Source organism: Galendromus occidentalis, unplaced genomic scaffold, assembly GCF_000255335.2.
Source record: "Galendromus occidentalis unplaced genomic scaffold, Mocc_1.1 scf7180000076729, whole genome shotgun sequence".
NCBI classification, from domain to species: Eukaryota; Metazoa; Arthropoda; class Arachnida; order Mesostigmata; family Phytoseiidae; genus Galendromus; species Galendromus occidentalis.
Window position 1 is genome coordinate 263329 of NW_003804718.1, and position 132069 is coordinate 395397.

A 132069-nucleotide genomic window follows, 5' to 3' on the forward strand; every position below is an offset into this window, starting at 1 on the left:
ATCACACCAGGCGTCTCCCTCGTCGGCACTTTTGATGTGATTTCATGCGAGTCCCCTAAAATCGTCATCCTATACACTGGAAATAGCATGCGCATCGGAAAGCCCGTCTTCCGTAGCGCGGAATTGCTTTTTTATTTTCTCAGATCGGACCAGTTTCCGTGGAGTTATGCACGGATCAAAGAGACGACCTTTTGCCTTCCAGCTCTATTATGGGGGGGGGTGGCTCTATTATTTTGACCGTTACTTCCACCTAGCAGACGAACTTTTTCTCAGCTCCAAGTGAACCGATTTTTGAAAGTGAATAGACGAATCGACAGCTCTTTTCCCGCGCTACAAGATGCCGACCACACCGAGCCGATGCGATACCCTCGTCCCGACTTATGAGGGTTTTAAAATGAGATAGAAAATTTCGAAAATAAGCGATATTGAGATGGCTGTAAGTCCCCCAGAACGCATTCAAATGTCAGAAGTGACGTGTTCATTGGAAAGCTCATCCAATTCTCTTCAATTTCAAAAAAAAAACGTCCGATTCGGCGGAGTTTTTGAAAAGTTACGGGCCTCCGAAAAAAGAAGACGAAGTTTTTAGGTGGCTCTATTATTTTGACCGCCACTGTATATGCTTTCATAAACGGCTCTGGCGCCCACGACGCGCCCTATGCATCGCCTATATGACTTGAGTGAGCCGTGGCCATTTGAGTAACCGGCAAGACTTCCGAGGAGACATTGCCGTACGGAAAGCCTGAGCGTTCAGCGACCGTTGGAATGAGAGGCCCTGTGCTTCATAAGAATTTCGGAGGATATGCGCTATAACTATTCCATTTCCCGGGACGGACACCAAGCTTGCCCGAGCGTTGCTGTAAGCTTACAGGAAAATCTTCGTAGCGCCGCCATCGCACGTCCTCTGGACGCTTGTCCTCGGTTTCTGCAACGCATAACTTCCCCTGAAGTCTCATGTCAGCTCCGCTGGTAATTGAGAGTCGCTGAATGAGCTCGACTCAGGAGCGTACACGCCTACTGTATCGCGGAATGACGGATTGTCGAAGACTTCATCGTTTCGTTTGATCTAGCATCAAGCTCAGCGGACCACTCTGGTCCTCTTATCCGATCTCTAGGCCGAAAACGATGTGATAGACATCCTGACGTTTATACAGCTCATATCATCTCGAGGTCTAGCGAGTTTCCTTGATTCCTTCGGCATTATATCAAGGGCAGTGACTTCATCTCCACAATCTTTCTTATGAGACGAACGTGCGTCCGACGAGAAGCGATGATGCCGTCGACAGAATCCACTGCCGACTACCTATTCGCCTTCCCGGGTACTATTGGCGCGGGCAGGGAATAACGGCCCTCATGCGGCCCGATACCATTGTCGAAAGGCCACGAGAGGTTCTTTGTTCAATGTGGACTCCAATTGCGTAGTGGACGAGATGGAGACTCTATTAGACGTTCACAGAGAGACAGAAAGCGAATATGAGTGTAAATCCGGGTAATCTCCGAGCCGAGCGTCATTCAATAGCGGGTCAGCACATCAGAGGCTCTTCAGCATTGCACCACGAAGCCCCTTCTGAGTGTTTTCGCGTGAAAGTCATCTCCTCAATGCGGCCCGCTAACCGTGAAAATAGCATTCCCACATTCCAATGATTCTCACAGTGTTTGCATGGAGAAGGTTCTCTTCGAAGTCGAAATGAAAAACTACAGGTATCTGCGGGCGATCGAGAAATGCCTTTCCTCATTCTCAGAAACCCCGATTCCGTACGTGAGTGCGAGTTCGGCCACCTCATACAAGACTTCCGTCACACGAGCGTTCTTTCAACTGATGCGCCTGTTTTTCTGAGGGAACATATTCCGGTGAATACAGAGTAAACCAGCTCCGGATTTTGCGATCCTAGATTTCGAGGGCGAGCCCGTCGCTTCGGCGAGTCGCTTGATCAGCCTGCCATATTCACGGAACAATCTACTGGGTAGGGTCCACAGTCACAGGGGCTCCTGATCATTACGAGTCCGCCTGATCCTCTTTTACTGCCTCCATCGGATAGCGACGGACGTTTTTAGCATGTCATTATTCAGGAGGGATTTGATGCATCAATAAAGGTAATTAGGGGACGCTGCTCCACCACTATCCTTCGCGCGGAATATGAAGGGCTGTTGGGGGAAGGCTATTGATCATCTCTTCTTACCATCGTATATTTGAGGTGCTTCCACGAGCTCCATCATGCTCTAGTACACAGGGAAATTTCAGGCATTAGCGGCATTCTCAGGAATCTCCTACGAGTGGGAGCCGCTCATCCTGCTTCCTTTCCGCTTGGAGGCGCTTCGGGAGCGACAACCTAATATATCGGGATGCCACCTTACACGGATACTCGCATGCGTGAACAACGCTGGCTTATCTCTCGATGAGGATGCAAGACTTCTTGGAGGAGACGCTCAAAATCTGTCGATAAGGCAGTCTGATTTGGCGGGGTCTGAGGCTTCGATCGGTAAACGCTAGACTCCATTGAGCGGTTGACAATGGCGTGAATGAAACGACGGCAGAACAGAGTTCCTTCAAGTGAGCGTTTCTCGAGGGGGAGACTAAGTATCGGCTCGACACAGAGGGTCGGCCACCGAAACGAAGCGTACCTGAACTGTTCCCCGTCTCCTTAGACTTATGGATATCCTTGAAACAATTCCAAGGACACTCAAAGATACCTGACTGCTTCGTTCTGTCGTGCCTCGACCCGCCTATCGTCCTTGATGCCTTCCCAGCCATCATAAGTTGCTTCGTGTCAAGTATGAGGTCTGGTCGCTATGAACGCCCGCAGCCTGCTGTCAACCGCTGACGTAAAGCCCGACCGTCCGGCAGACAGCCGGATGGGATTTCATGCGGCAATGTACGATAGCTAACTCATGTCGCATTCACCGGGAACGAGCAAACATCCGTACTGCGGGAGTAGCCTTCGTTCCCTTGCTGAAGCCTGGAGGCGAATTTCCTGCTTCCGCATACAGCTTAGAGGCTGAGAGCGTAGAATCGCATAAGATCCGATTCGGATGGAGCTTCTCGCTTAATTCCTTCATCAGTATGTTCAGAGAAGCGATGAGTGTGGGAATCTTTCTCAATTCGTCGAGAGAGAAACGCGCGGCCAGGATCCGGAGTACCGAATGTCGCAGCGGCGAAATTTCCGCTAGAGAGCTCAAGGGCGCTAGCTTTCGCGGCCCCCGCGGACCCGATTGCGGACTGATGGCGCTTTGGGGCGGGCTTATACTCCGAAGTCAGATCTGCGCTTTTCCTGCACGAACCAGTACGCAAACCAGGATCAACCTCCTCGGATAGCGCTGAGAAAACGGCGCGTTGCATGTCTCGATCCAGATATCCTGACGCCAGGCGCCACTGGTGAAAGTCTTCAAGTCGAACTTCGGAACTGTCAATTCTGAGACAGGCTCATTCAGGGGGGGGGGTGCCTTTCGAGATGCCTTGTGGAGTTACAGACACTTCTGATGATAGTCCAAGAACATGTGCTGAGACTCGAGAGTAGTCTGGTCCGGAAACATTAAATGTTCAAGACCGGAGTAGGCGGTGAATTTCTTGTAAGGGTTATGATGAATGGGTTGAACCAGGGCGACTAGAGCAATATATCTTCGCCGAGAGGAATTCCCTTGCCGGGTAGCATGTATACCTAAGGAATTACCGGCGCTGAAAGAACACCGGTCGAGTTTGTCAGTCAAGCAGCCTCTTTCTTCCGGGACCACAGAGCGACTCAGAATTGAGAAGAAAGATTCCTCCGGAGATTGGGAGGCTGGTAACACTTTATTCTCTCTCGGTCTCAAGAATCTCTCCGGAATAATGCAGCCTTTTTCAATTTTCCTGAGATCCTCCGAGAGGGTTATTCGTTGCCGTGAAAGTGAGCAGCACCATGCAAACAAGCACCGATAGCAGGACCATGAGGAAGATTGATGACACAATCTGGGAGTAGAAAGATCGTGGTCCGATTGATTGCGACGGTAAATCCAAAGGAACGGTTGTTTCCTCGTAAACCGTTTTCCGCACGTGGTTCGAATCACATATTGCGCACTCTTTGAGGCCGACAACCGGAGTTTGTGAGATTGATTCCGACATCGTTTTCCTCCAGGGATAGCGGAACGCCGAACGCTCTCCCGATTTTGTCGGGATCTATGTTCATACCACGCATCCAAAATAATCCTCCTAGAAAACCGTCGCTTCGTGTTGATGCGCACCATCGCGTTTTCGATCCATTCGTCCGAAAATTTGGTGGGATTGAATTTGGAACCGCATTCCTCCCCGCTCCCCGCCATGATGCCGATCTCGAGGCGGGCGCATTGTTGTTTCTCGTGCCCTACCTTGTTTCCTTCCAGCTCTTGCCAGCTGCCAGCTCGCTTGGTAGCGTCCTCGTTCGACATCTTGTATGCGGGAGTCGTCCCACGATGTTTCTGTATCATCCTTACCGTTTCGTCGCCGTCAGTTGGACACGTCTCAAGGGAGCGGATGGCGAGACTCCGGGTCTGCGTGAGTAATTTCTGAATACGGGAAGCTGATCGCGGTTTTGGCGAATCAGCTGCCGGGTATGATGGGGTAAATCCAAGGATAATGGAATGCCCAGGAATTGATTGGGTCTGATGCATGGATTTCTCCTCGACGCGAAGGCTCTGAGCGATACAAATAGAGAGAGCGCATGGAGAAATTAATGCTGCGTGATTCCCCTCGCATTCGCGTTTCAGCTGACGCATCCCAGTGAACGTGATATCGAGCTCCAGATCGGAGGAGGGGCGTTCGAGCGACTCCTGGTGGCGGATACTCACAAAACCCGAGTCGAAGTCTGAGTGAACGTCTGTAGTGCGGAGACTATCCTGTCTCAGATTGAAAGTGCTACGGGTCATTGCATGTGGTTCCTTACGCAGAGATCTCCGCGATATGCGCAAAATGGGGCAGGAGGATCCGTTATCCGGAGTCGGAACGGGAATCAAATTCTCGAAGCGATCCTGCTGTGTGTACACTGTTTTGCTGTCTACGGGTCCCCGGGGAGAGCTCGATCATGTTTTTTCTGGGATGAGCAGCCCTTTCTAGAGCCTCCCTCCGACCACCGAGGACAAACTCTTTGAGTCATCACTGAAATGTTGACATCCATCTCCAAATGCGTTGACTTTCCCCTCTCGCTCCGAGCCGAACCGACGCGATGCTACGGGAAGTCCCGTAATCTGGTTACTGGCAATCCATTTCGAAAAAGCAGAATCGAATCGGAATTGAATTGCTATTCGCCGAAATTCAATTGCTCATTGAGCAGTCCGTGAGACGGAGTGTGCGATCACTTCCCAGCCACAGTCTGCAAACTTGAAGGTTTGTATCGGCTACTTCCACCCGAGAATCTCGCTGAGATTGCCGGCGATGGTCTTCCTGAATATTCCTATTTGTCCTAGCATTCCCTCGAATGGTTGAAAGAACATGGAATCATGACGTGATGGTCAACAGTCAGGCGAAAATTTCTCCTCTTCTCTCCCATGGAGAGTCCCATGCATTGTCCATCGCACTCACCCTGCCGCTGGAGGGCTCGAGTCAACCGGTCCAGAGCACGCTGGTGACGGAAATCGCAGAAATTGGTGCCGCGAACGAGGACTGCATACTGCAAACTGTATTTTGGCTCCGAACGCTGGTGGATATATGGTGGAATCCAGCGGAAGTGACTTTCGGCAAAAGCGCCAGGGGTCTCCAAAGCAACTCGGAAGAAACAGTGAGACAAGTCTTTCGCTAATGACAGAGAAAATTGCAAGTCGCAACCTCTAATTACCAGAGTACTGCTTGTAGATCCTGTTTAGGGGGGAAACCGTCATGATTTTTCCCTAAGATAGATCTCAGGTCTCTTGAGAGATGAATCTCAATCGATAGATCGAGTTTCTGCTATGCATCGAGAGCGAGAATAAGACCAGGGAATGGAAACGAGTTTCATCATGATTTCTTGGAATCAAGTCGACAGTGTACACCCTACCCGTATGTGAGTACTCCCGCGTCCCGTCAGAGACCTCCCAACCTCCCACCTATGCTGTTCGAGTATCGCCGTAGATGATCTCGTCGCACCTATCTTGAGTACTCGTTTGGGCGCAATCTTCGAATGTGAACGCGAATATCTAACTAAGCAGTACGATTACACACCAAACTCGAGAATTCTGACCGAGCTCGAATCCTCCATTCAATTTGATATAGAGCCGTGGATCTTTATGAGTCTCGAAGACGAAGATGATCTGGTTTACGATACAATACCCGTTTGGATCCGAGTAATCGAAATCTCTGAAAATCCATCGGATGATTAGCTAGAACTAGCTCAAATCATCCATCCATTCTCGACAGCCCCGCGCTTAGGATGGACGATGCTTTGGGGCAGCTCCGATAATCCACGTCGCTGGTTAGAATCGTGCATCAAAACGCGATCTTAAGCGGAGCTCAGGTCGCATCGGAGCCCGAGAAGATCTTCAAGAGCTATTCTGAGCGTGATTCCGAGTTTTCTTCTGGCTTTGGTCTCCTTAGCTGAGACCCTTGGCCGGAGCTCGTTGCCGGGCTTGTATAGGGGGACACAGAGCTACGAGGGAGCGACCCTTATGCGCGGATATACATATGATGGGTAAGATCCGTGACGGCAATCGTCGAAAGAAAAATAGGCCGCGCCAATGCTTCTGGGTACCGTCTTTTTCTCTCCACTAGAAGAGTTTACAAATATTCATTGAATCCTGCCTCGAAACTCAACTTGAGACGGGGCTCGGCGTTCGAGTTTCCTCAATGTACTCTCACAACTTCATACAATTGTGCGCTACTCGATTGATCTCTCCATCTGGGTATGCTCGCCAGCAAATCCGTTCCACTCTCCAACAGATGGATACACTCTCTCGAACGAACTCAATCGCTATGATTGCTCCGCATCCAGTGACGGGCAACAATCGTCCTACGCTGAAATGCGGTCCGCTTCCTGTCTGGAACGTCACCCATGTATACGCCTTCCAGGTGATCACGGAGAAGTCGATGAGGGTGCGTCGCTACGTAGAATCGATCCTGGGCGCAGAGTCTGAACGCGCCGATCGAGCTCACTGTGCATGGGTCATTATGTCGTAGACAGGCATCTGGGGCGAGCAAGGATCGTCGAGTACTTCCAGGTCCCTTTCTTGCGCCGGATTCTGCAAAACCTCTCTGGAGCGTGAAATGAATTGAGGCTTAACGGCAATCTGACGTCGCGGGCCTCCGTCCTTCGTGGTGTTGTTCATAGCGATATCCACACTGTCCCCTCGGCGAGCGAGAATCGCTAAGAAGCCACGGCGGAACCTTCGGTGAAAGAGAGTTAATGTTATCGATTCCGCGGGGCCAGACCGGCGGAAAAGGCCTCCCGAGCGCAAAGAGTGTTTCAAAAGCGGAGACCAATGAATTTGACAAAAGATCGATCGCAGGTTTCGACTCTGAACGATGTCGGTTACCGATTCTCGTCATCTTATTGGGCAAACCGTTGCGAGTCACGGGCGATTTCTGGCGGATATTGTCTAAATTTCATCGTTCCCCATGCATCGCCGCAACGGTGGTTGCCATCACTCACCTCTGGTTGAAGTAGGCGTAGAAGACCGGGTTGATGCACGAGTTTGTCATTCCGAGCCATTGGGTTAATGGAATGAAGAGTTCAAGAAAGTCTGAAGCTGTCTGAAAGAAAGAACTTGTCTCTGTCAAGGAGAGAAGAGTCGAGGCGTGTCACAGCCCACCGTTGAATCGAAAGATCTAATTCTTCAATGTTCCCCCCGCGGTGAAATTTGTCCAACTCCCTTGCCTGACCTTGTCGTCGCTCTCTGGATAACCGTAATAGAGGATGTAGCCCTGCACGCTGTACAGAGGAGCCCAGGATACGAAGAAAGTGGAGACCACGCAAATCATCATTTTGACCACCTGATGGACGAAGCTATCTCTAATCGTATGCTTGACTTATGAATCAGTGATCGAGGCCTTCGACTCTCCACCAAAACTCGGTCGCGAAATATATTATTCCTCATTAATCTCAAAAGGAGAAGAGATTGCTGGATACCTTGAGTTTTGATCGTTGAACGACGGTCCGATTGGAGTCAGACGATTTGTGCACACTTTCGCCCGGAATCGACCTCTTCCAGACAGTTACGAAAATCATTGCGTAACTCACTGTTATAACCACAAGCGGGAAGGCAAAACAGCACACGAACAAAGCGAAAACCGTGAACGCTATGCGGAACCGCTGGAAGGTAGACTTGATTCTGTGAGGTACGCAAGCATTATGCAAAACTAGAATACGTAAGGTGGCCGCGATGAGCTCCAGTGCAGTCACCCAGGATGGTCTCTCTAAGGCAGCTAGTTGGAGCCGAGCGAAATTCGGCATGTGGGTCATGAGCGTTGTAAATGCCTCACCTGAGAAGGATAGTTATCCAAGCAGTTCTCAAACACTTGCCCGTCGAATGCTACGCCGACCCCTTGGTACACCGCTATGGGACTCATCAGCACGAGGGAAAATGTCCAGATACCTGCGATAATGTGGCGTACCCGGTAGTGCGGGATTTGGAGCACCAGGGATTTACTGCAGATAGCGACGCAGCTGTAAGATCAGAACAATTCCATACAGTTAGCAGCCTCATCAGAGTAAGGAATCAAGACCCAATGGGCGTTGGCGCTGCTTCGGTAGAGGCAGGGACCCCTATCGAAATCGGAGCTCCCGCGGTATATTCTTCCCGGAATAGGACTCTGCACTCTGCTCGTGTTCCTCGCTTGGAGACCTTGAATTATTCAAAGATGTCCGTCAGCGCTCGTCGAGTTCGTCTCGTAAAAGCGTCTGGGTCCCCGACAATGACGGGAATGATGTAAGTCATTCGCCCGAAATCTCCTAGGTGGCCGGCGAACCAGGTCCTGCGCGGCAGCGCTCAGACTGTCGGCTTAGTTCATTGAGACGGAATGGTTCGTATGACCCCTTACACGGAGACTATCGCTTCTTCCGAGACTGCTGTCTAGGGTGCGGAGACAGGCTCGAGTTTCTGTGCGAAGATCGCAATCGGAGGATGCCGACGGAACATCAGCTCCTCGTTGAGCTTGGAACTCGCCGCTACTTTCGGGAGATCGCAATCGATGTATACATTTTCGACATTGAACGATGGATCGAGTACAGCAAAGGATGCGGATGAGCTATGTATTTTGACGGTACTGGTAGTACCATTCCCCGTCGCAGGAAAAATTATCATCGTGCCGATTTCGACATGTTTACGAACCGGATCTGCAAAGCCGAAATGATTGGGCTTCCATCGCCATTGAACACAGAGTCTGTCTGAGACGAAATCGGCAAGAGAGGGCTGACTTTTTCCTCGAATGGTGATTAGTAGGCACTCTTGCTCTTCATCGCTCGTTCGACCTATCGTGTATGGCAGGAGAACGCATGAAAAGCAGCAATTATCAGGGATGAGCGGCATCGAGAAAACCTATCTCACTCCAGCTCGACGAAAGTCGAGACCATTAGGGAGTCGAGCCCGTACTTCCATTCCCATTAGTAGCTCACAGTCAGCTCTCGAACAGCGAACCTCAATCGATGGAGGGTATCCTGGGTAGGGAGACGTTGGCATCGAAGAGAAATTATTCCGAACCACCGACCGCTTCTTGTAGAGCGACGCCACCGAGTGAGAACAATGAGTTCCTTCGGCTCGAGCCCCAAACTCTTATTAATCAAGCGAATGCTTTTGTTCTGGACGACTATTAGGTTGTCTCGTGGACGATGCCAAGCAGCCGATGGGCTTTTGCCGATGGGAACTTTTGGACTTCCAAGTCTCTCAATCTGCGGAGTTCATCTCCAACAGGGACGCGACCTCGGACGATATCCTGAACTTTTCTCTAAACGCGGGTAGAGACCACTACAGACCACTTTTGGAATGGGAAGCGCGGGGGCTTATTCCATGGGTCTCTTATGAGCAGGAACGTGAACTTCTCGCGGTGGCCGCGAAACTTCACGGGGACCACGATTCCCAGCGATTTTCGCGTCGTTTGAACACCTGGTCCTTGTTTCGCCGGATTTTCTTCGAACAGCCCTGGAGAAACTTCTCCCTGATCGGTAAATTGGGCTCCGAGAATCGACCGTGATCCGATCCCCGACAAGGTTCGCTTAGACCCTGGGACTGCTTGAGCTAGGCCACGAGCTCGGAGAGACGACCGCATGAGGACTCGCCACGATTTCGGGGCGGAATCCGTTGTCAGGATCCACTTTCGCTGCCCAATGATGGGGTATTGCTCTTCTCTGCGATTTCGGGGTTCCTCGCGGTATTCACGATTTTCTACCGCGAGACGCCGCGATCCCAGCGATGTTTTGCCGCAAATAACTCACATCTCTAGTGATGGAGCCTCGAGTAATGAAGCATGGACATGACTCGCTTTTTCTGCCGGTCACTACCGTTTTCCTCTCTCCGGGAGAGTCCGACTCAAAATAGGTCAGCTATTGACAGGGAAATACAAATCGTCTAAATTGTCTCACCGATCCACGGATATGACCACCAGAGTCTGTATCGAAGCCGAGACGGTGACAGCTTGAAGGAACGACGTGAGCTTGCAGAGCTCGGTCCCGAGGAGCCAGGCTGAAATTCGAGAAACTTGCGATTATCACGGGGGATTCCGGTGACGGAGCCGATGTCCGCCCGCGACACGGCAATGAGATCAGACGCTCCAGATCCAGCGGGAGCATCCTCCTCTCGATCTTCCTGATAATCTCTCGCTCCAATTTCCGAGGATAAAACAAACGATAGCGTAAGACACGATAGGACTCCCGGGAAGGAGTGAGGCAGGGGGCGATGCCCCGGACAGTATCAGTGATATAACAATGATAATTTTTCTGCGGATGGATAGAAAGTCGAGACGGAAGCATGGAGTTGGTATGGGGCGGCATCAAGTTGGAGGTCCGTGAGCGCTGCGGAATCGGAGGGGTCCCTCCCAGGTCCACGATATCTATTTCCAACCCCAGGAATCCTCCAAAGAGTCCACTGATTGAGCGTCATCAGAAGCGAAAATGCAGCCTTTCGCTGAACCAAGCAGGCTTCGCTGAAAAGTCGGGGATTCCTCCGTGATAGAAGTATCGAAAGCAGCAGATCGCCTGCAAGGATTCGATTGCTTCTCGCGTGTAGATCCACTCTCCATTCTTTCCCGACCACATGAGAGTCTGAGAAAACTCGGGAGGGGAGGAGAAGTCTGGGAAGACCGCGTTGTTCGAGGGGGATTAGAAACTTTTGTTTCATTTACAGTGTGGGTGAGAGCTTATCAATACCGACAAAGCTTTCGTCTGCCTGAGTCACCGGACCTGATGGAATATTAATCACAGACCCTTCCAGCTTCCAAAAGCTCCGCTCGTCAGGCGGGAGATAAGAGAGAAAGTTCGTCGTGTGAACTCGAACTGACGGCTAGGCTTGGACACCTTTGGTAAGAGGTTTGAGCGAGCCCGAGCTCGAGTATTCTATTCATTGTCATCGGTTGAAACACGGTGGGCTCATCAGTGATCCAAAAGCATCCGGAATTTCGAAGGGGCTGTTTTTCGGGGAGCTTCTTCGGTCTACTAATCGGAAGCCTCCCAGCCTCGTATTTCGGACCTCACCGTGTGAACTCCGATTGTAAACTCCGCGGCGCACTAACTCGCCGAATGCTCAACTCGGACTTATGCCGCAAGTGTGCAAGCAGTCCACAGAGGAGGATCCGTCTCCCTCGGGCTCACAGTATCGGTTAAGCGACATCGGATATGCACAGCAGACCCTGGCATCGCTCGGAGATAGTCCGGAGGCCGGCCTCATACCACCTCCTCTCCGAAGAGTTTGTGGCTTGCTGCAATAAAATTCCTTACACATTCCGAACACAGCAACATCTTCATCCCCGGCTCCGCAAGGGTTCTCCGGATGACATACCTAGTGTCGTATGCTAAGCAGCCAGAACCCACTAGGGAGCAGCCTTCATTCATTCAGACTTCAAATAGAAGCGAGGGGCTATCGACTCTGACGAAGACTCCGTCCAGGACTGCTGGAATTATATTCAGGAGCTTGGACGGGAACTCTGAAAAGGATTTCGAGTTCGAGAATATTCAGTACGGGTGAAAGATGTGTTTCGGAAGAGAGAGAGGAGGGTAGATGGTGCTTCACGGACGAGCGCTGCGTCCATTTACGCCGGCGGGGGAGGAAATCGCAGTGTGATTTAGCTAGGCCATTCATCACGAACGTTTTCCAATTTGATGTGCGTTGAGTGTTCTTGGGTAGTTCCTGCGTTTGTTTCCGCACACACTCGATCGCTCGAAACTGTCGGCCCGCTCGGATTGCGCCTGAAGAGACGATAAAGCCATCGATGGATAGATTCCGAATTCGACGATCAGCATTCACGGCCCGTGCCCGGGAGGGAGGCTGATATGAGCAACTGATTTGCGGGTGTCTCGAGCTTTCACAGACAGAGTCATCATTGGCGAGTTCCACGCTCCAGATTAGATTTCCTCGGAATGCCTTTGATTATCGATCTAAATTCATAAGGTGTTCAGGATTCCGCTCACAGAATTCCAAAGAAAATCGGTGGTTAGTCGAATCGTCACGGCAAGGGTCTCAGTCCGCGAGACCATGTCCAGATTATTACCTTCCCCGATGCCCATTGAGGATAGCTGAACGATGCCGACTCATCCCGGGATGAGAGCAAGACTTCACCAATCACCCCTCCGGCCGTGAGCGTCTCGTGTGAAATAATGTCAAACTATCAACGTCTCAATGAAACAATAGAAACTTCCATGGAGGAAGCAATGATAAGATCTATGCACAAGGAGTTATCGAAGTCTCGAGATTGGCGAGTCCGACGCTAATGAATATCTCCGCAGCGAATCTCTGCCCCACACGGTACGCCGGACCACCATTCGCTCCAAAGGACCCCCGATAGTGAGAGAGGGCGACCCGGGAAGACATGCCAAATGGCTAAGTTGCACTCAAGCATGATATCGGCTCTAATATCGAGACGGCTCATGCGACACTTGCAAAAGAATTGCGGATATGTACAAGCCTGCGCAGTGGTGCACAACGAAGGGAGTAACGGCCTGAAGCGATCCGGTGGACAGTCTGGTGGACGGATGTCATCTGGCACGAAAGATGCTTCCTGATCCTCTAATCGCGACCTCGACAAGCCGGGCTCCCCTAGTCGGCAAAAAAGGCCTCCGGTTCACTTAGTTAGCCATAATTCCCCTGTCGCTGGAGTTTATGCGCGTCCGAGCGATTGCAGGCGAGGAAACGGGGTCCAGTCCCTGCGGCAGTACTTGGGGGCTGGAAAACTCGACAATTGCGTGCAAAACGAGTCTCGGACACTCCTCGGCTAGTGGCTGTGCTTCCTCCTACAGCATATGGAGGAACAGGAATTCCCGGAGAATTCCCAAGACATAAAAACATTCCCCTCCGCACTCCGGGCTGCAGGGCCAGCATGAGCGGTGCTTATTCGATCGAGGGCCTGGTGACTATTCCGATACCACGGATTGCGTTTAGAATGCTCCGAGTTAGCGGAATACTCGGAGAGTTTCGTAGTCGTTAAGCAGAGTGCGTTTCCATCGACTCTCCGTGACCCTGACGCTACAGTCTCGTCCGATCGATACTCTTGTGGGGTTCCCGTGAGGAGCGAGTCGTAGCCTATAAGACTGCCGTGCTCGATGGAAATTGATTTTCTCGAATGAACGTCTCGAACCGGAATGACGCCCTCCGAACAAGAGGGGCTCAGATACGGAACAGTCTCCGCTATTCCGCTTCCCGAAGTTGAAAAGCGAAATCATTCGCGTGATCAAGCCGGTTCGATTCTTGATCCAGGTATCTGAATGGAAAGCCGTGCTCGTTCTCTGCATTCGGTTCTGTTGAAGTTTCATTTTCCTCCCTAATCATGACGCAGCATTGATCAATTATCTAACTGAGGGCGACTGCGATGAGCCTCCTGGGCCTGGAGTTACGAATATCGGTTGATTGACGGGAGCTCCGACTTGAATCAGCTAGAACAAAGGCTAGAAGCACGATGGCCTACTCAATCGTTGAACCCCCATTGAAGTGAGAGTGGAGGGGTATCCACCGTGGGAAGCCTTCAGAGCTTGCCGCTTTGGCACCGATTCAAGCCAGTCCTACATTCCCGAAGCCCGATCCGGCTCTTATTTAGTTTGGGGGGGATCGAGAGCCGGAGTCGGGGAATCGAGAGGGGATCCGACAGGTGGAGAAATCTAAGATGAACATCGATACTTTATTCCTCGGAAAAGCACCGCAACTTCTGTTCCGCTGACGGGAAGGAGTCTCCCTGAGGACGAGCTGCCTTTCCCAGTCCCTAGTGGCGCTTGTCGGTGACGGGAGGTGGCCGTAGAGCACGAAGCTCCTCGGTGGAGATCGAACCCGATTCCCCTAATCCGTCAATTAAGGAGCACATTCCGTCTGACTGAGTGAAACCAACGTCCCCATGAACACTTCTCGAAATGTCATGGGTCCTCGAGATCCCCGGCTGATCAGTCTCGGCCGTTTCTCTCAGAAGTAGAGGAATCTGTGGCTCGATGAAAACAGACTCGCAGTCTGGATACATTGTTCGAAGACGTTTGACACTCAAATCGAGCACCCGTGACGATGACTAATGGTATGTTCCTCGTTCATGGAGTCGGAGTGTCCTCCCGTTCATTCACAAGGGGTGGGACTTGGAAGATTTAGGAAGAGACTCCATGGCCGGGGAGCCATCTCTCAGACTTCAGACAGTTTAGGCCTTCTTCCAATCTGCTGGTCGATTGTCAAGACTCGCGGCACTGATCTAGAAATCCGCGAGTACAAAACGATTTTTGCTTTGATGATCATTCTCAATGCTAATCTGGAAAATGACGTGCCAAGGGTTTCCTACTCATTCTGCATTCTGGCGCCGAGCCAGTCCATCCGCCGCTTCTGAATTCACATGGGGACTTCGATCCTACCGAGAAGGATTGCAGCTCGCAGAATGTCCGCCTCGGATCGTCCCGACAGCCGACAGCAATATAAATAAAGATAAGCTGATTGCGAATCGCGACCCAAGCATCGAAGTTTTTCGGATCCTTCAAAAGTTCGGCGAGTCAGATTCCTCGGGACAGTGCAAGCTCGAAAAGATGGAATGAAGACGGAACATCGACGGGGGCAGACAATGAAAGGAAAGATATGCAGCTCAACCTCACGGGAGAGAACGGCCACGGGGGACTTGGATGAGATCGAATCCGTCAAACTCGCTCTCTTTGGGTGCTTCCGTTTGCCGAGGTCAGGAACGAAGCCCTCTAGGCACGAATGGATGGGACGGCCGACGGGAATATCACTCATCGTGGATATTCCGACTATTCAGACAAGAGCAGGCCAATTCTCATTGACCGGGGGCAAGCACGTTCTGCTCTAAGAAACTCGAGAAGAGAGCACTCTTCCGGAGGATACATTCGAATCGAAGATCGGAATTATTCTCTCTACTCATCTTACTCCCGCCTGGCGGTGTGGGGATGTCTGGACTGGACGGCTTATATCGCGTCGTTTGCGAGTTCCATCAGCGTCGGAGGCGAAGTTCCGCTCCCAAGTTGCAGATCATACTCAGAACTCTCTCGAGACTGCATCAGGTGTTTTCGCAGACTTCAAACGAGTCCGTCGAGATTCACGTCAGGGGAGGGCGTAACAGATGGAGACGGACGGGATGTGGGCCTGATGGCGATCTCGCAGCTGGACGTCGTGCGTCGAGGAGATGCGTCGCACTGATCGACAACCGGTTCCCTTAAGACTCTCGTTCGTTTGAGAACAGCGCTCAGAATCTGACGCCTGAGGAACGATATCCAGTCGGCTCTCCGATGGATGTGCGTCCATGACCCATGTCTGTGGAACCTCACCGCCATCCGTGAATCATGATTTCCGACCCGCACCGGGAGTTTCACAATCAACCTACGAGATTGCATAGTAGAAGAATTTGTCAATCTTTGGCGGGCCCCGGTCGGTGGCCCCCCATCCCCTCCGCAGCTCACTTAATGGATGCAACGCGCAGCGTTGGCTCAAGCCCTGCTCACAGTTCATGATGATCGAGCCATGCAGTACCGACGGCTCACGGCTCCAGCCTGGAGGCCTTTCAGCGAAGGTTTATCAGGCGCGTGGCAGCGAAATGCGGAGTAGACCCGTCGGCTTTTGTGATTGAGCCTATTTCTGATCAGCTTAATTCTAGAGACCTTGCACTGGCTCACAAGTTCCTCAGGTACCCAGAATTCTGTGATATTTTCATCAGACGTGAAACTGTTACGCGCTCCCGGTTCCTTTATGTTGTTCCTCGGGCGAAGAATAATACTGTTCAATTCAGTTTTCGCTGGCGTCTCGCCAAAGTCCTCTCAGGGCGTCAGGCCCCTCAACTTCCCCCCTCCTACAGATGACTGTCATCAATAAATATGGAGTGTTATACGAGCTCAGGAAAATCTCAAAAGTGTCTCCCTTGGAAGTGCTCCGTCGGAAATACCTCAGCGACGGTCCCCTCTCTCATCATTCCCGGGCCCCCATGGTATGACGAAGGCCGTCGCTTAGGTTTCGACCAACCCAGGCCTTGTCGTGTACTCTCACTGGATGGCATGGCAGTTAGCTCGTGCTCTCGCCCAGATCCCGCCCGTGGCTCTTACTTTTGCTCAGTAAACGCCAGAACCGTGCAACCGCTAGCAATATTTTATATTTGAGAGCGATAGTGTCGACGAGCCCGACTACGATCTTGATGCGCCACTGTGTTCTGTCTTCCCCTCAAGAGACGATGGGAAAATCACTGGATGCTCGCTTTTAGCGGGGCAGGCACCACAGCATCTCCCCAGGAGCGCCACCAATCCGAAAATTTCCGATTCGGGAGCATATTCCGATTTCGCCGATCCGATTTCAGTTTCAGTTCGCGGATTTCAGGAAATTCTCCGAGCAGGAAGTGATTCTCCCATTCCCGCGCTTACTGAGGTCGCTCTCCGTGTGGGACCGTGAGAGCAGAGCGAAGGTGCGATGCTCGGGCAAAGCCCCGAGCTCAATTCGTTCCGAGCTTCAAAATTAGACGAGATCATCGAGGGTCTCTGTATCCAGCCCCCAGCCAAGACGACCCGGAAGACCGGAAATTTCCCACTTGGGGAGGAGAAAGCGCCGACTCGATCTTGGATCCTGAGCAGAGGGAACCACTGCGAGCCTTATTGAATGTATTCACTCCTTCTGGCGGTGAACATCTCTTGGGAAATTTCGGATGTCTTCCGCTCTAGATTCTGCAGCTCGAAGCAGCGCCAGCTCGATAATCCTGATTCGAAAACGCGACATTCCGTCGAGGATCAAGGCGGCGGTAGATTCTCTCTTAGTCCCTCCGACTTCGACTCGTTACAGAGCGAACTGATCACGCTTTTCTAACCCAGAAGGAGTAACACAAATAATCATACTGATGATCTTCCTGCCGTAAAGCTTCGCAAATTCTTTCTAGGTCTCAATCATCTGGGTGTATTCTTCCTGGAGATTCCAGTGACGCGGAGTATGTCAGTTAATGGATCAGCGGCACCCTCCGGAGAATTAATCAGATCCCGGAGAAAAGAGGAGATCCAAACAAAGAAGTTCTCGAGCAACAATTAGCCGAGACCGCAGAACGTCTCCGGTGTGGAAGGCTCAATCTGAATCCTTCAGGAGCGTCCTTGCATCTGCCCCTGCCGTGTGCTTGCGCGGGCCTGCTGCCATCTCTGATGCCGTCCCTCGGCCGCCGATTTTTCCGCAGGCAAATAAGCGCTACAGACATCCGTCCTATCGCTGGTTGGGCGCTTGGAACCTGAGTGCTCCCGCGAATTTGCATCTCTTGAATCAAATCGAAGGAGGCACTGTCCACAGACGAATCATTATCCGAGCTCCGCCTCGCGTTAGAATCCTCGCCGCCGAATGGAGTGCGGGAACTTGTGAAATTCTCCAGCTTCCAGGTCTTGATGATGCCATCAGCTGCACGGTCCCACGCAAGGATTGAATCAAAGCGCTAGCAGAGGGAAAGTTGACGGCAAACGATGCCATATTTCCTCTGATTTTCTATTGGCAGCGCCTCAGTCTCGTCTAGCCTCCGACGCCCCTTCGCGCCATTCTCGTGCAACGAGGCTGTGTGTGCACTGACGGAAACGGGGATGCTTCCAATGGAACCCGAAGAAGCCAGGAATCCCGGTCGCCCTCAACCTCCATCTGGGGCCTCGTGATCCCGAAGCTACCGTCGGGAGGGCACGGCAGACGTACATATTAAGCGTGTCGCGTATTCATTAGAGCGTCAGATTGGAGCGACAGCTTATTCCCGCGTCGCCGTCGAAAACATCTGAGACTGACGCGATTAATCGGCTGAGACGGAGTTGTTGTTCAGCGGGGGAAGAAATCCGCACGCTAATCCGCAGACTTCGCAAGTCAAGACGCAGAATCTTCGTCCGCGGGAGCGCACGTCGGGTGACGAGGAGATTCCACTTACGCTCCCTCTGAGAAATGTTCCACGAATAGAATCGTGTTGCGCAGTCCTTCCCGATGGGTCGCGAGCGGATTCTCGGAATCCCCTGTTCCGCTTCTCGGGACCGCGAGGGCGGACGAAGACTCTCAGTGTTCAGCCGTGGCGACATTAGAGGTTCGCGTGTTATAAGACAAAGCCTTCGAGTAGCGACCCGTAGCCGACATGGCTCTCCAGAGTTTTGGACATTTAGTCGTTGGGTCACCGATTCCGTTTCGTACAATTTGTCGCCAGGCCTCGACCGAATGAATGGAGGGTGAGACTTCGAGAACGACAGTGCGTGATTCCGTTTTTTCTCACACGGAATAAACCTGAGATTCACCGGATCTCCCACATGAATTCGACATCCTTTTAAGGTATGCGTTCGGTGGATCACTCATTTTTTTCCCTAACGGTCACAATCCCAGTTTCGAATCTGTGATTTTCGGGAAACTCATTGAGACGTGGAAGAGGGGAGGAGCCTTTCCCCGGAGTAAAGTTCCGCACACCTGTCAGAATGGCGAAATCACATGAACGCCGCTGGCTGATTCCCCGCGGGGAATCCTTCTTCTGCCGGAGACTGTATGAACTCCGCTCCGGAACTCGGAGCTCGTTGGCTTAACCGGGGAAGAACTCCTGCCAAAGCAGCTAGCGCTGACTCCCGACGACGAGAGCCAACAGACGACGACGAGTCTCCCTTGATATATCTCAAAAGCCGACGGCTTCCGAAGCGGAGGCCGCGAAATCACACAACTCAGACGCTGCCGGGAGGTTCTTCCCGGGAGCTGCCTCGAGAAATTCTGGACCAGATTCGAATATGCTTCTCCCGCAGCGGATTCATAAGGCACAATATTCCTACACAATATTCGTCGAGGTTCGTAGCGACTATTCTACCTACTCCCTCATCTTCATGGATGCCAGTCCAGAGGACGGATTGAGAAATTACTGCTCTGTCTTCCGTTAAAGGACACTTCTCGATTTGAGTCCTAAACTCCGATCTGTGTCTCGATTGGGGTGAGCGCAACGGGGAGTCCGTTCCTAGCTTCCACAATGATGTACAAAATCAGACTGATATTTATTTTCGTCTGGCGAATCACTCTGGAACTCTCGTCTCTGGACCTTGAGGTGAGAAATTCGCATTACAGCTCCAAATCGGAGCTGTGTCTCAGAAAGTTTGCATCATCCGAACGGTTCGTCAAAAACAATCCATTCCTAAGGGCAGGAATGGACTATTTTTCAAGGAATCAGAATCCGCCCTCCACGTCTCCACACATCCGAAAAGGCACGCACCGATTTCCGCGCAGCGATTCGGAAATGAAAAGAGATGGGTGCTCACCCTTGTCTGGGAATGAATCCACCACCCCTCCTGGCCTGCAGATTTCGCCTGGATCACATAGCCCTAGATTCATGGACTTTCAAAACTCCCGTCCGAGGCTGCCCTCATGGCCCGGAAGGCTCCCCCGACACCTCTGAGATTCTCGTGGACCTCCGGGAGTCTGACTCGAATCGCTCGCCTTGCGGCAAGGATCGCATAGAGGAGTTCCACCCGATATCCACAAGGGGTTCCCAGAGGCGACAAGTTTCCGCATGCTGGTATATGGTATCACCATCCGATCTCGCTATCCGCTCGGGACACCTCCTCGATCTTTGTTGCAAGGGACTTTCGCGATCGCAGGCTATCATGGATTTTCCTCTGACCGGTAGCAGAAATGGGAATGATCTTCCCCTATATCATGCCACGAGTCACGGACCAGTTCTCGCTAGCTTCAGAGGATACAGATTCTCTCCGTCGTCCATCGACCGCCCGAATCCCTCTTTCTGTGATACGTGAGCTTCCGATCGGGGTTAATCACGGCAGCTCGTAAGCTTAAAGAGGAGCTAGTATACATGCTCCACTACAAATCGGGAAGCCCTGAACCGCCCTTCTCCCTCTAGAGGTCGTGTATTTGATAAATAACGTGTGCCGACTCTCCTTTAGAAACACGGCGCGGGACTCCTCAGGACTGGGAATTCAATGGAACTATTCACATTCATTTCTCGATTTTCCTATGAGCTCATCGCTCCCACGATTGTGTCTGAACTCTACACTCCGATGCTTGTAGCTCTCGCTCGACGGTTACGCATTTGGAAAAAGTATATCATTCTGAGGGCAGAATTCCAGGAGAGATTCCAACATTACTCCTGATCTTCCGTTGAGTTTGTGAGACGGAACATCGAAGGAAGGCCGACAATCGGACGGAGCAGAGCCACGCAAACATTCTTTTCTTCCGCTTCACCCCCATAGGCTCGAGCCAAACTCAAGCATTCTTTTTTTTTGTCGCTGAGGAGGAGTGCGCCAACCGACCGACCGACCGACCGACCGACAATCGGCAATCCGTCGCGATACGACACAACTTTCGCCTGTGTGCATAGAGTTGTCAATGTTACAGGCGAAAAGTATCGCATGATTGCCCCCGCAAATAGGGACTTTTTCCACTCATTCTCCTCGCTAATTGCTTCCGGTGCGGAACTTGGTCCCCAAATAGTCGGGAAGAGTAGAACTTCTCTCCGCCACGCCCTGTGATCATGTTCGTTCGGAATGAGACGCGTTTTCAGAATCGCAGAAGTCACATATCAATGAGTCCCTCCACCGCCTTGATCGCAACGCAGTCCAGCTCCTCGTCCGGAGAGAATTGTGACCTATGCGGGTCTTGTCGCTGCAGGAAAAACTCGTTCAGGCTGATAGAGACCGAGCTTCGCTGTATCCCGATAAATTCCTCAATTCGAGCATCGCTCATGCTTGGCGTTGGATGTTCAAGTCCTCCGGAGGGAATCTCAATCCAGGACAAGAATCACGTTCGGATCAAATATACCCCCTTGCGCGTATTCTTCCTGGGACATGGCCATACGTGTGAAGGGGAGACTCCCACGGATCTACGAAGTCGTGATCTTCAACAATTCTCGTAGGTTACCAGCGGTCCGCGAGTCGGGGAGGCCGAATCCTTTTCATTTCCGAGCCCCAGCACGGCTCGGCCGTTGCTCCCATTGCTCGCGGGTCAGCGCCGTGGCGCTCCCGTTGCCCAGTTCCGTTCCCTCAAGAGTTATCCAAAGTGGAGATCTCATCCGAACTTCTCGAAGAGAGTCGAAGGGCTGAGTTGCTAAGGAGCCCCAATCCCTTCATTCCAATCGAGGTCTCGATCGTCGGATGCTCACATATCTTCTTCTGTTATCATTCCTCATCAAATAATGCACTATTGATGGGCTCTTATCAGCAAGACTGAGCCTGAGTACGGCTTCTCCCGAGAGTATCGGAAATTACCTTCTTGCGTTCCTCTGTCAATGCTATTCAATACTGTCTTAGGATGTTTGTCAACTTTATCATGTTATCTTATGATTTTATCACATTCGGGGCGTGAGCTGAACTCGGGAGAACATCTCATTTTCCTGCATCTCGCAGAACATAATTCGCTCCTATCGACTGCAGCTCTTCACCGTACTTGACGTATCCGCGTGTAAGTATTATTATCGAAACCATTAGGGTATTCTGAGAGATCCTCCATCAAGGCCCTCCGGAGCCATCTAGGAACACTGCACGTATTTTTCCCTCGATTCTATCCATGACATGTAGCTCTTCAGCGGAACTTAGAGTCCTTCTGTCGCGGCCCTATTTCGGGACTGTTCGTGGACGGGAATACACGTATACTCACGGTGTATGAGGCTGTTGAGCAGGTTTGATGGAACACAGACAAGAAGAACAATGATATCGATGCAGGCGAGGTTCACGATCAGATAATTCGTCACCGTGCGCATTCGAGGCGCGCGAATCACCACCCAAATAACACATGAATTTCCCACGAGGCCAACAATGAACACCGAAAGATAACCCAATATGAGCAGCACACTGATGTCGATTTCGTACCGATAATAGGTAAGTTTCGGATGGCTAGTCGTCGAATTGTCAGCGTCGACGAGAACGAATGATGAGTTTTCGGTACCTCCCGACATGTCAAGGGTCTGCGCGGGGGAACTCATTGTGGAAGATCGGATTCCAGGAGAGTCGTTCGCGAACATTAGCAATGACAGTCTCGTCCACCCTTGTCAGCATACATGCTAACAAAGACAAGAATACGGTGATAGGACAGACTTCTCCGATGCGACGCACTCTCACTACGGCTCTCTCCCTCACTGCCAGAAAATGGGGAAATAATCAGAGGAGCGAGCAAGTCGACGAACTTCCGACTCCGTCCCGGCAGGACTGCCAGAAAGCCGAACCGGAGGGCTCCCCCTGAGAGGAAAGTACCGCGCCCTTTCCCCGCAGCAGAGGGTAACAGAGTGGGTGCAACCCACAAGAGGCAGCCCCGATTCTCCAATGGTGAAGAGGAAGCCCAGATCTGTTCATACATTTATCTACCACGCACATCGAGCTGCGATGTGGAGCTTGAAATCATATCCAAGAGACCACGCTTCTCCCCCATTGATTGGGCGAGTCTGGTCTCCGTAGTCTGAAAGAGCGTAGCCTTGAAATCGCCTTTGCATATAAGTCAGCCACAATGGCGCGCGCGCCGTTCTGTTCCCCGAACTTCCTTATATGCATGTACTCCACAAAACGTCGAATTTCTCGCAGCGTTGTTTTTTCTGCGGGCGATTCCCCCCGATGGAATCCGGAGCCTGCTAGAAAACTCTGAAAGTCGATGATTTCTATAAAAGCTTCATTGTACGATTATTTGGTCGAAGGAGCCCACTTGACGGAACATGTGCGGAAGACAAGGAATCGAATGGACCCGAGACTGATGCCACGAATAAGAAGAGGCCGTTTCACCGAGAAAGAAAGGAAATTCGAAGATGCGGCGTCGGGGACGATCCATTCAAGAGAGCTTCTGGGCGAGAGTAACTCTGGAACATGGCAAAAACAGGGAGCTCGGGATTTCCGAGTCGGACATACACGCACTCCGACTCCCCGTCCCATACCACCTCCAATCACAGGTTCGGTCCCGGAGGGATACCAAGAGCGCAACTTTCGTCGGAGATTCGATCCCCAATGGACCCGGTTCAGACTTCATTTTCGCGCTCGATACAGAGTCCATCTTTAAAACTCCGAGGCGGGGGAATTCCAAGCTCGAAAAAGGATCGTTCGGCCGGGAAACAGCAGCGTTCGGCGAGGGAGGGGGTCTCACTGGGCTATCAGAATTCTATGACGATGGTGCAAAAGTCCCCTAAACCGACGCTCCGCTTGATCGGATTTACCGCTCATCCAGATTGAAAGCCGAAGCCTCGAGTCCCGCTCTTCGGATGACTCTGCTCAATCAGCCCTCTTCTCAGGGATCCAAGTCAAGTTCGGCCTGATCCGTGATTGACTGCGATTCTTGAAAGCAATCGATATGGACGAAGAATCTCAGCTAATATTCACTGACTCCTCTGAAGATATTGTCGTGAATTCGGGGTTCGAGGAAGAATTTCCGGAAGGTCGAAAAGGGTGATGATGACGATGCTTGGCGCCCACCCGATTTCCCTCGAGGATCTCTCTCCAGGCATATTATCGAGAGGAACGAGGTCGGTAGTCCGTCTGTTCACTTCGGGGAGTCCGCCCGGTTGATCCCTTTTGTGAGGGAGAATCAAGCCCGGAGATGAAGCAGAAGTGAACCTCCATAGACAGTCATCAGTCATCAACATTGATATTCTGGTCTGCCTGGAGACGGAGGATGGAGATGTATATCGAGAGTCCCCGTCTGTAGCGCGGAATCGGCTCGAATCCGTAGCAGCGTGGTGCCGACGGATGCGCGGGACTGGGAACGTGTTTCCCTAGACGTTCGTCTCCTCATGAGTAGACCAGACTTCAACGTCTGGGGAAGCTCCTGTGAGGTCGAGTCTCCCCAGCGAGTATCTCGATGAGTGCAGCTCCATGAAACCATTGACCGAGTATTCCCGACTCGCCAGCCTTTTCGGAACAGAATACCCTATACCGACGTGATTCCGCTGGGCGGAGTTTGCTGCATCGAGGACCGTCGTGATGACAGCCCACACGAGACGCTCTCGGGGACATGATTTCCCAAGCGTGGAATCTCAACTCCGGTGCCTAATTATATCAGGTATCACAATTTTGAAGATTCGTAAGCCTCTGTCGCGGGCAAAATCGAGAAGCGGCTCCTCAGAGTAACCGCACAATGTTGGAAACATCGAGCGGTTGGAGCAGCAAGAACGTCCATTCGCTAACAAGTGCCCCGCGCACGGAGAGCTCGACACTGGCAAATTTGAAGGGCAGCTCAGCGAGCTCGGATATTCATGCTGCCAGCTATCCAACTAATAAGCACGCGCCATAAGGCGTCGAAGCTCAGCGCTTCGCGGAGCCATCTGTAGCCATTGAAGGATATAGTAAAAAAACTCCATGTATTGTCTAATTAGGTAGTGCGTGATACGCCATCCTCGAAGCACGGGACACCATTACCGTTCGGTTTCTCTTGTGGTAGAGCACGGTCGTCTCTGATTTTCAGAGACTAAGACCTTACGTTTCTCCCAGATATGTTCGGGATCAGATTCTCCTATTCCAGAAGGACTCACAGCAATGAGGTTGCACACGAAACATGATCGTGAGGATCTCGTTATGCTTCGACCGTCCCCGGGGCAGAGAGCTCCGTTCCCATCCACCATAAGGAAGATTCAAGGTCCCAACGTAGCTCGGTTCTACTGTCGCATGCCTGGGAATTACTTGGAGATGATGAAATTCTCGACAATTCACAGGATGGTTACCGTATTCATTCAAACGGACCTTCCCCAGATATAGATTCGCTCGTACTCTCGAAATATTTCCAATGACAAGAAGACAGATCGTCGGATTAGAGCCAACAATACGTCCCGCCTCCATCTTTTCCGAATCAGTCAGACGGACTGAATTAGAAAAAAGGAGAAGTTCAGTATCTGACAGTAATTGGACCTGACTCGGAGTAGGCTAATTCCTGCGTGCTGCGACGTCTGTCAGGCTATTTGCGCTCTTCCCATCGGCTGGGTAAGCTTTAGAGAATGTGACACGGCGTGTCAACGAAGCATATTCAGGCGCTTTTAAGAGTCCTCGAGTGGAGAGGGAGGTATTCAATGGGCTGTTTCCCCCCACTCGAGACGAGAGCCTCCCGAAATCAACAGGCTGCTCGGGCGAGCTCAGCTAGGTGGCTGGTGAATCCACATACATGGCCACTATGAAATTCCAGGGGTTGCTGGCGGGCTTTGATAAGGAATGACTGTCTCGGGCTATCGAATACTCTATTCGCCTGTATCTCGCCTGTGCTGCCTACGGCCTGGATCTCGACCGACCGAAGATCCACTCACGAGTCTGGCGCCTCCATCAGCCAACGCGAGAAGGTGCCTGCGTGCGCGTCGTTCAAGTCTCTTCGTATAACTTATTCAATCGTGCTAGTGTTAATGACTTCGATTCCGCAAGAACAATGCGGTTTCGAAGGCAGCACTCTCACGGGCCGGCGGCGCACATCAGATCCCGAGACTGTGTTCGCCCCGTGAGCTCTCACGATCAGTCTGATACGTCACACACCGGTGCTGCGAAAAAGTCTATTTCGGGTCGACCATCCGTGAGGGAGAGCACAACATTGCTGGAGCGACTAAAATAATGCCGGAGGTCTCGGGCTCCCTGTGTATTCTGCGATTTTTCTCTACGCTCCGAAATTCTACTGCGGCACGTTCGTTCGTTCGTTCTATCATTTGAGACTCAGAGAAGTATCGAGAGAATTCGGCGCAATCTCGTGGACTCATTCCCTTCAGCCGACTTGATCCTCATGAAGACACAGAGTGCGATGGAGGGTGAGCTCTGTAGCCCCGCTAGAGCGTGCTGCGCGGGAGACCTGTGTTTCTCAAAAGGGGGTCCAGGGACTCCTCTGTCGGTGGAAATGAGTGATGTTGTTATCCCATAGAGAAATATTTTCGATACAGCTTGCGAGGATATCGACCAGCTTTGCTACGTCTGAATTTTTTCGCTATACTTAGAGGGCATATTCAACGGACAACAGCGAAATATTCTTTGTCTGGCGAAGCTACCGGTTAGTTCTCTCGGAGTGACATCGCACGGGGTCCCGCGTTCTTTCGAGGACTTTGGAGGGAGACAAAAACGGGGAAAAGGGATAGCGAATCGCTGCGCTGGACATTGTGAAGAATTATCCTCTCCATGCGGCAGAAGTTCCATACTTACTCGTTTGAATTAAAACGAGTTGATTGAGCGGGTGAGACTCATCAAATCCTCCCCAGATTCGGTCGTTCCGAATATTAGAGAGCCTCTTCTGGGGTTGGCAAGAGCAATGAGGGGGATCCTACTCCTTCTCGCCAGAATTCATCATCTTCCCATCGTTCAACTGCCCTATCTCCATAGAGTCCCGAGAGATTGGGGTTTTCATTCTCAAAATATCCCTTCCACATTACTCCCGTTGTAGCACACTCGTCGGATCCGTGGATTCCGTCGGAAATTCGCTTTTCGGCTCGAACCAGCCTCGAGCAGCGCTTCATGTCCAGAGGACTTTGATGGATGGCTTGCAAAGTCGCTGTTCTCGACGACATTGACAGGATATTACACACGGACAAGAAATCCGGGGTCGGGCGCACTCTCCGCGATCTGCCACTAGCTGGGACAAAATTCTCTTTGTACTTCACTACGCTGAAACTTTCCGCTATTCTGGACCTTTCTGGGAAATCTATTGATAGAAAAGCCCTGCTGGACATGTCACCTTCATCGGCGAGATAATCTCTTGGAGTGCCTGCCCCTCTAACCCGCCCGATGCCCCCGTTGTAAACGTTCGCACTCGAGAATAATTTTATGCGCGTCTTTCGTGAAAATCCGTGTATTTTGATTTCCATCCTTCGCTGCATCCTCATACAGCTCGAGAGAGTCGGCCCGCAGGTGCAGCTCAGAGACATCGGATACGGATGCGGAGAGAGGAAGTACCTCGCTCCTCTTGGTGCTGCCTCTCCGTGCCAGATTTTTGCCGCTCATCATCTCGACTCAGCTATTTTGACTCTTCTCACGATTAACTACGGATGAAATCCTGAATTCTCGAAGGAACATCGGTCTACCCCTGATGATGTCCCGGACCGATTCGTACGGCATCGCATTTTCGAGTGGACATCATTCCTCCGAGTTGTGAAAATCGTCCAAGATTTTTGGTCGAACCCGCGGGCGGCCCCTTTCACGAGGTCAGGCCGAAGCTTTCCTCCCAGACCTCCTACGGAAGACTTTTTTAATTTGATATCTAGTATCAAATGAACAAATACGGAATCGGGTAGAAGATATTGAAACGGGACTTCGGAATCTTCCTCGCGGTGTCACTGATACGGGACTCTTTGTGGAAGTCTCCACGCGTCGAACGCCATCAGCGTATATGAGTAAAGATTCTAGAGATTCGCTGAAGAGCGGGGCTGTAAAGCCTGCCTCAACTCGCGCGGGCTGGGTGAGAGGGTTGCCTCAGCCTGTACGCCGTGATGATACTGATAATGATAATAATGATGATATGATATTCCATTCCGATGTGTGACAAGTAATAAGATATGTACCTACTATATCTTCTTCTTTCGACGTATAAGAATGAGTGTATATCTGTTTGTCCGAATGTCAGCCATGGCATCTTGCACGCTTGGTCAGGTAGGACTTGGTCAGTCCCTAGTCCTTTGATTCTAGGGTACACCGGGATTGGATCGAGAAAGATCGTCGTTTTGTCGTCTGTCCCAAGTGATTCGACGGAATTTTCTTGCGAGTCCTCCCAACTCCTGAATGATCATCAATCACCATCGGGCCGATCTACGATTCCGGACGAAGATTCGAGGAGAGGTTCTAGGGTGCCTGCTACCGATACTTCCTGTCGGGGACCATAAAACAGTGGTAATTAGAGCGATCGTGGTTACCTCAAACGGCGTTCCCCTCTCGCAGGGCTGTGCCGCAGATTTCAGCCGTAGAGTCGCCTTGTACAAGCGAAGACGATCGGAGTCCTGATGGAAAGTAAGACGGAGAGCCCATGCTGCTTCTCTCCTTTCGTGCACGATTTCTCATTTTTCTGCATAGCCGACGATCATGGTTCATGGACACCTCCCACGGACCACCGCTCGGACCTCATCGAGGATCGAGCCGAGCAAGGGTGCCGTTCCGATTCCGGAACCAAACGACTTATTGTTCTCGCTCTCGATAGAGTTTCTCCCAGGAATATAATGAGTAGGCAGGGCTTTCCCTCATTGCTCCCGAGAAGATGCCTTCCGATGGTTTTGTGGTTGTCAACAGAGCTGATGAGACGCTTGAGAGACGATATGTGAACAATCAATTGACGGAAAGGCGATCGCCGTGGTCGCCGAAGGACTCAATTTTCGGGGTATAGCTCTCCGTCGCAGCGACAGGAGCGTCATGCATGCGGCAAGATTCCGACAGGCATCTGGAAGGACGAGAGGGGACGTGCGTGAGAACAGCGATGTAGCCATCAAACACGATCATCGATCCCGATGACCGAGAGAATGATGTCGATCGTTGAGGATTAAGAGATTGGCGGGAGTCCGCGGTTTTGAAGAAATCCTTCTGGTCAAGCGACAGTGAATTCAGGGAGCTCCTCATCGGAGTTTTCATCTCTTGAAGCTAGCCTCCATCAAATGCACCGGATTCCCATATTGCAGAACAGCGCGACGGGTACCACTAATTGATATGGGTATATAAAATTCTTTTTATGCTCCGCTCTGGTGAGATGGCGGAGGGGGGGCATAGCACGACCGGGGTGTCGGCTCTCTTCGCAAAGATCGGTTTCAACACTGTCGGTACAGGTCGAGAGACCTTGCAATTGATTGGAAGCTATATACTTCTACGAAAATATCGAATCGAGCTCCATGTGATTTGATGCCCGGAGTTGAGGTATCGATGTTTGGAGCACAATTATCTCTTTTAGTCTGATGGTCAATGGCGTGAGCTCTGCTCGTGGCGCCGCTTGCGGATCGCTCTGGTGGGAAGCCGTCGCCTAAGTAGCGACGCCTGCGCCATTCGTTTCTTCGAGATGTCTGTAGTAGCAAATATTCTGCGGGGATCCGAGGTCATCGCTCATCTCATCCGAGAGCCAGAGGGGGAGTGAAGGACGCATTTGTTAGCCATCATGATCGAGTTACTGCCCGGAACACATAGAGGATGCCCCTCAGGCCCGCATGATATGATCAGACGCTATCTAATGATTTCAAGCGACCCTAATGCTCCAATACTCCATGTAGACTCTCGGACCCCAAGGAGAAACGCAAGCTTGTTTACCTACATGCCTCCTGTTCCTAACAAGCGAGCCCGCTCGATATATTCATCATCATTATCATTCTCCGGGAATAGAGCAATCGCAGCTTCCATTGGCGGAACCGGAGGTCCATCCAGCTTATCAGGCCCAGGAGTTCGAAAATGTCTGAAATTATCAAACTCCAAGAGTTATCGTGATTCGTCTCTCTTTCTGTTCACTTAGCTCTGAAATCGATCCCCTATCACGATCCACGAGGGGGGCGAAAGTTGTAGTGAGGAAACACTTTTATCCACCAGCCTCAGAGCCGACTCATGACCTGATCATGGGAGATGAGAAGGTCGTCGTTGCTAGCTTCTTCTCGAGCTACGCCACAAAACACCGAGATAGCACCTCCACGATTGGAGATTGAAGTCCTCGATCACATCCAGGCGGGTGAGCGCCTTGCGCATCAAACCTCGGTTGCGTACGGTCGCAGCGCACCGCACGCATGGCGGACCGATCCTCATAGCTAGGACCTCGCGCTGAGTCAGATACGTCACGGATATGAATCGAGGCGTGTGATCACGCAATTCATCCTCAATCGGGGAGAGCGAATCCTCGAATGAGCACGAAATGGGAGGAGAATGTTCATGTTTGCAGCTCTGAGGGAAGGCCCTGAAAGACTGACTTCCCGGCCAGAAGTAGCAATCCTGTCTACATTCGGAAATCACAATTCGAATCGTTAAGTTGCATATAAGGCCTTATTCGTGACCGAAATGACCTATCTGTTCTCGGATCGCACCCGATCCGGAGATTCTCATAGTGTAGAGCTCTGGAAGTCTGGAACGCGGGATCGATCGTTCGGAGAAGCATGACATCGAAAGGATTGGGTGAACAATTTCGATGCCTGGACAGTCTGCTAACTTCAACGAGGCTCACGAGTGACTAAGAAGACGACCCGAGTTTAACAGAGACGCCGTCCGAGAACGGTGGATCTTGTCAGTATTTATTAAGCCAATGGTTAGCTGTATTTATACCTGAACCGATGTAAAAGGAGGGAGAGTAAATGAGGCACCGTGTAGTGCCCCCTTGAGGTACCTCTCAGTCTATTCAGATACCTACTTACTGCGAGGCTGGTGATTACCTATTTTCAACATTGGGCTTGACCATCCGTCGTCCGTCGGGGATCGACTCTCTTCCACGATACGACCGGCGGTGGGGAGATAATCTTCCGGAAGCGATTTGGGAAATTACGGATTCGGTATGTGGTTTGATAACTGCGTCGGCAGCAACTTTTTCGGACGGATATATATCCGCTATTGAACCTCGCAGGTTGAAGGTCACATAAATCATGTTAGCTCTGGAATGATTTATGACTGTCTTGGGACTAACGGCTTTGTCAAATGCCGTGAGCCGGTTGCTCGCCACGAGCGAGGACCAGTTCTCCTAGAGTCCGAGAAGACTGATGGTGGTGGATATTGTACCAATTTTATGGAGTCTGTGGAGCATTTGCGTCCGTTTTTTCTACCCGAGAGAAACTTTTGACAACACGACTCATCGGAGTGCAGTGAGATTTGTCTCGATAACTCCGCTCGACCCGACGGAGTTCACGGCACCAGAGAGCGGGAAGGCTCCCTTCAGTGGAGGCGGGTTGAGGACCGAGGTCACCCCCTACTTCTCGCGCTTAACGACAGCGGCTATCAAAGGATGATACGACTCGCGACTCTTGAGGACGGTCTGACACATCTGTCGCGTGAAATTCGTTCCGGAGAAGAATGGGAAAGTCGCACCTTATTTTCTCTTCCATAGATATGGAAATGAGCACTCTCTCGAGAGATGAGAGTGGCACACCCTCCTGCAGTACGGACCTGGGTCGAGGGCAGCCCCCCTCTCATATTCCCCGAGATCAATGGCCGCTTGAAGGTTTACAGGCGTTCAACCCTGTGTTATTTGACATGACAAGGTGCCTCCATATTCCGAGAGGTTCTACATTCCTCTTGACTGCCACGGAATGACTGATATACACCTGACCGCTCTGGGAAGTCCCGCGGAACTCTCGCAGAGGCTGCCGAAGAGTTTGGCTGTCGGGCTGAAGGGTGCCGGGGCGATGAAGTGAACAGCGAGTTCCTGTAAGCGATCCGGGAATAAGCCTCCCGATGCCGGGCTCGAACGAATCCTTCGTATCGGCTGCTGAGCTCAGGATGTCTACGAGACTCGCGCAATTGTTCGGTGTATCCGATACCTCTTATTGCATTCGGCGCGGGCTCCAGAATGAAAGTATAAACTTGCGCCACCAAGACTGACGTCTATCGTCGCAAGACGGACTCTCTGCGAATGCTGCTCCTCTTGCGCGAAACGTGATCTTCCGCGCAACAGCAGTAGGCTGTACAAATAGCGTTGAGTATCTCCCCTTACTAGGCGGAACAGGAGACTTCTAAGGAGAGAAAGATGTTTCGGTCCCTCTCCTGTGTGAACAACGAGAGCAATCCAAACAAATAAAATGATTCTCTTGACGAAATCGAGTGTGACCTCTGCCAGACAGCTCCTCCAGGATCCCGTCCTTCCTAAGGACTGACTGAGATCCTGTCCTTCCTTAGGACTGACTGAGATCCTGTCTTTCCTGAGGACTGACTGAGGTCCTGTCCAACCTCACTTCCGGCATGATTGTCATCGTAATTCTTGAAGATTGTCGCTGCGACGAACGTTTCCATCCTCGTGGAGGCTCGACCCGTACCTCACGATACTCTTTCGCTTCCGCGGATGCGAGTGACGTCTTGGAGCACGAGCTTTCACGTTCTGCGAAGTACGCGTTGACGTGTCATGTCCAGCCGAGCGCCGGCGCGGCCCAAGCATGGAATCGAGGAGCCCATGCTCCGTATGCGTCTGAACTCAGTAAGTTCAGTGCTACCACCGTCTAGCATCGAGCGGTTCTCAGCTCCCTTCGGGACGGTCTGGATATCTAGTGTGCATCGAGTGAGATTCCGCTTCCGCAAGCATCTTGGAGTATTGATCTTAATTAGCCAACTGATATCTTCCTCACCTAGACTGATGTCACTCAATCATTCTTTCAGAAATCTCCGCCAAGTATTGCTCAAATGACGCTGCATTCCGATCGCCAGATCTCACATTGTCTGCCTCGACTGGGAAACAGGTGTCTCCACGCCATCACGATAGTGGAGACGATGTAAATTGCTGCGCAAATCGCCAATGTTATTCGAACACTAGAGCAAAGGCTCAATAACGGGCCTGGAACCGTTCTGAGCTCTCAGATTGGTAATTAATATCCTCGCAACACCGATAAACCTCCGATTTCCATCGAATGGGGTACTGAGAATGGATCGGAACACGAGCATACAGTTTAGTCTAGGCGGAGGTAAAAAATTCCGTGAGACCCATTGAGGGCTCACGGAGCCGCAAGGGTATCACAGGGCCCATTTTGAGAAACACTGCGGTAGACCTGTCGCACTGTTTGTCGGTGTATGCGACATCTCTACCTCCTCTTGCATATCGCAGAGGGTGAAGTCCCACGGAAAGCTCGGATTCAGCTGGGGACCGCGACATCAAGCCTATTCGAGGTGGAGTAGATGCGAATCCGACAGAGACGGCTCGATTACTTCGAAGCAAACGCGAGGGACTGCTTGCTACGACTCACAGAGCGATCTGCACGGCAATGTATCTCTAAAAAAACAGGTGCGATGGGAGAAGCCGATTTGATGAACTGACTTCATGGGACGAGAGACGGTCTGCGTAATGCAGAGACCCCGAACAAGTGGGGCAGTCCGATCAGCCACAATAGGATTGTTTGTACTGCCGCCTGGCACACTCCCCAGTCGGAGGTCTCAGCCCTAGGACCTGATGCCCATTCCGTATCGTTGTTAGACCCAGCTCCTCCCTAGCCCCTTTCTCGGACTTATTCCTACATCATCTTTTGGCGACCATCTTTTCGATGAGACCCTCCCGCGGAGCCTCTCATATTGCCGGATCTCTTTATACTCGACTTATCCGTGTTTGGAGCGGTTAAACGGCTCACTTCCTCGCGTAGAGATGTCAGCTCCAATCCATAGCAGTCCTTCTCGGAGCACTCGACGGGGCGGATGTACCTAATTCAGCGCTGTAGTCTATGCCACTATAAGGGAATAGTCGGATCTCCAAATGGGAGATGGACATTTGCTCTTCCTCCGACTTCCTCTTCCTAGTCACTGCCTAGCCGGTGGTTGAGGCTCCCGCAAAATCCTTGAGAGTTTCTGCCCGATCATCCGCTGTCTCACTGAGCCTGGGGACGTGATGCTCTCTTCAAACAGGCAGTTTGAGTCCTACCGTATTTTGCGAATTTGGATAAGATCGTCGCATAGAATCTTCACTCTATGCTTTATATCGAACACGAAGACTAGTCTCTCCGAATCCCGTTGTTCGTCTCTTCATGGAGAATATCTGTGAATGATGGATCAGGGCACTCTGTTTTACCCAGTCTCATGACTCTCAATGAACTTTGCCTCAAAACTCTCAGTGTCGCATAGGTGTCGAGCAAGGAATCTCGAGGTGGGAATTCTTACCTTGGAACGTCGACTGACTTCGGAAACGGAAAAGACACCTCGACCTGCTGAGGGGAATCAGGGCAATCCAAGTCCAGCCCGCCGTCCAGAAGAATCGACCATGATTTTTTTATTGTGATTCCAACCAGCGAGTGGGTCTCGAAGTGGCTTCCTCGAGACGCTTGAGTTCCATTAGCCCCACATTGAGAGTCACTGTCTTGAGCTTTCAATTGATGCGCTATCATTCCTGTGCAAGGATTATCTCGAGTGTGATTTCAGACTTGGCGGACCGCGGAGATTCTTGACTCAATGTACCCGCCCCTCTCATGAGATTATCAATGTCGGTATCCCATTACTCTTGCCCTCGCCCCTCAGGTCCGCCCCTTTCATAAAAACACCTCATTTCGATTCCCCTCGCTCTCGCCTTGCCAGCTCCGCCCCCGAAGTCCAAGATGATTTGTCGGATCTTCCGAACTTGGCTCATTCCACAGCTATCTGTGACCAGAGGTACTTCCGCTTCATTGCTGTCCGAAACTCATCATGGAACGATTCGACTTCGGAACCGCCCCAGGACGGTAAGTCTCGATACCCGAAGCGAGTCTTCAAGATAGCATCAGCTGCCCATGCGGTCCAATAACATATAACTCCTTGCAGATCGGATCTCATGTCCCCCGTCTTACTGACGCAATTTCGGCGCCTGGAATCCTTCGCCGCGGGATGCCCTACGCCGCATTCGAAGGGAGGAGACTCTGAATCCACCGCACCCCGCAAGCAGCCAGGCCCAAGGATATCAGCGAAGCACTCCATCGAGAACAGCAAAAGGTACGACTCATTCTGCGTTTTCTGCAAGAATAACGGAGCCTCCGAAGACGTCTATAGGACACACACCATCAAAGACAATCGTGGCTCTGTCATCTGTCCTGTTCTCCGGAAGTTCAACTGTCCCTACTGCTCCAATGGAGGGGGCGATCGGGCTCATACGGCTCATTTCTGTCCGAAGAAGCGAGTTGATTTCCTGAATTCATTCCTAAAATGAAATGTAAATAAAGCATCTGTATCGAAACTCTCGAATCTCGGTGTGTTTCCTTATCGCCATTCCATACTCATCCTTGCCATGATACTCACATAAGCATCCGGTGTATGTGGATACGACTGTGGAACACTCCCTTAGCGGAAGAATTGACCAGTCGCTTCTCAGGTATCATCTTCCCGAGCTCTGCCATCGCAAGCCCTGATTCGCGAGCTTTGCGGTCGAAACCTGCTTGTTCGAATACCCCGGGCATGACTCACTTGAGAGACCCCTGCATTTGCTCTCCCGAAGACCCCATCGAGGAGTTGTGGCGTGCCGAGCCTGAAACCTTCAAGGATATCACGTGGAGGATGGCTGATGACGGTGAGGAACATGGCATCAAGTCAGAGTCACACAAACGGGAGTTCGAAAAAGGGAGGTATCTCTTCGAGACGCAGACAATCTTCTGCGGGAACAATGGAGTTCCGCCTCCGAAATGCCCTGCTCTGGAAGTTCGAGCGAGTTCCTCGGGGCGAAGCGAGAGTGGTTCTGTAATGGGACTATCTGCATCATATCATCCGAACAGTCTGGTCTTAATTGTCGCGGGCATTTTTGCCCAGCATCATTGTGATGGGAGCTGAGGTAAAGCAAATCGCATGCTCACCGAATTCGTTCCCGCCTCGAGGGCTGTCCTCCGCTATCAGTCGATTCCGGAATGTGTATGAAAAAAATCAGTCCGGGATCTCGAATGTATCCAAGGTAGGCGCATCTGTCATCAGCCGCCTCCGCCCTCTCGAATCAGAAGGAAAGCGTCGGAAGTATGCTGTTTCGTTACAATCCGGGACGATATTATCTTAGACCAGGGATCAGGATAGTGTATCACGGTCTCGGTTTCCTCTCAGAAGCGGATCTCTGATACTCAGGATTAAAGCGATCGGAATTCCGGAGCACCAAATCTCGTCCGCATCTTGTATCAGACAGGCTGTTTAAAATCACCAGACCCTGGGAACGCAGCCCCAGGCCACGCTTCTCGTTCTGCACCTAAACGGGAACAATGAAGGATTGTGACAGAGAAAGAGCGAGGAAGGGGTTCGGTTTCCGCATTCCCAGACCGAAATGTCCTGATCGTGATGGCGAATAAGAGGAAAAGCGGACAAATCGGTTTCTGTGAAGAATAGAATCGTAGGGTAAATAGAAGGCTCATTAATTCCATGACGGGCCTCAAACCGAGCGTCTTTTCGGGATACTCCAGCGGTCGCTGCAGGAGCGCTGACATAAACGACTCGCTGTCGATGATTTCCCGATCCATGGGACTTCCTTGTCGAGAGCACTTCATCAGCATGTCGCGCGGATAGTCGAGTGACAATGTAAAAGGTAGACTGCTCTTACTCGCAACGGAACTGTTTCATCATGTGGAGAACGCGGTGCCGGGTGATAAGCAGGACGAAAAATGAAATGATGCTCTGGATGTTTGAAGAATCTAAAAACGGGATGTCGCCCAGGTCGCCGCGCGACGGACGGATCGATAAGGCTCCCTTCTTGCAAGAATCGGAAATTGCAAGGAAGTGAGAGAGGCGACGCTCTCTGCACGCTTCTCGGACTCGCCGCAGAGCATCGAAGCTCTGACCGCAGTTTCAAGAGTTTTCAGTAAATATTACGATCACGGACAGCCGCGCATAATTAGTAGGGGACAGGGGGGTTAGTAGGGTGATGTATTGAAATGAACATCACATCGAATCATCGTTCCGACCAGCACTTGGCCTGCCGCGGCAGATTTGTGAAGAGGGATATCTACTCTTCAGCCGAGTCCATTCTCCGTTCACAATGGCACCCTACGGGAGAATTGAACAAGTCCCTCGTATCACTCATAAGCTCTGACCCGTACATCCTTAGATAGGGGCCTTCGGGACCGGCCATCATCAGTGAAACATGTCGTGACAGAGCCAGCCGCGGTGCTCTAGAGAAGCTTTCCGATGAGTCAGGTGGTCTTATTAGCGGGTCGTCTAACTTGGGAACGAATCGAGTCGGTTCCTCCAATGTATCGTCCGGTTAATCATGTTTACCTTAGATGGTCCCATTAGACGCTCACCTGTTAGACAGGTTTCACTCTATACTGAATCCGCTTGTGGGAATTTCCCAGAAGGGGCACCGCTCTGTTTTCAATCACCTAATTCTTGGATCTATGGAAGCTTCGAGAAGGCATCATTCAAACCCGTCCGATATAAGGGGACCCCGGCCGGTATCACCCCTCTCCGATCGGGATCGCCCCGCCCCGATCGGTATCATCCCGTCTCGATCATGATGTTGAGCGACCCTAATGATCGCAAAATCTTCTAATCGGAATCGATTGATCGACACCGCACAAGCCAGAGTCGGCGGAGAATATATGGTCAAGTGTACTGTGGCTTCTTCTACAGGGTGGTCCACTTAAATCTTACGATTTCAAGTGCTATATTCTCAGCAGCCATAGCTCGGAAACGGTCGCTACTAGTGGCTCCGAAATCAGCGCAGTGGGAGATTTGAAACCTGATCACTGTTCTTCCAAATGCTCATGTGTGTGATGGTAAAGTTGGTGAGAAGTTGTTAAATTAGTCGACAACAACGATGTGTTTCCCAATGAATGAATGGATTCATTTCTTCTTTTGACAAGATTTGTCTTCTTGACAAGAGGCAGAGTCCAGTCTGAGATTTTAATGCGAGAAATCTCACACTGCGCTGATTTCGGAGCCACTAGTCGCGACCGTTTTCGAGCTATGGCTGCTGAGAATATAGCGCTTGAAGTCGTAAGATTTAAATGGACCACCCTGTACCTCGACTCGTATATCCTCTCTCCGATTTCTATCACACCGCCGGACTTTGTCATTTCACCCCAATCGGTGTCATATGAGACCGCCATCTACATATCCGCGTAAATAGATTTCTCTGACCGATATTTCCGGAGCTGTGACAGAGCCGACTCAAGCTACATCATTGGGTGCAACAGCATCCTCCCATCGTGATTCTAGAGATACATCACCACTCTTGTGCGCTCTTACGAGCTAATCATCGGATGTTGAGGTTGTATTCCTCCCCCGTCGAAAAATACGAATCCGGCTTGTACTAGTAGGCCCATTTGCACTTTCGGGATGACACCGCGAGGGATTCCGAGCTCTGTCGAGAACTTGGTAGGGATGAACCAATCGAGAATCGTGGCGCTATAGACAGTGAAGTTTGCTTCCGTGCCGACACGATCCACCTTATCCCCCAGACTTTCCGTATATACCGACATAATCCGTAGAGGCTTATTGATTGGTTGAATCCATCCAATGCTCTTGTTTCGTGCGGACCGTGACTGAGTAAGCCCGCTGAAACAGCATTAGAAATGAGGTATGTTGAAGGAGGAAGCACCTTGCTCCTGCTGCTGCGACGCTACCGTACGAGAACTCTGTCCGACAATCAACTTGGCTTGTCCTCTTCCAATCTTACCTCGATAGGTGAGTCACCTATCGGACGATGCACCTCCGGAAGACCCTGAGCAGTGTAGTGCGCTGTTACGAGCTGCTCATCGAATATTGACTTGAGGTTATATTCCTCTCCCCTCCAAACGAACTATGCACCGTCGGAAGGCTCTGAGCCTGTCAACCGATCAACGCACCCGCGAGTTGTCCTCGGGCGGGATCGATCAATCCATCTTCTCAGCAAACGATGTCTGTCGATCATGCGCATCCAACGACAACCTTGTCTTACGATGAGTTTTCTTCGTCTTCCGCCAATGTGTTCCTTGTTCCGTTGATGGTGGCGGCTATGGAGGTCGACCGACGGATTCCCGTAGAAAGAACAAGGCAGCTTATCCAGGATCACCATCAACGGAGTGAACAATGAACGGCAGTACATGTATCAAATATCCAGAGTGCCATATTTAGAAGCCTCATTATTATCACTGTTATAAAAAGCTTCATTAAAAGAGATATGGAGAGCGAGGGGACCCCTGTGCTCATCGAGACATCACTACTTGTCTGGTGTGGAGAAGAAGGCCGACGGCAGGCTTCACAGTTTGGGTGTGGAGGGTGTCCAGTGAAAACGAAACTTATCAAGAGAGGATCTAAACTAGTTTCTTCTGTCTGATGTTTCCATTGCGACCAACCCTCCCCGCGCAAGTGCTCCTTGGCGCTAGCCACGATTATTAGCGTAGAAGTACGCGAAAGCTTTGAGAGCTGGGGAGCTGAAGCGCGAGAATATCGGACTTATCACAGCAGAAATGCCTCTCCATGTTTATGGTACCTTTTTACGGCGAAAATCTGTGTGTACTATACAGACAGCAAAGTTTCTGAAGCCAAACACCTCCAGGACTCCTTCCAGCTTTTGTGATGAGCATTGCCGATCTTGGTACCGGGATGATTGGTTCTTCGAGCGAGATAGCTCAAGATATGTTCGAGAATTGAGTGAGAGATCTATTCCTCGATACGAGACTCGGATATGCCCGAGTTTTCAGATGACACCGAAAATTCTGCGGGGAGAGACCGTGAAGTTCTGACGGACGTCAAGCTTTATATTCTAGATTGAGATCTCCATGTGATGATGGGTAGATCTTCAAAAGTGAGACGGAATATACTCACAAGTAATCTAAAGCGGGGTGAGGTTCTCCGAGCCTTCTGCGGAATCCACTCTCCGTCCTGCTTCTCAATCGCCCGAGTCAGCAATGCGAATCTTGAGCGACCTATCGAGCGCGTAGAATAGGTCAAATCGGAGAATCTTCCATAACGATGCCCCGGGACGCAGCTTCCCATTGGGCAGGAGAATCATTTGTGGATGGGAGCAGGAAGCTCGCTATGGTCCGCGGACCCCGTCAACGACCGGAAGAAGCGCGCTGGGACTTTGAAGGTGACAACCTCGTTCCTGCTAGGATTGGCTGACGTCGATCACCTCAACTCAGAAAGTGTTGCTGCCATCGACAGTGTCCCGCGGGTTCCTTATCGACGATTCCATCCAAGCCACGGCTTCAACCTCCTCGGAAATCGACGCGGAGGAGATCGACATTAATGAACGATATTTTACATTAGACCACTCTCTCCCTTGCACCACCGCGCTAGATGTGAGGTATTCCGGAGCCTGAAATGTAGGATCGGACCCCGGACAAAACTGATCTATAATTATTGATCAATCTACAACATTTACTTTAGCATGATCTGTACAACCCTAATTGTATTCCTCCTTATGGGACAACCCTCACGACACAGCCGAGTTATCTTTCACCCGGATCACAGAATTAGAGCTCATGACTCATGACCATCAACATGGGAAGTACTCCCGTCAAGAATCTTCCAGCTCTGACTTCAGCCTTGGCTCCACACGTCATAGCCTCGTGGACTTATACCAGTCTTGGAATTTATACGGCTCGTTGTCTCTGAAGGAACCTATGAGCTCAACAGGCTCATCAAGCATTTCCGCTGTGACCGTCCCGACGCTGCGATAGGCCTCTTGAGCTTTCATGAAGCCATGACTGTTGAAAGTGAAGAGAGCAAACTGCTTGCTGCAATTCTGAAAGGCGCGACCATTCTGATTCCCGGTAGATTCGAGAATGAAGAGGAGAAAAGCACGACGACCGAAATCATACTCAACCTGAAGACTATCGAAAGAAATACAGATCGGGGAAGCCTTCATCGACGTCGAACTCTCTTTCACTTCTATCGGAGGGCTGTTTTCCAAGATCTCAGTGACTAGGGGTACCGGCATTATCTCTTCCGAGCGCTCCAATGCCTCCCAATTCAGCAACTCGAAGAAAGCGTGCTGCCTATAGTCCCCATACGTTTCGGAGCAGAGTCGTGCTTTGATAGAGAAATCATGAGTAGGAGACAATCGGCAAGCGAGTCTTCTGGATGAATAGCTCAGAGCACCTACAAGTGACTCGGACCCTGAGAAGGCGTTGGACGAGCTCGTTGTAGAGCTTTTCGGATTCTTTCGTCGACGACCTGGGTGTTGAGGCCCTCCCTTGCTCTCTGAATTTGCCTTGATCACCAAGCTTCGCATTGATGTTCCCGTTGAGAATTTCGGTTATCACGTCCGCTTCAGTGTCTCCTCGGAAGGGCAGTTTCCCGAACTTCATCACATAAGCTATGACGCCAACAGCCCACCAATCTATGGCTCTTCCGTAAGCCTGTCTCCGCAATAGTTCTGGCGCTCGGTAAGGCAATGGTCCGACAACATCGCGATCGTTGAATTCTTTGATCGTTCTCTTCCGATAAGTTTGGAGCATTCTGACGCTGTACATCCCAGAGCATGCTTTGAGGTGCGCGAAATCCACTACTCGTACTCGACACATGCTGGTTATCATGACATTCTCGACCTTGAATAGAGATGAGTACCAAATTTGGGCCTCCGGAGGAGTCTAGAAAATTCCAGATGGGTTTCCCGGGGGCTTTCTGAGATCAGACAAGAACTTCCCCAGACATGAGTGAATGGGGAATCTCTGCTCCCGAAGAGAACTCACGCAGAGGTTCCGGTGGATGAAACCAACATAGTGCAAATATTCTACAGCAAGACAAAGCTGAGCCAGTACCACCGCAGACACCGCTTCCGAAAGGGCGGTACTGGACTTCATGAGTTTCTGGAGATCGACTCCACGCACACGCTCCATCAGAATACAGTAGTGCGAAAGTGAGAGGAAACACCCGTAGACTTGAGTAATCAGCGCGTGTCTCGCCATACAGCCGATCTGCGTGCAGCTGACCATGAGTTTTCTGTTCCGCGAGCACCGCTCAACACGATGATTTATTACTTTTCTTCGGTACGCTGTCTTCATGAACATCTCGACAGAGCCCCCGTACCATACACTGAAACCGGAGCCGAAGCGTCCCACCTCTGAAACCACTCTAAATTACCATCACTTTTTCAATGGTCACCCGGGATCCATCTCGGCAGCCCTGTCCAGAACTCAATTTGCCGACGACTTCATGAGCTCTGATATCTAATGTGTTCTGCGGCAGCAGACGAATGTACTTTCCGACCGTGGCACATGGGTCAGAGTTTATATCGACCGCGTCATTTTCTGACCGTACATCGGATAGTTACCCAGGAGCTGCGGATACGTGAATTCACTCAAACGTGGTATGCGCATCGAATCTTGGCTCTCGAGGACATCTCGCTGGAGTTCTTCGAATTTATGCATGTAGAACTCCTCCAGGCGTATCCAATCGGTGACGTGCTTCCCCGCAATGTCTTCTAGAACTTCAGCCACAGGTCCGACAAAGCCCATCATTCGGGACAACAACATAGCTAGGTACTAGGGGAGACATCAGACGAACGATCAAGACTTCTCGTGTAATAACCTCAAGGGAGGATGATTCTCTGCACGATCAGAAAGTTGCCAGCTAGATCTAGCTGATTCGAGGGGTAGTACTCACGCCGGAAGCCTCTCTGTTCCTGATTTGCATGAAATCAAAAAGACTGGCGAGATTCTCGAAATGATCTCGGAGGTCGAGGTACTGCAGTCTATTCGTCTTCATTCGGGCGGCTATGCTGTACGCAGCCAAAGATGTCTGACGCATGACGAAGCTCTTATAGGGTGTCATCGATAGGTCCGGATTATAGACTTCTTTGAGGAACACTTGTAAATGAGCCTTCGCTGCCTCGACCTCGCTTCGGAGAGAGAGAACTCGGTTTCAAAGAGTGATACGAGACTAGAAGTCTCCTCGTCTAGGAAGCACTCACTCGCCGTAAATTCGAATCACGTCGTGAAGGTTCTTCAAGTCTTTCGCGTTCTCTGCTTCGCCACTGTCCAACTCCTGGGGCTCATAGACCTCTACATCTTCTGCGAATGAGATGAAAAAAACATCGATGAGTATCCAGGGCTCTCTCGGGTCACGCCATCTGATGCGGAGACCTCACCTGGTTGGAGATTGACGGTGACTCTGGCGGGGCCTCCCGATGTCATCGAACTCAAATCGAGACTTGTCAAGTCGTTTGTTCCGAGTGGACGGTCCCCATCTTGGGTGCTCGAAGTCCTCGCTTCGGGAGATTTTTTGCTCACGATGGACCTCGCGCTTCTTCGCTCCGTTTGTTTAGCAGTGAGATTCGACCCAGCTATCGGCTTCGGCGCCGCTATCGGAAAAACCTCGATCCTCTTCCGGCTTCGACCTCCCATGGCTTCGTCGTCAGAGATTCTTGGAGGGGTAGAATCTTGGAATGCAAGCCAAGCGCCGTCCACGATGGGCCTATTCGCGGAGCTCCTGAAGGGACCTACCTACCGGGCAATACTTTCCCGCATGATCCAACGTTGTATATGATCAACATCGGCTCGACCGACTTCGGCGACCTTCCGATCGGGAGCTCGCCACGGATCGCGAATGTCCTTGCAAGTCAGCGACGCGGTCCCATGCCACGCTCCGGATTCAGCTCACTCAGAGCTCAGCACTTGAGTACTCAGAGCTGGGATTCCGAATTTAATCATCTCAGCAAACTCGGGGGACGAAAACCTTCCTGGATGGGCGCGATCCAGAGCATCGCTCGGATATTCATTTCTACGTTCAACAGCGTCTAGGCTTTCCGTTGAGATATCCACTGGCTTGCGTCATGGTCGCTCCTGCTCCTCAACAGGCCGCACGCTGAAGGGGACTAGGGGAGAATATTTTGATGGGATCCAAGCAAACGAAGTTTTCTGATGAAATCAAAGTTTCGTGAGTGTGAGATGTGCAGATAAGGAAACCAATCGTGTCCGGCGGACTCGGTCGGCACTTTATTCAATTCATCCAAGAAGCCCGATCATTGCATCCCGGAATGATTGAGCCCAGCTCCTTTCATCTCCGGAGAGATGAAATCCGCTCCGGAGTACTAAGAAGCTCCATCTTCCATCGGATTCTGTCTCAGCATTTAGCGAAAATTATTTCTTCGCGATCCGGCAGGAGTCCCTCAGGTCCACAGAAGTCCTCCAAGTATTTGTTTTTGTCCCTATAGGGAGCATGTGAGCGTAGGCGCTCGCCGTCGAATTAGCGTAGTTCTTATTCGGACTTTGCTAAGCCGGTATTTTCTCACAATCGGGAAAAACTCACCTTGTGGGTATGATACGATTCATGTAGTAAACGGTCAAGCGTGAAGTTGGCGCAAGCTTCAATCTCTTATTACGGTCTAATGATATCCAACTCAACCGGATTGTCTTAATTTGAGGCTTGATTGTGGACACGACACCCACGACCCATGCTTGGGCTTCTTCCCGCGACACAAGCCGCACGTGCCTGCAGAGATCCATTATCGAATGATACAGCTCATTGCCAGCTGAAAAATCATAAACTTCGTGTATGAAATGGTCATTGAATCCTCCACAGACCCGTCGTGGACCATCGCTCTGATGCTCAGGCTGCCGTCGACATCTTCGAAGACGAAGGCGATCTGAGCTTCGGTGACATCTGTCTCTCTCGAAAGTCGCAGACGTATCTCGTAATGGTGCACTGCAATAGAGATCCTCTACTCGATATCGTCGGGGCATTTAGTATGGTCAAGCTCAATGAGGATAGAGGAAGGACATTGCTTACTGCAGTACGGTGGCCCTACATGGGTCAGAATGAAAAACCGTCTAGGCCAATCATGGGCGTCTCTATAGCGTCTATAGGCTTCTCCGCCTTTCCCCAACTCGAAACACTTCGCGGTGTCGGGTCCACAGTCCGTGCAGCGACCTAAGCGACGCGTAATTAAGGCCCCCACCGGTCATTAGGGTTGAACATTTCGGTTTGAGATTGATCAGCCCAGGAATAGGTCCCATAAGATCAGTTCAAGGTAATCGTACCGTTGAGAAAATCCGTAAAGTTGGCGCATTGATACGAGACCAGAGCGCAGTTCCCGTCGCGAACGAAAATTCCAGCGACCAACCTGAAGCAGACTATATGCTATGATTGCGGTCTCGAAGGCTGCTCTATGATCAGAGTAGTGCCCACCCCCAGCTGGGCCACATACAGAACAAGTGGGAGCGTAGAGTATTGGGGTTTTACCTGACCACATACATATGATGGCATACGACCAGCTCTCTGGCCAACATGAAGGGGTTCTTCTCATTCGTAGAAGTAAGTACCACTTTTGCCGGCTGCAAACTCAGGCATGCAGGCTGATTAACACCCCCGTTGACGTACACATCCACATGTCCCACGGGGTCCCACATACCGTAACCTATGCGCGATCGACAGGGATCTTGAACCTCATATTATTCGGAGCATGTATTTCCGTAGGGATAGGAGAGGAATCAAAACGATAACAGACCGCCGATGGGGATGGCAGGTACGAAGACTCTCGAATCCGTGTGCAGGGCTTCCACGAAATCGCCGTCTGAAGGGTCAATCCGAATCTCGGGGTCTCCGTTTTGGAAGAACGGATCTGCCGGGTCGAGTGCTGCGGGCCAAGCATGGTTTTCTAGAGGTTAGCGACTCGGGACAGGGAAACGCTCTTCTCTCTCACGGGACTGTCCCCGTCAGATCATGGAGCTGAAGTGAGCTCAGCTCCAGTGCACCTGATCTCTCTCAAGTACCCATGATTTGTCGACCTCAACCAAGTTAACCGCCGCCGAGTGATCCTGCCCACGATGCACATTCGCCTCACCAGTCAGTCTGCGGAGGCCCGGCATTCTCCGTCCGGCGTAGCCGATTATGTGGCCGCCCAGGCTGTGACCAAGAAGATGAATATCTGATTTTCGGTAGTTGAAAGTTTCCTAGAACTCAAGTGAAATATCAGACGCTGCAAAAAGTTACGGACTCGACTCGAGTCTCCGGGTTCTCTCGCACTTCATATTTCCACACTCTCCCACGAATCGGATCCCGCTTACTATAATTTTCTCGATGAGAAGTGCAATCTCTGCCCCGACAATGCGAGTGTTCGCCGCCGCCGTCCAATAACCGGTCATGCTCCCTCTGCTCCAACTAACGAAAATGAAATTGGAATCCAGATAGTCTATGAAGGTGTCCTTGATCATCTGGCACAATGAAAGAATTCGTTATCAGGTTACGAGGTTGATGGAACATGCGAGCGCCCTGGGCTGTCCACACATGAGTCGGGGATTCGCAAAGCGACTATTTTCCTTTCCGTAACGCTAGAAACGACACATCCAGCGTGTCGGAGGCTCTAAGGTATCCCACTCCTCCTACAGCGGATGCCGAAGTGCTTCCCTAATGCAGAAGCCGACCTCAGTTCGGATCGTCGCAGAACGGCTCTCAGCTGGCCAATCGTGCCCGGTACATTCGCTCCGACATATGGTGAAGACGTTCAGTTTCGTATTCGATAGTATTCAACCTGTCGTAGGCCGGTCTGTTTACTGAGGGTTCCATATCGCGGGAAGGTCCGCATTATCCGAAACTGCAAGCAACACACCAGCTGGGTCTTGTCGATGTCAACAATTTGGAGATATCCGTGAACCATGATGACCAGCTTTTTGGAGCTGTTGAACTTGGACTTCCTCAGAGTTGACGGGCTCACTGTGTTCCAAAGGAAGCGGTCGGGCTTGTCGCGATTGGTTTCGGTGTAGAGAAGGATCTTTGAAGCGGAAGATTCGTTAGTCATATATCGGAGTTTCCATTGAGTCTGAAATTCAGCTCCGTCACGTGAAAGGAAGCTCGGATGGTGGTCTGGCTTGAAGAAAACAGGAGCCTCTACCTGGGTCCGGATTCTCTCTCGGCTCCACGGGAGAACACTGACAAGATGCCGCAGGGCCCGAGGGTCCGAAAAAGCGCCTCCGGTGCTGAAGCAACCGAGTGCACCATAACATCGTGTCAAATTTTCAGCGCGCGTTTCCAGAAGTAATCCTGAAATCGAGTCGCTTTGATACTTCGGAAATCGCATGGATCTCCCGTGAGCCGCGCGTTTTCGATAGAAGTGATTACTGACCCAAAGCTATAATGATCCGAAGACCACATGTGAACGCCATGGACTTTCCATTGGGAGTAAGAGCGGATGCTTTGACGAATAAGCCTGCTCTCCTTACAGCTCTAGTTTAAACAGATGCCTCCTTTCACTCAAGGTCCCTGGAAGCTTTGCGAGTGACGACAGTGTCGCCCGGAGGAGGATCTTTCCTACGAGTATTCTTTCGCGTCCAGAGATATGGTTTCCTCGACTCGAGAGCCGAACCTCCGCCTTAGAGGGCCAGTTCCCGTTCCGGCGAGCATGACGGTCGGATCGCTTAGAGCTCGGGCTCAATATCTGGGAACAGATTTCAGCCGGGCAATTCATCGGTATGCAGAGAGTTTCGCATCCAAACCGCTCGTCTATGCATATTTGCCAAGCGACGGAAGTCGGGATTTCTCTCAGGTTGCTTCAGCCGGGATCATCGCTCCAGAGGTGTCTAGCCTGATGGATCGCAAGAGAACAAACAATTCTACAACCTTGGTCGGGAATCGGGTCCTTGGATTTATTTCCGGTTTTGTCGACTTTGTCGTCACGTCAAAGTACGTCCGTGATGAGACCAAGTATCTCACAAGAAAGTATCAGTGAGTATCTCACCGAAATAACATTGCACCCATTTATCTACCTGAATAACGCGAATTTGAACAGAGGGAAGAAGCCGAACCGTCATAGAAAAACGACGGAATTCAATACACGATTCCGTTTTCACAATTCACAGAGGATTCGCAGTACTTGAAGGTGTTTTTGAACATTTCAGACGCCAGTCGCTTCGTGGGTCGGTGGACCCCTCGAAGTGGCTTCTCACAAACTGACGGGTACAAGCTCTACAAGGTGATATTTGCACGGCTGATCAATGGTCTTGTTCGAGAGCGCCGGAAACATCGATTTTTGCTGCACCGAGGCTTCAGCACAAAAGTTCGCTCGATTAATTCGAGCACTCGTCATCCGTCGCGGAGATTCCTCGTGAAGAACCTCGAAGTCTCTTTGTTCTATCCTCAAATCCTGCGTGACCCGGACAGATGCGTGTCATTCAGGTACTTCGGGCAAGTCATCGCTCACTGCAGGTTTTCTTCATAATCCAGGAAACATGGTGTCGGCAGACCCAGGTAAGATGAGAGAATCCCTCCGTTGACAATCTTCTGAGGCGTCCACATAAGTGAATGGGATCGTCCTCGGGATGGAATCATCAATCTCTAACGAAAATTCCTCAGCCTGGGTCGATTTCACTATTTCTCGACTTCATCTGCTCTCTCTTCTCTTGAGATGACGGCGCGTTCCTGAGATCATCGTTTATCAGACGAGAATGCTCGCATACAAACCCCGTCCTGTTGGAGCCTGAATCTGAACGAGAATGGAGCTTTATTAGAAGTAAGCTACTCGCAGTCCGAGAGGCGAAAGAGCAACCTGGTAGTTGCATGGAAAAAAGGGACTCACCTGGGATCAGAACAGTAGCTTGCGTGTTTGGAACTAATCATAGGATTCACACGTCACCATTCCCTCAGAGTCTGGGCAGGATTTCGCGGCTTACGTACGCGGGCTAGCTTACTGCCATCCGAGTCCTGTGAATTTTCAAGTCCCGTCGTTAGAACCGGTCGTCTGGACAGGTGATCATTGGCGTCGAGGCGCTAGCTCATCGTGAAATCATTGAGGTGTTCCCGCGAACACAGATTAGCCCGTGCCGATTTCCAGACTATCTACTCGAAAATGCTCTCGTTCCTAAATGTTTAGGCGAGAAGCCAGACACTGGCGATCCTAACTCGGGAGAATGCCGATCTACGTGGTGAAGAACTATAAAACGCTGCTCCTCCGGGCACGGCTTCGCTCGCGGCCACTTCTAAGTGAGAGGAGGCTGTGCTTGGAGATCGGGGCCACTATCCCCGGGAACTCTGGGACGAATGAGAAACAAGGTCCGGATCTCGAGGAAAATTTATGCATGATTCCCTCTGAGGAGTTTCTCTAGCGGGGGGCGGGGGAAACCATAATCGGAATGAGACTGTGTCGCCTTTTGCGCTTGACTACAGTAGAATAGGTGGAGGATCTCTGCCCATAGCGACACCGATTTCTCTTGTTAGCGAACAGCAGAGGTCCACAAAAGAAAAGAACAGTGCAGAACGCAGGCGATTCGTTAATGATTCCACACGGTGACCTACATCTTTGCTCCTCCAAAATAGTCGCTTCCAGTCCTGAAACTAATATTTAGATCCGCTTGAGGGGAACCCGAGCTCTAGCACCGCGTCTAGAGATCCTTTCTGGTGCGCTCTCTGGCTTCCTGCTCACGACGTGAGGAACTCATCGGACCGAAGTTTCAAACATGGGCTTTCGATCTGACAATGAACCGAGGGGGATCCTGAGTTTGTTAGCGAGATTCCGGATATCCATTCATCTAGACTAATGAGCTCTCTGATAAAATAGATGGGGAGCGCATCGGTCACCTTCTCGAAATTTTGAAAAGTGAGGTATCTATGCGCATGGGATCGAACGTATCTTCTCGATGATACCGGAACTCAAAATTTTACGCTCACCACTTATTGGACTCGACCAGTCATTTGAGCCGATCACCATGTTGTAGTGTTTCGAAGAGGTCTTGTTGAATATAGGGAGTTTCTCGTGAGAGTCTTTCGATATAGCTTTAATGAAAACGTGCGCATCTGTTCCGTAGCCCTCCATGGATGTGACGGTCAAGTCCCCGTGAAGATACCTGAGAATGAAAGCAGAAACATCAATCTGGCGTCTCCATGGGAAATGAGTCGTCATCGGCGGGTAGCGCAGACTTGATATGGAAATCCCTTCTTCGAAATCACTTACTTCGCGTATAGTCTCGATATGGGGAGACCGTATCCGTAGCCAGCTAGCGGCGCAGAGTTCGTCGAACTTGGTTCGGGTGCAGTGGAATACATGTATTGGAACAGCAGGTCGCTCGCGCTCCGCGGAATGCCTCCACCTAGGTCACTCAACTACGGAAAGGAGGAATTTGTGTAGGATATCGAGCTGCGGTCAAGGGATTGAGATAAACTCTATGAGCTCCACGACTTTTATTGCAGGAGAGGGGGGTCGTACCTTGATGGTTATATCTTCCTTGCCTTCGACAATCAGCACTCGGAGATCAGGGAGGTCAGCCTCTGTTCCGTGATGCTCCACCACGGCGCGCATCGCATTCTTCAAAAGCTCGAATAGTATGTGGTACAAGTGGGAGGGAACGTAGACGATTCGGATCCGAGGCTCTGTGGAAATCACAACACCCATCATTCACCGGCGAATTCCGGGATATGGAACGAGCGACAGCGATCCTGAGCGAAATTCACCTTCGGGAATGCATTTGAGAATCATATTAGGGGAGGTCAGGTAGTATTGATCACAGAGGAATTTGGCGTTCTCGTAGGCATCGAGGCAGACCGATGTTATATCACAATGGGGATCGATGACACCAACTTGTCTGCCATTGCCTGTGAACAATGCATTAGGCCTTTTAGACTCGAAATCGTTTCCTTACAGTCCATCCATGTCAGTACCCGGTGACGCGCGACGCTCGACTTTGTCTTGATCAGTCACGGAACGCCGTAAAAAATTCCAGAACGAGTCTCACCCGCGGGCCGTTCCTGCACTCCGAATAATGAGGTGTGCTGGTTTATGAGCATTCGGATCGATATCCTCGACATGTAAAATCGATCCAAGAAATATTGGATGGTGTGTTCCGAGGAGACGTCGCTCTTGTGCTGCTGTTTGAGCTCGAGAACGCCTTCTGCCATAGTTTGAACGACGGTATTGTGTCGATTTCGAACTCTTGTCAGTGTGTCCGTGAAATCGCTGAGCACAGAATCGGTCGGGGTACCCTGGAACGCGGGAATACGTCAATGACGCTAGTCGCGCACTTGGACCACCAGGCAGAGTCAGTGAATGATCTGAATAACGGGACCCTGTGTACCTTGTGGAGCTTATCGAATTCAGCGATCTCCATGAAACTCCTCTGGTACCACGATGTCACCAGTCTGACCGACGGCATTTTCAAGAGCTGCGGCGGGAGGAGCTCGATTTCCTTCATAATATTTGCCAAGCGAACCGGCACCTCTTTACGCAAAAAAGCGAAAGACTCTGCAGGATTGGCTCGCTCTCCTAGAAGTGAAAACACAAGTCGCCCTCATTGATCTGGAGTTTAAAACTCGCTGCTTCAATCCGCATCTTCTCTGAATAAAACGAGCGCAGACGAATCAAACGACCGTCGCATCGAGGATGCAGCAGTGCGCCCAAGAACACTATATAGGTTGCATTGCGATCTGATTAGATGATGAGCCACCCAGCCAGAGAGCATAAGACCAGTGAGAAACGGGACGGCTCTCACAAATCACTGAATTATCCAGCTTCAGTTGTAGGTACTCAGGCAGCAGAGATTTCTCTCTCTCACATGATTTCTCGCAAATCTCGTACCAAAGTCGAGGAATTGTTTGATCGAAAGAGGCGAAGGGTTGAACTTCGAATAGTGGTCGATGAGCTTATTGAACTCGTTGCCGACAACCTTTCCGGGTTTCGTACAGAGGAGCCGCACCGGAACGGCGAGCCTCATTTCGTACATCTGGAAATGAATTCACTCTGTAAAAAAACCTGATGATTGGCTCGAATGGGTCCGTACCGTATTTACTATGCATCGGAGCGATTTCCTCGAACGTCTCGAACTGTGCGCGAGGAATCCCTGCGAGCATACCAGATTCGTCACCCCGGGAATGATGTCTTCGAGTGACCACTTAAGCGGGATCTTGTCTCTCTCAGCAGGCACCACCGCTACACTGATCCAGCCGGCGCGGCGGATATCGCCGATGGCAAAACATTGCGAGTCTATGCGCGGCGAATCATTTATCGCCCCATGTTCCTCCCCTCGAGAGCAACATCGATCATTATTTTGCTCCGAATCGAAAGGGGGTGCATTACTCCGCTGAGCGGATTAATTACGACCGCGGCAGTGACGTTCACCATCACAATAATTCAGGAGGTTTCAACCTAGCTAAGCACAGCGGAAATCGCAACATTTGCTTTCCGTTACATATTATGACGCTACTAATAAGAAAATTCGCGATGTGCGGAAGCGGGGGTGGAGGAGTGGTCAGCCTCCACGCGCAAATACCGCTGACGTCTCCCTACAGTCCATCATTCATGCCCTCGAGCTGTCTGGTTCGAAGTCCACGAAACGTCAATATAACGAGCCGACATCGCGATGGGCTCCAGGTAACTGAGTCCGCGCGACCATTCAATAGTTTTCCGCCAATTTAGAAGAAATCGGATCTTCGAGTCCGAATGAGACCGTCTTGCAACATAAAGATGATACACGGGAAGGATCCGCAGAGCAGATCCATTGAATGGCTTGGTATAGAATAACGACCAATTAGTTTTGGCTAAAAAAATAGCCGCCTAACTGCGGCGATGTCCGATCAAAGCGGTCTCGGCGGAGCAGTACACTGTGTAAAAACTGATGCGGACCTCCGGATCGAAGCGTCTCCGATGAAGGCATCTTGAGACTCTCTATTTCACGGACTCCGCACGAGTGACTTTCGTGCATCGATAAATCATGGAAAAACCCGCAGTGCTCAGCCAGAGAGAGAGCCTGAGATTCTCCGCCTCCCGCCGGGTAAATTTCCGCCCAAGTTGAGCTTGTCTCGGTTCATCATCCGTGGTTGAGAGGCGAGAAATGTGCGAGATATGGTCTTTCATCGAATAGAGGGGCGCCACACGTATCCGCCGAGAAACCGACATACATCTGAACGAACGCTGGCTACGCTGAGCAAGTCACTTGATGACACTGTGATCTATTTCGGCAGCAGTCGAGACGGATAGTGGTCGATATAATCTTCTGAACTGCCCAGACCCCCGCTGGAGTCTCCTGGCCTATCGGGAGCACTTTTCTGTCGGATCAGCAGATAGAGCATTCGTAAACTCACCGCCTATAAACGAGTAGCGCTGAAGAGAGCCGAATCAAGCAAGGGAGAAGAGCAAATGAGGGAGCAACTCGGTGGCCCAGCTGGTAGTCGCGAATTAAACCTTCGGTCTGGGAGAGGGAAGCCAGGTAGACCCGATCGAGCGGCGGTCGCTATTCAGCAGCACGAATCAGCACAGAATCCGGCGACATATTCCTCATTGTCCATCGTGGTGAATTTGGGCAGAAGCTATTCCATCCCTCTTGGGAACTACCTCACTTCTCGGTCATTTTCGCGCAGGGACAGCTTGCAAGAGATGAAGTTTCGGATGGAGGCACGAGCGCCGTCCCCAGGGACTTCTGCGGTGCCGGCCCTGAGGAACGCAGGAATGCTATTGGTCTAGCTCGTGTTCCTGAGGAACGACGAGGCGTTCACAGAGAAGCAACCAAGTGAAGTCGGTCGAACTTAACTTGGGTCACCAACAACTGCAGCCGGATGTTTCCGAGACGCTGATGATGATGGTCTCTGCTTGAAGACAAGCGAGTTTGGGAATTTTCGAGCATGCGTCGCTATTCCGCTGAAGTAGCGTAACTTGGGGGGCTGATACATAGATCGAAATTTCTGTAGGTTTCCTCGCTTCCGAAAAATTCTAGCGTTAACTCATCGTGGACCGTTTCCGCGAAGCTCCGAGAAGCGAAGCTGATGAGCGGCGGTAACAGGTGCCAGGCGCCCTAACATACCCGGTTCCACTCGAGGGAGATTGGCGCGCTAGGTTACGCGCGCGCGTGGATACAAGATGCTAAGATTCCGCGATATTCTGTCACGCTCGAGTGCCCGCGAGAGAATTGCCAGTCCAACAGAGCCAGGTTGCCGCGGCTTCCTGGCTTCAAGACAGCTGAGTATCTCTCCTCCGAGGACACCAGTCGCGCTCTTGCTTTTTTAGGTCTCTTCAGACCGCTGCTCCAATCGAAGCAGGCCCCCGAGATATTCCAATGACCAGGATCCCGGCATGGAGGCGTTGATTCCGGACACCGATGAAACCTCGAAAGTTGCAATTCTTCAAGGAGGATCGATGCCCTAGTGAAGCGGCTGCGGCTCGGCGAACGAGATCTTCAATTCCCCTGATCAGGGTCACGGTGAAGCCAACATCCGGGTTGGAGTGGATTGGAACTTGGTTCAGAGCGATGGCTCTCCGGAACAGTCGCTCGGAAGTGCGACCCGGGGATTCCCAGAGGAAAACTTGAGCAGCCAGCGCTCTGTTGTTGCTCGATAGTGGAGAGGGTGACTGCTGATCGTCAACACGTGGGTCCGGTCCGCACCGAGACTAGAGTGCTGCGAAGCTTTTCGAATCTTCGGATCGGCCTTGCGCTATTTTCTCATGTTGACAGCCTTCTGAATCCATTTCACCTCCGGGAGTGGAAAGATGTCATTCTTTCTCAAGTCTGCTCGGAAGCCCAGAGGGGTGCAGAAGAAGCGGGGCCTCAAAGCCCAGACGAAGCCACTACCTAAAGCTAAAAGAACTCGTGAGTGAAGATACCGGGATTTAAGAAGAATTCTGAACTCGAGCCGATACCTGAGGAAAATCCGGCCCGAGCGTGGGACTCAAGCTCGTAAAGCTTGGATCCCGGCTCCTTAGAAGATCGCTGCTTTCAAAAGGAGTTTCGAACATCCGAGTGTTCAGTTCGCGTACTGTGAAGAATACGAACGATTAAACTTAGAGTTATCCGTCCAATCACCCGCCTTGCTTATTCTCACAGGTATGGACGACGTCGAGATAACTTCGGACGAGGACGACGACGATGAAGTGACTCGAAAATACTCTGAAGAGAGCGGTGTGGAATCCGACGCCGAAGAAACCGCCGAACAGAAGAAACTCCGAATCGCCAAAGAGTACTTGGAAGAGATACGGAAGAATGAATTGGACGAGGAAGAGGACGAAGAGCAGAAGCGGAGCCTCATAGCACATCGGTTAAAGAAGGACGTCTTGGAGAAGAGTGGTCGTCTGTTCAAACCAATCGCTGCCAAGTTCCTGAGTGTCGAGCAGAGTGGGATCATCCATCTGAAGAATCAACATCGTCTCCCCATCACGCGAATCGTCCTGAGCACAGATGAGAGAACTGTCTTCTCCGCATCGAAAGACGGAACTCTCGTCAAATGGTGAGCTATGCAATCAAGTCCCTTCACACATTCATCGGGAGAAATAGTCGAGACTCAGTCGAGTTCGATAAGTTGGAATAGTTCTCTGTGCGACAGGTCTATCGAGGTGGCTGATAAGAAGGGACAGCGTTCTGTTCGTGTGAAGGCAGCCCACGCCGCCGCTATTCTCGCGCTGGCGTTGAGTTCGGACTCGAAGTTCCTTGCGACCGGTTGCGAGAAGAATGTACTGACGATCTGGAATCCCGAAAACCTGGAGAGGATCCACACCTTTGCTATGAATCAGCATCGAGGGAAATTGACTGGCCTCGCCTTCCGGCTCAACACACATCAACTATTCAGCTGCTCGGCTGATCGCTCGGTGAAAGTTTGGAGTCTAGACGAGATGGCGTACGTTGAAACTTTATTCGGTCATGAAGACAGAGTCACAGGAATCGACAGTTTTCTCAGAGGTGAGTTCCGATGCATGGCTCCCAGGGGAATTCTCCGCATGGAAGTGACAGTGCAAGGCAGTGGACGATCTGGAAACCCGAGGGCGGGCCTACCAATCTTGACGGTATCGGCAGGACGCCTGCTCCGCCTCAGTAGGGTCTCGAAAATGATCGCCGTGTCCATCCGATGCGGCGAGTCTCCATGTCTCACCACTGATGGGTCTCGATTGTAGATCGCGCTTTGAGTTCCGGAGGACGTGACGGAACTTTGAGACTGTGGAAAATACCGGAAGAATCTCAGCTTGTCTACCAGGGCAATGGGACTTCCGTCGATTGCTGCGCCATGCTCAACGACGAGACTTTCGTTTCGGGACATGATGATGGACGGGTCTATCTCTGGAGGGCCATGAAGAAAAAGCCCGTATTCAGCATAGTCATCGCCAAACAGTGGGTTACGGCAATCTGCGCCATGCGTAATAGCGATTTAGTGGCTGCCGGCTCAAGCTCGGGTGAAATCGTACTCCTCAAGGTGAGCGCTCAGTAACTTATTCGAATTCCTAGAGCAGTTTCTCCTGAGCTGAGCTACGGACCTAAGTTCGCTCACCTGGAACGTTTCTTATGTGCTTGTTCCTTGAACAGACCTTGAACTGTCGACGTGACGCGGAAGGACGGCCGAGCCTCGAGGAGATCGCGAGGATCCCCAGCATAGGTTTTATCAACTCGTTGACGTTCTCCTCGTCGTCGAAGCTGTTGGTGGCCGCGTGTTCTCAAGAACACGCCCTCGGACGTTGGGAACGGATCAAAGAGGCGAAGAACTCAGTATGTGTGTTCCCGCTCGTCTATTCACCTTAGGCTAGGTGAATCGTCGTGTCAACAGCTGTTGTAAATAAACGAACTTTCGGAATACAGATTGTTGATTCTGTAAAGAGAGACTTATATCATGCGATTGGTCTGCTTCTTTGTATGCCATCGTCTTTATTATTCCTTCTCCTTTCAGTCATAGTCATAATACTTTGGTACCAGAAACGATAATACGTGTGTATATATATATATTAATATTTCCTAATGATCACCGGGAAGAAAGTCTTTGGCACAATAGAGCTGTACAGCCTGGTTCCCCGCCGCTCTAGGCGGACCAGTTGGAAAACTCCACGGAGAAGAGATACTAACACGAACACTTTCCTTCCGTCCCTAGAGATGTTAGCCACGGAAGATGTCGTTTTTACATTCGGGGAGAACAATGACTTCAGAAAGATACACCTCGTCTAATTTACAGTGAAGATCAAGCTTGGTCAAGAGCTTGACGGAATCGTCTCGTAAAATTCGGCACTGACTCTATCGTCGGCTAGCCATCGTTTCATTCTTGTGGTTGCGAATCGACGAGGACATGATAAGTAGAAACTCGGGAGGTCAGGGCGATCCAGAGATGGTGATGAGGTGTCGCATAGGAACCTTGCGGTGATAGTGCTCTCGGAATATATAAAGTTGATGCCGCTTCTCCAAAAATGTTTCTTTGTTTCCGTCCGAATTCCATTTGGGCGACCGCATCGTCCGGACATGTTAAGCACGGAGTCGATGTCCGGCGTACGATTTACGTCGACGCGATTTGTGCTTTGTGGACCGAGCCACGATGATCGTCTGCGTGATCAAGTAGGTCTGCATAGCGGAAATTCAAGAAAAGTTCTCCACGAGCGTGGCGACGCCAACCTTGATAAGAAACTCGACGAAATGATTGATTCGTTGGATTGAATTGAGCGTCGCAGCGCTACGCTCCGACCAAAGCAGTGACGGTCCGAAAACGATAGCCAAGTTCGACGGACTCATTTTGTTAAAATCGCTCTGTTGCACTACTTTCCCCAGGAAATTAAATACAGTTAAAAGCACGTTCAGATTATCTTGCGGCAGTCGCTGCAAGATTTGTTGAGCTCTCAGAGGTTTTTTGGCCGTATCGAGTTCTTGGAAGGTGATCACGTCGCCATAATTGGCAAAGGTCAACAGAGGCTCCGGCAGACTACGGAGGAAGGACTTGAGCGTCGCGGCGGCCAAGTGGTAACTATCGGAGAACTGTGAAAGCTCCACGGGCTTGCCTTCGTCGAAGAGGCTCTGCACTGCTTTGAGCGTGGTGCTGTTCGCGGACCGTCTGAATAGACCCTCACTCTCCAGAGCGGATTCGCAGTTGAGATATTGGATGCAGGTTTTCAGCACGGTTGGGACACCGTTGGGACTCCTCAGACAGAGGACGTCAAGAGGGACGTTGAACTGCTGGGTCTCCCTGTAGGATTTCGCCGCACTGCTCAGAGACCCCAGTGACGTACTGCTCGGCATCTTGAACCATCTTTTCGACTCGCGCTCCTTGAGATCGCGATCGTGTTCAACCACTGCTTCCGGGATCTGAATCTGGTCGAAATGCCTCAGATGTGTCTTCAGCTCCGAGAGCCGATTCACGTATACAATCTTCTTCCCGAACTTGGTCGAGATATAGGGTTTGAAGACTTGGTAGATAACTTTAATGAACGTCGTGGGATGCACCAAGTACATATTTTTCAGGTTTTTCTTATATTTCCGGTCAAACGTTCGGAAAGCCGTCCATAACCACGAAAGGGTTGGCTTGTTTTTGGAATTCAGGCCATGATGGAAGTATACTAGAACATAGTCCGTTTCGACGAACTGATCCAATGTGTGCTGCAAGTACCGAAGTAGCTTCGGATGACTAATCGAATCGGATGGGGGCAGTCGGCAGGCAGAGACAACGATTATTGTGCGACCTGATAAATCCACACCTGGAAACGAAGATGCCATCGAGATCGGCGCTACGATTTCGGCTCGGCGGGGACAGCGCGAGATATGAGAGGAACTTTCGAGCGAGGAAACGGGGCTCCCGGCGGACTTACCGGCTACTTCCACGATACCGTGGTGAGAGATGTCTTCAAAATCGCTTTCTTGTTGGAGAGCGATCTCATAATCCTCATCTCGGATTGCCATCTCATCGGGCATGTCCAGATCACCTCCTGGAATTCGGAACCTTTCACGACACTGCTCCCTCCGACGACCGTCGGCGGACTACATCTAGAGTATGAGGTGGCTATACCCTCTCTGATACCTGTTTCCCCGATCGAGAGGTTGTCCGTTGCCAGAGAGAGCTCCTCGGTGGCAAGGGGTGATCCTGGAGTCTTGAATTCGGAGTCGTCAAACTCTAGGGCTGGCTCCAGGTCGCAGTCCCCGACCGAGCTTGACCCTGTGGGAGATGGAAGGAATTTGAACGCTCCGGAGCGAAACGTGCTCACATATCCCCGGGGGAAACCCATCTCAGCCCCTACCGCGACAGCTCCCATTCCTTCTCGGATGTTCGCTCGTGGACTTTGAGATTGATGCTTCAATATCATCTTCGCGTCCGAGCTAACGGCATGAACTTTGGATCACGTCCGCAAGGCTCGCTGAGCCGCAATTCATACACATATGTTTCGGTATCGTTCCCACGGAGACTGATATCGAAATCGGGCTTATTCCAAGACACCGACTCAGAGCAACTCGAGAGTCAGACTCTTAGGACAGAGCAACGAAATGCTCCGAACCGGAATATGGCGATTCCATTCTTTCTGCAACACGCTCGAATCAACGAGGTCATAAGCGACGGTCGGACCACTTCAACGATCACGTTACAGTCGTTCAGGAAGCTCATGATTCCGAGGATAGCCTCCATTATATGGGACTAACCAAGAGACTGGTAAATGAAACCCTGTGAACGTACATGAGACTAACAGGAGAACGAGCATCGGCCACGACTCTCATGAAAAAATGAAGTAATAATATTATTATTATTAATATTCTGATGGAGCTTTTTTTTCTCCCTACATGAATTTTACGGAGGAGTTTTTGTGAACTCTGTATCTGCGGCGCGGCGTCCGGCTAGGTTCTCCGCACGGAAATAAATACGTCTCCCAGGATCGGTGGAAAGCTCCCATACCGAAAGAGTCAGGTGGATGAGCTATCATCGGAAGAAGCTGCTGAACGAGCTGATTGCTCCACATTCCGAATGAGTGCGTCCAGAAAACCTCATTCGCCCCAAAACATGAGCGAGACGTCCCCAATACAGGTAGAACGAGCTTTCGGGCACCGACATGAGACATCGGATTCCGTCTCATGCGGAGATGGGAATCATTCTCCGAATGCACCCGTTCGACAGAAAGAAAGGAGCGATTCGATCGTAATCCGCCGTAGCGTCACACGCCCAATCGCCGAACGAGGGAACGAGCCACGAATGCGTATCCGCTCGTGTTTGGTGATGCATTGCCTTCCCTCGTTACGGCTCATCCAGTTTTTCACGTCAACAGCCGGAGATTCTTGCATCCGAGGAAGTCGTCCTCCGCACTGCCGGGTATTGGTCATTGGGGTCCTGCTGATTAATTATGCAGCCGCGTCGAGACCTAGACCGAAATCGAGTTTTCGCGAAATGTCCCGGGCTGGGACCCTTGTGACCCAGGTCCGACGGTCATGCCGTCCTGATACTGAACTCGGATCATTGAATCCGGACCTTTCTCCTAGTTTACCCACGGGTCGACCCCTCCGTGACAGCTTCTTACCGCTGAGTTTCCTCTGACGTTCACTCTCCATCGTCCTATTTGCACATCACTTCCAAGACCACTACCGGAATCACTTTCGACTTTGCCAAAACGAGAACAGATGCCGCGATGAGCTGATCGAATCCGGTGTCCCGAAAGCAAGTCTTCTTACGAGTTTGACAGTCCCCTCAGTGTTCGATGGAGGCAGCCATCTTAGTTTCATGCGAGCAGTCCGCTCCCAATTTGAATTCCTGGCGCAAACGAAAGATTGGGTGCGAAGGCGTTTCCTCGCTGTTCTTTGTTGCATTCGGAGTGGATCATTTTGATTTCTGCCTCGGGGCGCAGTTGCGAGAGGTGAACTCCATATGCGTCCGAGTGGAAACCGCTCGACGCACCATATGATCGGATCCTCACAATGAGTCGGAGTTTAAAATTCCAACTTCGGGGGCTGCGCGCTCGAATCGGGTTGTGCACCGAGAGCTTCAGGGGATACTCAGATTTGCTGAACAGAACCGTGCGGAGTTTAGAATCTCGAATCCCAACGAATACCAGAGATTTAGGATGTAGCCGTCAGGTGAAATTCGTTCGTGAGCATCGAATTGTCGCGCTTCATCACACGGGCAGCCGCGACAAAATGACGTCGGTGGAATCAGGCTAGCCGAGTCGAGTGCAACCGCAACCATGGGACTTGATACTCCGGGCGGGGGAATCGTTGAGGTGGAACCCATCGGCTCCCTGGATCGAGATCAGGGAATGTCCAGGTTTAGGATGCGTTGCCTCAGATTCCCGGGGGCGGGAGGAGGGAATTTCCAGGGAAGCGCAGGATATGGCCATATCGAATTCTCGGAGATCGGTGGCGATCTCTGCTTCTAGAATTCGAGAAAATCAAGGAGAAAGCTCCTCGCGCTTGTTGCGGCGACGGGAAATCGCAGCTCGTTGCTGTCCTCCTGAATGGCACTCATCGCGTTATGTTCCTGACTGAGTCACCGGAATGGTGAGAGTGGCGGAGTCTGCTTTCGGCGGCATTTTTCTTGGAGAGATCTGATTTCGCGGGAAATTTCCCACCCTGGCTTGCGAACCCCGCGACTCAGGGGTGGGAGATCTTTGGGAAAAATCAGTTCCGGTCTCCCTCAAGCACAGATCATGACAATCATGACTGCCGATATTCACGAGCGAACCCTCCACCGAGAAACTTCGGTAGTCCCGGAGAAGCCTTCAAGCGCCTTGCCTCTATTCTTCCCAACCAGATTTTCAACGTTTAGCGGCCCTTTGCCTCTCCTGTAGCACCTGCGCCTTGTTCTCATGCTCATGAGGGATCTCGGCTCCCGCTCCAAACAATTGGACTTTTTGGCGCCAAAACTTCACCGATCAGCTGCTCGAGAAGCTTGTTTGGAGACAAGCTGAAAGAGTGACGTCCTTCCGTTTTTGAGTGTAGATTTTAGCATTGCTTTAAACTACATAGTCCGGGATGCCTCCGAAATCCAAACGGGGGACTCGGGCGAGCGCGAAAGTGGAGAGCGATGAGGAAACGGAAGACACGAAACCCATGAAGAATGACTTGGTGGAGCTCGATCCGCAGAGGGTGTTCTACATACCTGGTGAGTATCGCGACGAAAATCCTATTCCTGGCCGGATATGAGTTGTTGACGTACGGATATATAACCCCGAGACCGGCTCACGCGGCAGACGGAGCTCTGGAGTCTCTTTCGTCACCGGAGGGCTTGAAAGTTGTTAGCCATCCTCATCCTCGCACAAAAACTCCAATGCTGTTCGTAATGTGTGAGAACAAGTTGTTCGAAATCACGAGTCATTCAACCACGGAAGGCTTCTGTAGTTTCTTTATCGACCAAACGGTGGAAAAAGATGGGAAGATCTACACTGTCACTCCCTTCGACGTAAGGTGAGCTTATTAGACCGAGTGATTCGATCTGAAACGTCGAGAACAGCAGAGGAGCGGCCGAATCGTGGACGAATTCCGGCTTCAGTCCAAATAAACGAGGCTAACTTTCCAGGTTTCTCGCGTTGGAAGCTCTACGCCTGACTGAGAAATTTGTTGAACTTTCAAACTATTTCGAGGGGGAAGTCTTATCAGCCGTGGAAGGAGCAGATTTCGAGTCCTTGTTTGATATCAAAGGTGAGTTCAGTGATCTCGCGAGTCCGGGGGGGACCCCCCGGGGGGGGGGGGGGACGGGTTGAGAGGAGATTCCATCGTTTTCATACATGGGTATCATCCCAGAGGTTTGTGATCGTCGTTTGATGCGATACAACGAGGAGAAAGTCATCTCCTGGCTTGAAGCAAAGGTTCGGCGAGTCGCGAAAGCCCTCGCGTCGGAAAATATCTCGTGTGGAGCTGTCGCGAGGAGCAAGATACTCAAAGAAGAGAATACTGAAAACACCCAAGGTGAGCGAGAAATCGCTCCGCTTAATTTCAACATCGACCATGAGCTCGCGTCAATTGAATCGATAGTCGCTGATTTACTTGGCTCATTGGTCTGCCTGATTGACAGACTACCTGCACTCCGCCGCTGGTATTCTACGCGAATACATCTCTGAACCAGTGAGTGCCAAATTAGAGAGGCATTTGGGGATCGAACGTAAAAAGCCACTCAAAGAAAGCGCGAACGACTTGGAGGGATCTTTAGAGGAAAGCAAGCCGAAGCGTAGGAAGACAGAGGTGAGACTCGTTAGATCATCGGAACCTTCCAGGAACGAGGTTGAGAGGGACTAGCTCATCGAATGATCTGCATACCGCCAAATACCCCCCAGAGTTCCGTGGCGCGAATCAAGCCATTAAATATTTTTTTCCTTCGACAACCGCAGGAACCGACAGAAGATTACTCGAAAGGAGCGACGAGCTCTGCCGAAGACAAGAAGACGCCTGCAAAACTCACCCCTGCTCAGAAGAAATTAGCTCAATGCGACAAAACTGGAATGAAGAGCATCGCTAGCTTCTTCAGCAAGGCAAAATAGACAAGTTCAATCGGAGCTAGAAAATCACGTCCCCGTTGTACAGACACCCCAAACGCCATTTGGTAATCGACCGATCGCTGCTCGCGTCAGAATAAAGATATCCGGGGAGTGCTCGTCGTATTCTCGCGTCGCAATTTATTAACGTAACTGAAGAGCTCCCGACACCGGAGAACTCGGACGCAAAACCCGAATTCACGGACGGAAAGCGGCGCGGAATCACGGCGTCTAGCGTCGCTGCGTTTTTCCGATTCCTCGGCTGCCGACAAACAGATGTTTGGGTTTAAGACTGACGATCTTCCGATCGGCTTCGCCTTTCCTTGCCTGTCTGTTGAGCGGAACCTGGGCCTTCTTACGGATCTTCTCCGCCTTAGCGGCCTGTTTCGAATCACGCACCCCGCTCTTATCTCGAGGCACGGCATGCCGCGACGAGGTGACGTTGCCCTCGGAGTCGACGCGAGCCTTCTTGAGAGGTGGACCCCTGCTCGTGGATCTGGTTTTCCTGTAGTGAGCATCTTGATCGTCAGTCATGTCGACTCCGAGCTCGGTCTGTTCTTTTCGAAGACGGGAAACGGATCGTTCCGATCTCTTGAGAACTGGTCTCGAAGCGCGGTGATTGCTGTTCTCGAGCTCGTGATCTTTCTTCATGATGGATTTCTTGGTCCTGATCTTGCGGGCCAGCGATCTCGTCTCTCGAGTTTCCTCATCTTCAGAAGAGTACTCGATGTCGTAGAAGCCAGCTTTCTCACGGAGCTCTTCCTCGGCTTCCAAGGCCTCGAGCTTGGCCATGATGTCGGGATCTATGAAATCTGCCACGTTGTGACCTTTCCAAATTTCAGGAACGACGTCGTATTTCATATCGTCAGGCACGTCGTAGTTCTTCTTCAGGTCGAGAATATAATCGTCGCCCATCTCTTCTTCGATATGTCGTTCGAGTTTCCGGTCTTTTTTCGAGATGTCCATCTTGTTTTTCACGGAATCAGGTATGCAGGGGAGCCTCTCCTTCCCGTCGCGGGGTTCAGGATAAGCGACGTGGAGTCTGTTCAGGATGCCTTCCACTTTTCGGTTCTTCAGCTTGGCCTCAACCCTGCGGAGTGAAAAAAATAAATCAGCGACTTGCTCGCTTCGGAGATCGCCTGGTATGATGAATTGAACGGGTAGCCTACAAGATAGTTCCGACCCCAGCTTGAGGATGCTCAGAGGTGGACAAGGGAGACGTCACTCCCTCAGGGAGGAATACATACCTCGAAGCCAGAAGCATGGAACACGCCTTGTTCCTCACGTCGAAAACGCCTTCTTGCGTTGCCGTGCTCATGAACAAGACTTCAAGGTTCGACTCGCTCTGCAACTCTTCGATGAGTTTTTTCTTCTCCTCGTCGTAATCAGATGGGGGTAGGGCGTCGATCTTGTTACAGAGGACAAGCAACGGTTTATTTGCGAAGAGAGGTTTCAAACTCTTCAGCAAAGAGATCTGACTCTCGAGGGAATTCCCACATTGCTCCGAGGGGTCGAGGACGAAGAGCACGCAAGCTCTTAGATGTGCCAGGGCGGTGACAGCTTGCATCTCGATGGTGTTTCGTTCCTCGAGGGGATGATCCAAGATTCCAGGGGTATCGATCACTTGCCATTTCATGTACTCGTAATCCGTATGACCAACGTACAGAGACTTCGTCGTTAAAGCGTACGGTTGAACCTCGACATCTGCTCTCGTGACACAATTGATGAACGATGATTTCCCTACGTTCGGATATCCACACAGCAGTAAGGTCCTCGTGTTGGGGTCGATTGATGGCAGACGGGACAGATGCTGACGGACTTGTTCGAGATAGAGCAGCGACTGGGCCTGACGTCGCATGATGGTTGCCATACGTCCGAGTGCGGCTTTCTTGAGTCGCTTGCATCTGAATAGCGAATCTGCATATTGAGCAAACGCACATAGTCCCGGGAGACGTTATCGATGAGATGCAGGGCTTGATTGATCTGACCCAAAGATAGCTTGTAGTGATCTCTGTCGTAGAGAACGTTCATCAGATCCGCGTAGAAAGGATGGATATCTTCGAGCTTGGGGAAATCCGATACGATTTTGCTCAGCTTGTCATGGAAATTCTGTTGGGTGAACTTCACCTTGCGCATGTAAAAGCTCCTAATTCGAGTGATTTTATACTGCTTGTGGACAACTGTCGGGGTTTTGCGCTGCGTCTTCGAGAGGATGATGTCCACAAAGTCTTTCGCTGTGGGCACCACTTCGATCTTCTTGAAGTTATATGACGCCATGGTGGATGGAGGACTTGAGCTAGAACTGTCACGATTGAAGACTCACTGTCTCGTTCACCACGCGTCGAACCCCGAGGGTCGGAGAGCACACCCGCGTGTTAGCTCAATACCTCGTGGCTCGAAAAGGAGTCTGCAATGTTTGTCAACATCCGATGTTTGAAGGCTACCATGGGACGAGACACACGAGACTACTATGGGGCCAAGCTGAGATTCCTATCCGTTTATGGTACGCGGAGACGATGATGTCGATGATCCTTGCCCGGCTCCCGGTAGGAATCAGGCGATTCCTTAACTCTTCAGGGGCACGGCCTTTCTTGGCAAATGCGTTGTGCTGCGCTGGAGGATCTCAGGTTATCCTCAAGGATAGCATCTTCCAGGAGCTTCGTCAGGGAAGGTCAAGTGACTCTGGGATTCTTCGCGCTCCGTCGAAATATAGAAGAGGATACCACTGAATTCTCGAGTCGCGGTCCCCCTCTCACGGCCAGACACTCCAATGGAGCGGGGCGGCTGTGACTCCGAAATACTACACGATTGTGACGATAACGAAATGCTGTCCCACCGATTCGTCATGCTGTGGCTGTCTCGTGTCGTATCTCGTATCCTGCGCCGCCGACGCCGAACGTTCTCCTCTCCGCAGTTCCGTGGGAGGATACTTATAAACAGGCGCGTGCCCAGGATTTTTTTTGGAGGGGCAGGGCCTTTGTCTCGGTAGGAGCTAACTAGCGATGATGATGAGCCTCACATGGAACTCTATGGGCCAGGAAGAGATCTTGAGGGGGGCCATGGCCCCTCGCCCCCCCTTTCGGCCCGCCACTGCTGATAAATGTATCAGCCATAGCGTGGGAATCTTCCTGGATGAGTACCTGGGAGGTATTATGAGCTCGGTGCTCCTCAGATCTGATGGGGCTCCGACACGACGGCAGGAATGTTTTGCCCGCGGCATCGACTTATCCAGAGAGTGATTTATAGGCGGAACACCCTGGCTCTTGACTCCACCGTCCTGGTGATCTCTCGGTGATGGATTCTCGGTCCCGGGAGCGCGAAGGATTCAGAGGCTCCAGGGGATCCGGGAATCAAAGGATCCAAGGATTCGAGAACCAGGGGATACGGGAGGAAATGCGAGTACGTTCACAATTTTCCCTTCGAGGTATAATCTTCGGGCCACTGCTTATGACCTTTCCTCTTTCTACGTCGTCGGATGCCGTTCTGAAATCCACGGCCTCCGCAGAAGCTTAGGTGGCTCGGGGATTTGCTCCGGTCCCTTTCAGTAACTGCGTTGGCGCTGTGGGGCATTAATCCTCCTGATCATTTCAGTGATGCCTGGGAGTGTCATAGGATAGGCAGGGGCGTACCTTCATGGAGGGACGGGGCGGTCCGCCCGGGCGACACTCCCCTAGGGACGGCGCTTCGGACCATCTCACAGCCGCTATCCGGGGGCATCGGAGCTCTGACAGTTGGAGATTTTGTTTGTGCGCGGATTCATCTCGATCGATCATTATTCTGAATCTCGCGAATTCTACCTCACAATCGAATGATACGCGGCACCATAGCTAATCCAATGCGTAGCATATGGAATAGTTCGTAGGCCCCGATCTATCGGTTTTGAGGGCGGCACGATTGGGATTCCCCCAGACGGCGCCTCGGCAAACTCCGCAGCAGAACGCATGCTGATGATGAATCGGGAAGAGCGCCCTGCTCGAAGAACCATAGGATCATATCGGGACGTTCTCCGCAAAGAGAGCTGAGGGACGTTCTTTTCGGGGCGATTTCCGATTGGCGGTGAACCTTTCGAGAGGTTGCAGCGTCCACGGACTCCTCCTCAGTACAAAAGGTCTGAGCTGACAAATTCATGGGATCCCCATTCATACAATAAGAGGTCGTATTTTATTCGATGCTTCTCAAGAAGCCGATCCGCCGCTGCTCTCTGTCTCAGAACCCAGATGGAGTTCACAATTCAGAGTCCACCCTACTCTCCTCGAATGGGGAGACATAATTCCGAACCGGATCCGCTGTGAGGCTGGAGCTGTCTCTCGTCGAAAAAATCACGAAGGTTCCCCTCAAACTTCCGTTTCGTTCCCGCTCAGTCGAAGAATCCGCCAAGAAGACGGGCTCTGCTTCCTCGTCCCATTCCTGTAGTATGGATGACCAGCATCCGAAAGCGCGAGATTGCGCGGCTCCATCGGCACATGCGACGCGGTTGGCGCTGCGGTCGCCAATCGTCTAGCGGACCTCTGCTATATACGACAACAAAAAACAAGCGCTTGAGAAAATTCCGGCTGTTCGAATTTAGAGTTTCGAGTTCTGCCGACTCGAGCTTCGGAGCCCAATATGAATTTAGATCTCTTGGGTGAGCAAGATACCTCTCCAGCCTCTCAACTCTCAGTCTTTTTTCTCTCTTCCCTCTTGAGCATGAGCCTCCGGACCGCGGGGAGTGAATCTCGACTCTGATAAATTGACTTTCCCACTTGACAGAAACCTTCGGACAGAACTATCCTGAAGAGTTCGATGGCTCCCTGGACTGCATATCGTTGGCCTTGACGTGTACCTTCAATCGCTATGGAACATTGCTAGCGGTTGGTTGCAATGACGGCCGAATTGTCATATGGGATTTCCTGACGAGAGGCATAGCAAAAATCATATCTGCTCATATCCATCCAGTCTGCTCATTGGGGTGAGTATCGGACGTCCTCCGGAGGAACTATGGCTTTAACTTGATGCGAGAGAGAGGTTGGGGAACCCGTAGCTTGACAATCCATTTCTGTGCAGCTTCACAAGGGATGGACGTAAATTGGTATCCGCATCCACGGATAATACCGTGTGCGTATGGCAAATCATGACTGGAGAATGTCTGCAGAAATACACATTTCCCTCACCGATCCTGAAGGTAAGCCATCCGTGCAGTAGATTCATGCGAGAGGCGTCAAATGTCCCGGTCAGCCAGGGCTCGATCGCTTCCGATTCAGCCCTCAGTTGCTCAGTCAGTAACTCGCGAGTCCGTCGGATCTGATAGATCGTCCTTGCAGGTGCAATTCCATCCGCGGAACGATGAATTGCTGCTCGTGTGCCCGATCAAGTATTCGGCCGTGATCGTAGACACCTCGACCGGAGATCACAAGCTCGTTCCCTTGGACGACGAGACAGATTTGAACATTGTCGCAGCGTTTGATCGTCGAGGCGATCACGTTTTCACCGGGAACGCGAAGGGAAAACTCGTGGTCGTTCGACTGAGTGACTACAAGATAGTCGCATCGTTTAGACTCACAACGGGAACTCAGAGCGCGACAGCTATAAAATCCATCGAGTTCGCGAGGCGTGGAGATCATTTTCTATGCAACACGGCAGACAGAGTCATTCGAGTCTATGATGTGAAGAAAGTTCTGCAACAGGGCGAAGACGCCGACATAGAACCCAATCAGAAGCTGCAGGATCTCGTCAACAAGTATGATCGACCTCTACGCGCCGTAGATATTGAAAATTATCAGGAATTCGTGATCCTATCCTACAGACATAAGACGAAACCAATCTTGAATGCTCATCTCACATTTTTCCAGAACGACATGGAAGAAGTGTTGTTTCTCGGGTGACGGCGAGTTCATCTGCGCAGGATCAGCTCGCCAGCATGCGCTTTACGTCTGGGAGCGGAGCGTCGGCAACCTCGTGAAAATTCTCCACGGAACCAAAGGAGAGCTCCTGCTGGACGTCGTGGTCAGTGAGAAACTCCGATACGACTCACATACGTCAAGCACACGTCTATGCTGAGTGAGTTGGGGTCCCAGGCTTCTCGCTCAAGCGCTCGATTTCCATTCCAGTGGCACCCGGTGAGACCCATAATCGCCTCCATCTCATCTGGAGTCGTCTCGATATGGTCGCAGGCCCAAGTGGAGAACTGGTCGGCTTTTGCGCCAGATTTCAAAGAGCTCGACGAGAACGTCGAGTACGAGGAGCGAGAAAGTGAATTTGATCTCGAAGACGAGGACCGCTCGGTGCACGTCGATAATGACAAGCACGACGAGAGCTCCGAAGTCGATGTCGAGACCGAGGAGCCGGTGGCAGCGTATTGCTCCTCGGACGAAGACGGAGAGGCCGTCAAAAAAGCTCTGCTTTATTTGCCCATAGCACCCGATATCGACGAGCCCGAGGAGGGTTGGGGTGGCGATGGACCTGTGATTTCGACGGGTCATCTGACGTCACCACCGTCGGATCCACCTGCCGCAACGCGATGTCAGAAGTCCTTCGACATTCAGCTGAAGAACGCCCCTGTTGGTGGTGAGTGTGGGAACATGATGATTCTGTCCCTACGAGGGAATCCGGATTCCACTCTCTCCCGAGTAGAGCGAGAGGAAAAGAAAGAAAGTCGATACGTTACCCTTCCCTGACAGTCTTCTGCCATTCCAGAAACCCATCCGCTCGTTGGGAACGGGAAGAAGGGAACGGCAGCAGCGGCGAAACCGAAGCAGTTGGAGAGACAGTCTAGTGGCGGCGCCGCTCCAAAACCCAGCTCGAAAGGTCTCAAAGACAAACGCTACAAAAGAGTCAAGGTTCACGATGACTCTTCGTGGGATGCTGAGCACGTCAGCAATTCGCCGAGTGGCATGTAGAGGGAAAAGGAATTTTTCACTTATCCCTCAGTGTGAGCGAGGATAGAAGTTCGATCAAAGAAACGATTTGTGAGCTCTCGTCGTAAACCTCATCTTCTATGGGAAGCTCCGCGCTAGAATATTTAAAGTTGCCTATCTATTGATTGGGAACTCGTAGGGATTTCCTTCCGAGTCTTGCTCGTCGCCCGCGGTCATCGAAGGATTAGAATACCGTGTATATATTAGATGGAGTCGAATGACGGGTGATCCGCATCATTCCCAGGATGAACCGATCCGTGTACAGTCTGATTATCCCAAAATACAAGAAAAGATATGCCTTGCTTCGATCCGGAAAATTGATATCTGATTTTTCATCGTGTCCTCGACTGACGGGAGACATGATGTGGAAAATTCGTGGACCCGATCTGATGTAATTAGGGATATCCTTTGCTCTTTGAGAAAGATTTCCCTCATAGGCGTTCCTGATAATGAGGAGCTGACGCTTTTGGCAAGACACTCCTCGTGTGCTTCGTCTCGACAAGCGGTGGGTCTCCTCTCGGAGCGCCTATATTGGTAGCGAACGCTTTCGCTACTCGAGTTCGATCTAGTAGCGAACGCAGTTCGGATTTGACTGTCCATTTCTTTCCATTGCCTCCCTCTCGATTCCTGCTTCCAATCTTGTCTCCCGGAGCAAATGACTAGCGCCGCAACCGAATTCATGTCAAAAAGTCTGACAGGATTTAGCTTAGTCGAACCCGCTGCCCACAACCGCGGGTCGGTTCTAATGATTGGAGCGACACGACTGCATCAGGAGAGCTGTCTCATAACGGCTATGAATGACCTTTCCCACTCTTCTTGCCGACAAGGGAGAGAAGACGAGCTCAGGAGCTGCTCGGACCGAGAGGAGACGCGAAGGGCTCCAGACAGACAAACTATCCATTTCGCCGCATGAAAGTATGTGGCAAGCGGAAGGCGAGACGAGTAAACCCTTTGCTCACGGAAGCACTGACTCACTCGACCCTTCCCGCCTCGCTTGCGTAGAAGGGAAGTTTCCGGTGCCGTATCTCGTTACGGGGGCACAGAAGATGCAGTGCGGAAATCTACGGCGACCGTGGTGCGCCTCTTCTCCGACTTATTTTGCGATGCCATGACGTCATGTTTTCGTATTTTCCTCGGGCTGGTCTTCCAGAATCGTGAACATCAACTCCGCTCCTCTCTTGGGAATTCGACGCTCAGCATGTTGGCGAACTTGATTCAACTCGTGATAGTCTGACAGGACTCGCTTGTTGTGGATAAGTCCGAAACCCGCGGGGAACCGGATTTTTTCAATGGATTCGAGATCCTTGATTGATCATATCAGACCATCGTCCAAATGCCCCGTAACGCAGCGCCCGCAGTCTCTTACGGAGCGCCTGAAGGCTCCTAGGCTTCAGCAGGCTCGATTGATCCTTCGGGTTAAGATTCCCAGACCACCCCGTACCCACCCAGAAGGAGGTTTCCGAGAATCCTGAGTAAACTCTGACCGAAGGTACTAATCCTTCTAGAGTTTCCATCGAATGAGGTCTTCAGGGATCAGTTTTTTTGACTCTCTCCCTCTCGAAGCAGAGGAATAGCGGACGCTTTCGCTTCAGAAGCGTATTGACTTCCATCTTGAGACTTGAATGTATTCTAAAAACTGGACTGAATCATAGACGCGGCTTATGCAATGGCGACGGCGCGATCGTAGATAATTCTAGAATCCATAGGATCGGATGAAGTATTCGTCTGTGCATTCCGATAGCAGAAGATCTAGGGTTCTCAAGGTATGGTTCTGTGGTGGGTGGGTGGGTAGTGTATCCTCGTCGTTGCTTTCGAGAATGACTGGGAGAACGGACACAATCACGAGCTTGGGAGGGGGAAGGGAATGGAAGAAAAGAACTAATATAGGAACGTCCTCACTGAAGCTTGCCTCGCGAGTTTTCTGGTCCTATCTGATGCTAGCTGGATCAACATCGGGGTATCAGGATCTGGATGTACCTTTCCCATAGAGTCATCTGTTGACAACATCATTCACGTCGCGCGACGGTGACTCGATCATGTGTTTGGCTCTGCGACTTCCATGCTCTGCAGCCCTTGCGGAAATGTCGATTAGTTCCCCCAGTTTCTGGCGTCTGAGTCGCTGCGCATCATGCGCGATACAGTCCGATCGGAGCAAAGCTCTGATCATTGTTTTTCTTGCTCATTTCCTGCGTGCGAGCTGCTCGACTCGAGGATTCGCTCCAGGTCCAGAGCGCGCTTCGGCAGCACATGGTCTTCTCGCTGTGCACTCCCGGCGGGGAACCTGATTGAACGAGATCTCATTTTCTGGTTTTCGCTGCTCTGTCGACTGCTCAGATTTGAAGAAACCACAGAAGGCAGAAGAACCGGACCGGAGCTTGGAAATGATTCACAATCATAGGGATGGTTCGGTTCGTGAGCTCAATGCATAGATCGGACGGATTGCAGATCGATAGCGGTCGCAGGGGACCGCTTGGAAGTTTTCGTCCGGGGGAAAGATGGAGAATTATCTGTGGCTTCCTGTCTTAGAGAATCCAGAGGGGAGTGAATAATGCGGCAGTACGAATTCGACTGAGCGTAGATCCGCTTAATTTGGGGCATACGGTCTGTGGAGCGGAAACTGCACGCTCGTCCGGTCTCCTGATATGAAGTATCGTGCATCATTAGATTCACCACCTGTCTCTTTTGACAAATCTCATGCTGTACTTTGATGAGCAAGGATAGATTACATAATGATAGTGTGTAGAGAACCACGATCTTCCAGCAGCGACATCGCAGAGAATCGATTTTCAGACCTTGTACTCTCGTGCTCTAGAGATTTCCAGAGCGTCATGATACACAGGTCGTGATGCACTCGACTTTGAAATCATCGACAATCGCTGATTGAAATGATTGAAATGATCGCCAGCGACTCTATGAGACGTTCTATGACGATGGACCGATCAATGTATCCAAATGTCCAGGGCCGCGGAGAGAAATTTTGGGCCCGGGGGAAATTCGGACATGGGCCCCTCTCGATCATGGTCTGTGATCTGTCTTTAGAAAAGTGAGGGAACGAATGGGTCCGAGCAGCAGTTTTCTTTCCATGCATCTTTCAAAGAGGAGGAAAAAGACGCAGTCCAAATCATTAGACTGAAGCGTAAGCTAGGGGCCCCTCCGGAGACTGTGGGCCCGGGGAAAAAGGTCCCGGAAGCCCCCTCCCTCTCGTCGAGCCCGCAAATGTCCCTCGTGGGCTGGGGAACATTCAGAGGATAGTTCGCAGCAGATGATGTTCTGGAAATGAGCGCATTGGCGAGCATTCGGTTCTTTTCCCTGAAGAACAATCTGCAGCCGGGAGTCGGTTGATTCTCTGATTCCCTGGGTTCATCAATTGACTCGAACTCCAGACTCTTCATCTTTAAAGGAAGCGGAATCGAGTAACGCAAATTGTTACATGTATGTATATTATATCGCTGGAAACGAAACGGAACGGAGGGGTAGAGCGAATCGGGATTGCTGAGTGCGATCTAGTGATGGCCCAACGAGTTCGATGTCATTGCTATGCAATCCCACCGAGATCTAGGCGAACTCCCATTTCTCGCCCGGCTCTCAACTCCGCAAAACTCAAAAGCCTTCATCTCGCTTGTTTCTCTCTATGGGAGGAAGTCGAGACTTGATCGTAGACCATGCGTCGCTCGAGTGTAACGAAATACCGGTGAAGTCAACGTGATCCATCGCATGCTTAAGCGAGTTCGGCTTCCTGAGGCAACAACTCGATGTTCATCAGACTTCTGGTCTAGTTGCTTGCGAATGATCATTAAGTCTGTTGTGAGTTACGCACTGTGACTTGTCGCGAGGGTGGTGCGTTCGACAAATCCACCTGCATTCTCTATGGAGGTGAGGGATCCACGAACAAGCATTGCAATCAAGGTCGTCTCCCTCGCAGGGTGGAATATTTAATGGGAGCAGCGCTCCGATTGACTGCACATCCTAATACCTTTGGAGAGATGTTCACCTTCTGGTGAGTTCTTGTGCACCATCCCGTCGCCCCCAGGGCGTCGTGAATCCGCGGTCTCCTCTGGCGTGATGGGGTACTTCTCCAGCTTTCGACATCTGCACCGATTACTCGTCGGGAGCTTTATCTTCGGCGAAAAAAAACAGTTCCTTGTTTTTGAAGAGTCACCAGCACTCTGGAGACTATGTTTTTAGAATCAATCCGTGGAGATTAGATGTCTCTGGTGCTTTTCCTGTACAGTGAGAGTTCCCCGGGGAACACGGTCGATGGTGCATCCCGGAGACGAGAAAATTTTCACGTGCATTGTAATGATCCAGTAGGTCGTCCATTACAGGATGCTCCCGTATATCGGGGCAGTGTACTCCGCACCCACGATTGACTGCAGCTATAAGTATCTCGATATCTGTGCGAACGATCTGCTCCTCTTCCGGGATATCGGCGGAATTGTCAGAGCGCCAGTGAGTATCGAGGAGCTCCGCCAACAGTGTGAATCTCAGGCGAAATCCGAAAACTGCGTCCGTGAGCGATCCGAGCAGTGCACGACAGGCATAGTGAAAGGTATATCGAGGCTATTCCTCGATACCATCAGGGATGAAATGGAATCTCGCTGCGATTTCACCTCAGAAGAACACCAGAAATACATGGAGATGGCCCCGTGCTTGGATTCGATCTCGGGGAAAATCGCGAACTGCTCCATTGAATTCATCAAATCCACGGATGTGTCCGTCGGGATCTCGAGTGGTCTGACTCTGAAGCAGAAAATCCCTCACGCGTGCTGCAATTTCGGACTTTATTCCGATTGCATGCTTGGGACCACCAAGGAGAGCTGTGGCGCTGAAGCAGAGGCGTTCATCAAAAACATGGTCGACGGAGCGAGCGGAGATCTCATCGAGACGGCTTGCAGCGCATACAAAGTCGACAGTGAAACTTGTCGAGAAAACCTGAAGCTGACCAAGCAGCTCGAAGCCGAAGGAAAGTACAACGGACTGTACAAGGAAATCAAGACGTTCATGGGCGCGATCGCAAAGCTCACAGATTCCCTCACGTCCAGGAACTGAGCTCGACCCTCGTCCATCTTGCTCGCGTTCTGTCCCAGGCAGCATATATATGTACACCTATATACAACCTCAACATATATATGTACAACTTGAGGCTCCTCATCCTGAGTGATCAGTGATCAGATCTGCGAATACAGTGCGTCGTTGGGCTGAGGTAAATTTGCGCACTAGACGGCGTAAGAGTATCTAGTTCGATTGGGGTGAGGATCTGTATAGCATTGATATGATGGGTGCGATCAATTTATTACGGGATCCCCGTCCATGATGCGGAAGGAAGAGCGGAATAAATCTCCCAAATCAATTCGGAAGCTTCTCTTCATTTCTTGAAAAATCATTCGGCTCCTCGGATGTGAATAATCCCCTCTTCTCTTGATAGAAAGAACACGTTTTGGTGCCAGCTGGGCTACTTATGTCTCGATTTCCACTTTTCTGGTTTCGACTGGGAGAAGACTCCCCGGCAAATTCGAGGAGGAATGGCTTCTCTTCATTTCAAGGTCGCAGGTTCCATTTTATGTTGAAAAAGCTGCCAACACAGGAACCTTATTCAGTTGCTCCGCCCGTTTTGTCGCACAATGAAGTTACTGTGAGTACCGATATCTTGAGTCTGATTGTGACCCGTCAGTTATCGGCCCTTTCCGTGTGTCTCGCCGTCGTGAGTTGCTCCCACTTCGCCGGATATTCCTGAGGGCCTGTGTCGCAGAGTTTTCCAGCGTGGTGAATAATTGCCCCGTTCTGACAGTGAAGCTCTGAAGACTGGAATTCCAGAGTTTTAGAGAGAACCGGCAAGTGTTTCAAAAACGACGCGAGTCATGGAAAAGATCCGTCCGCGAATTAGAAGTGCTGACACCCTAAACTTATCCTCGCTCAATGTTCTCCCCGCGAGAATCGTCGGATTCGGGGCCTATAAGCAATTCCGACGCTGCGATCTCGAGATCCCGATTCGTTGTACCCGAAGGCTGGGAATCGGACTCCGGAACGACCGTAAACGTCGAGGCCGTTTCGAGAAGTCGTCACAAACAAAACTCCCAGGGTGAAATCGATTGCTGAGCGACTCACGACGATTCAGAATTCGAGATGAAAGCACTCCATGTGCCAAGATTTTTCCGCAGCAATTTTTTGCTCCTCTCGCTCGAGGCATCATGCTCTTCGGGCTTGCGACCATGCGAGAATTTTCGAAGTTGGAAGTGTCGTGCTCCTCCGATTTGAGATTTCTCGCCTGATGAGACCAGAAAAGTTCGCTCACGCCGCGCTTTGAGCGATCGCAATCAGAAACGAGCTCGACTCTTTTCGCGGCGAACGGAGCGATCATTTCCAGATTCGAACATTGGGATGAACTCAAAATGAATTGTGTATTCGAATGTTCCAGATTTCTGTTTCTCGCTGCCTGCCTCACGATCAGCGATGCCGCCAAGTTCGTCGAGCCTACAGGGAATTGCAGTTATTCCTTTCTCAATCAGTGTGGGAAACATTTCATGGTCTACGCTGTCGTCGATGGCGTATTCCGGGTACCGGTGACCGCGGAAGAATTATCCGAGCATTGTCAGCGACAGGAAGCTGCCGAGGTATGCGTGCGTCAGCGAGCCGACAGGTGCACCACAGGAGTGGTGAAAGGAATCGTCCGTTTCATGATGGACGCCGTCCGGGACGAGCGCGAGATCCGATGCGATCCGTCAACTCCAGAACATGGGGCCTATCTGAGGATGGCGACGTGTTTGAACTCACTGTCGAAGCACACGCTAGCGTGCATGAAAACTTTCGGAAGATACACGGATACATTTGCCGATGCGTCCGTGGGCAAAACGTTGAAAGAAAAAACGCCCCATGGATGTTGCGCATTCAATGAGTACGTTTCGTGCGTCGTGGATGAAACCCGCAGAGTTTGTGGGAGCGATGCTGCATCTTTCAACGAGCAGCTTACTTCGGGAGCTGTCGGGGAGCTCATCACTTCGACTTGCGAGCCATACAAGAAGCGCAGCAAAGTTTGTAAAGCGTTCTTCGAACAAGTTCCGCCAGCTGCCGGGGAGAGCGACGATGGCTTCATCTTCTTGGGAACCGTTGCGAAACTTGCGGATGCGCTCAGCGCCAGACGATCGTGATTACAGAATACTAGAAGCTTCTACGATCTGGACAGAATAATTACGCTAACGAATTCCCGTACTTTGTGCAATGAATCACGGCCGTCTCTAGAAATGTTCACAGAAATTCCTCATGGTGCGCCGAAATCCAGCGCTGGACGCGCCGCGCTGGAGCGGTCCAGGACGTCACGAGTTTCGGTGCCAGGGAGCCCGGTCAACAATGTTATCGACTTTTGAAATCATCGATAGCTCGTACATGTCGAACAGCATGGAACTATGGAGTCTGCGTCGAATGAAGCTCTCGACTGCTTTCTACTTCGCTTGCGCAACCCTTCCCCCCCCCCCGACTATCCATATAATTGTAAAGTTCTCCTGATGGATGACGGTTGATGATTTGGGTGGGGAATTCAAGTTTTTATTCCGTCTTTCATGTCTGCAGTGAACATAGAAATAAATGAGGAGACACCGCGAGTGTCGCTTGTGTTCGCTGAGTTTAGATTACCAAAGCGACCGATCCTCGATAAGCACCGCCGGAGAGGTGAGATCTTTGATGATTGATCGACCCCTTTGACTGGTCGGCCGGATGGCTCGCCGTACGGCAGAGCCGGACCAACTCATTCTCTCGAGCGACGCATGATTGTTGCGTTTCATCTGAACTGAGACACTATTTCCAAAGTTTCTTGATAGACATATTTTTCTCGGCATCTTTCTGCACCACTTTAGCGACCGCCATTTCAAAATCTTCTTGTGTCACATGAACCCGACGTTCACGCAGAGCATACATTCCAGCTTCGGTACAGACTCCTTTCACCTGAAAAGACGCTCTCATTAGATCTGGTGACACCGTCTCGTTTATCAACTTCCAATCGTCTCAGATCCGACTCGGAGACTCGGTCACGCAACAGGAGCTCGTCTGGAAACTCCAGATAGACCTACCTCTGCTCCGGAGGCTCCAGGCATAGCTTCAGCGATCTTCCGCAGATCGATCCCCCTCGTCAAATTCATCTTCCGCGAGTGAATTCGTAGAATATCTAAACGAGCTTCTTCGTTCGGAGGAGGAAACTCGATCTTCCGGTCAATTCGACCCGGACGTAGCAGAGCTGAGTCCAGGATGTCGATCCGGTTCGTGGCCATGATGACTTTTATGTTTCTCGTTGCCTCGAAGCCATCGAGTTGATTCAGAAGCTCCAACATCGTTCGCTGCACTTCAGAATCGCCACCAGATCCACTTTCGATTCGGGAACTTCCGATCGAATCGATTTCGTCCATGAAGATGATTGAAGGAGCGTGTTCCCTAGCCATGACGAAAAGCTCTCGAACCATGCGCGAACCTTCTCCGATGAACTTCTGCACGAGTTCCGAACCCGAAACACGGATGAATGTGCAGTCCGTATGATGAGCTACGGCTCTCGCGAGCAGAGTCTTCCCGGTTCCCGGAGGACCGTAGAGCAGAACTCCCTTGGGCTGAGCGATACCGAGCGCTTCGAATAGCTCGGGGTGTTTGACTGGGAGCTCGATTACTTCCTTGATCTCTTTTATCTGCTTATCGAGACCGCCGACCATTTCATAGGTGGAGTCAGGAACTTTCTCAACCATCATCAGAGAGACGAGAGGATCGACCTTATTCGGGAGAATCTTATGAAGAGTATAGGAGTCGTTGCGAAGGGCCACGCGGCAGTTCGGAGTGACTTGGCTCATGTCGATGTTTTTGTCGATATCGACTACGAACTTGCCCTCCGGGTGGACCTTAACGAGCACCTTCTTCTTGTCCATTGGCTTCACCACTTCGCCAACATAGGACCCTTGCTCCTGAAGAAGCTGCAATTCCTCGCGCAGCATTCGAACCTTCGCATTGAGTTCATTCCGCTGTGCCTGCAGTCGTCTCAGGTTCTGAGTTTTCTCCGCGACAACGAGCTGAAGTTCTTCGATCTTCGTGATGAAATACTGTTTGAGACCCTCGCGCTCCTTGCCCGAAGGGACCTCAACCTCCATCTGAAAGGTACATTGGGTCGTCGATAAGCTCATCGCTCATCGATTGAGGTACACATCATTGTCAGGGAGAGCACTCCTTCTCCCGCACTTATGTCCCACAGGAGCAACTAGGATCCCCGAAAAAAGTTCCACACTAATTCACCGATGTTCCGATCCCACTTCCAACGGTACATGAGTGACACCTATCCGAGAGCCAGACACTGAGGTTGCCCGGGGAGGCACAGCGGAAACCACTCCGCTTTGTCATGCGGCCTGCCAGCCCCACCTTGGTGCTCGGAGAGCGTATGTCGGCTTCCAGAGCATCGAGATGTCCAACCCGTCTTACGCAACCGGGCAATAGATGCGGAAAATTGGGCGATGACAAGGCAGTTCTAGGGGCTCTGAGACCGGGTTTGACACTGTGTCCAAAGGGGACGTGTGATCTGAGGCGATTCGCCGCGGCTTCCGATTTCTTCATCGATGTCTCTTCGAGCCTTCCCGCACCCTCCCTCACAAGAATCGCTCTGCTTGAGCGCTATTTCACTTACTTTTGCATCTCCCTGACTTGGCTCGATGATACCCATCTTGTCTTTCCGAGTCCAGGTGTCTGCTCCTGATGAAAACACGGGATTCGACCAACACAAAGTGTGATACGAAACAGTTCTTTTGAAAAGTTGGCGCCAAGACAGGCTTGGGCCTCCTTCGAGACATCAGCCCGAGTCGGACATCCACAGGGACCCGCAGGAATCTCAAACCCGGGGAGAGTTAAACTTGCAGGAAATGTATCGTTTTCGTATTTGAAGAGCAAATAAACCCCATTGCTCCTCGCAGGGATAATCTGAGCGAAGACGAGCAGCGCCACCTGGTGGGGTCCGCTCGTGGCAGAATACTTTGGCGCCACAACTTCGGCGCTCAGCGCACTACTACAGTGCTGCTTGACATCAAAAAGCGAGAATAGTTTTCGACAGGCGACTGCGCCTCCAGGCATACTTACAAGTGCTCGAGTTCCTCTTCCTGATCCACACTGACAGACTCCCAAACGCAAATGGCCGACGGTAAGGGAGACAAGACCCCGAATAGTAGGACTTTACTCCAAGTACTGCTTCCTAATTCGTAGAGTACATATCAGAGTCGAAAACGATTGGGAGAATCGACTTATTGCCCGGGATAGCCAAGGTCTCGATGATTCCAAAGCTTCATGTATATTTGCGCGGAGAGGAGACGCGATAATCAAACGACGGAAGCCCTACCGCACCGATGATTCGAACGGAACAGCACTCGACGAACTCTGGCAATGGAAAATTTCAGATTCCTTGGCTGCGAATCGATCCCGTCGGTCCCGCTCCGATCGTTCAGGACGTCAGGCAGCTTTGGAGAAATTCAAAGCAGTGAAGTCCGGTCAGAGGGCAAAGTATGACCTCATAGAAAATGATGACAACCTCTTCGAAGAAGTCACTGAGGAAGAGTACAACCAGAGAGTTAGCGATAGGAGATCCAATTTCGTCGTTGATGAGAACGGTGATTACAAGGACAACGGCTACGAAATCTTCGACGAAGAGTACGAAGAGGCCGAAGAAGAAGAGCGGAAAAATAAACCCAAGGTATCCTATAAAGCTCCTAAGGGTATCAGAAAGAAACGGCAAGATGCCGCGAAATCCGGGAACATCAGGTATGGAAAGACCGAATTTCACTGAATTTCTAGAAGCTCCCGGTTTTCTCTGTCGTGGTAGGGAATTCAAAACAACATTTCTGATCCCAGATCGATGTTCCTCGCTGCGCCCCACAAGCGGAAGGCGGAGAACGCCTCCTTGGAGGACGACAAGCTCCTCGAGCAGCTGATGAAGGCCAAGGGCCTGAACGCGGACGACGACGATGAGGAGGAGAACATCCCGCGCGCAAATCCGAAGAAGAAACAGAAAAGCGAGGTATGTCAGTGAATCCTCTCATTGACGATGTACTTATAAGGAGTTCTGGCATGGTGGGCGCTAACTAACGTGAAGATCCCTCGTACTAGGTGTCTGTGAATCCATTCGCGTCCGTGAAAAAACCTCAAAACATCAAACCACCTCCAAGGCCTAAACCTCAAGGAGACGCTCCGATACCTGGCGTCTCCGCTAATGGGAAGACTCCAGCAGCAGAGGAAGCTAACGTCCAGTCCACAAACTTCCCAGATGAAGAAGACTCGATGAGTAGCATGCCCGACGTTTCAGTCGCAGATGACACGCGTGACGAGGTGAATACGATCGAGAATCATGAAATATTTTTGTATACAGAGCTCGCAAAGCGCTTTTGTGAACATACGGTACGATCCGCAGAAGACCCCTGCCAACGAACTCGTCGGAGACGTCAAAGTTCCGGATGAAAACACCGTCCGAGAGGAAGACGATCCCAAACCGGTGGTCCCCACGATCAAAGCCGAGGAAGTCTCACAATTAGAGGGACCATCCTCCGCAGGCGGCTTCAAAGAGTGAGCGTCTGGTGTCGAGACCTAATTCCAAGGGAAAGGAGTAGCGGGAGCTGCCCTCGACTCAACTTTTCTTCATTTGTAGAGTGAATATGAATTCCTTCAACGAGGACGACTTCGACGATGAGCCGGAAGTGAAACCCCAGACTGCAGCCAAGCTGCCTGCTGATTTGCCCGTCTCTGAGAACCCGGACGGAGAAACGGTGAGTCTGAAGTTTCGAAAAGTCACAAACAGAAGCCGGTGCTTGCCCTCTGTGGTCAGATACGGGAGGGCCAGGCTTCTCCTTTTCAGGTATTCCGATTGTTCTGGCTAGATGCGTACGAAGAACCATACGCACATCCAGGTACGGTATATGTATTCGGGAAGACGACAGTGTCAAACAGTTCTGTCAGCGCTGCGATCGTCGTGAAGAATATACCGAGGAAATTGTTCTTCCTACCGAGGGAGCGCGAAAACGAGAATGGAATGATGTGTCCGATACCCTTCAAGTCGGTCTATGATGAAGTCAAGGAGGTTCTGAAGCAGCACGGAATCAAGGAATTCCGATGCAAAGAAAGCGAGAAGATGTTCGTTTTCGCCACTCAGGGTGTGCCGCGCAAAGCGAACTACCTCGAGGTCCAGTACAATCCAGCGAAAGCCATGAAGACTCTTCCGGGTGATTTGAGCGGACAAACGTTTTCCAAAGTTTTCGGGACGAGTACCTCGAGTCTCGAAGCTCTGATCCTCGACCGGAAGCTCAAGGGACCCTCGTGGCTAGATGTGAAACAACCAGGTGAGTATTCGAGAATAATATTATTTTAGCTGTGGATTATAATCATCGTCTCGAAACCCGATGTGATGGCTCTCAGCAAACATTTGACAATGAGATGAAACCAACCTGATCTGCGCAGAGTCCGCTCACTTGCACAACACCACGTGCAAGTTCGAAATCGATTGCCAAGATTTGAAGAATATCAGCGTGAGCTCAGTTCAGGCAGGTCCCCCCGCCCTGAGCATTCTCACTCTGCAAGCGAGGGCGGTCAGGAACGAGAAAAACTCCAGAGATGAGGTAAACCTCCGAGGCGCGAAACGCTGGAAAGCTATCAAAAGCCGAGTTCGCGGAATCCTCATCTGCGATCACCCTCTGAATCCACATTCGGCGAGAAAATCACGAAAATGTTCCTATCTGATGATTCGTAGGTGGTGATGGTTGCCGGCCTCGTCCATGACGATTATCCGTTGACGAAACCACCCCCGGCGAAGTTGTTCACTCAACACTTCTGCTTCGTCACGACGTCTAGCGACAGAAGTCTCCCCTATGATTTCAAGAAAGAATTGGCCTCCGAGAGGATAAAAATCAAGCCGTGCGAGAACGAGAGGATGCTCATTTCTCAACTCAATTCCCAAATGACGAAATGCGACCCGGATATAATCGTGGTATGTTGTGCGATATGAGCATGTTCCAAAAAAAGGACTCGGAAAAATCATGGAGTTTTGACTACGGATCGTCAACATTCCAGGGTCACGATGCGAGCAGTTTCACCCTCCCGGCGATTTTGACAGCGATGGAACGCCACAAAATCGTGAAACCTTCGGCGTTGTCTCGATTGTGCCGCTCGAACATTCAAAGCGTGAACGTATCAAAGCTCGATCGGACTCAACTTTTGCCCGGCAGAGTAATCTGTGACACAAAATTGTCCGCGAAGGAGCTGATTCAAGCGAAAAGCTACGAGCTCAGCGACCTGGTCAGCGACGTCCTGAATGCGAATCACGATGAAATTTCGGCGGACGCGTTCAAGGAGATGCTCTCGAGAACCCCATCCTTGAAGGTGCTCTGTAAACACATCATGCACGAGAGTCAATTCGTAATCAAGCTGCTCGCGGAGCTCAACATCCTCCCGCTGGCTTCGCAGATCACGACGATCTGTGGCAACACTCTGGTTAGCATTGTTTGCGAGACGAAGACGTCGAGTCCACAGTGGTCATTGAAATACACTCGATTGGGGCTCAAATTCCACAATTAATTCGGTTTCCAGACTCAAACCCTGCAGAAAGGTCGCGCTTTGAGAAACGAGTACTTGCTACTGCATGCATTCACCAGCAAGAACTTCATCGTTCCGGATAAAGAGAGCCGACGTGCGCAAAAAAAGAAGCAACAGAACGAAGCAGACGAGGGAAAAACTGGGGACAAGAAGAAGGGTCCCGCATACTCCGGGGGTCTCGTTCTTGATCCCATAGTGGGCTTCTACGACTCGATGGTGCTATTGATGGATTTCAACTCTCTGTATCCATCGATCATTCAGGAGTACAACCTGTGTTTCACTACGTGCGCGCTCACCCCGCCGGAAGATAATGCAGCCGCGGCGGAGGCCGATTGGGAAGCCCAGATTCCGCCGGCGACTGTAGACACTGGGGTCCTCCCTTTCGAAATACGAAAGCTCGTGGAGAATCGTCGCACGGTGAAAGATCTCTTGAAGACGCCGAATCTTTCTCGAGAGAAGAAGCTACAGTACGATATCAGACAGAAAGCGCTGAAACTGACGGCCAATTCCATGTACGGCTGTCTTGGTTTCCAGGTATGACCACGACGATCTGAAATTGAACTCTCGTCCATTTTTGAGAAGTCCCATCGGCGAGTTCATGGTAGAAATCTAAATGAGAGCTACCCGAATATTTTCAGGGTTCGCGATTCTATGCGAAGCCGATCGCCGCTCTCATCACCCAAAGAGGTCGTGATATCCTCATGAGCGCGAAATCCATGGCCGAGTCGATGGGCTATTCCATAATATACGGTGACACGGACTCGATCATGATCAACACTTGCACCAGAGACATAGCCCAAGTCAAAGAGATCGGCAAGAAACTGAGCAAGGCCATCAACGATCAATACAAACGTCTAGAGATCGAAGTCGACGGGGTCTTCAAATCCATGCTGTTACTTAAGAAGAAAAAATACGCTGCGCACACTCTGACCTTCCTGCCCGATGGTTCGTTGGCAGGTGGGAAGATCGAAGTCAAAGGTCTCGATATAGTGAGACGAGATTGGTCGGAGCTGGCCCGCAAAACGGGGCGATTCGTTGTAGACACCCTGCTCAAAGGCGAACTCAGCGCTGACGACGCTGTCGACGCCGTCCATGATCATCTGCGGGAGGTTGGCAAGAAGGTGAACGATAACGCCCTGCCATTCGAAGATTATGTCATCACGAAACAGCTGACGAAGAACGTCGAGGACTATCCGGACGCGAAAAATCAATCACACGTGCTCGTCGCGAAACGTTTCAACGCGAGAGGTGCCAAGAAATTACGGGCGGGCGATACGGTGCAGTACGTCATCTGTGAAGATGGCACGGAGAATCCGCACACGCAACGGGCTTATAGTAAAGAGGAGATGGAATCCAAGGAGTTTGCGAACAAGCTCACGGTGGACAGGAATTACTACCTAACCCAACAGGTTTTCCCTGTGGTGTCGCGTCTCATCGAGCCCATCCGGGGAACCGACGCCGCTGTCGTCGCTCAATGTTTGGGTGAGTAGGGATCTCCTATGAGTCACCAAGGAGCTCGACGGAGATTCTGTGAAGGGTTTTCCGGAACATGTCCGCCCCCGGTCGGGAGGAAGTCGATGGGATTATTCCGTTCATCACCGAAAATCGTTCCAGGCCTCGACCCGAGCAAGTACAACCGACGAACGAACTTCGACCCATCGGGAATGGTCGATTCTGAGCTTGCTGTCGGCATTTCCCTCCTGTTACCGCAGAGTCTGGATTCAGATCTCTTCCAAAATGTTGAAGCATTCACCGTGAATTGCACGAAATGCGACAATCCTATATCGGTCGATGGTTTCGTGTTCAAGGTCAGTGGAAGAGGGAGCTCAACTCGCTCTTTTATCGAGGACTTCGCGGAAGCTCTTCATTCCTACATTGTCAGTGTTCCTATTGCAGAATATGGACGGCCAAACGAAGTTCCTCTTCTCTGACTGCGGCAAGTGCCACAGTCCCTTGCTTCCTCAAGTCGATCAGTTGTGCAACCAGCTCACCAAACAACTGCAGCAACTCCAGCTCGAATCCGAAAAAATCATGTACATCTGTCAGATGTGTGACCATCGAGTTCTCGACGTTCTCTGCAACCTGCACGAAGAAGAAATTCCCGTTTGCCCCGCATGTGGCGAAGATACCCTGCGATTGCAGGCGCAGGCTTTCCAAACCTACGCCCAGTTGCGCTATTGGGGATTCATGTTCGACCTTGAGTACAACCGAGAGAAATTCCCGAATGCAGGGGAACTGTTCGAATCTGAAGCCGTGAGAGTCATTGTCGAGTCTTTCAAAATGAGGATCGACAAATTCCTGCAGTGCAACGGTTTTTCGAATTTCTCGTTGAGATCGTACATGGAGAAGCTTCCGTCCTGCAATTTCACTAAACGACCTATAGTTTCGCCGGATCTCGACATCCCCTGAGGGCTTTTCCTGTTAACCTTCGCTTCACTGAATTTACGGCAGAGAGCTCCCCCATAGCCTCTGGGAAGCCAGACTCAGGATATATCCGACGGAATAAAATCGAGAGCAAGCATATTTATCAACGGGAATCCAAACAGAATATTTCCAATAATATAATATAGGAAATTCGTATTGTCAATAACTCCGGAGATTTCCTTCGGTTGGGTCCCGTCCTTGGATGGGGGAACCTCTTCAGAGAACTCGAAATGATAATGGGGATAATTTCCTCCTTTATTTGGATCGTTCGTCAAATTCATGCTCCACGCTCCGATACGACGCTCGTCGGAGCCTGTGGGGTTCGAATTTTTCTGATGCCCGTTCTGGGTTCGACTCATCCACCGAGGGCGACACTCATTTCGATTATTATGAGGGCTAAAGCTTTTTATTGATTTAGACTTCTACTGCAGAAAACAGCGCGAAGCGAATAAGCCCTCCAACATGCCCGATGAGTCTTGACTCGTCCCAGAGGTGGACCCCATTCTCGGCACACTTCATCTTAGCTTCGGGAATCCAACAATTAATTCATGTTGCTAAATCAGTAACAGTCGCTGTGGCCTTCTTAGGAATTGCGCATTTTGCGAAGGATGAAAGCAATTTCACGAAACCTGTGTCTTTGGGTTTCTCGAGACCTCGATGCAGTCGTTCCTTCATCACGGAAACGAATTCCTTGTTGCTGAGCTGTCCGTCCACTGCAAAAAGATGAAGACACGCTAGGAAGAAAACTCCGGATTCAGGATCCGCTCCTGCCCCGGCCCACGGATGCGACACGACTCTGAATCGTCTGGTTCGGTACTTACTGTTTTCGTCGAAAAGTGCAAACAGAACATCAACGACGTGATCCCGGAGTTCAACATGAGCAACTGTCTGTGCCACGTGCTTCAGGGTGGGGGGATCGATTGAAGCACCGGCTATGTGGTAGAATGTGAGAGCGGTGTCGACTTCGGTGATATTGTTGAGTAAATGGAAAAACTGCAAGTAGTCGAAGAGCGTGATGCCCTCGGATCGGTCTTTGAAGTGCTGAAAGGAAAGTTTCACGATTCAGACATGCGACGCAGAGGTTCGAGAGACGGTCTGAGCTTGAACTCGGAGCTTGTCACCGGTCGAGCTGACGACGGTATCGATTTCGAGGGATTGCTCACTTTCTCTATACGTTTCATCATTTTATTCTTCCGCTTGTCGCTCAATCCTGCGTATGTCGTGAGGAGCTCAGCGAATTCCCATTCGGGAATTTTCCCGTCTTTGGGATCATGGCGTAAAAACTGTAATAGATCGAGTGGTTGTCAAACCTATATCCAATGACTCAGGAGCAATGGGATCTGGAAAATGCTTATGTCCGACATACTTCAAGCGTCAGTATTTCGGTCTGAAGTTCTCTCTGGAACTCGAGGAATCTGTCGACTGTAAGTTTTTGGTCGAGATCCTCGCCGAAGAAGAATGTACATAGCGCTGACGAGACCCCTTTGTAGATATTCCCGGTGCCCTGATGATCTCGATGGCGACTCCCAATACTGGTCTGGTTCCGGATGATTGCTTGAACCTGGAATAGACGCCAAGTTGGAGATTGAAGTCCCAGTCAGCAGGAGGATATTCTACGGATCGCGAGACCTCGAATCGCGAGACTTACTTTCTCAAACTCTTCGTAGTCGATATCCCCATCACCATTCAGGTCGATCATTCGGAAAGCGATCTCAAAATGTCGCTTCGAGGCCGACAAGATCGTCAATAAGAAAATGTAGTCCGAGAAGGAGATCAGGCCCGACGCGGACAGACGATAGAAAACGCTGTTCTCGGACATTCCTTGGAACGGAGCCGGGAATGCAGAATAATTTGGCGAAATGCATGGATTCGTTTTGGAAGAGATGTTCTGAAAAAAAGTGACCATGATGAGACCCAGCACCGGACTCTAGAGCCCTACATTAAGCATGATGAGATTCTTCCTCAATGAGACCCAGCACCGGACTCTAGAGCCCTATATTGAGCATGATGAAATTCTCCCTCAATCCCAATGCGGGGCATCGAAAGGACGGGACGACTCACCTTGGCATCGATCTTTTTGTAGCGATCGAGACCATAACCTTGCGGTTGCATGATGCCCGGCGTGATGGATCTCAAGAAATCCTGGGGAGTCATGAAAATCTCCACCTGGAAAATCGGTAGATTAAATTCGATGCTCTCCGCGATGAGCCGCCGCGAACTGCTCAATCAATTCCGGCAGCGAGTGATCTCACACAGAAATTCAGCGAATGGAGCAGCGGGCTCACACTCTGGAAACTCACTTCTCCGTTTTCGAACTGAACCTTGATCGAGGCGAAGTAGCGGAATACTTTATCGGGAGTTGAGTACTGACGTATTCGATTCTCGTACTCAATGATCTGGAACAGAATTAAGAAACATGAGTCGTCAAGAAACAAATACGCGATGCGTCACTGATCCTTCACCACCTGAATCCCGAGTAGATCAGGGTCTGTCGAGCCTAGCCTGCTTTGGATCGTGTGAACTCTGCCGCTTAGGTCCTTTGAACTGACCTTTCTTTCCCGAAATCCAGGCTTGCCGATCTTCTCTGAACTCTCATCTTTCTCCTCCTCATTGGCTTTGGAATTCTCGTCCTTCTGAGCACGCGATTTCGCTTGCACCTCGGGGAGGAAGCCACCACTCAAATGCGGTTGCCTGGGGATAATTTCCGATTCCTCGGTTAATGCATGAGATGGAGAGACTCGATGCTCGACATTGAAAAAGCTGACTAGGTGGGCTCCCCGCCGACGACTCGAAGCCTTGACGCGCGCGGGGGGGGAGGGAGTCGGGAACGGAGATGCGCTCCGCGGCTGTGTTCCGGAGCTCTCCAAGAGTCAATACGAAATCTTCGGCGAGTCGATACCTTGATCTGTAGTGAAGGTATAAAGTTGTTGCAGTTCCCGCTCCGGCTGCAATCAGGAGTCTCCCCGAACGACCATTGACTGCTCCTTCGTGGCGTTGACGCTGCTGTGCGGATAATCTGCGAACTTGACTACTGCAGCGAAGCAGGTGGCCGCTCAATTTTCGAAACATTATCTCTTAGTCCGACATTCCTGCGCTCGAATGGGACGACAAATCTGACTGAGTCTCCAGATACTCCGACAGGACACAACACCGCCTGCTCGCCGTCGTGCGCATGCGTGCTTCTTTCGAGGCTCGTTGTGGCGCCTATAAGTGCTCTACCTTCACTGGGTCTCGGTGGTCAGACCACTGACCATCGGGATCGGCAATCCCCCGCGTAGCGATACCCGTATAGAGAAAATACGAGATCTTACAAGAATTCCAGGACGCGAGTTTGAGAGGGATTCTCCGGAGCCGCACGGAGGAAATCACATCCTGGCGAAGTCAGTCGTCGGTCAGAATATCGTGTCCTTGGCACCCCGCGGGTACGGGCTCGCCGAGGCGAGAGGTCCCATCCTGTATGTATTTGCAAAATATCCTCGGATATGTATCACATATGAGTAACAAAGGGTTCCAAGTTGGAGGTGAGCTGATTGCACATCTTCCAGATATGAGTAATCAGGGATCAGTATGCGGAGTGATCAGGGATCAGTAAGGGGAGTAATCAGGGCCTAACATCTTGTCTTCCCGGGATGCTTGCACGTCTCGACGAGCGACGTCTGCTCGAATAGCCACATGAAGAAGTAGATATTTACTCCGTGCGTTCCTGAGCGGCGATATTTTCAGCCGAAGGAACCGAGGCCGACTCCTAACGCGCCCCACCATGAGGAAACTGCTGTTCCTTCTAACCCTCTGTGAAATTTTTGAATACTCAAAGGCGGATGCCAATGATTCCTCATGCCACTTCCCAGGCAGCCCAAAGCACGGCTTCTTGTCGGGGTTCGCCGAGAACTTCCCAAATGGATCAGTGGCCAAGTGAGTGTTCTTCGATTCTTTCGATCGGGAGAGATTCCATCCAAGTCAGACTACTCTCTACCGTTGCCAGCTGACCGGAGCATCTTGTGCGCCATAGCGACAGGGAATTCTTGAGCAAAGAGATTCGTGATCTGCGATTATCCGCGTCTTCCAAGAGAGATGACTATTCTATCCCGGAAGGTTTGCTTGTTCCCCTGGCTATGATCTATTGGGACCGGAGAATCTGACCTGCGTCAGCGGAAAGTGGGACTTAGGAGCACCACTTTGCGTGCGGGACGTCGCATTGGGGAAGCCCCTTAAGCAGACCGAACCATTCGGAATCGACTTCAAGTCAGAATTGGCGGTCGACGGAAACGACACCACCTGTACGGGAGCCGCGAACCACTGGTCGATCGACCTCCTCGAATATTCTACGATCACGGTTAGTTCTTGTACGCCGCGAACTTCATTACCGAGACTCCCGAACGTCAATGAACGTTCATCATCGCTATTCCGTTTCAGATCCTCAGATTGGTTTTCGGCAGCAAGGTCCCTGCGAACGCGGTGTCAATACAAATAGGAGAGAAAACAGCGAGGAGCAGCGAGGATCCTCACATGAGCATGTGCTCTGTGATCGAAAGAGAGATACAAGCAAACGAAATTTACTTCGTCAAGTGCAGATCTCAACCGACATTTGGGAGGTAGATCATGATCGGTAGCACGGCTCAGAACCGCCCATTCGAGGGCTTCATATCGACTTCGGCAAGCTCAGGGGCCACCCTTTCCGAGATGGATTGACTTTGAAATCTGACAAGGCTCGATTTCCAGTTATATCCGAGTGGACGTCGACCCGAAGCATGGATTCGTACCTTTGTGCACGGTGAAGGCTTATGCTTCGTCGGGATTGTCCCATGAAGATGCGTGTCCTCAAGGAAACAAAGATACGATCAAGGATGCATTTAATGTAGGACTACCGAACTCGGAGACTGACTCTATTCTTGAAAGACTTCCATCCAGCTGCGAACGGCACTGCCGTTCTCCATCGCCACTATTGGTGTCTATAGGTGGTTTTTGAATGGTTTAATTTTCTCGAGTTTGCGATTCCAAGAGAATTCATTATCTTATCCAGGGCACATGTTTCGAATTCCACTACATCGAATCTGTTTCGATCAGTGATGCCCGATCGATCTGCTACAACGCCGGCGGTTATCTCATCGGAGGAGCTTACACGGATCAGCGAGCCCTGGATTACCTCAAGTGGCGCGGTGAAACGATTTTCCTCGGATCGCCTTTCTGGCTTGACCTCAACCTCACAGAAGCGGTGAATTTTGCCATGTGTTGTTCGCTGATCACTCAACGTCGATCAGAAGCGAGGAACGACTTGGAGCATCTGAGAGTTCCTTGCGGTCGAGACGTAGAGCGTAGAAAACTTGTCGAACGTCTGTGAGATTTGTCTCTTTTCCCGTCTTCATGTCCGAGATAGAATCGCGAAACAAGTCTAAATTCCGGATAATTTCCAAGGCGAAACTGGGGAATCGGACTGAAGCATCGAACGACTCCAGCAGTGGGGCCTGCTACGTTTTGAGCTCGAGAAGCGGTTTCGGTAGATCGGAATGCCAATCACCAAATCACGTGATTTGTGCCTACAATGTTGTGACCTGCGGGAGACCTCATCTTCCTAGAGCATTCCATGACTGGCAAGTCATTGGTAAGTCCACGTAACAATCTGTCTGTTTTTCGCATGCTCGTGAAACCTAAGTCCACTCGGAGCATGATAACTTCTGACTTCGTTGCGGACTCGGGAGAGCTTCTAGGGGGACAGTCGCTAGATAAAATAAAGTTCAACGCAGCAACTGATTGAGGCGGGGCATATCTCTTTCCGTTTTTCTGGCGAAACTCCCGAGGACTTATAGAACGAGCAGAAATTCCCTCAATAATTTTTCTCGGAGGATTAAATTTTTCAGGTAAACTCAAAACTGGACGGAGCCTCCGGAACGTCGGTTGTTCCGAAGGGTACTATCCGGAAGCCAATGAGCCTCCAATCTGCGAGCCGAGCGGTGAAATACGAGGTGATTCTAGAGAAAAATTCTTAACACATGGTGTTCCCCTTGTGAGATCCCCCCATCGAGACACAGAAGCAGAGAAAGTAATTAATAGTCGGAGACGACGCTTCCAGGGAATGTCGAGTGTCACAAATTCAAGTGTGGCAGGCAACCGTCGGTCAAGGATGCCTTCTCTTGGGCACAATCAAATTCTTCTGTTGACTACTCGTGTATGCGTGGGAAATTCGTCAAGGTACGGTGGCGGATTCGCCCTCCAGACCTGACACTCGAGTAAGTTCGTTGGTGTGTCGACTTCTACGAAGCGGATTAATTCAACAGGGAGACTCGCGAGTTTACTGTGACGAAGCGACTTCACAGTGGGGCGTGGCACCTTCATGCAGGACCTTGATCGAGGTTTTGAACGATTGGTTCAATACCGTAGGCGACAAAGCGGCAAACGGATCTCATTACGTTCTCGAAGTAGGTTGATTCCCCTCTCTCGCCTTTATCATGGTATGAACAGCTCCTCACGTTATCACAGTCAGCGAGACGCAACTCATTCCCTTGCGGATCTTGTGGTCATTAATGTTTCCGTCCCTCTGAAGAGGTTCCAGGGAATTTCTGTCATCAGTCGTATCGCCATACTCTCGGCCGTGGCTGCTGTTTTGGCTCTGGTCATTTTAGCCAGCCTTTACCGGATCTGGTTCTCGGGCAAACCCAAAGAGCTCAGGGTGAGCAGGTCGGGTACTTTTCCATTTTTGCGAGTCGATGAAAATCTTAGGCCCCACAAAATTATTCGTGTTTGCAGGGAGCATTACGCTTGGAAAGCCGCCGAGATCTGATCGGGATTGCGGACTCTCTGTCCAACTGCAGTTAGAGATGCCTTGACGACGCTGTCATTAGTTTGTTTGAAAGATCAGCTCGGAGAATTGTCCGAAACGGTCAAAAGGACTATCAACTTTGTCTACTACTTAGATAGAGTCGCTTGTATGTATAGCTAAGTAGAACTTGAGTCTTTTTAGGTCCGATCTCTCATGCGGTTTTCGTGAACACACTAGGAGACGACGGGCAATGAGGGGAAGCACGCCTACGACTCGGAATAAGCTAAGAATTCCGCGGAGGGTGATTGAAGTGAATGTTCTACCCCCTACGCCGCAATCGATCTCCGACGATGTATCTTGAAATCGTTGGACGACATCCATTCTGGATCCAGGAAGCCACTAGCATAACATGACCCATTATACATAAAGTACAAGTCAGAAAGGCTTCTACGAAACAAAGAGACTCGAATAAACTTGAGGAACTCGATGAGGGGCGCATATCACTGATCTGCTCTAGGAACGCGATGAGGGCATTTATTTATTTGGTCCATTCATCAAGCTCATACTAAAAAAACAGGTAGCCCTCAGCGCTTGTGGCCGAACTCTCGGTCTGTTGGCATCCTCCAAGAGCAGGAGACTTAAACCAACTTCTAGTTGCCCGATGGATATATACCCATCCAGGCGGGTACCGGAAGTGCCCCAGCCGCTCGCCATCGGTGAGATCGCCGGGTCAATAGGTATGATGATGATAATCGACGGAGGAGTCCATATTCTCGCTCACCGACCCGGCGCTCAACGTATTTCCTTCCCCTCATTCTTCGTCAAGAGAAAGAAAACAAGGGGATTTATAGACTTCTGCTCGAGGCGCTTGCAGAGTGCTCTGTAGATCGGGTTTTACGGCGCGGTGTGAATAGTGCTGAGCTCGATTCCGTCGCGAGTGACACGCGTCAGTGTGGCGCAATGCCATCAATCGTCTCCCCAGAAGCTCTTCTCTTGAGCTGACTATGAAGTTGATGCGAGAGATAGTCGAGAAGCTCACGGCAGATCGTCGGCCTGTCGATGAGAGTATCTCCCTCGAGCGTCGGCGGGAAAAGCCCGCGCTCCTCCGACCGAATGAACTAATCGGACTCGCGTGTTCGCCAAGAGCTCCGAGTGAACTTCACGCTCACGGTTGAATCATCGAGGAATTCGGGGAATTGCTCGCCTGTTCTTTGAGATGATTTTCCGTCCCGCCGCGACGGCCGCTGATTCCGCCTCGCTTGTTTGTATTGCTTCAAGCGACGTTTTTTCGAAATCCTCAGCTCCGACAGCGGTTGCGTAGGCAGTGGATAGTCTGCTCAATAATTAATCTTCGAGTCAGTTCGGGAGCGTTCACGAGCATCCATTCCGACCGAGGAGACATATGGCTGTAACAGCAAGGCAGCGAGAAGTGTACAGAAGCGCTTACAGACCGGCGATGTATCGCAATCAAACGCGGATTTTTTTTCGCTATTCGCGGACCGTCATAGCCGCGCGCCGGTAGGGGCCGACACTCCTAATCCTAGATAAAGGACTCGAGAAGAATGATGCACTATCGGCACCGATTTCAACATCTGCTCGCGTACTGAAGCGGCGAGGAGCTACTGCTCCGAGAACCGGTCGGGAATCCGCGCTCTCATCGAGGCGATCGGTTTTTATAGGACCAGCCTGCTCTGGGTGTCGAATGCCTTGCATTCTGTTGGCATAGGTTTTTAGAAGCGTGGCGAGCCCTGCTCCTCCCATTGCCTCATCGTCCGAATGTTTCGACATAGTCTCCCAATGAAGGCGCTCGAAAGCCTTCTCGTCAGGTATTTTCGGCATTTCCAGCGTTGTAATGAGACATTGAATGGCTGGCAGAAGAGGAGAACGGAGTAAACGACCAACGTAGTAGGCAGGAAGCGACCAAGTCGTAGCCACAGTCGTGGAGTCGAAGGCGGGACCGACTGGCTTTCGGCTTCTTCTTTTTTGAAGACTTCTGTTGGCGAGCAAAAGCCCCTATAAAAATATTGCTTGTTGGTCAAGCTGAAATAGAGTCAAGCGGCCAAGTTGCCCGTTCGTCTTCGTGTATCTGTGTAGTCGCTAGCGAAGTTCTGGGAACATTCCACTTTTTCTTCGTTCGAATAAAGTGCGGAGCGAGGTGAGTTTCGCGCTCACGAGCGCCAGTCCGCTTGCTCGCAGTCGCTTCGACCACTCTGCCATTTTGTCTCAGTCACTCAGCCCGACGTCGCTCGCTGTTGTTGTTGCTGCTGCTGCTCTTGGAAGCTAGCTCACAGAGAGGACTAGGAGCGGAGCTCGACGAGGAACAACAACGATCCGTATAACTTTCGCGGTGTCCGGCCAAGTAAAGGCCACCGAGAGGGCGAGCATCATAAAAACCAGTTCAGAGCGAAAGCTTGCCACGGCATCTTTCTTTTTCTCTCACTCGTTGAAGCAACGGCAACGAATTGTCCATTGTTCGTCTTTCGGTGCTTGCCCTCTCGCTTGTTTCGCTCAAATTCCACAGCACCGATCCGACATGAAGTTTCCTCTGACGCAGGGAGATACGTTTCCTTCGATGGCTCAGTTGGACTTGCCCCGAGACCGCGATCCCCTCGCAGGGATCGCTCGAGGGATCTCGGCTCCAGAGCTACCCGTCCGGGGGTGGAGGATTCTGGCAAGGAACTCGATACCATCAATTCCTTCTCTCAGACGCGAAGCCCATTCCTATATTATTTTCAATCTTTCATAGATGCCCCGTCGCGGCGCGCATCTCGGCTGGATTTCATGTGAATTTCGAGATGTAGCTCGAGTCTCGTTGGGATGGGGGAACCGGAAGGAAATATGAGCTCTCTTCAGGGTTCGACTCTGCGCACGATTTGAGCTGAGTGACTAATTCGAAGTAATAAATAATATCCGTCATCACCGCTAGTCATAACATGCTGTCGAATCTGCGGGACTGCTCATGACTGACGACTGTCCGGTAAAAGGCGCCGACCGCGGTACGAACGACACTCTGAACTAGGGACTCCTGCCTCTATAGGTTCGAGAGAAAGGAATCAAAACAAACAGACATGCCTGAGCAACGATCGGAACGTTTATTATCGATCAGAAAATCCCTGATACATTTGATTAATTTCCACCACGTAAATCGACTCTGCCCTCTGCCGTGCTTCCGAAAGCGTAAAAATACCCATGTCAATACCGACATCCATACCCTTTTTTTCACGAACTCCGACTCAAGAGAGTAAATCACTGCGAACGTTCGGACCTGAAATTATCGATTGCTGGAAAGACGCACGCTCGCACACAGCGCGGAGTCGTCTGCGGTAGCACACTGTTCGGTATGGATGTCGATGACGTGATGTATCCGATGATATGACCGGGTCGTCGCTCGATTGCTTCGATGGTGCGTCTGTCCGACATTACTTACTGGATATGCGGATGAGTAAATGAATTAAATGGATGCGAACTTTGTGATCTCGTTCGCTAATTGGATTGAAGACTTACCTACTGGAGGATAGTCCGATTTCGACGCGGCGAGACCTTACGGTGAGGAACCCTTTGCCGGTGGTTAGCTCTGGCTTCGATTCGACGGGAATGGCGACAGGCCCCCGCACGTTCTCGATCGGACATCCACAATTTACATCACATTTTCACGCCGATGATTTGCTCCAGCGCGTGAGGGAAAATGACCGTTTTCGATGAGTAGCCTCGGATGAGTGTGTATCTAGTCATTGGATTCAACATGAAATGCACCATATATACACTCATCCGACACCTCATTCAAAAGATTCGTGGAGCCGACGATCACTGCGACGATTTGGAATGCGATGACACCGTGCGAATGTCGCCGTCGTCGGATTCGTCCATTGGTCTTCGAGGTTTCGTTCACAGGTTGCCGTGGAGCCGACTGCTGCGGTGATGCTCGGTACCTCCCGACAACCGTCAGCGAGCGAGCGACCAACCGTCCGGCCAAGCGAGCAAACCTCCGTCCAACGAAGCAAGAAACGGACGGACGGACCAGCGACGAGAAGAAGAACAGCGCCGTTGTTGTAGTGACCGCGCATGCGCTTGGAATATAGAAACAACAAAAGCAGGCAGCGTCGAGCTGGAAGCCGCCGTGGTCGGTCTGTCTGTCTGTCCGACTGACTGACTGCCTAGCATCAACGGCGACGCTGGCGAGCTAGCACCAGCAATTCTGGTATCGGCAGCCGCCGCGGCCACAGCAGCATCATCATCATCAGCTCTAGTACTAGCACACAGAAGGGATACGATTGGAAAGAAGAAGCACGGATTTTCACAAGAAAAGTAGAACCACGTCAAAAACACAATTCCGTCCGAGTCGAGAACGGAAGACGGGAGAAGAAAGAGGAAAGTCTGCACTCTGTGCAGATATGTATACCGAAGATTGAACGAGTATCCCTCGGGGAGACGAGTACCCGTATCCGATAATCGCTGGGATAATATCTTCCTCCAAGGAAGTTTCATGTCCTCGGAGAAATCCACGAATTCGAGCGAACGGTCGAACTACAGCCAGTCGAACGACAGACAGCATTCTCGGCAGGTGACAGATGACAGATATGTATCGCTGACCTGCTCGAGGCGGCGGTCGAGCGAGAAAATTTAGCGTTGCACCAACATCAAGAGAGAGAAATTTCCCAGACTTCAGACGAGTGTTCGATTGTGTTGCGATCGTTACACCGAGAGCAACAACAATGGAACATGAACGAACTAACGATCGAGCGGACGAGCGAGCGAAAACTGGTTGACACTGGGCCTCAGTAGATGAGTGTTGATCTAGTCATGATCATCAATGGAGACATTCACCAGACCGACACTCACCTAGCAAGAGTCCAACGCTTCGACGTCTCTCAAATCCACCCAAAGTCGATTCCGCGACCATTCATCGAATCCCCCTCACGAACATGTCTGAAGCCGGGACCGGGACGACACGAGACTTGTTCCATTCATCTTGAATGGAATGATCTCCTCGTTCGGACAGTCTTCGAGAGGCAAGCGAGTTCTTCCCCGATCTCGTCTACGAAGCGGAAGTCCACAACCCCTTTAAATCTGTCACAGAACATTGAGCCAATCTGATCCTCGATCTCTTCACGAACGAAACTTCGGACTCATAGAGCAAACGAAGTCATCCAGCGAATTAAACAGTAAAACACACTACATGGAAAACACACTCACGGTTCCGGTTCTGGAGGGCACAGGAAGTTGTAGGGGCATCCTGGTCCCTGATAGATACTTGCCAGTGGGGGTCAGGGAATTCGAACTCGGTAGATAAATCTCGCGCCGGCCGGCCCCAAAATCCGATCACTTCTGGCTGCAGGAGAACGGTTCGTTGTCACATCTCCGGCTTGATGAAAGTGGAGCTCAACCCACTCGGAGCCGAGGAAACACTCCCTAATAATTATTTTCGGGATAAACCACAGTAGATCGCGTGCGAAAGCTCTTCCGAGGTATTGACGAGCTGGTGGGAACAGCATTGGGACTCGTGCCATCTAGTGTCCAGAACCGAAAGATCGAGACAGAAAAGCGATGAGTTGAAGTAAAGCAGAATTAGCTGTTGGTCCATCTTGAGCCGTCTTAGAACTGACGTTGTAGTGACTGAGGTTCAAGGGGCGGGCGATCGGTCGGTCGCTTGGTCTGTTGGATGACGACGACTTCGTCGGAGTCAGACTGAGAGACGGACGAGCGGACGGACGAGCAGACGTAGTGCCGGTGATCGTCGACGTCGACACAACGGAGACGCTACCTGACCATCGAAGTCACAGAGGCCCTCCTAACCAACACCACGAGCAGTGGCAACGACAACACTGACGACAAAGATGAAGTACTGCCGGACGACGATGGACGAACGTTCGCCGTCGTTGTTGTTGCCGTCGTCGCCGCCGCCATCCTCGTCATCATCGACAACACTCGCTGCTGCTGATCTGGTAAAGAGATGGCGGAGAAATGGCGGACAGACAATGGGAGGCTAAGAGAGGGAGAGAAAAGAAGACGCCGCGCTCTGTGATGACTCGGTGAAAAAGCGAAGAATAAGATGGCCAAGAAGATCAAGGAGGTGGTAGTACTGTTGCTGCTGCCGCCACCGCTGCCGCTGATGTTGTTCCTCCTCCTGCCGCTCTGCTGTAGCTCGACTGTCGGCTAATGCACCAGCCGGTGCTGAGGTCGACGTCGAAAGCACTCGCTGCTGCGACGGGGTGGTGGCGGCGGTGGTGTCGGTTGTAAGATGGTGTTGGCTCTCTTCTGGTCAGTCCGTCCGTCCGTCCGGCCGCCGACTTCGCGGGCTGCCGGGTAGTCCGCCGCCGCCGCCGTCGCTTGCCGGCCATGCAGCCAGAAACAAGACGTCGCATTCACACACTCACTGGCGTCGAGGATATGCAAAGGCGGAGCCATCGTGCCATTCACCCCACGCCTCGACGTCGCCTAGGCTCTTTTTCGTAGTTTCGGTCTCCTTCGGTCGGAAATCGACGAAAGCATGAATGGCCGTTGTCCAGTCGGATCTCGTCTTCAATTTACAGAAACACGCGCTTTCTCATTGCTCGAAACTAAACGGCATACTCAGCTGAAGCTCGGTGACGTAAAACCACGATGATGAGAATCCGGGCAGCGCTAGGCCCGACGCGATGACGTTGGCGGCGCGATCGCCCCAACCGAGCGCTCTCGGGATTCCGCGGCTACATCGATGAAACTCGGAAACAGTGGAGCTCGGGGCGGGGGGAATCCCGGGAGGAGAGTTCGGCGGCAACTCGCGAATCACGACACACTCACGTAGCAACAGGTGTCCCAGCCGAAGATGGGATGTCCTGCACTCCGGACCTCGATGGCGGGAAGTTTCCCGAAACTCGCGAGCGGTAAAGCTAAAGACGGTTGCCGTAGAGCAGCCACACCATCCTCGGTGCTTGCTGGAGACACGCGGAGTGCTTCAACGGCAGCGCGTTGATATTAATGACGGCGCCCGAGTCGTCCGGCCGCGGTGAGGTCAACGAGATCAGGATTTTAACGGTCAGAGTTCTTTCCGCAGACGCAAGCCCGCCTCCCATCCTCGTGCAGCTGTATGATAGCGACGGCTGGAATGTCCGAGTCTCGAGGAATATCGATCAACGAGCTCTCTTCGGATTTCCTCATGTATTGGATGTCTTCTCAAAAATCTCCCAAGTGGCGCCCTCTGCGGCGATGTATAGAACTATCGAGAGGCGGGATTTACGAAAAGCGACTGGGCGCCAAGGATCGATCGCTGCGGCGGCTGCTCGAGCAGGCCATGCTGACCATGAGTTTCGCGCGGCCAGCAATCCGGCGCATCGTTGCGTGTACTATCGAGGGAGATCCCAATGAACATGAGATTCTTCATCATCGACTCCGATAAAAGAAATCGCCAATTCAGGTCGCACCGAACCGTCGGTCTCGTGGCCGGTTTCGCAGCCAGCGAATGTCCCTCGACACCACATTCTTTCCTTTCAGTCTCGTTCGTCTCTCACATTCGTTCCTTTCAGAGCGAGTATGTGGAGCCAGCACGGGTCGGGGCGATTGTGAGCCTCTATGGAGCTCAGTCACGTACGGTACGCGTGACGCGCGGCCGCCCTCGTCGACTTCGCACTTGCAGTCCGCCAACCTCAACCGACATGTGTTCCCAACGGTCGCTGTCGCTACAAGGCGGTGGCATCAGCAAAGCGCGAGAAGGACGCGGAGTATGGATCTGCACCGATTCTTATTTCTCGACGATTGATCGTGCTGCCTTCCGGGTCAGTCAACAGAAAAGTGCGCTCAATCAGCGGTAGAGCTCCCGGAGGTCGAGGAGCCTCGTGCACCTGCGGGAGGATGTTCGCGGGAAAGGGGGACAGCTTCGAAGTAGAGATTCGCGGATTCTTCGTGATCGCGAAGATGGATTTTGAGCTACTTCCAGGTGGACGGCTTTTTTCCGGGAAAAAATTGAAAGATCCGGTTTCAAGGCCACACGGTGTCGCATGAGCGAACCCTGCATTTTCCTGCCAAGAAATCATATCAGAAGAGCCCGGATCCACCCGTGAAAGCGGCGAAATTATCTGACGATCGCCGGGCGTCCGAGTCTACGCCGCGGCGTAGACCATCAAATAGGACCAGATATAGGAACATGCTGTATCTCTCATTCTGTGTACTTTCTCAGACTGTATTAGGAGAATCTCGCGATCCTTCACTCATCACCGTGATGAATGATGGATCGATTCAGGAATCATCATGAATAAAGGCCGTTATGTCGACCCAGGAAGCGGGGCACAGGGCGAACTCTTGTGATTTCCCCATCCTCTAGAATCTAGACCTAAACTTCCCGGCTCGTACATAGGATCCCAGATCCTCGAAATCCGCGGAGAGTCTGGAACCTCATACAGACACCGACCCTGGTCACTGGCAGGGCGTTCAAGCTCTAACATTGTGGAAGACGTTCTTCATCCCTGGTCATTACCGCACTGCCGTGCAGCGAAGGCATTGATTTAGGGCCAACGACTAATCGTTGACCATGAAATACTGTTCTCATGGGTGTTCGAGAATGCGGAGACCTTCCCGACTCGAGAAGTGCGGCTAGGGTGTGGGAGGACTGCCTTGAGAGTTCGTTGAACCGTGACCCTGTGATTGTTGCTGCAGATCAGCAGACCCTCCAGCTCACGGAGGGAAAAAAAGCTGCAGGTTCGACGGCTGGAACTTCAGAATCTGAGTTCGGGGTCGAGAATCCAGAAGGAGCGGGCGCCGACTGCCGAGAGCGACTGAATGGAGCGCGGAATGGAGCGCAGGTAGGAGAGTGAAATTTCCGATGCGTCTACAAATGAGATGATGAGTCCTTTCTGAGGATGCGAGGAGTAAGTTTTCCCGGCATCTTTAGGGGTGCAAGATAAGCGATAACGACGGTTACGATGAGAAAGCTCGACTTTCAAAAGAGTTGCCTGCGCGAAGAGCACGTGAAAGAGCCAAAGCCACGACTCGACTATCTTGGCGACCGTGACATATTTCGGGCGAGTTCTGAACCAGAGTCTGGGTTCACTCTCTGCAACAAGGACCATTCGCTTGCCTACTTGCCAGTCTGAGGTTTCTCACCCTCGCCGCCTCTCGGGTCCTCTCAGAGAGTACGAATCAACACCGGGCATCAGTGTCAACAACATCCGCCCGTCGTGCAGTAGAGCGTTTGAGATCGCCGGGTGAGTTCCTCAAGCATGAATCTCTAAGGCACGACGACTTTTTCTTTCGGGCTGAAGCTCTTCAATTCTTCCCAGTCCTTCCTCGTGGGTTGAGTTATCGAGCCCGAGCCAATAAAACGAAGATTCAAGCTCTCGATACTGAAGGCGCCCCGGAAATAAGGGGAGAGCCATTTTTCGGAAACCTAGGGACGCTTCCGTCAGATCCGACTAGGGCTGACTGAGCTCGGCCTGCTCGGAGCGTCAAGAAAAAGCCTCTTTTCCGAAGGAGCGGTCTCTTATGTCTCCATGGAATCTTCGTTCGCGCTCAGAAGTCAAATTTCCCTGACCCGAAAAGCATCGGAGTTATTTATATATGCCTGCCCAAATGAGTCGTAGAGAATGTGTCCATCAACGCGAGTTTATTATTAGAACATCAGCCTTGAAGTCCTGGAAACTTGCTCGAGCTCTAACGCATTCATATTTAACTGAAATTCGCCCCAAGAGGCTCTCATGTTCATCGATTGTACCGATGTCGAGACAGCCAAGGGAATTACGCTAAGTCAATTACTAAATTGTTTAACTGCTAAGTCAATTCACTAGAGGCCGAGACTGTGATGCGATGAGCCAGGGCGGAGCACCGGAATGGGGCGAAAGCGTTCGCAAAAAAATGCAGGTTTCACACTCCCAGGGAAAAAGCTATTCATTTCGGGAACCCTCTTTCTCTTCTTGGGTTTGCTCGTGGGAACGAGGCAACTCAGGGAATTCGGCCCTACAACGGGTAGATGGACTTTCACTCGCTCGACGCACTGCGCTCTCCGACTGTCCGAAATGCTTTTCGAAAATCGTCGGGCCCAAAGAATCGATCTTATCCGAATTCTCTCCCCGGGTAGAATCTCGGAACGAAATCTCCAACATCTTCTCAGTCCGGCACCCTTGATTGATGGGGCTCGTCGAAACATTTAAGGGTCGTTCAGGAACATTCCGACCGGGGTCTCGTTCGCCTCATGAGGTCCTGGGCGTGTTTGATGAACGACTCATCTGGATGCTTGCCCAGCTTTGTGTCACCTGAAACGCATTATCACGAGCCGATCAAGCCCTACATCAGCCCACAATCGAGAGAATCCTTGAGAAACTCCTCTGGCGCGAGCGACGGCTGTACGGTCGCTGACAGAGAGTCCTCGGGGTAACGATAAATCTCGACGGGAGCAGGATTTCATCGAGTACGAATGCGCCGCTGATGTTCGATCGGCTCGCTGGATCTACCCCTTCACACTTCTTCCTGCACTGCAGAATATCTCACAACGCGGATCCGATAGGCATATCGGTGAGATCCTAATAATTGCGAATACCATCAGTGCCTGCGGGAGATTGCTCGTCCGATACCCGGTTAGAGAAGAAAAAGACGACCAGGCGGTGATGGTAGGCTAAGGTGATCATGGACGCGCCTGCATCTCGGGATACGAAGTCGCTCGCCTTCTGAGAGGTGAAATCATCACCCTGCCCGTTCTCCAGCTATCCCCCGTTTTCGAATCGACGGAAACAAGCCGGGAGACCTGCTTTTGGGAACTTGAATCCTTCTTCAGAAGAAAGCGTTGCACTCGCTGCCAACCCCGAGTAAATCTCGTATGAGACCCTCTCAGATGATCGGACGTCTTGGGATGTCGAATCAACATTCGATTGAGGTGTTTGATGAGAAGAGCTATGAGTACACGAGGACAAAGGACGACGGCGACCTCGCATGTCAGATACAATTTACCTGGGTACGAGGAGACTCTTACGACATTGCATTGGAAGTTCCTAGCCTTCCCTGTCCTGAGACGTCAGGTCAGACGTGTGCGAGCCGCGAATCGTCCGAAACAATCGTTTGGAACCATCACACTAAATGCTCGTATCTTTCCTGCGCACCTCGCCGTACATCGCTTTGATGCCTTTTTGTGTGCGAAGGTCACTGACCGAGAGACACAGGGATGCTCTTCCGTGAGCAGGGAGCCCCGGAGAGCATCCTCGGGGTTGTGTACCGCCATGCACCGCTTTTATGACATCTGGGACCGAGAGTGGATGAGATCGCTCGCGTTCTAAACGCGAGCGATCTCAAGGGAAGGCTTTCCATCTCCAAGGGAATAATAGGGGAAGAATACCCGTCCCATGATCCTAGATACGAATGTCGCGTGTGTAATCCCCGTCCGAGAGAAGGTTCGCCAGATCGGAAAACTGGCCGGAAATGAATATAATCCAGCGCGCCTCGGATGAACGTGAATGAAAAAGTCGATTGCAACGCGAATCGGAGAGCAACAGTCTCGAATTCCGGAACTGAAGAGTAGGGAAACTCAGCGACGCGACGCTTGTTCCCGTGTATTCTCGACACAGTACATGCTCGAGGATGTAGAGATATAATCTGCGAGGTAGGTACATCGTTTTCTCATGAGTGCCTCTGCTCTCGCAAAGGGAAGCATCTTCACTTGTTTCCCGAATAGCTGAAACCCTCTTAGCGCGTAGTAGCGAACGACTGATGGCGATCAATCTGCTCATTCTGACTGCTCGAAGCGGAGGAATACCCACACCGAGCTCGTGACGCGATTGTCCGCTCGAATCGATGAGAGTGGTGAAATGTCAACATGACACATGCGATGAAGTCACGTCCGCCGTGAAGCTCGAAAACAAGAGGTTCGAACGCTTCCGACTAAGAATAGCGACGATCTCATTGAGCGCCCATTTGTTCTTCGCTGCTCTCTCGGAAGAATCGGCGAGCGTGAAGAAGTTAGCATCGACTCGGATGCTGAGTGCGCGTGGAAAATATGGGGGACTGTCAGCGGCTGGCTCGCTCTTCTTCAATCCCCGTCAAGTGTTTCACCTCTCCCTGGATGCCTCCGAGTCGTTGAGTGCAATCCCGTCGCCCGCTAATTCCACTCGACAGTTCTCAACTCCTTCCTGCTGAATGATTCGAAATTGAATTAGGTATCCCAGAAGCCTAGCTTGAGAACTCCGGCTTGCGGTGGCGTTCTCTATTTACTCAGTGGATAGAGTAGAGACGCGAGTTCTCTTGAATTTGAGAATTCGGCTCGTCGTTGTTGTCCTCGCTGAGTTCTTCTCGCGCGTGGCACTCATAACCTAGCCTTCCCTCTCCGATCTGCTCTTGCCGTGCTCGGATTGACTTTGGCAAAGTGTTCCGCATTTCATTTTGCTCGCTCCTTTACTCAGCGGATCGCTCTCGATGATAATCTCCAGGGCGCACTGCTAACTCGTGTATGTAGTTGCTGTTCCTATCTACGATATCACCGAGTCCCCTCCTCCGTTTGCAGAAGGTCAAGCGCGGCAGTGATGTGCGAGGCTACCATAGTTCTGCCTCGACCCAAACGACGCTCGTCGGTTCAGGTAGAGAAAAACATTGCGGAAAAGGTGAGTGTGTACTCATCCCATGGATCTCTGTCTTTCGAATCACCACAGACCAATGGCTGCTGTGGCATCGACTCCTGCCATCAATGGCGTTCTGATGGTCGAAGACGAATAAGCTTCTTATTGAAATCAGGTGTGTCTGACCATCGCTCATGATGAAGATGGTGTTCCAACGTCGCAATCGAAGAAAGAGAAACCTCCCCCGGAAACCGGACGGCTACAACGGTTGAAAGGTAAGTGAATCATGGAATCCACCATATGGCTTGATCTACGTGATTGGATGCTGACCACCGCATTCGGCAGTTGGTGTGCGGAAGGTACATGGGCGACACGACGTCTCTGGAACATTCTCGTAGAGCACGTAGCGTTCACGGAGACTGATGACGGGAACCGACCCTTCCTCACTTCGGCTACCAACGGAGCATCGCTCCCGTGGATTCGGCGATAGCGTACGCGGGTCTAACTCGTGATTATTTACACATCCGGAACCCTAACGGAAGACCTCGTGGGGAAGCCTCCCCCGCTCAAGTAGCCTCGGGCCTAGGGGTCTCGTCGCGCAGCTCGAATGCGAATGGGTTGCTTTCCCGCGCTAGATGGCGGAGAATCGATGGGGAGCGACGAAGTTCAGGCTTGTTTATCGTTCCCAAGTCTGTTCGCCACTTGGTATGCGGGAGAGGTCTAGAGTTCAAAGTCTCCGCTGCTTCCCAGAGCCCCGGCCAGAGCGCGGCCAGATTCCGGGGACCCCTTGTTTGTCTCTTCTGCTGGAGGTGATTCCATACTCCCGCGGAGTCGTGGGCGATGATCTGCTTCGGAATCTACAAGATTCACGATGGCTCGCTAACTCACATCATCAGGCTCTTTCTCACTCACTCGGAGACCAACATGAGACTGCTCCTGTTCAAATATAGATCCGGGAACTAGTCCATGAACTTTTTCCCTACGCAGAGGGGTTCCCGGAGGCATCCGAGAAGACGCACTGATAAATGGGATGACTGTGCCCCGGTCAAGGGCAGTTACTCAGTTATATTTATGTCCCTGAAACGCACTGTATGTGAACAAGCTTGGACTCGCCTGAGAGTCAAGGCCCTCCCAAATTATATTTTCTAATTCGAAGAGTTCAATCGTATTTTAAGTCTATCTCTAAGTCAATGATCCCGAGACAAGAAGACGTTTCCGCAGCGTCGATGACGCCTATCGTATTGACAGTGCAAGTCACACTGCCGCGGAGAGCTCTCCAAAGCTCTGTAAATTTTCGAAAAGCGAGCCTTGACAGGGTTGTTAGTTCAGTTGCGAAAGATACTCAAGCGATCGGTTTGTGACTGGTGCAGACAGCACGCGAAGGAGTTGCAGCGACGAGCTCTGTCGATTCGCCTGGAACTCTTCAGAGAATCAGCGAATTCGCTCGCTGCAACAACGTAGATGGGAGCTCTGGTCAGTAGTTCGCCGAAGCGCTGGCGTCACGGCAGAAATCAACATCGGGATAAGGGTGAGCAACAGCGTTTTCGGTCTGTGACTGGCGGACCAAATACTTTACTGTAAGCTGGCGGCATCGTTTATAAAGGAGTCTCGCACCTATACTCGTTCGAGGAAGTGTGTGTCGCTTGTTTTGGAGGGAACTGTTTATTTTCCCGATGTCCGCGAGATCTCCCGATCCGAAGAATTCGACGAGGCTTGAGCTTTGACGCTTGCATTCTTTGCGCAGCGTTTTTCCTCATGAGAATGATCGGATCTCTGGGGAAACGCCTATCCTAGGGTATGGCGGACGTTCCCGAGTAATGGGACTAGGCCCCAACATGCCGAGCTTCGGGAAGTCCCAGGGAGCGTCCTCGGTCGGAATGCGTTCCGTTGGCGGCCCGCTTCCGCCGAACTTGGCTTATCAGCGGAGCGCGACTGCGGTATAGAGCGTACGGCGAGATCTAGAGGCTGTCGGAACGATTCGCTGAAATCGATCGGGTGTTGCTGATATAGGAGCTGACGCACAATATTTAGTCGACCTGATCTGTTTACGCCAGCCTGAAAAACCCGGCGGATAGAAGATTGTATGAAGCTTGTTTGTATTTCGTCGCGCGGTCTCAGCTCTTCCTCCTTCCCTTGCCGAGAGCCCCGTTCGGATTTCACCAGACTAGAACTCAGGTTGAAGACCGAGACCGTGGTCGAGCAACGAATCGTGATGCGGCACTTATGCTGCTTTGGCTTTTCTAGAATGAAGCCAAACCGTGCCAGATCCGCCCGGCTGCGAGAAGAAGGTTAGGACCCCTGTGCATCATGCCCCTGATATTTCGGAAACTACCGAGGATGAGACTTTCTTGTCTGACGAGACCTAAGACCCGTCCGACTCCTATTCTCCGTATGTTCGGGGAGCTCCGTCGCCTCCCTGATCAAATATAATCTCTGTGCGCTTGGTGCGTTGTGTTCTCGGAGAAGCTGTGTCAGGCTACCATCAGAGTCTCATTCGGGACACTGACGGCAGTTCATGTTTCGTGGGAACTTCCCGCGGGCTCGGATGGATATGTATAATGGTACAACCGAATTCTCTCGAAAAATCGATTCATTGCATCGAGGATCGATCGAGTCCACGCAGTGCCTTGGCCAAGCTTTCAGTTCAGGCTCAATGGTCCTGATCCAGGAATGGTTCCATTCCGAAATCCCTGCGGAAATCTGAGCCCAGTTGTGTCACGTTGAAAAGATTTCTGCGCTCCGAGCATCTCCACGGAGTCGTTCGATTCTCGTTCCGGATTCTCGTGGTCATGACTTTTGCTCCCACGACTGACAAATAACTGCCGACCCGGAGGAGATAGCTGGCGGTCACTTGGCTTTCGATCCCATCAGGTGAAGTCCCATAACCCTATATCGGCTTCACGAAGTCTCGCGCTTCCAATTTCAGAGCTCCATATGGCCTTCAACATGCTGGATGCGAACAACGACGGGCGAGTTTCCCTGGAAGAAATTTCAGTGATGCTCACGAAAATGGGATTCGACATTCCCCGCGAAGCTCTAGATCTGTTGATGCAGGACAAATCTTCAACAAGCTCCGATCAGGTACGGGATAAATTCGACCTCGCAGGAATTTCTCCATGGGGCTGATGTAATCGATGGATCCACGCGTAGCCGATATACTGACGACAGACGAGTAAAATTCCCCTTTTCCCGCCGTATCAGGTGAGCTTGAGCGAGTTCGAATTCTTACAATGGATCGACGACTACCTCATGAAGGACGATAGCGGTAATCCTGAGGATGCGGATCAGGACATGATTGCAGCGTTCAGAGTAAGATCATCCCCTGTACCCCGTCGAGCGAGTTACCTGGCTCGTCGCTCGTGGCGGACTTCCCGGTTCGGGAATTATCAGCCCGAGCGCGAGTCTTGCTCCCATAGTAATGAATTCCATGGAGGAACAAGGTGCTCATGATGAAAATACCGAGCGTTCCGATTCCACAGATCTTCGATTCCGACGGCGATGGCTACATCACCCGAACCGAGTTGCGGCGGGCCATGGAGACCATCGGAGAGAAGATATCAGAAAAAGAACTCGACGAAATCTTACTTCACACCGATATCGATCGTGACGGACGGATCAATTATCAAGGTAAATAACCGAGCCCGCGGGTCGATGACACAATTCAGCCTAAGCTGGCTCACCGACTCAGAGTCGAGTGCCTACTCGCTAGACGTCTCGCTTAAATAGATCTCTCCAGATGTCCTAGGGAGAAACCAGTTGAGCCATTACGTAACGAAAGCTGTTTCGCAGAGTTCTTGGCCGCCTTGACGTAACAGGACAAGCAAGTGATCTTCGCATGGAGACCGACTGCGTGAGGAAGCGGGGCTCGGATCTCCTGCATAAATTGCCATGAAAGTGTTAATATTGTACAGCCGGCTAGGCCGGAAGCTGAGACTCGCCGGCTAGTGCTGGCGGGTTAATCACTAGCTGTCGAGACCATGAAATCCGTCATTTCTTTATTTGTACCCTTTTTAGGTATGTAATGCGTGAGGTTCTCTCGGATTGACATCTCTTAGCGTCTTATACGCACACCGTCGAGGGTACAGGTCGCTAAACCCGCTCGGGTCAGCTACATGTTTGTAAAATCATTATACATATGGGAGCGCAAATTCAGAAGAGAGCGCTCCGCTCCGTTCCTGATTTCGTACAGAAAACTGTCACAGCTTGACGACGTGAATAAATCATCAGAAGCTTAATCTATACATTGACTCCTCTGAATTTGGACTACCGTGATATTTTGCCGTTAACGTATCGAACATGTTGGAGATGAGGAGAGTCATCGGATGGAACGTGAATTGGCCTGCCGTCTAGCTAAATTCAAGCGAAGCGAAGAGTGAAACATCCATGGATTTACTTGTAGGGAAGCTGGAAGCTCCTACACTCAATGTATTCGAAGCCTTGGAGCCTACCGCCGGGAATCCCTCATTGTTCCCGACAACAGGTGGGCGAGAGAGACAGCCCATCGGGAGTATATTCCGAGGCTCTTCGCGAAACGTGAGCCTCGGCTGCATCGGGAGCAGGGTGATAGATAAGTGGCTCCATCATGGATAATTTTTTCCCTCTCCTTTCGCTCGGCATCTCGGAGGGCATCTTTTCCTTCCTCAGCCCTCCGCCGGGGCATGTATCGCGACGGGGACAGCTTCCTGGCTATTTGATAGAGGCGCTGCGTGTCCCTTTCCCTCCCGAGCATTCCCCTTTCTTCTAGCTCCACGGCCAGGTTGAATGGCGCTACTCTTACCAGTGACACTCGCCTCCCTCTGCGGTCCGCGTGTCTTCCAGTGTATTCCAACAGTTCGTCACTCTGAAATCTCGGTGGTCTCTCGTCCCGGAGTGAGCCTTGAGCTTCAATCAAGCGATGCCAGCAGACAATCCTGTTATCGTCATCGGAGCCGGCGTCAGCGGTGAGCGCGCGCGAAACATTGACGCTGATGTTTGCATCATTCAGTGCTTTTTCCGAGAGAATTCACGCAGAACGCGAGGTCTCCCTCCAGCATACTCGGACATTCCTGGGAGCAATTATTCACAGAATTCAGATCGGACTCTTAGAGGGAGCATCATATCCAGTGACCGCCTCGAAGTTTCCCGAGAGTGGGGTGACTGCGATTAGTCTGGCGCTTGTTCTATTTTCCCTCTGGCTCGTTAAGGAGTCCTGGAGTAGGTAATTGAAAAGCGTGATCGCGATAGGGTACGGGGTACGGCAAACTATTAGTATGCTCGAAACTAACGCGGGAGACGGATGAGCGAAAGCTTCGTACCTGCGGTGATCGATCCGCCCCTCAATAGGTTTGCAGAGAAGGATCCTTCCACGATACTCCGCCGTATTTTCCAATTCCTCCGCGATCGCCAAAGAATGTCTCGACGCCCGAAATGTATCCCGGCGAAGTTATCGCGCGCCTGCGACCGATTTTGTGGTCATCGATCGATCGTCGTATCTGATTGGCCAGAGGCAGCTGAATAGGTTTTGCTGAGCGGGACAACGGTATTCCGTCTTGATGTTTCCGGGGAGCGTCCTTGAGACCGCTTTCGAACCGCTCGTTACGTGAGTTATGAAGAAAGAGCGCTCTGTTTTGGAATACAGAGGTCAAAAGTCGCCTCCCCTGCAAGCGTCCGCTCACAACTCGGCCACCGAACACCATTGACTCCTTGTCACGCTCACCACCGGGATCTGAGATTGATTGAGTCTTCCAATAAACTCGGTGAGACTGCAGATCGTTGACTTCGGCCTCGAAGTGTATCAGTGATACTCGGTGTGGGTTATGCTCATTCTATCCGACATTGGAATGGACCAGTCAGAAAGGGAGACTATTCGAGCGCGGGACCTCTACCAACAAGGGAGACCGGATACAGTACAATGGGGTACTGTGTCTTCCGAGGACGACCTCTTCGAGGTCTATTCAAGGAGCTCACTAGATTTCTCAAAGTTCCGAATCCTCTCTCCCGACTTGCAAGGCAACTGCTCCCAGTGCGATTCACGAACTGCAGTCGAGCACCAACCCCAAATCGCATGAAATTCCTTCACTTTGCCAAAGACGAAGAATGCTTCCGCGAAGATAAGAAAACGTCAGCCGGTTTCTTTCATGGCGTTATCGGCCGTCCGGCTTTATATCACAGCCGCATTCAAATCTTCGCAACGTCACGTAGACGCCCGTTCCCGTTCGATTCAAGTCCGCTAGATGGTTTGCAGGGGCCTTCCCTCGTGGTAAGGGAGCAATGTCCAGTCTTCCTTCTGGCTCCCAAGGGATTCGTTTCCAAACAACTGGTAATGCTTCTTGCGCTGTTTAGCTCAGATGAGATCAATGCGTCGAGCAGTGGTTCCTCGGGATCTGAACAGAACGGAGAAGGAAGCTTTCTGCGGCCTGCCAAGACGTCGTCTTGAAGGTCCAACCTGGACTGGGGAATAACTGACGGCCGTATATCGACATATTTGACCATAGCATGTCGAAGATCTCAATGATTACCGCGATGTCTCGCGATGTCTCACGATAGACCTCACGATCGACCCTCTCCTCTAAGTTGTTTCCGGAAAAACGCTTCTACCCGTTCCGATGAACGATTATCCTCGAGTCGTTCCCTCTAAGCGAATCGTGACTTTACGGTTAAGTTAAGACCATAAGAAAAGTCTGAGACGTCCAAAGCGCCAATGCGACCTCTCCTAGATCATAAAGCCCGAGATATAGAACGAAAGCGATATGTATAACTTCCACGAAGCTCGAAGTCGCTCCCAATCGAGAGTGTTCTGTAAATATGTTGTCTCGAATTTCCGACACGAGGATCATTGGCCGCTACTGCTAAGGGAGCGCCGGGGAGCAGGATTTTCGTCCGCAACAGTATTTTTCCCATAGCTCATGTTACGGTCGGACTTCTGGGGTTTGATATCGAGTGAAAGACGATTGAGGGATTCAATCCAAGGGACGAACAGCGGAAATTCGGGCCAGGTGTGGAGACCGCGGAGTCCACAGAGGCGGCCCGGTAGGAGAGCGGCGGAAGCCGTATAGCATGGGATTGCGTGCTACGGAGTTCATGGAGGGCCGATGTCAATGAGATCCCGTGCCGATTATGGCAGCGACGCGCGAACTATCGGCGTAGAGAGCAGCGGTTTGCAGAAAGGATACGATATCCATCTTGGATCATGACGGGAGCTCTGAGACGAGGACTTTGCCATTCGTCCCACGCATCCTACCAAGAGATTCGTATATCCACGGAAAGATAACCGGGCAGGATGGTCGGGGAGAGGCACGCGCTGCTTCTTGTGCCTCGATAAATAGTTTCGTCGATTCGGGGAATGCGACTGACCAGCAAGATTATATTATTCTTTCGCAGGTTTGGCCGCGGCTAGAGAATGTCTGAAACGAGGCCAAGAAGTTATTGTACTCGAAGCGCGGGACCGAGTTGGAGGGAGAACATTCACCCAACAGGTACTCCTTGATGAGAACCCGACAAGGAGCGATAAGAGCTCAGCAGGAGCTTCATGATTACCCACTAGTTAGCATCGACTAAGTCGACCCCTAAAACTTCAGGGAGACCAATATGGCTACGTGGACATTGGCGGGGCTTATGTCGGTGCAACCCAAAACTACCTACTGAGGACGCTACAGGAGCTCAACCTGGCTGATAAATTATACAGAATCTACGTGGAAAACGACTTCGTTTTCCTTAGCAATGTAAGGGGCCCACGGGATTGCAGGATTGGGTACAGAAACGCGCCCCGTGCTTCATACATTTACTTATGAATTTGCTCTGCAGAGAGTCGTTACCGCATAGACATATGTACACGTGTATGAAGGTAGAAATATTTCAGGGAAAACGCTACCTGTTCCCAGCGGAAGACTTCCCCCATTTCTGGAATCCGTTCGCTGAAATGGACGTGAATAACTTGTTCCGGACCATGGATGACATGGGCAAGGAAATCCCCAGCGAAGATCCTTGGAACGCTCCCCACGCGGAAGAATGGGATAAAATGACCTTCAAGGAATTCATCGATCAGACCTGCTGGACGAAGTGAGCTCAGTCGCCGGCACCAACCTGTTAATCCCGGGCATGAAGCTATCAACTGTAAGTTTGAGCGCATTAATTCAAGTGAGCCGATTGCAGGGCTGCCCGTGAGTTTGCCGAATTCTTCGTTCAGATCAACGTTACCTCTGAGGCTTATGAATCTTCCTTGCTCTGGTTCCTGTGGTATGTCAAGCAGTGCGGAGGCGTCAAACGTATCGTCTCTGTGAAGGTAAATTCCCATAGGTCCTCACGTTTCCCTGATTCGATTGCGAATGTTGGAAAACCCGGAAGGAACCAGATTTGACCAGTCCAGATCAGCCGTACCCACGAACTTCATTCCAGGGTGGAGGCCAAGAGATGAAGATGAAGGGAGGAATGCAGCAGCTCAGTGAAAAAATGTCCAAATCTCTGGAAGGTAATGCTATTCATCCCCTCAGATCGAATCGAAGCGAGCGGGCAAGCAGACAAATAATTTGCGAATTGAGTCCATGCATCAACTATTGAGCAGATCGTGTTCGTCTCGGACACCCAGTCACCTCAGTTGAGCAGACCGGCGAAGGCGTCGTCGTTCGCTGTGTCAATGGGGAGTCCTTCCACGGGTCCCACGTGATCTTGGCCATGGCCCCGCCGATGCAGATGAAGATACATTTCTCACCTTCTCTCGGTGCTCTCCGAAACCAGCTGAACCAGAGGATGCCGATGGGATCCGTCTGGAAGCTTCAAGTGTACTACAAGGTACCGATCAGACTAGGCGAGCTTTCATCGGTGCGGGGAATCCCGATCGGTGTCTCGTGGCACTCGATCGATTGGTTCGGATCGACTTCTGAGCTGGATGCCCGCTTTTTCTCATTGCTTCTCTATCTCGCTCAGACCCCATTCTGGAGGGACATGGGATATTCTGGATCTGTTCTGACGACTCCCTCTGAAGAATACTCTCCGGTTACTTACACCGTCGACGACACCAAGCCCGACGGCAAGTACCCATCCATCATCGGTTTCATGCCGGGCGATCGCGCCCGGAAACTCCTGGCCCTTACTCCACAGCAACGATGCGACATGCTCAAGGAAACTTACAACAGAGCCTTCAAGACCACGAAAGCGAACGATGTGAGTGCTTGGCTGCAAGGATTCAAGTCCTAGCTGAACTCAGCTTAAGAATTGGCCGTGTAGAGTTTCATGATATACCTCATCTCGAATTCTGAAGGAGATCATGCTCTAGTACTGAGGAAAAATTCCCACAGGTCGTCCACTACATCGAGCACAATTGGATGGAAGAGGAGTACACCGGCGGATGCTACACTTGCATGATGCCGCCAGGGCTGCTAACTACCTTCCGAGAGTGAGATAGGCGTATATTGCAGAAAAATCCTACAAAACGCCCTTGGCTGTCATCTTGAATGTCGAGTCCGGTCCTCAGAGTGACCAATATTTAAATCTTTCCAGCACACTCCGCAAGCCAGTGGGAAGAGTCCACTTCGCGGGAACGGAGACCGCTTGGGAATGGTCGGGATATCTCAACGGAGCCATCATGGCGGGCGAACGGGCTGCGAAAGAGATTCTGCACAATCTCGGTCGCATTGACAAAGCTACGAGAGACGCTCCCGAGCCCGAGAATCACGTACGTTCTCCGGAGCCGCACCTCGCAGGGGAAGATTTGAGATGCACCGAATATGACGCGGAATTCAAACTCAATGATGATTCTTTCGCAGCTCATTCCGATCGAAGACTTCAGTAACACCTTCTACGAGACGTATCTCCCATCGGTACCGGCGTTCCTGAAAATCGCCGGCGTCGCAACCGTGGCCGGAGCGATGCTCTATGTACATACGAGGGAATCGGGACCTTGTATCTTCCTCAATCTCCTCAGATTCGGCAAGTTCGGGCAGTAAGCTCTAGTCGTGATCGATTTCCCCGGAGAGAGATGGCGCCAGATCTCCGGTTGCTCAATATTTTTTCATGTTCTGCGATGAAGCGTTGAGTCGCGAGCTCAGCATGCTCCATCGGAGGGGAGTAAATTGTTCTGATTGGATGCTTCGAAATAAAAAGAAAAAGCGCACAGATTCCTGTTTTTTATAAGCTGAATATGCAGGCTCCTGTCGAATATCTCCATTTTCCCCGGATGGGGTTGGGTTGTCGGATTCCACCTCCTTATATACCCGCTTGAGCCATCATTCCTATTTTATTCTCCAACTTCTTCATCGATCTTCTCATGATCGAGGTGAACAGGAGCACAGGAATGGAATCGAGGAGTAGGGACTGAGTGTCGAGGGCTGAGCTGTCGGAAACACTTCTCCGACCGCACAATTACTCGCCGGGAAGATGCTCTTTCCGATGGCCCTGAAATCATTTAAGACTCGGAGAAGATTGTTCTGATTGTCACTGGGACGATTTGCCTCTCCAAGTGCGCCAGCGACAGAAGCTGCTGAGTACCAGCGGAACGGCGTTCTTACGCGCACAGTGAACCCATAGCCCCGGTGTCAAGCGCCCCAGGATCAGCGGTAACGATGGCCTGACGTCATCAGAAGTGGCGAGGGTCAGTTGAGCAACATCGCAGCCTGACGTGAGCGAGCGCCAAACCAGATGGTCAACATTGCAGCGAGGAACGTGAACGGGAATCCGTTTCTTCGAGTCGTTCTTCATTTCGCGGTGCCAGCTCAGCGCCCCATGGATACAAGAGGTTCGTTCCAAGGCTCAGGACGCTGAATGAAGTTCGCAATCGTGTCATGATTCCATGGGCCTCGAGATGCGGTCCAAGATGCACTACGCCGGACTGCATCCGCCCTGAGCCGTGGCTGAAAGTTTCGGATTCCTTAAAATTCAGGTTTCCCTGGGCTGTCCATTCTTGTGATGAGAGCTCCCTTAATCTCAGAGAGCCGGGAATTCCTCTGAGCTGAGAGGGAAACAGCGCAGGTTAGGAATTCGAATGGGCCAGATACCGTGGACGCTGTTTGACAGTGCGCTTCACGATCACTGCTTGGAGGAGTTCGACTGAAGCTCAGAATCGACTCGTCCGTTCATTCGACTCGTGCGACATTCTGTAGTCGATCTCGCGGGTCTCTGGATTACCTCCGGTAGTGTTCAGGGTCCTCGTGAATCTTTAGTCTCTCCCGATGAACTCCCCGGCAAATCGTCGAGAAGTCCGATCTAACTACATCTTGAAAATGAGCGAATCACTCATTCACTGCTAGTCCGGATGGAGCAGCTGTACTCTCCACTCTATCGATGTTCTCGGAAGTTCTCTGATTCACAGAGCGTTATGAGCCGCACTCTTCGGCCGAGTCGCGCGTTTCGAACTGCCACCGCCTTTTCTGCTCCTCGTTAGCATGAGCGACGTCGAATTCTCTGATGGTGCGGAACGGAGCTGTTCGTCTTGTTATTTCAGTACCGATTGTTTTTTATCACTTTTCCAAACTCGCTCCTCGGGATCACGAGGGAGTCGCGTGTGTTTCCCGTAATGAGTGTTTCCCCGTTGCTAGGCAATGCTTTCGGCGCATTCTTTTCTTCACTAAGCGAACTGGGCCGCCGATTTAAGCGGTAGGCGGTGGTCACTGCGAATGATGTGATCCGGGAAAAAACTCCTGTGCGGAGAAAATATTAAGGAATTGGAATTTTCGATTGAGGTTGTGGTCTCCACAGGCTCAAGGAGTCCAACACTGGCGTGTGCTCAGGAACTCTGACGCTCGATCGAGACCGTGAGCTCCCTCTCGGAGCCAGCATTCGGGGGACAAAATGACATTCGAAGACGATCACAGTGCGCTCAATGAGCTGGTCGGAGGATTCAGTAATTATCATGGTGAGTTTGCGAGGGGGTACCTCAATCTAGAAAAATCAGTCAGCCCTTTGGGTAGCAGATAATTGCATTGTGTTCCCGTCGATCACGGAATGACTCAATTCTTCAAGTGCTGTTGTTCGTCATGATCGCTTTTCGGGCGGTACCCTCCGGATGGAATGAGCTCCTCGTGCACCTAGTTACTCCGAAGCTTCAGCATTGGTGCGCACCTTACTCCGGCTTCAACCAGGTCAGCTACTGATGAGAGACTGAACCAGCTCATCCTCATTGGATTAAATGATATAACCTTCCTCTTGACTTCCAGACTTCGTGGAAGAGTTATGCTATACCAGCTGATCCCTTTGGTGGACTCGAGCAGTGTACTCAGTACCACCTGGATTCATTCTATCGGTAAAGGATGATATGAGATTCACTTCGAAGATCTCACTTCACTCGTATTTTTCGCCCGGTGGAGGCCTGAGAGCCATGCGACGATCCTCTGATCTCGTTCCGGTACGGAACATTGATCCGAAAGGGATCCGGGAAAAGATGATGATGAACTTTTTTTTCAGTTATGGCCATTTCCATTATCCGGACCGATACGCGCCACGGACCGAATGTCGAAACGGGAGAAGTTTCGAATATTTTGTGCTGGGGAACACAGCAACAGCCTCCTTCGACTTGGCTTGTGAATCAGCCTGGCTGAGGTCCGAAGCGTGACATATTCTCGATCCATTCGCCCCGGGAAAGCTCGAGGCATGTGTGTCATCGCGGGAGGATTCTACCCTACAATTTACCTTGCAGGGAATTGCTCGTTACCGCCGACGCGCTCGGAGCTATTGCAGGTTTCCTCATTTTCGGACGCTTGAGCGATCGGCATGGCAGGAGGAAGGTTTTATTGTCGTGCGCTGTTTGTACTGTGCTGTTCGCCTTGCTGGACGCCTTCAGTCCTGTATACACCGTATTCCTGATCGGCAGACTCTTTCTGGGAGCTTTCGATGCGGGAATTTTCGTTTCCAGCTTGGTCCTATTCATCGGTATGTCGCTTCTCGCTTTGGTCCAGAGCTCTAGATCCCGCAACGACTGCACATAAGAGCCGTTTCTCTGAGGGAATTATTTTTCCAGAGTTGATACCGCCTCATTTGCGCTCGTATGTGAACGTAGGCGTAGGACTCGCGTTCACGCTGCCCATGCCAATATTGGGTTTGCTCGCGTGGCTCATCCAAGATTTCCGGTTTGTCGCACACTTTTTTCTTGTGGAGCTAATCGTGAAAATTATTTTCTGCGAGATACATCCACGACTAAGCGAAGGCTTGCAGAATTTAGCCCCCGCTCGGTTTCAGATATTTGCATCTTTGCCTGGCATTGGCTTATACTGCCTTCGTGTTCGTTGTTCCCTTGGTGAAAGAATCTCCGAGATGGTTAATCTCGCAGGGCTACAGCACAGAAGCACAAGAGTCGCTGGAAGCAATAATTAAATTCAACGGCCGTCGACCACCGAATCCATCCAGGGTAAGTCATCAATGGAAACGGGAATGGAGGAATCAACGATCCAAAGGAGCATTTCGTGACATCTGGCACCGCACCTCACAGTCATTATTGGTATACTTTGCAGCTCATCGAAATCCTCGAAGAGAAGCGACCCGTCCCCGATGTCAGCGTGCAATCGACCCAAACTCTCCTATTGTCCGGAATATTGTCAGCCTCTGCGTTGGCCCTGAGCACAGACTTCCTATCGATACATCGCGCAAGCGATCCTGACAGGTGGGCTATTGGGGGGGGGGGGCAAGGAGCTGTTTCCCGATCGGTATTTCTTCAACTCATCGCCTCAATGTCTTGTAGCACGCTCCGACACGATGACCCCTACGCAAGGTATCATGGCTACTCGGAGTTCTACGCCGGCTATCCTAAGTCTGGCTACCGGATCAACTCGGCGCTACTTTGGTTTTTCATATGTAACTGTTTCGCCGAAGTCATAGGATCGATATTGGGCATCGCAGCGAACCATTTCTTCAATCGGTGAGTTGCTCGAGACCCTTCAGGGAGGCATTGATTCAGGAGCTTCTCAAGCGATAGATCCGACTTCCCTTTGCAGTCGAATCACACAGTGGATTGCTGTAGCCGCAGCTGCCTGCTGTTTCATTCTGTGCTGTGCGCTCTTGTTCGGGAAGGGACGGTACTGGTTTCTCATCCTGGCTCTATTCCCAAGGTTCGACACGTTTCAATTCGACTCGAGCATTTTTCTACGGTGATGTCAATTTGTCTCGGGATTTACCCAGTCGTTCCTCCTCAGGCTAGCTCTCCATGTCGCTAGATACACGGGAATTCTCGTCGTGACTGAAACCGCTCCCACAGCAAAACGGTGAGTGAAAACCTCTCGACCGGCGAAACGGTACATTTGAGTAGAAACGGAGCAGCTTCTTATCCCATTGGGCTTCAGCGGCGGTACGGATTAGTGGCAGAGTCCGACAATAAGTTTGGTGCAATAAGCTTCCTCAAGTCGAGCCCTGTATCTTACAGATGTTCCGTTGTTGGCATAGCTCTGGCTTGTGCTACTCTAGTTCGTGCACTATCGTTCGGACTCTTAGCCTTGGGAGCATCTGAGAGTGGAGTTCTACCCATCTGTGCCATGTCGATCGCTGCGCTCGCAGGGTTGGTTTGGTTCAGCAGAGAAACGAAGAATCTGCCTCTGCCGGACTCGTGGGAAGAAACCGCTGAGTGACTTGATCTCAACACGTCACCGATACGCTGGCGATCCGAGCAGCCCGTGCAGGTCCCGAGGACAGTGACTCCCCACCTACTTCAATTATCCCGACTTCGCGCTGAATTTGAGATTCACTGGAGAAAGAAATCCATCTGAAGGATCTCCTTGGATCGGACCCCGCTAGACTCCGTGATTCAACGAGGGCTTGATCATTTCCCTGACATCATCAGCCCTGAGTTCTTCCAGAATTTTCGGCCAGTGGGAAATAAAAGGTCTCCACTTACTCATGTAGAAACAAGAAGGCAGCGGAAGACAGTGCCTGGCCAAGAGGATTTCCATCCGTGACTGGGATGCGACTGATCATGATGATCGAATGTACGCCACCACTGTATATAATACTCTTGTCCCTGTGGAAAATATCCGTGGTTTGACCTCGACATCTTTTCATGGGTTCATAAGGACATTGACCCCTCGCTGGTGTTAATTTTTCGTTTTTTAACCATCATCAAAATGAGTCGGTCAATTATACTCGCACAATGGAGCCCCTCCGTATTAGATGTAATTATGATGAACCGGAAGCTTCTCTCGAGCTGAAATCCCGTCAAGACTTTCTGACGCGGGCTCAGAATTATCTGGTCGGACATGAGAGGTTCAAATGAGGATTCCATCCCGATACCATCCCTTGTAGAGAGAAATAAAATATTCCATGTTTCTTTCTTTTTTTTCCATGTTTCTGATTTTCTCTAGTATCTAATTTGAGGCTCAATTTCGGTCTGATCGGATTTTGAAACGGGAGAAGAACCCGGCCTCACGACGTGGGTGGCTCTATTCGTCTCGGCGGCCCACGAAAGGATCCCCGGGGTCGACAGCCATCATTTCTTCATTCAGCCTCTAAAACCGAAGTCGCGCAGACGTGCATTCGAGTTCCTCGAAGAATGTCTTCCAGCCGGATGAGTCGACTCCGGATTCCGGATCCTCGTGTAGGCAGTGCTGGTGCGAGCGCCACAGATTGTAGGTCTCGAAGAGATACGATATTATAAGCATTCCTTAAAGATTCTGCATCTAAGGATCAGGCAGAATTCCCCTCATCATCGGATACTCCTTTTCTCATCCTCCTCATCCTTCGTATTTGGTCGACAGGCGACCCTTCCTGCTATTGGAATCTCATCGTCAGGCGGAGAATAATCGCCGGAGTCAGCCTTCCCTCCAGGCTCATGTTTGCGGGTTCGTATGGGCTGCTCTTAGGTGCCGATTGTCAAAAGATACACGTCCGGCTTTTCGTTCTCCGAAAACCTCCTCCAGCCTTTATTGTCATGATGATGATTTCGAAATTCATCGAAGTTTCTTCCAGTGACGTTTACAAATGGGATTCCGGGAAACCGAACCCTTCATGAAAAGCGAGTCCTTGAATGTAATGTAAAACACATGAGAATCCGCAAGGGGAATAAAAACTCGTCGAACCCTTTCAGTGAGTTCTTCGGACGGCCTCGCGGCAGAAGCGCCCCAGCGGGAAAGCAGGTCGACCACGACATGCGCAAAATATCTCACTAATTGTAAGCTCGTCCGTGCATCGAAGCATTCGCGAGCGAGCCCTTCAGAATAAAAATGTAGGTAAATCTTCTCGCCGCGGAGCGACAGCTCGCTTCTGGCGTTCATTTTCATGTCGACGCGAAGCTTCTCAAAACTCGTAGAAGGCGAGCGAATCGATGAAGCTTCCAGCTGTCGACTCGAAAGCTGCCTTGAACACCTGTAATGTAGGTCTCTTCTTGGGGTCCTCGTCGACTGACCGGACAATGACGCCGAATATTTCTTCGGATCCGTAGATCTCGAGAGGGTAAAAACACGGTGCTCTCCTTATTCTTGAAGCGAGACGTAATCTATCAACTCCAGGCCAGTCTTGAAAAATTTGGAAAACAAGCATTCCCAAAAGGTAAATATCGCTCTTATACGTGTAAACAAGATCCGGGACGATATCGTGGTAGTTTTTAAAAGTGGAACGCTCCGTATAAAAATGAGCTAAGCCGAAGTCGGCGATCAGTATGTGTTCCAACTGAGTGTCTCTAAAAAGTAGATTTTGGGCCTTGATGTCTCGGTGCATTATGTTCTTGGAATGGAGATATTCGAGGCCTGAGCAGATTTGTAGAACAAGCGATTGCTTCCGACCGATAGAGAACTTCCCAAATCCGAGATGTCGACCCAAATCCCCTCCCCTAGCGTACTCCATAATGAGATAACGTCCGTTCTGACGATCTCCTATCCACTTCACAACGTTCGGATGATCACAAAGTTCTAGGAGGCGTGACTCTTCAGCCAGGAGAGACGGAGACCATTCGTGGGCTTCCTTCACAGCTACTTCCTCCCCATCGAGCGTGCCGAAATAAACGTTACCGTAGAGCCCGCAGCCGAGAAGGTACTGCTCGTGTATGATTAGCTCCATCCCCGAAGAGTCGATGGGTTTCGATGAAAAAATAGGTTCGATGACGATGACAACTATCTCATTCCGGGGGAGAGGTTGGGGTGTCTCTCATGGTCCAATACGATGGGTTCTAGTGCACGGCTCGGAGCGAGGACGACGAGACAGGGACCCCAGGATCTTCGGCACTGGCCAGGGGAGCGAAGGCGGTGAATCCGAACAGGAATCGAACAGTCGCTCAACCGTGCACCATTTCTTTGTGCGAACGTGCACCTGAGCTGGGCGCGAGGAATGAACCTTGACTCGGTGCGTTTGAAGGAAGCCTGAATTGAACCTAACAATTTCTCCATCGGTCGAGGAACCGTGATTGGATCACACATCCGTCGTTTCCCTATTAACAACCTCGATACCCCCACGAATCCGTGTGTCGTCCTGTTTCGTACACCTGAAAATGAGCATCCGACGTCGCGTCGGTTGGAGAGGTCAGATGCAACAGATCAGGATTCGGGCACCGCAGGCTATCTGCCAGAGCTTCACACTGAGAGTTCAGTTCAATACCGGAAGCGACGATGAAGTTCCTGAAGGAGTTTTTATTAATTTACCCCTTCATCGGATGTGCTTGTGGGAACTGTGGTTCAGATCTAGCTAGCTGTATGGTGGAGCCGAGACGACGCGACAGTCCAATGAGGGTATGACGATGGAAGGTGTACTAAGTTCTCAACAAATCCTTCGATAATAATCGTTTGATTATCCGGGGAAAACCGTGCGGTTCTCTCTCCGAAAATAAAACTCCTAACAATCCTCATTCGAGGAGTTCGCGCTCGGACTCTCATCCTTCAGAATCTGCGCCGCAGACCGTAACCCCATAGGTTCAATACCCCAAGAGCGCCTCCTCCTCGCAGTGATTGCGAGCTCTACAGCCGACGTCCTTCCGGCGTACGTCGCGCGAGGAGAGACCGCATTCCGCGCGATTGAATTGGGGAGCATTCCTGGGGCCGCGTGGATCATCTCTTCCGAGCCCCTGACGACAACCGCCATACGTGAGGAATCGCTCTTTCGGATCGAGCCGGCAACAGGTCGAGGAGGTCGGGAGCGACCCTCAGTGGGTCTCGCCCTCTCTCAGGAGGTAACGGAGGGAGGCAGAAAGAAGTGATCATGATCGCAGAGCATGATCGCCAATTAGCCGATTTTTTCAACATCATCGATCGAGTATAGAGTCGTCGATCATATTTCGCATCGAGGGGACATTATCCCATGAGCACGAACGGGCGCCCGGTGTCTACGGCGATGCGATTCGTCGCAGAATTTCATTTCGATCATGAAACGTTTCCGTGCAGAATAAAGAATCCCTAAGCAGAGCTCTGCTGCCAGCACGTCAGCGCTGCCTTCGCTTCCACAGTTTCACAGCGCAGAAGCCGACGCTCAGCGGCGACGACGACGACGACGACGACTCTACCACCACCAGACACACATATTCGAAAAAAGGGAGGAAGTCAACAACACGGTCGCCTGTCGTCTGCTCCCGAGTCTTTCTCGTGTTCAAAGATAGTCGAGTAATACTGCAAGAGAACTCCTTGTTGGAAGGCAATTCGATACGACTCGACATAACCAGTGATAATAAGAAGGGCTGTGGAGCTGCCGATTGAGGAAATACTGTTTACGCACACTAGGTCACAAGTTAAATCAGTCTATTCGACCCTCGATGGCCGCGGGCAATCAGCAAACCGGGGGAAGCAGGTAAGGGATGAGTTCCGAGGGCCACGCGAACGGTTACCGCTGCGAAATTGCCCTCAGTAACTTCTCCGTAGTTTCCTGACGCTCCCGGCAGGAGCGGTTCTATAGCGGCTTGACACCGACCCTCGAGGGCCACGTTACGAATGCCTGGCACTCTCGCGACGCGGCGTAGAAAAAAGAGAATTTAGCTGCGTGCGTACAGAAGGATGGCTCCCGGGGTAATTCAGAGCAACGAGCGCGCGGAAATCTCGGAAAATGAGCACATTCATTCGCAAAGTTCCTTGCTTAGGTTGGTGAATCCTTGGAAAGCAGAGCTCTACCGTAGTGCTTCCTTCCATCGGCTCCGGAAAACTGGTTCCGAATTCTACCCCAGAGTATCTTGCGCTTCTCTGTCATCTGACGACTCCTTCGACGGGTTGTTCAATTGCCCCCCTGATGTCCTCAGGACCGAATGTTTGATTGCGAGCAGAGAGCTTGGCTACGACCGTTCCTCCGGAGGTCTTCCCTTCACGCACATATGGTATGAGAGCATCTAAATGCCATTCGGAAGATCTCCTCTATTGTACACGAATGTTGCTCATCATTCCGAATGATGACGATCCGATTATGGTGATCAACTCGATCACTGTCATAGGGGAAAGCAGCGACGGAGTCACAATACAATGATTTTCTGTACCGGCAGCTCATTTTCTCGGTGGCGGCATCGCATGGTTTCCCACGTGCGTGGTTCCTACTACACAGCGATATTTAGTCGATATGCTCGAGAGACTGGAGGACCTGCGTCTGCCTATCCGTCAGGCGCCGGAATGACATATTCTTACCGGAGTTCATTGATTCAGTCTCTTTTTGTCCTGTATTGCAGAGGATTACATGCAGAAATGCACCTCCACACAGAAACACGCACCAGAGAGGAGGACCCCCTCAATATCGCTCAGTCTAATGGTTCGGTTTGGCACACCGGTGGTCACTCCGCCATAATTGGGGGTTTGAGTTTGAGTCAGAAGCCCATGAACTCCGGAAACGAAGGCGAAATACCTCGGATGGAGCTCATCGACGAGCAGATCCAGTCTATCGATCCCGACGCAGTGAGTCCATCTGAAAGTTATTCCTGCAGTCGTCGGCTGACGTTCTTAGTTTCGTCCGGAGGAGTCGGAGAGGCATCAGCCTGAGGCTTATTTTCGCTTCGGCATTGCGAACTAACGGAGCTCCTCTTGCAGCTCGACGTCGGTCCCGACGAGCACGAGCTACAATATGCTTACACAATGTGGTTTTCTCGGAGATCGGGATCGAAGCAGGCCGGTACTGTGTTCAAATTCGAGGACTCCTTACGGATCCTCGCGACGTTCAGATCCGCGGAGCGCTTCTGGAAGTTTTACACTCATCTGAAATTTCCAAACGAGCTCAGCGGTCATTGTGACTACCATTTATTTAAACACGGCATCAAGCCAATGTGGGAGGTAAGTTCAAAGCGGTTGGACCTGATGGGATGCGATATCGAAGGCTTGCTGGGAGTGTCGCGTCGGTCGTTCAATGGATAATCTCGATACGTTTCCGTGAATCCGCAGGACCCCGCCAATCGAGAAGGGGGTAAATGGATAGTGCGTTTGCGGAAAGGTGTTGCATCGAGAGTTTGGGAGAACGTGATTCTGGCAATCCTGGGCGAACAGTTTCTAGTCGGAGATGAAATTTGTGGAGCAGTCATGTCGATAAGGTAGGAACGAAGTGAAAATTCATCCACTGCGAGAATCGTGGGGATCCCTTCAACGATCGCTGAGCTCTGACATTTATCTCTGCAGATACAATCAGGAAGACATCATCTCGGTATGGAACCGGACTGCGGACGACAAGGGCACTCGGATGAAAATAATGGAGACTTTGCGGAGGGTCGCTAATCTTCCGCAGAACTACTCACTCGAATACAAAAGACACAACAGATCGCTCCAAGACAAGAGCTCGTTTCGAAACGCGGACGAAACCGTTTTCAGATGAGACTCCGCTGCCGACTGCTGTACTATCGAGCCAATGTATGATGATCCTCAGATTCGCAGAAACGAACTAACTCTGTTGAAATCGAAAGCAACCTAGGCGGCTGCTTGACGTGCTGCTGAAATGTTGTGCAAACTGTGTATATTTTAAGACGTAGAGCTACCAGACTCAGGAAACTGACGAGAAGGCTTAGAATAAAATGGCAATGTTGAGCGTGTCGTGTTTTCGTCGTGAATTCTGTGGCTATTCGTTTCCCTGCTTACGGCAGCAAAACTCTCCCTTCACGATTGGCGCTGTTGTTAATCTAGGTAAATTGGATCAATGGCGAAAGCCATGATGCCGAAAGCTGCCTGTGCCCATATTGGTGTTTCCGGGAGGGAACGGTACCGAAACGTGATTCGAAATATTCCTCCGACCAATAGGGATGCTCGCCCGAAGAGACCTTGGTCATCGAGAGGCCTAAGACTTGATGCTCTCAATCTATTGGAGTCATAACGATATATCTTGACGCAACACCATTATCAATGAAACATATCGGAGAGGAGTTGCTAGGCGACATTTTCGTCGACCTCGCGGCGGGTCGCGGATTCGTTACCCCAAATTCGTAGGGGAGTGAATGATCGAGCCAAGTGGAACGATTCCCGAAGACTCCACGAGAATTATACAACTTCAGCTTCGTGCTCACTATCCAAGTTAATCACCCATGCATAACACAAAGTGTCGGGATTCCGCTTCAAACAAATGCACACGATTTTCACGGAACTGCCTCTCACTTGATATTATTCCTCTGCTTCCGAATAATTACATGGATGTATCTATCCGATACCAACCGGGGCTCGTCGACGAGCCCAATCGATGGGCATGCTAGTCCACTACCTGGGCCTTGACCACATGGTCGATTCCTCCGGAATCTTCACAAGTCGATATGAGGCTACAGTCACACAACAAAGTCAAATGGGGCTCACCGCCAATCAATCGAGCCGGCTCACGGAAAATCAACCGCGAGATCAAGGAGGTCCGTAGATGTCGACAATTCGAAGTCGCCACAGGTCAACTCCATCCCAATTCTATGCATCGTGGCACTGACTAAATTTGTGGTCATGTGCTCCGTTCCCGGTCGGTCACAATCTGCCTCGGTCATAGCGTACATAGAAGGATAAAATGATGCGGAATGAAGATGTAGGAGCTTAGAAAACTTTGGTGTACAGCCGCCCTATAGTCTGATCGGTCGTGGGCTATTCTCGTCCTGGACAACCCCACGCTTTTTCGCTTGGTTCTGATGAGCGACATGGCGCAGGCGGCTTTTCGCAGATGGGGTATGCTTGACTTCGATCTCTTTGCCACCAGCCCGCGAATCTCCGGTTACATTGACATTGGGTGAGCGCACACCGAGAGGCGTCACTGCTTTCGGCGCCTTAGCTTTCAGAGGGGTCGAGGGAGGCGTCGGGGCTTCTTCGGCTACTGCTTTCGAAGCGACTGGGGTCTGGTTTTGTTTTAGCTGTTCCTGTAGGGCCTGTTCCAGCTCAGCGAAGTCGAATTTCATCGGAGTCAGCACCGGTGTTCTCTTGAAACACTCGGCAGGCGATCTCGGATCAACGAGTTGAGTGATCTTCGAAGTCGGTGTCTGAAGCGCTTGCATCGGAGTCACGTCAACCTGGTGGGAAATGGGAACTCTCGAAATCGATTTCATCGGAGATCGGAATCGGACTCAGAGAATGCAGAATCGCAGCTGTCGCCGAGCCGCCTGAGTGGAGGGCGGAATAAATGCTCCGAGGTGTCAGGCAAGGCTTGCATGGAATCCAATTAGGGATCGCCTAAATTACCCCGGTTGGATCTGAGTGAGTTCCAGAAAATAACGACTCACCATAATCGGCGTTCGGGTGATTCCTTCCGTTGGGGATCGAGGATCGAAGAAGAGAGGTCGCCTGTTCTGCTGTGGAGTGTCATCTTTTTTGCTAGAATTCGCACCCATATTATTTACGAGAAAAGAACGTCGGGCTAAAGCGGACAGAAAGCGATATCCAGACAGATATTTTCCCCGAATATTCTGGTTGCGACCGTAGTCTCTGCGCCGCCTTTCTCATTCAAAAGGGATGACTTCAGTGGCTCACAGACCCGGCTCCTGGATTTCACATTCAAACACTGGCGCGAAACATAAGGCGGTGAGTCGAATGAGCCCGGTCACGCGTCACGCGACTACGCTCGGGATCCTAGTGGGTCATTCTCAGCGCCTTCATCGACGAATCATAGATGTCAGCGAGGACTGATACTGTACTTCCAGGATATCCGCCGTGGAAGTCAAAGGAGACGACGCGGGCGGGATCCGACCAGGCTCGCAAACATGCATGATAATCCCGGCAAAAGGTGAATTTTGACTTTTCATCAAGTCTTCCGAGCTCCTTCAGGAGTCCGGGAGACGAGCATCCGGGGAACCGGATGAAGAGGAACTTTTCTCTCGATGCACGATGCTCCGCATCCGTACTCATAAAGCATTCGTTCGTATGCAAGAGCCATGATCTATCGAGTCACATGTTCGTCGCGGAGGCAACACAGCAGCTTATGCTCTACGCCCTCTCCACTAGATGAGGAGAGATTGTATACAGAGACTTGGATTCTAAAAATTGGAGAGGAAAAAGAGACGGCACAAAGGTCTGTCGGGGAGTCGATGTATGTGTGTTGGAATCGCAATCCGATCGGATCGCATTTAGCTCTGTATCGATTTTTCGGCACCGAAGGACCTTCTGGATCCAGGAGTAGCATCATCTTACCAAAACTTTGGCATAAAGCCGGGTGAGGTTTCGTGGAGACAAAAAATCGCGACTCTGCGCGGATTTCTATCCTACCTCTCGATAGCGGACCTCAGTCGATCTCTAGGTAGAGAGCAATCTTGGCCGAATGTGCCTTGCAGTGACCCGCCAGCCTGGCCAAACTCCCGCGAAATTCATTTCTTTCACTAACTTGATTGTATTGTATATAGGCGTTTGCCTGCAAGCCGTGGGCCGCATATCACAAGTTTGGAGACAGCAGATATCTTTTGATTCCAGACATCAACGGGGTCGAGGGGAGATGCTCGGGTTGATTTGAAACGCACATGCCGGGCTTCGACTAGGAGTCTACGGCTTGCACGTGATGAAGATACAAGGCGAGGAGAGATTGAGGTCAGGCCTCGAGATATTTCATTCATCAATTGGAAGGCGAGACATGCCAAACGGAAAGTATATAGATGTTTGAGCGAGAACACTGGTGAGCAAGGAGGGAGACCGAATACGGCACGGAGGGAGTTATTCTGAGCGACCTGAGCCGTCTTGAGCAATAAAGATGAGGCTCCGGAGTGCCATACTGTGATGCAATACGAGATGAGGTTATCTATGAAGGAAGAAAAGACTCGCAACATATGTCGCCTTGGGAAGCCCAGCCGGCGAACACATAGGAAGAGATCTTTTTTTAAGCGCGAGACATGGGGTTGCCAGTCAAGGGAGCCATCGAGCTCAACTCCAAGGCAAGGGGCCGAGACGGAGACGGAGACTTCGAGCGGAACGTCATTGAGGGTCAGGGAGCCGTCCGGGAAGATCTCATGGTATCGGTTTCTTCGTAAAACGACAAGATGGGTCTCATTGATATGGAGACTGAGTTTAAGGGCGCAGAATATAAAGAAGATCACGGAAAGAAAGGAGTTGAAGAGGGTTATGTCTTCGTCAAGACATTCGCGTCTGAGACGAAACAAAACAGATGTATCATCCGCAAATGAGACAAATTCGACGCGGACGATTCTGATGGGCTGCTCGTATCCGTGAGTGGAGCCTGGGAATCTGATTCTAGATCCAGGAGATGGGATTGGAGATACTGCCGCAGGGGGGAGCTACCTAGATACCTAGCCACCTAGATGAATTCTATTACACCAGGGGATGCTTCGTGATACTGCGTAATCCCGTGTGATGCGGCATGTCTGAAAATCCGAGCCGAAAAAATGTGGAGGGGACCGCCTGATCACTGTCAAATATTCAGCAAAGATCATTAGTCTCATCGCGTACCCTCCCCCATGGTGAGGTTCGATTTTTGTGTTTTTTTACGCCGCGTTTTTCTTGTACGCACCTCCCATAGACTTAACATACGTACAATTGTACGCTATCCTCAGCATACGTACAAGCGTACAAAAGTACGCCGTACAAAGCGTACGGGCGTACAAACCGAAGACGCCATATTGAGGGCGGCCGGCGGTAGTTTCCATCCGAGCAGCGCCGTCTTAGTGGCGCCATTTTCTCCCAAGTTTCTCCAGATACGCGCCTCGAGCTCTCACTTGCTTGCGGTTGTGATCTAAGACAGAGGTCCCCAAACGGGGTTCCGCGGAACCCTTGGGTTCCGTAGCGGGGTGCGCGAAACCCCAAAGTCTACCTACGGAACCCCTGCGGAACCCCTAGGGGTTCCGCAGAGGAAAAAGTTTGGGAACCACTGATCTAAGAAATACTTGAGCTAGCATCACGTGCAATGAATCTCACCACGTGAGATGGATAACGGTCTCGTTGTTCCGGGAATTCGAAGCGACAGGTTCGAATCCATAGAGGGCCTGCGTCTGATCATGGATGCGATACAGAATACAGACAGCTTTCGGTGAGTAAATGAAGAAACCTTTCTTTGCCCGATGGAGAGAATAGGACATCCTGCTTCCTTCCGTCCGTCTATCCATCGGTCGATTCGTCCGTCGGCACCGAATGTCGGTCCGGCCGAGCGCCTAGTCAGCCGGATGCTCAGACCTATTGTATTCGAATTCGAGATCTATTGTAGCAGTATAAAATCACTCGAATTAGGAGCTTTGCCGAGGATCAAACCCCTTTCGAATTCTGCGGCCGAGAAATGGACAACGGCCTTGTCGTGCCAGGAGTCACGAGTGACCGGTTCGAAACCATTGAGGGTCTGCGAGGTATCATGGGTGCGATACAGTCGATTTTCGGTGAGTAAATGGAGAAACCTTTCTTTGCGTCGGTACGGCGTATGTAGGTCACGATATCAGCAAACCTTGACTACAATATAATGACATTGGAGCTCCAGGCAAACAGCTGGGAGGAATGTACTACATAGTGATAGAAAGAAGGCGCTCCGAGAAAGTTGGTGCCCGATGGAGAGAATAGGACATCCTGCTTCCTTCCGTCCGTCAATCCATCGGTCGATGCGTCCGTCGGCACCGAATGTCGGTCCGGCCGAGCGCCTAGTCAGTCGGATGCTCAGACCTATTGTGTTCGAATTTGAGATCGCGTCGACCTGCACGACATTTTTTGAATCACAGCTTAGCCGCTGGTGCCGTTCACATCGACCTCATAGCGCCGATGCAGAGTGAATAGTTTTTTATGATAGGTTCACTTATTGGTTCGATTGGCCTATGGGAGCGAGGGAACAAGGAGAAGGACCCGAAGAGCGGGCAGTTTCATCTAAATGTAAGACGCAAGTTCAACCAGCAGAGAATCAAGAAGAGCGTCGAGCTACCACCAGAAGCGGTCGAGCAGTGAAACCCCCGGACAGATCCGGAGCCTAACAGCTGGCACTCTTTCGTGCAAACCTTGTAAAAAAAAAAATTGTGTAAAATAATAGGCAGTCAATAATTGTCGGTGCAGGACAAGTGGGCCAAAACCAGCTGGGCCAAAATCCAAGTGGGCCAAAACTAAGTGGGCCAACGAACCAACTGGGCCAAAACCAACTGGGCCAAAAATCGGTTTGCCCAGGGATGATTGCCGAGTGCCCCAACATGGGTAAAATAGGAGAATTTTGAGAATTTTGACATGTGGTCGGTTTATCAGAGGACGCTAGATGGCGAAGCGCGTACCAATAATTACGCCGAGGCCGCCCATCGCCGACTCCAAGTTGAATTCGGGATCCAGCATCCGACCATCTGGAAATTCATTGATGCGCTCAGGAAAGTCCAGAGAGGTCGCGACCTCCAAGTAGAATCATTTGTGGCCGGCGCGTCGAATGCCAAGAAAAGGAACAAATACATTAGAGCAGACGAGCGGATCCTGGGAGTCGTACACCGAGCCGGGCATCTTCAGCATGTCGAATACCTCCGTGGTATAGCTCATAATTTCCTCATGGAGGCGTAGTTTCCGCTTCTGATGAGGGAAAGTATCAACAGGGTCCGTTGATACTTTAAGATATACGTTGTTAACTCTGAAGTCCATATAAATGCATGCGCATCGCGGGAAGCTCGGAAGAATCGGGATAAGGAACCGAGGAGTAA

At 51.2% G+C, this 132069-nt stretch overlaps 21 protein-coding genes across 21 annotated transcripts; 11 read left to right on the forward strand and 10 right to left on the reverse strand.

Annotated features, from left to right (window-relative positions):
- Positions 1-6114: 6114 nt before the first annotated feature.
- LOC100908680 (neuropeptide SIFamide receptor) lies at positions 6115-22468 on the reverse strand. Its single transcript, XM_003740096.1, has 8 exons — positions 22144-22468; positions 10488-10587; positions 8393-8576; positions 8040-8222; positions 7793-7903; positions 7563-7663; positions 7067-7297; positions 6115-6274 (listed from the first exon to the last, which is right to left on the reverse strand). The coding sequence occupies exons 1-8, from the start codon at positions 22466-22468 to the stop codon at positions 6115-6117; spliced, it is 1395 nt and encodes a 464-aa protein (XP_003740144.1).
- An 18053-nt stretch (positions 22469-40521) lies between these two features.
- Positions 40522-41872, reverse strand: LOC100908824 (microtubule-associated serine/threonine-protein kinase 3-like). Its single transcript, XM_003740097.1, has 4 exons — positions 41657-41872; positions 41068-41554; positions 40789-40994; positions 40522-40707 (listed from the first exon to the last, which is right to left on the reverse strand). Exons 1-4 carry the CDS (start codon positions 41870-41872, stop codon positions 40522-40524), a joined length of 1095 nt encoding a protein of 364 aa, XP_003740145.1.
- Positions 41873-44027: 2155 nt separating this feature from the next.
- On the reverse strand, positions 44028-47065 carry LOC100908964 (inactive pancreatic lipase-related protein 1-like). Its single transcript, XM_003740098.1, has 12 exons — positions 47026-47065; positions 46795-46943; positions 46513-46674; positions 45971-46117; positions 45748-45856; positions 45412-45540; positions 45147-45321; positions 44945-45027; positions 44694-44834; positions 44489-44609; positions 44214-44396; positions 44028-44112 (listed from the first exon to the last, which is right to left on the reverse strand). The coding sequence occupies exons 1-12, from the start codon at positions 47063-47065 to the stop codon at positions 44028-44030; spliced, it is 1524 nt and encodes a 507-aa protein (XP_003740146.1).
- Positions 47066-49269: 2204 nt separating this feature from the next.
- Pdk (pyruvate dehydrogenase kinase) lies at positions 49270-53412 on the reverse strand. The gene is made up of 8 exons (XM_018638208.1): positions 52965-53412; positions 51463-51607; positions 50963-51150; positions 50624-50870; positions 50343-50483; positions 50098-50261; positions 49846-49994; positions 49270-49738 (listed from the first exon to the last, which is right to left on the reverse strand). The coding sequence occupies exons 2-8, from the start codon at positions 51605-51607 to the stop codon at positions 49501-49503; spliced, it is 1272 nt and encodes a 423-aa protein (XP_018493724.1). The 5' UTR covers positions 52965-53412; the 3' UTR covers positions 49270-49500.
- An 848-nt stretch (positions 53413-54260) lies between these two features.
- U3-55K (U3 small nuclear riboprotein factor 55K) lies at positions 54261-56428 on the forward strand. Its single transcript, XM_003740068.1, has 5 exons — positions 54261-54463; positions 54698-55097; positions 55194-55546; positions 55759-56054; positions 56165-56428. The coding sequence occupies exons 1-5, from the start codon at positions 54364-54366 to the stop codon at positions 56375-56377; spliced, it is 1362 nt and encodes a 453-aa protein (XP_003740116.1). The 5' UTR covers positions 54261-54363; the 3' UTR covers positions 56378-56428.
- A 768-nt stretch (positions 56429-57196) lies between these two features.
- LOC100909110 (rho GTPase-activating protein 1) lies at positions 57197-60244 on the reverse strand. The gene is made up of 4 exons (XM_003740099.1): positions 60106-60244; positions 58626-58760; positions 58417-58533; positions 57197-58305 (listed from the first exon to the last, which is right to left on the reverse strand). Exons 1-4 carry the CDS (start codon positions 60134-60136, stop codon positions 57197-57199), a joined length of 1392 nt encoding a protein of 463 aa, XP_003740147.1. The 5' UTR covers positions 60137-60244.
- Positions 60245-61493: 1249 nt separating this feature from the next.
- LOC100909254 (ribonuclease H2 subunit B) lies at positions 61494-63054 on the forward strand. Its single transcript, XM_003740100.3, has 6 exons — positions 61494-61682; positions 61771-61984; positions 62097-62218; positions 62321-62485; positions 62592-62758; positions 62905-63054. Exons 1-6 carry the CDS (start codon positions 61553-61555, stop codon positions 63052-63054), a joined length of 948 nt encoding a protein of 315 aa, XP_003740148.1. The 5' UTR covers positions 61494-61552.
- A 112-nt stretch (positions 63055-63166) lies between these two features.
- Positions 63167-65453, reverse strand: Non1 (nucleolar GTP-binding protein 1). The gene is given in 3 exon segments (XM_018638206.1): positions 63167-64138; positions 64296-64974; positions 64977-65453. Coding segments are annotated over 3 exon segments (1887 nt in total). The 5' UTR covers positions 65326-65453; the 3' UTR covers positions 63167-63279.
- Positions 65454-67653: 2200 nt separating this feature from the next.
- On the forward strand, positions 67654-69995 carry Rbbp5 (retinoblastoma binding protein 5). Its single transcript, XM_003740069.2, has 7 exons — positions 67654-67672; positions 67798-67996; positions 68092-68209; positions 68349-68764; positions 68877-69030; positions 69135-69591; positions 69721-69995. The coding sequence occupies exons 1-7, from the start codon at positions 67654-67656 to the stop codon at positions 69921-69923; spliced, it is 1566 nt and encodes a 521-aa protein (XP_003740117.1). The 3' UTR covers positions 69924-69995.
- Positions 69996-73906: 3911 nt separating this feature from the next.
- On the forward strand, positions 73907-74990 carry LOC100897145 (uncharacterized). Its single transcript, XM_003740101.1, has 2 exons — positions 73907-73938; positions 74267-74990. Exons 1-2 carry the CDS (start codon positions 73925-73927, stop codon positions 74988-74990), a joined length of 738 nt encoding a protein of 245 aa, XP_003740149.1. The 5' UTR covers positions 73907-73924.
- A 1340-nt stretch (positions 74991-76330) lies between these two features.
- LOC108863706 (uncharacterized) lies at positions 76331-77086 on the forward strand. Its single transcript, XM_018638204.1, has one exon. It carries the CDS (start codon positions 76331-76333, stop codon positions 77084-77086), a length of 756 nt encoding a protein of 251 aa, XP_018493720.1.
- A 381-nt stretch (positions 77087-77467) lies between these two features.
- On the reverse strand, positions 77468-79643 carry Rpt6 (26S proteasome regulatory subunit Rpt6). Its single transcript, XM_003740071.2, has 3 exons — positions 79585-79643; positions 78002-79057; positions 77468-77876 (listed from the first exon to the last, which is right to left on the reverse strand). Exons 1-3 carry the CDS (start codon positions 79618-79620, stop codon positions 77730-77732), a joined length of 1239 nt encoding a protein of 412 aa, XP_003740119.1. The 5' UTR covers positions 79621-79643; the 3' UTR covers positions 77468-77729.
- Positions 79644-80081: 438 nt separating this feature from the next.
- PolA1 (DNA polymerase alpha catalytic subunit) lies at positions 80082-86043 on the forward strand. The gene is made up of 14 exons (XM_029110545.1): positions 80082-80091; positions 80345-80705; positions 80796-80961; positions 81051-81269; positions 81352-81503; positions 81586-81703; positions 81793-82273; positions 82392-82549; positions 82681-82917; positions 83001-83420; positions 83517-84056; positions 84161-85004; positions 85137-85330; positions 85419-86043. Exons 1-14 carry the CDS (start codon positions 80082-80084, stop codon positions 85929-85931), a joined length of 4413 nt encoding a protein of 1470 aa, XP_028966378.1. The 3' UTR covers positions 85932-86043.
- Positions 86044-86297: 254 nt separating this feature from the next.
- On the reverse strand, positions 86298-89060 carry LOC100897434 (calcium uptake protein 1 homolog, mitochondrial). Its single transcript, XM_018638209.1, has 9 exons — positions 88846-89060; positions 88496-88637; positions 88247-88342; positions 88008-88112; positions 87595-87834; positions 87313-87507; positions 87110-87229; positions 86768-86987; positions 86298-86659 (listed from the first exon to the last, which is right to left on the reverse strand). The coding sequence occupies exons 1-9, from the start codon at positions 89013-89015 to the stop codon at positions 86493-86495; spliced, it is 1455 nt and encodes a 484-aa protein (XP_018493725.1). The 5' UTR covers positions 89016-89060; the 3' UTR covers positions 86298-86492.
- A 604-nt stretch (positions 89061-89664) lies between these two features.
- On the forward strand, positions 89665-93176 carry LOC100904793 (uncharacterized). The gene is made up of 11 exons (XM_003740070.3): positions 89665-89858; positions 90039-90279; positions 90360-90538; positions 90666-90801; positions 90967-91158; positions 91359-91545; positions 91802-91906; positions 92014-92132; positions 92219-92359; positions 92485-92610; positions 92688-93176. The coding sequence occupies exons 1-11, from the start codon at positions 89707-89709 to the stop codon at positions 92754-92756; spliced, it is 1647 nt and encodes a 548-aa protein (XP_003740118.1). The 5' UTR covers positions 89665-89706; the 3' UTR covers positions 92757-93176.
- An 11860-nt stretch (positions 93177-105036) lies between these two features.
- Positions 105037-108841, forward strand: LOC100905081 (calcium-binding protein E63-1). Its single transcript, XM_018638210.1, has 5 exons — positions 105037-105251; positions 105382-105481; positions 108133-108287; positions 108408-108515; positions 108686-108841. Exons 1-5 carry the CDS (start codon positions 105174-105176, stop codon positions 108839-108841), a joined length of 597 nt encoding a protein of 198 aa, XP_018493726.1. The 5' UTR covers positions 105037-105173.
- A 1143-nt stretch (positions 108842-109984) lies between these two features.
- LOC100905224 (amine oxidase [flavin-containing]) lies at positions 109985-115290 on the forward strand. Its single transcript, XM_003740073.1, has 11 exons — positions 109985-110146; positions 112566-112660; positions 112763-112906; positions 113044-113243; positions 113337-113466; positions 113580-113652; positions 113746-113972; positions 114108-114344; positions 114479-114576; positions 114681-114855; positions 114947-115290. The coding sequence occupies exons 1-11, from the start codon at positions 110101-110103 to the stop codon at positions 115124-115126; spliced, it is 1605 nt and encodes a 534-aa protein (XP_003740121.1). The 5' UTR covers positions 109985-110100; the 3' UTR covers positions 115127-115290.
- A 1676-nt stretch (positions 115291-116966) lies between these two features.
- LOC100897584 (solute carrier family 22 member 8) lies at positions 116967-120383 on the forward strand. The gene is made up of 12 exons (XM_003740104.2): positions 116967-117030; positions 117138-117256; positions 117332-117417; positions 117579-117713; positions 117811-118043; positions 118132-118240; positions 118350-118518; positions 118622-118770; positions 118849-119025; positions 119102-119215; positions 119300-119368; positions 119527-120383. Exons 1-12 carry the CDS (start codon positions 116967-116969, stop codon positions 119726-119728), a joined length of 1626 nt encoding a protein of 541 aa, XP_003740152.1. The 3' UTR covers positions 119729-120383.
- Positions 120384-121023: 640 nt separating this feature from the next.
- Positions 121024-122334, reverse strand: LOC100897730 (serine/threonine-protein kinase Nek7). Its single transcript, XM_003740105.2, has one exon. It carries the CDS (start codon positions 122145-122147, stop codon positions 121389-121391), a length of 759 nt encoding a protein of 252 aa, XP_003740153.1. The 5' UTR covers positions 122148-122334; the 3' UTR covers positions 121024-121388.
- A 1302-nt stretch (positions 122335-123636) lies between these two features.
- Positions 123637-126069, forward strand: LOC100905372 (eukaryotic translation initiation factor 4E type 2). Its single transcript, XM_003740074.1, has 5 exons — positions 123637-123860; positions 124720-124942; positions 125075-125314; positions 125423-125568; positions 125654-126069. The coding sequence occupies exons 1-5, from the start codon at positions 123826-123828 to the stop codon at positions 125844-125846; spliced, it is 837 nt and encodes a 278-aa protein (XP_003740122.1). The 5' UTR covers positions 123637-123825; the 3' UTR covers positions 125847-126069.
- A 527-nt stretch (positions 126070-126596) lies between these two features.
- Positions 126597-127923, reverse strand: LOC100905518 (cell division cycle-associated protein 3). The gene is made up of 2 exons (XM_003740075.2): positions 127708-127923; positions 126597-127497 (listed from the first exon to the last, which is right to left on the reverse strand). Exons 1-2 carry the CDS (start codon positions 127813-127815, stop codon positions 127057-127059), a joined length of 549 nt encoding a protein of 182 aa, XP_003740123.1. The 5' UTR covers positions 127816-127923; the 3' UTR covers positions 126597-127056.
- Positions 127924-132069: the final 4146 nt, after the last annotated feature.

Excerpts from the sequence above, each read along its gene's own strand:
- Rbbp5 (XM_003740069.2), top strand. Across the intron at positions 67,997-68,091 it reads CATCCAGTCTGCTCATTGGG|CTTCACAAGGGATGGACGTA; the intron begins GTGAGTATCGGA and ends ATTTCTGTGCAG. Across the intron at positions 68,210-68,348 it reads TTCCCTCACCGATCCTGAAG|GTGCAATTCCATCCGCGGAA; the intron begins GTAAGCCATCCG and ends TCGTCCTTGCAG.
- LOC100904793 (XM_003740070.3), top strand. The coding sequence starts at position 89,707 with ATGAGGAAACTGCTGTTCCTTCTAACCCTCTGTGAAATTTTTGAATAC. Across the intron at positions 90,280-90,359 it reads TCGAATATTCTACGATCACG|ATCCTCAGATTGGTTTTCGG; the intron begins GTTAGTTCTTGT and ends ATTCCGTTTCAG. Across the intron at positions 92,133-92,218 it reads TGCGTGGGAAATTCGTCAAG|GGAGACTCGCGAGTTTACTG; the intron begins GTACGGTGGCGG and ends TTAATTCAACAG.
- U3-55K (XM_003740068.1), top strand. The coding sequence starts at position 54,364 with ATGTCATTCTTTCTCAAGTCTGCTCGGAAGCCCAGAGGGGTGCAGAAG. Across the intron at positions 54,464-54,697 it reads ACCTAAAGCTAAAAGAACTC|GTATGGACGACGTCGAGATA; the intron begins GTGAGTGAAGAT and ends TTATTCTCACAG. Across the intron at positions 56,055-56,164 it reads GTGAAATCGTACTCCTCAAG|ACCTTGAACTGTCGACGTGA; the intron begins GTGAGCGCTCAG and ends TTCCTTGAACAG.
- LOC100905224 (XM_003740073.1), top strand. The coding sequence starts at position 110,101 with ATGCCAGCAGACAATCCTGTTATCGTCATCGGAGCCGGCGTCAGCG. Across the intron at positions 112,907-113,043 it reads ACTTCGTTTTCCTTAGCAAT|GGAAAACGCTACCTGTTCCC; the intron begins GTAAGGGGCCCA and ends GAAATATTTCAG. Across the intron at positions 113,244-113,336 it reads GATCAGACCTGCTGGACGAA|GGCTGCCCGTGAGTTTGCCG; the intron begins GTGAGCTCAGTC and ends AGCCGATTGCAG.
- LOC100905372 (XM_003740074.1), top strand. The coding sequence starts at position 123,826 with ATGGCCGCGGGCAATCAGCAAACCGGGGGAAGCAG. Across the intron at positions 125,315-125,422 it reads GCATCAAGCCAATGTGGGAG|GACCCCGCCAATCGAGAAGG; the intron begins GTAAGTTCAAAG and ends GTGAATCCGCAG. Across the intron at positions 125,569-125,653 it reads GGAGCAGTCATGTCGATAAG|ATACAATCAGGAAGACATCA; the intron begins GTAGGAACGAAG and ends TTATCTCTGCAG.
- LOC108863706 (XM_018638204.1), top strand. The coding sequence starts at position 76,331 with ATGAATTGTGTATTCGAATGTTCCAGATTTCTGTTTCTCGCTGCCTGC.
- LOC100905518 (XM_003740075.2), bottom strand. The coding sequence starts at position 127,815 with ATGGGTGCGAATTCTAGCAAAAAAGATGACACTCCACAGCAGAACAGG. Across the intron at positions 127,498-127,707 it reads TCACCCGAACGCCGATTATG|GTTGACGTGACTCCGATGCA; the intron begins GTGAGTCGTTAT and ends ATTTCCCACCAG.
- LOC100897434 (XM_018638209.1), bottom strand. The coding sequence starts at position 89,015 with ATGTTTCGAAAATTGAGCGGCCACCTGCTTCGCTGCAGTAGTCAAGTT. Across the intron at positions 87,508-87,594 it reads ACTACGAAGAGTTTGAGAAA|GTTCAAGCAATCATCCGGAA; the intron begins GTAAGTCTCGCG and ends CGTCTATTCCAG. Across the intron at positions 86,988-87,109 it reads TGATGAAACGTATAGAGAAA|CACTTCAAAGACCGATCCGA; the intron begins GTGAGCAATCCC and ends CTTTCCTTTCAG.
- LOC100909254 (XM_003740100.3), top strand. The coding sequence starts at position 61,553 with ATGCCTCCGAAATCCAAACGGGGGACTCGGGCGAGCGCGAAAGTGGAG. Across the intron at positions 61,683-61,770 it reads GAGGGTGTTCTACATACCTG|ACGGAGCTCTGGAGTCTCTT; the intron begins GTGAGTATCGCG and ends CTCACGCGGCAG. Across the intron at positions 62,486-62,591 it reads GAATACTGAAAACACCCAAG|ACTACCTGCACTCCGCCGCT; the intron begins GTGAGCGAGAAA and ends CCTGATTGACAG.
- LOC100905081 (XM_018638210.1), top strand. The coding sequence starts at position 105,174 with ATGTGCGAGGCTACCATAGTTCTGCCTCGACCCAAACGACGCTCGTCG. Across the intron at positions 105,252-105,381 it reads AGAAAAACATTGCGGAAAAG|GTGTGTCTGACCATCGCTCA; the intron begins GTGAGTGTGTAC and ends TATTGAAATCAG. Across the intron at positions 108,288-108,407 it reads CTTCAACAAGCTCCGATCAG|GTGAGCTTGAGCGAGTTCGA; the intron begins GTACGGGATAAA and ends CCGCCGTATCAG.
- LOC100897584 (XM_003740104.2), top strand. The coding sequence starts at position 116,967 with ATGACATTCGAAGACGATCACAGTGCGCTCAATGAGCTGGTCGGAGGA. Across the intron at positions 119,026-119,101 it reads GCGAACCATTTCTTCAATCG|TCGAATCACACAGTGGATTG; the intron begins GTGAGTTGCTCG and ends TTCCCTTTGCAG. Across the intron at positions 119,216-119,299 it reads ATCCTGGCTCTATTCCCAAG|GCTAGCTCTCCATGTCGCTA; the intron begins GTTCGACACGTT and ends GTTCCTCCTCAG.
- LOC100909110 (XM_003740099.1), bottom strand. The coding sequence starts at position 60,136 with ATGGAGAGTGAACGTCAGAGGAAACTCAGCG. Across the intron at positions 58,761-60,105 it reads ACGTCAGAGGAAACTCAGCG|GGTCAAGCTCGGTCGGGGAC; the intron begins GTAAGAAGCTGT and ends CATCTCCCACAG. Across the intron at positions 58,534-58,625 it reads CCTCTCGATCGGGGAAACAG|GAGGTGATCTGGACATGCCC; the intron begins GTATCAGAGAGG and ends TCCGAATTCCAG.
- Rpt6 (XM_003740071.2), bottom strand. The coding sequence starts at position 79,620 with ATGGGTATCATCGAGCCAAGTCAGGGAGATGCAAAA. Across the intron at positions 79,058-79,584 it reads CAAGTCAGGGAGATGCAAAA|ATGGAGGTTGAGGTCCCTTC; the intron begins GTAAGTGAAATA and ends TGTACCTTTCAG. Across the intron at positions 77,877-78,001 it reads CTGGAGCCTCCGGAGCAGAG|GTGAAAGGAGTCTGTACCGA; the intron begins GTAGGTCTATCT and ends GCGTCTTTTCAG.
- LOC100908964 (XM_003740098.1), bottom strand. The coding sequence starts at position 47,065 with ATGGCGTTCACATGTGGTCTTCGGATCATTATAGCTTTGG. Across the intron at positions 45,857-45,970 it reads TTCTCATCGAGAAAATTATA|GAAACTTTCAACTACCGAAA; the intron begins GTAAGCGGGATC and ends CTTGAGTTCTAG. Across the intron at positions 45,541-45,747 it reads GGGCCTCCGCAGACTGACTG|CACTCGACCCGGCAGATCCG; the intron begins GTGAGGCGAATG and ends CTTGGCCCGCAG.
- Pdk (XM_018638208.1), bottom strand. The coding sequence starts at position 51,607 with ATGTACGAAATGAGGCTCGCCGTTCCGGTGCGGCTCCTCTGTACGAAA. Across the intron at positions 50,262-50,342 it reads TCTCAAATGCATTCCCGAAG|AGCCTCGGATCCGAATCGTC; the intron begins GTGAATTTCGCT and ends TGATTTCCACAG. Across the intron at positions 49,739-49,845 it reads ATATCGAGACTATACGCGAA|GTATCTTCACGGGGACTTGA; the intron begins GTAAGTGATTTC and ends TTTCATTCTCAG.
- LOC100908824 (XM_003740097.1), bottom strand. The coding sequence starts at position 41,872 with ATGGCGAGACACGCGCTGATTACTCAAGTCTACGGGTGTTTCCTCTCA. Across the intron at positions 40,995-41,067 it reads TCTCAGGGTCCGAGTCACTT|CACGACTCTGCTCCGAAACG; the intron begins GTAGGTGCTCTG and ends TCTCTATCAAAG. Across the intron at positions 40,708-40,788 it reads TTTCTTTCGATAGTCTTCAG|AATTGCAGCAAGCAGTTTGC; the intron begins GTTGAGTATGAT and ends CGCGCCTTTCAG.
- PolA1 (XM_029110545.1), top strand. Across the intron at positions 81,504-81,585 it reads TCCGCAGGCGGCTTCAAAGA|AGTGAATATGAATTCCTTCA; the intron begins GTGAGCGTCTGG and ends CTTCATTTGTAG. Across the intron at positions 81,704-81,792 it reads AGAACCCGGACGGAGAAACG|GTATTCCGATTGTTCTGGCT; the intron begins GTGAGTCTGAAG and ends TCTCCTTTTCAG.
- LOC100908680 (XM_003740096.1), bottom strand. The coding sequence starts at position 22,468 with ATGAGTTCCCCCGCGCAGACCCTTGACATGTCGGGAGGTACCGAAAAC. Across the intron at positions 8,577-10,487 it reads GTGGTCATATCCGTGGATCG|CTGCGTCGCTATCTGCAGTA; the intron begins GTGAGACAATTT and ends CTGATCTTACAG. Across the intron at positions 7,664-7,792 it reads ATCCAGAGAGCGACGACAAG|ACAGCTTCAGACTTTCTTGA; the intron begins GTCAGGCAAGGG and ends TCTTTCTTTCAG.
- LOC100897730 (XM_003740105.2), bottom strand. The coding sequence starts at position 122,147 with ATGGAGCTAATCATACACGAGCAGTACCTTCTCGGCTGCGGGCTCTAC.